The 144,179-nt window shown below is 40.5% G+C and overlaps 11 protein-coding genes across 14 annotated transcripts; all 11 read right to left on the reverse strand.

The window, feature by feature from the left end:
* Positions 1-5,787: 5,787 nt before the first annotated feature.
* Positions 5,788-13,821, reverse strand: LOC135527479 (homeobox protein Hox-B1-like). Its single transcript, XM_064955992.1, has 3 exons — positions 13,682-13,821; positions 9,180-9,277; positions 5,788-6,168 (listed from the first exon to the last, which is right to left on the reverse strand). Exons 1-3 carry the CDS (start codon positions 13,819-13,821, stop codon positions 5,807-5,809), a joined length of 600 nt encoding a protein of 199 aa, XP_064812064.1. The 3' UTR covers positions 5,788-5,806.
* A 3,098-nt stretch (positions 13,822-16,919) lies between these two features.
* Positions 16,920-94,110, reverse strand: LOC135528452 (homeobox protein Hox-C3a-like). 3 transcript variants are annotated; one of them, XM_064957545.1, is made up of 4 exons: positions 94,044-94,110; positions 21,064-21,209; positions 20,521-20,842; positions 16,920-18,931 (listed from the first exon to the last, which is right to left on the reverse strand). In XM_064957545.1, the coding sequence occupies exons 2-4, from the start codon at positions 21,169-21,171 to the stop codon at positions 18,234-18,236; spliced, it is 1,128 nt and encodes a 375-aa protein (XP_064813617.1). In that variant the 5' UTR covers positions 21,172-21,209; positions 94,044-94,110; the 3' UTR covers positions 16,920-18,233. The 3 variants fall into 3 exon arrangements, with proteins under 3 accessions (XP_064813617.1, XP_064813618.1, XP_064813615.1); XM_064957546.1 differs by lacking the exon at positions 94,044-94,110 and having other exon boundaries at positions 20,521-20,885; positions 21,064-21,133; XM_064957543.1 differs by lacking the exon at positions 94,044-94,110 and having other exon boundaries at positions 20,521-21,156.
* Positions 37,107-39,197, reverse strand: LOC135527591 (homeobox protein Hox-C4-like). Its single transcript, XM_064956081.1, has 2 exons — positions 38,627-39,197; positions 37,107-38,077 (listed from the first exon to the last, which is right to left on the reverse strand). The coding sequence occupies exons 1-2, from the start codon at positions 39,066-39,068 to the stop codon at positions 37,710-37,712; spliced, it is 810 nt and encodes a 269-aa protein (XP_064812153.1). The 5' UTR covers positions 39,069-39,197; the 3' UTR covers positions 37,107-37,709.
* On the reverse strand, positions 48,030-51,121 carry LOC135528454 (homeobox protein Hox-C5a-like). The gene is made up of 2 exons (XM_064957548.1): positions 50,313-51,121; positions 48,030-49,308 (listed from the first exon to the last, which is right to left on the reverse strand). The coding sequence occupies exons 1-2, from the start codon at positions 51,115-51,117 to the stop codon at positions 49,091-49,093; spliced, it is 1,023 nt and encodes a 340-aa protein (XP_064813620.1). The 5' UTR covers positions 51,118-51,121; the 3' UTR covers positions 48,030-49,090.
* On the reverse strand, positions 51,927-54,310 carry LOC135528449 (homeobox protein Hox-C6a-like). Its single transcript, XM_064957540.1, has 2 exons — positions 53,572-54,310; positions 51,927-53,075 (listed from the first exon to the last, which is right to left on the reverse strand). Exons 1-2 carry the CDS (start codon positions 53,978-53,980, stop codon positions 52,768-52,770), a joined length of 717 nt encoding a protein of 238 aa, XP_064813612.1. The 5' UTR covers positions 53,981-54,310; the 3' UTR covers positions 51,927-52,767.
* Positions 76,331-79,858, reverse strand: LOC135528451 (homeobox protein Hox-C8a). 2 transcript variants are annotated; one of them, XM_064957542.1, is made up of 2 exons: positions 79,104-79,858; positions 76,331-77,967 (listed from the first exon to the last, which is right to left on the reverse strand). In XM_064957542.1, exons 1-2 carry the CDS (start codon positions 79,537-79,539, stop codon positions 77,639-77,641), a joined length of 765 nt encoding a protein of 254 aa, XP_064813614.1. In that variant the 5' UTR covers positions 79,540-79,858; the 3' UTR covers positions 76,331-77,638. The 2 variants fall into 2 exon arrangements, with proteins under 2 accessions (XP_064813614.1, XP_064813613.1); XM_064957541.1 differs by having other exon boundaries at positions 76,331-77,973.
* On the reverse strand, positions 83,841-86,462 carry LOC135528455 (homeobox protein Hox-C9-like). Its single transcript, XM_064957549.1, has 2 exons — positions 85,826-86,462; positions 83,841-84,774 (listed from the first exon to the last, which is right to left on the reverse strand). The coding sequence occupies exons 1-2, from the start codon at positions 86,439-86,441 to the stop codon at positions 84,527-84,529; spliced, it is 864 nt and encodes a 287-aa protein (XP_064813621.1). The 5' UTR covers positions 86,442-86,462; the 3' UTR covers positions 83,841-84,526.
* A 926-nt stretch (positions 94,111-95,036) lies between the features above and the next one.
* LOC135528453 (homeobox protein Hox-C10a-like) lies at positions 95,037-98,283 on the reverse strand. The gene is made up of 2 exons (XM_064957547.1): positions 97,412-98,283; positions 95,037-95,320 (listed from the first exon to the last, which is right to left on the reverse strand). The coding sequence occupies exons 1-2, from the start codon at positions 98,277-98,279 to the stop codon at positions 95,043-95,045; spliced, it is 1,146 nt and encodes a 381-aa protein (XP_064813619.1). The 5' UTR covers positions 98,280-98,283; the 3' UTR covers positions 95,037-95,042.
* A 9,902-nt stretch (positions 98,284-108,185) lies between these two features.
* LOC135528456 (homeobox protein Hox-C11a) lies at positions 108,186-111,556 on the reverse strand. Its single transcript, XM_064957550.1, has 2 exons — positions 110,715-111,556; positions 108,186-109,375 (listed from the first exon to the last, which is right to left on the reverse strand). Exons 1-2 carry the CDS (start codon positions 111,403-111,405, stop codon positions 109,143-109,145), a joined length of 924 nt encoding a protein of 307 aa, XP_064813622.1. The 5' UTR covers positions 111,406-111,556; the 3' UTR covers positions 108,186-109,142.
* An 11,725-nt stretch (positions 111,557-123,281) lies between these two features.
* Positions 123,282-127,988, reverse strand: LOC135528457 (homeobox protein Hox-C12a-like). The gene is made up of 2 exons (XM_064957551.1): positions 127,352-127,988; positions 123,282-126,383 (listed from the first exon to the last, which is right to left on the reverse strand). The coding sequence occupies exons 1-2, from the start codon at positions 127,965-127,967 to the stop codon at positions 126,145-126,147; spliced, it is 855 nt and encodes a 284-aa protein (XP_064813623.1). The 5' UTR covers positions 127,968-127,988; the 3' UTR covers positions 123,282-126,144.
* Positions 127,989-138,858: 10,870 nt separating this feature from the next.
* Positions 138,859-143,024, reverse strand: LOC135527592 (homeobox protein Hox-C13a). The gene is made up of 2 exons (XM_064956082.1): positions 142,364-143,024; positions 138,859-139,268 (listed from the first exon to the last, which is right to left on the reverse strand). The coding sequence occupies exons 1-2, from the start codon at positions 143,022-143,024 to the stop codon at positions 139,009-139,011; spliced, it is 921 nt and encodes a 306-aa protein (XP_064812154.1). The 3' UTR covers positions 138,859-139,008.
* Between the last annotated feature and the right edge of the window lie 1,155 nt (positions 143,025-144,179).

The raw sequence follows: 144,179 nt of genomic DNA on the forward strand, positions 1-144,179 counted from the left end.
GGGGGGGTTGTGTTTCTGGGAGTGTGTGTGTAGGCAGGGAGAGTGAGAGGGAGATGGATGTGATTGGCTGCTGCCAGAAGTCATTTTAGAGGTCAGCCAATCAGAGGAGATGACCTGCCAATGACCTTGTATCACTTGACCTCCGAAGGCCTGAGGGTCAGTCGCTCATATCTGGAGGAGAACATAGCAGGAGGCAAGGAACAGAGAGAGAGAGAGAGAGAGAGAGAGAGAGGGAAGATGAATGGCAGAGAAGAAGAGAATGGTGTGAGAGGAGTGGGGTGTGGGGGGGTGGGGCGTGGGGAGGCATCAAGAGAAGGATGGGTAAATAAGGAAAGGGAGGGGTAAAGATGAAAAATCACCTGGGGTTCCCCCTTTGGATAAAGGGACTGTTCAATGTGTGTTTTTATAGCATCCAGGCCAGTCCTGCAGTCCGCTTAACACAATGTGTGGATGTTATCCTTGAATATATAGAATATATAACAAAAATATCTGTTAGATGTTTGATACAAAATTTACTAAAAAACTATCAAGAGTAAAAATAAAAATAAAAACATTTTGTCCGTAATTCTATTTATTTACGCTTCCTCAGGAAAACGTAGGTTCAGGGACATGATTGTACGGTAATCCGTTTGTTTTTCTCCGCCCTAAATGAATTAAGATGGTGGCTGCTGGCTGGCACAGACCTGATTGAGATAGGTTCATGAACTGGGCTCCTATTCAGCACGCACGGATGATTGAGGGATGAGGCACAAAGACACATCTGAAAGACAGACAGTGCCCTCGAACTGCCCCTTCTCTTCTCCTCTCCTCCGGACTCCCCCTCTCCTCCCCTCATCTCTCCACCGCCCCACCCAACCCCACCTCCCTGCTCCCCTGTGCTCCCCTCTCTTCTCTCCATGTCTAAGAACCCGTTGTCATGGCAACCTCACCCAGCGCAGCAGAAAAGGGAGGGGGGGTTGTCGACTTTAGATCAGACAAATAAGCATTGCAGGGCTCATTTATGATTTAAAAAAAGAAGATAATAAAGAGATCCAAATATGTGTGTGTGTGTGTGTGTGTGTGTGTGTGTGTGTGTGTGTGTGTGTGTGTGTGTGTGTGTGTGTGTGTGTGTGTGTGTGTGTGTGTGTGTGTGTGTGTGTGTGTGTGTGTGTGTGTGTGTGTGTGTGTGTGTGTGTGTGTGTGTGTGTGTGTGTGCGTGTGTGTGTGTGTGTTTGTGTGTCCTTGTTGTGTCCGTGTTGTGTCTGTACACTAAATACTGGTACCAGTAATACATGTCATTGCCTCAATTAAATACATCATAATCAAATATTAATTATTTTGTATGATGTATTGTAATGCAACCTACATAACCATCAACTCAAAACTCTATTCAAATTAATTCTGAAAAATAAGTATAGGGCTCCTTCATTGCAATAGCCAGACTCAAGTATGGCTGACGTCTTGAATGACCCATCAGCAACCCCTATAGATGCCTATTGTTTTGCTTTGTGTGCCCCCCCCTCACTTTATGCTCATCTGCAACTTTTGAAAGGGCAATGTAAAGCGCTAATGTAAACAGAGCTGTAGGATAGAGGTCAGTAGCTCCACACACACAATCTGCCGTGGCGTCCACCTGCATTCATTTTACTGACGATGCATGTGTTCCTGCAGAGGAGAGGAGAAATCCTTTCTGAACCTGCAGCGTACTGCTTAGTCTCAGAGACTCAGAAACCTGTATTCATTCAAAAGTCGTATGGGGAAATAACAATAGAATTCCTATGCAATAAACATGCAACCTTGACACAGATTCACCTTTGTGAGCACCCCTTCTCTCTCTCTCTCTCTCTCTCTCCTTCCCTCACTTCCTCTCTCTCTCCTTCCCTCGCTCTCTCTCTCTCTCTCCTTCCCTCGCTTCCTCTCTCTCTCTTTCTCTTTCTCTCTACCTCTCTCTCTCTCCCTCACTCTCCCCTTTACCTTGTGTTGACTCCATCGCAGAGCTCCCCTCCCCCCATCCAAAAGCAAACTTCTCTGTTCCTGCAGCCAGAAATGCTGAGTGCTGCTGTTTTGCTTTGTACACTGAAATGCGCTGAGGCTGTAAGCTGTCCCCAAGCATCTGGTCCCTGGAGGAGAGGATGACAGGAGAAGCAAGGACCTATATATGTGTGTGTGTGTGTGTGTGTGTGTGTGTGTGTGTGTGTGTGTGTGTGTGTGTGTGTGTGTGTGTGTGTGTGTGTGTGTGTGTGTGTGTGTGTGTGTGTGTGTGTGTGTGCGTGCGTGCGTGCGTGCGTGCGTGCGTGCGTGCGTGCGTGCGTGTGTGTGTGTGTGCGCATGTGCGTGTGTCTGTGTGTGGGTGGGTGGGTGGGTGGGTGGGTGGGTGCATGCGCGATTATGCATGTTGAACACTTATCGTTCATTGCTGCTCCTTGAGTAATTAATTGTCAAACAAGGTAGCCAAACCTGTGACAGAGAGAGAGAGGGTATGAGAAGAAGTGCACAGGAGAGAGTAAAGGTGAGAGTGAACGACTGAGAAAGAGAAAGAGAGAGAGAGAGAGAGAGAGAGCCAAAGGAAGAAGGAAGAGAGAGTGTAATCCCTGGAGAACCCCATATTTATTTAACTTTGTTAGTAGGTCTGAAATATTTAAGGGTTAGGGTGCACCTATGGCATGTACATGATGTGTTACGTTAATACTAGGTTGCCTTAGAATGAATGTCAATGAATCCTGTCAAATCACACTTACACGTGTCAATGCAAAAGTAATGCAACATATCTCTGAATCAATCAATCATCTCATGCGATAGGGTGCATTAGCACAAGAATGTCAGTACGTATTCCTATAACCAGAATAAACTCTGGACTCTCGTCATAGCCTCATGTTCCCAGACAAACTCAAGGCTCTACAGTATCACTTGATTGGGTTCAACCTTATGAATGCACGTTTTGAATAGTATTGAACCCGTATAAACACTAGTGTCAGTGCGTGACAGAGCTGTCACTGTGATGAGGGGGCTGTGCAGCGTTGGGAAACGCGGGGAAAGGCGAGTACAGATCCATCAGACAAGAATGGTTTCAAACTCTGGAAATGTCAGCGTGGACAGAAATGCAAAGGTGTTCTCATCAATTGACAGGCAGCCAGCCCTATACTGAACCTGTCAGAGAACAACCAGAACAAATGTTAGTACAGGTGCTTAGTAACAGATATGGCTAGCCGAGCCTCTGTCTCCGTGAGATAATGGTGCATTATTTAACCAGATTAAACTCAACTAATTAAGTCAAATATCAGTCCATCACAATCATAATCACGACCATGTACATCAGAAGCGTCATCATCATCACACTGTAGTGGGTACATCCTGCTATATTGTTTGCTAAGAACCAAATCACTTATAGATGCTGTTAAAGCGTCCCTAATATGGTCATCGGGTTTTATTGCAGGAAGCAGAACTAATGGTGTGTATTTAAATGACTTTAAATGACAGCGCTAAATCTAAAAATACGTTGGGTACCAGTGCACTGGCTTTTACAATGATCCTCCCTTTGATTCAATCAAGCTCATCTTTTTCAGGGCCATAAGCCATGAAGGGCATTGGTACTTCATTTTGTATGGATGAAGTCTGTATGCGTTTTATAGCTTATTTAAGTTCCTGTAGGTGAAAACGAATGAACTAATGAACAAAAAAAAAACACAAAAAAAAGATATGACTGTAGGAAGAAATGTCGCAAACGTTTTAGACAGAGGCAATATGATTTTGTCGATTAAGTGTTGACATGCACTGAAAGAGATGACCGAGTAAAGACAATGCCCGTGTGAAATTGGACCCTAACAATGTAACAACAAAATAAAATGCAATACAGGCCTAAACATTCTATTTTATAATAAGCATTGTTAGCAGGTCAATAATAAGACTACAATTATTAGTAGGCCTACTCAATCAGGGCTATAGCGTACTATTCTTCTCCGTCCAATTTCAATGCGGGATGAAATATTGTTTTGAACAAAAGTGTTACGGAGTTGCTTGCAAAAAGCCAAAGAGCCCCTTGTGAGTCTAAGGTCACACAGATCACCGTCGTCAGGAGGCAAGACAAAGGTCACGGGGTCAGAGTTGAACTCTGGAGTAACTGCATACATTAGCACGACTTGCACAAGCTTAAGTGCATGTTTCCATGACCCTATACAATAGTGGTATATTCATTCATGTAAAACTATGCATTGAAATTCCCAAAATATGTCAAATGTTCTACACTTGTAATTAATTCAAAGGACGGCATCGGTCAGTAGTAGGCCAATAGTTTACAATAAATAATTGCAGTAATTCCGAGCATAAGTAACTGAAGTAATTCCGTGCTTCCAAATGTTTTGTAATTTTCAGCCCTGTGACATATTTATTGGTGATATATAGACTTAACACACGCACGCAAAAAGCTATTCAACAAAACTAGGCTTTTCGATATTTCCGAAAATAATATGGATTCATCCCTTCCATGGTTTTAACTTTAAACGTGACAAACTATAGACCCTATATTAACACCACGGATAACCTGTCACTCCGTCAATAACGTTTTTATGAGGCATGTGAACAAACAGTTAACGAACGCATTTCAGTGGAATAGTGGCGTCGTGCCCAGTCAATCTATTGGTTGATTTACAGGGGAACACCAGAGTTTAGATAGCGTTTTATTGTTGAACACATGTTGAAACTGAAGTGTTCAGAAGTGGATTTTTATTTTTTGATGTATGTTTATGGCGAGGCTATTAGCATACTCGTTAAGGAAAGAGGATTCTACAATTAATTAGCATTTACAGTTCCGTTGAAACGCGTTCAAATGTTTGATTCAAATGGTCGGATTAACGTTGATCAATACACTAAACCTGTTAGTCAATAATTCTATCAGTCAATTGCCAAATTAATCCCTCGGCGCTCGCGGTATAATTCAAACTATTAACGGATAGAAACAAAAAGAGTGAAACAGGAGATACAGAAAGATGAAGAGAAGAGCACAACAATGTTGAGTAGAGGTGTCATGAAAAATCTAAACGGAATAATAAATATAACTCAAATAACTGTTCATTTATTCCAAATTTGTGACCAGAAGATGTATTAATGTAGATAGGCTATTGACAAAAATATTGTAAATTATTTTGGAATTAGATTTTAGCCATGGTGCTTTAAAAAAAAATGAATTAGATGTTCTTTCACCTTTTAAACGAAGAGAAAACCCTGACAGAAATATACATGCTTTTTAGTCAAGAACATTTCAGGTAGGCTGTTCCCGAAGAAAGAGCTGGCCACAAAATGATTGTAATGCTGCTTTAATGACATGTAGGCTAATTTATAATAATTAACAACTGAATAAATAAATAAACAAATACATATAATACATATTAGAATAATAGCTATGTCTGATTAAACTCATGTTATTTGGTATAAACTCATAAAGTGCCTTAATATTACTACAGCTGACACCGGAGAACAAGTCAAATAGCCTACTCCAATCGAAAGTCTCAGGTAGGCTTATATTGCCTCGTAAAATAATGGTTCAATAAATACAGAAAATAAATATGTGCGCCTCTAAAACTAAGAATCACCGAGTCAAACATTTTACAATAAATTATTCGAGTTCACAAAACTTACCCTGCTTTCGTGGTTTTCGTGCAAAACAACATGATCCTGATTTAACCAATTAGGCTAACTAAAATTCATCCAAACGGAGAATCAAACCAGCTGCAGGTTGGTGACACTGTCACTATTTTTAGGCCTACACACCTTGTTTTGTAACGCACGAGACAGGTCCTCTGCTAGTTGGTGTTTGGGAGAGCACGAGGTCGGGTCAGGTGTCCAAGTTGTTGGAGCGTGAGCGTTCTGAGCATCTCGAGGACGCCAAAGGCGTCACCGGGAGAAGAAGGCCTTCGCGCGTTAATTTCTTGTGTTTCATGAGCCGGTTCTGGAACCAAATCTTCACCTGCGTCTCGCTCAGCTGCAGGGCGCTCGAGATGTCCACTCTTCTGGCCCGCGTCAAGTACTTGTTGAAGTGGAAATCCTTCTCGAGCTCCGTGAGCTGTTTTGTGGTGAAGTTGGTCCTTGGTACCCGGTTAGCAGTAAGATGGTGCCCATCGGTGGTTACCTCCAAGTCCTCTGTCCATACTGACCCCCGTGCAACTATACTCAATCCACAGGCCATGTGCATCTTGGCTGAAAAGACAGTTAAAACACAAGTATGTCATTATTATAAGGAGCATAAAAGTGTTTCTGAAACTGACCATGGAGACCCCACTGGCTGCAACATAAAGTCATCTTATCCAATGAAAGAGATGAATGAAGGTTTCAGGGAGATTTAAGTGATTACAGAATGACTTATAAAACATATATTCAATATATTCATCAAGTTAATTGGTTATGTGTATCTGTATTGAGATCAATACACTGGATGGCAATGAGGAGTAAAAAATGTGACACTATAAGGAGTCACATTTTTGTTGCAGTGCCCAAGATTCGGCTATGGTTCTGAGACATGGATAGATAAGTAGCCGTCATGGCTTTTGCACTAGTCACACACTGCACACTGGACTTATAAACCAGACTTAAGTGTTTAAGTGTTTCTTAATCCTGGCACTGGAGACCTAAAGCAGAGCACAATTATTTATTTTATGAATTATGACTTGATCATTATGATCAGCTAGAATACATTTTTAAAAATAGTGCCCCGCTTTGGGTCTCCAGGACCAGTATTTGGAAACACTGATTATAGGTGTTGGATTGTTTGTGATGGAGACACCAACCCCATCATGGTGTCTGTCTATGGTGATTATAGGTAAGTCAATTGACTGGTACTGTATCCGTACTGTACCATGGACTCAATAAGGCCAGGTATTGGATGTAATAACTTCTATCATAATTCATAGGAAATGTATAGGAATTGAAGAGGCTATGAAGAAAGAGGCTATGAAGAAGAGGCCTCTTAGACACGTCAGCTCATAGGAGACGTCTTGAAATCCACGTTTTAGACAAAGGAGAATGTCAAGGAGAGGCTTACCTAACCTATAACCTAAACTAAGAGCCTTTGGTGACTATGAAGAGGCCAACACAGGCCAAACAATACAGTAAGTAATTAAGCACCTGGGCTCTCAGGAATAGAACATCACATGTACATTCTGACGAATGACTTCTAAGATAATAGAACTGATGCTGGCCAGGAGGAATGAGAAATCAAACTGAAAATATTCTCCTTGGCTGGGAATATTAACGACTCGCATGCTTTAAAAATAGCCAGCCAGCAAAGCCAGGGCAAGCCACTGAGGGAAAGTATTCCCAGCCAAGGAGAGACAGAAAGAGAGAGAGGGAGAGAGAGAGAGAGAGAGAGAGAGAGAGAGAGAGAGAGAGAGGGAGAGGGAGAGGGAGAGGGAGAGGGAGAGGGAGAGGGAGAGGGAGATAGAGCAAGAGAGAGGGAGAGAGAGAGAGGGAGAGAGAGAGAGAGAGAGAGAGAGAGAGAGAGAGAGAGAGAGAGAGAGAGAGAGAGAGAGGATCAATACACATTGCCTCAGCCATCTGGGCATCCTGCCCACAGTAATTCAGGTGCTGTCAGAGCATAATTGAAGAATGAGGCACTGGGAGTATATACACTATACCAGCAGATCAACTTGCAGACGGGTTGTATGAAGGCCTTTATGCATGAGAGAATATAGCGATGCTTTGTTTTCGTGCCAAGACAATTCAACCCTACAGAAAAAAAACGTTGCTGCTGCTTTCACTAATCATACTACTGGTAAGAATGTAGCACTAATGAGATATACTCCAACCCCGAGAATCATTCTTGTGATTCTATGTCTGTCCTATATCTACCCAGCTGTTTGTATGATAGCTTAAAGCCATCAGGCAGTAGTATACAAACGCTGGCTAGAGGACATGGATACTAGTCCTGGCAAGCAACAAAAACAATCAATTTAAATCAAGACATATTGAATGAGAAATTGTTGTATTGTAGATGTCTCTGAGACAAGTAACAATGAAGGCATGCCATCTTTGATTAACCATTTACTGCAGTGGGCTACATCGGGGTCACACAGAAGGATTATTGGTCGTTTTAAACATGATCAATTATTTTCAATGGACAAAGTCAAGAAACTGCAGGTATTCTACGGGAGTTTTTAAGTACGATCTCATTTCTACGAAATCAGAAAGTATACGCTGGATGCACAGTAAAGACCGATGTGTCGTTGGTGGACTGATGATATGTGACTATGATTATGGTCAAAAGGTGAACACGTAAAAGTGCTTGGCATTGAGATCAATACACAAGGCTCTCATTACTATACCGACAGATAATCAATAGGCAGAGAGCTCTAACGTTTTTGGGAGTGAGCGTGGCTAAATTTACCTGTGCACACTGAACCCTCAGGTCCTACTGCCTTTCCAGAGCACAGTGATGCAAATTAAAGAAAGGCGCAAGTGGATAGAATAAGACTATTCTAGAATATCTCCATCATTTTCTGTGCCCCAATAGGTACAGAGAGGCAGGCATATGTATGTATGCCTGTGTATAGATTCACTACACCTGGCCCAGCGTCCCTTGTCTTTTCCCCAATACATCTTAATTTTTCCAATCTGGGTAGAATTGATGAATAACTAGGTAAAATGTCACTTACTGTATGGTTATTGTGGTTGACTGATTCAGGATTTACAAGTGCTCAGTTATACTATTCATATTTTATAGCCTATTACCTTTTGTTAAAAGTTCATTCACAATTATGTATTTATTTCTGAAGCCATTTGGTGCAATAGGCTACATGAATGCACATAAATACGTGTCTTGTCGTTGATAATTTTGACCTACTTTTGCGGAATTTCAGCTATGCACAAAAACACGTCAAACTTGTTTTGCCTGTTGTACAGTAGCCTACAGTAGCCGAGCTTGTACTTTCGCACAGCACAGCACTGTCCTACCTACAGTAGTCGATTTGAGAATATGGCACATCCTGTTGCAGACTACTTTTCAACATATGATGAGTAATGAATAACGGTTTACCAAACGTTAAATGTAGATGTAGAAACGAATTGATAACTAATGATACAGTACTCATACATCGTTTAAGACCTGCTATTGGTTTTCGCATCAAGAACAAATAAAACGTTTTACAAATGATTTGGTCAATAAGATAGCTGTCGTCTTTCCAAATGGAAACGTGAACGACGTGTCCAAAACTTACCCGTCCGAGGTCGAGTTCTCTTCACTTTCACCCACTCAAAAGTTTTGCTCCTGTGACTTAGTTCAGGTACCTTACACTTGGGGTCCGAGTGAGAGCCACTGTCCACAACAGCAACGTGAATCTTAGGCCCATCATGAGTGTAGATTTGAAAGTGTGCATTTACACACCCGAATTAGGAGTGCGCCAGCGCCTCAGTCGCGGTGTTGTGTGTGGAAGAGGAGTATCCAAGTCCGGGAAGTCGTGCTCGTGAGCCAGGAGATAGGAGGGGAGACGAGAGTAGCGGAGGCAAGCCGCTGGTGTGGTGGAAAAGCCCTGACTCTGTGTTAAGGGAAGGGCTGCTCGAGCCTGAGCAGACCCGGAGCTGACTTACCGTGCAGTCTTTTTCAGAACTGGTTTCGAAAAAAAATGGGTAACTGTGTTGCAATTAATATTCCCTGCCAAATCTCTGCTGAAGTTTTTCCTTAGTTGCCAGCGCTAACTTCAGGAGAAGTTATCTGGTCCAAGTCCCGTATCATGACCTCCCCAGGTCGGTACCCCCCTGCTACCCTCCCCATTACACGCTAACTCTTGATATGAATTCACCTACCATAATCGTTGGACCGGTCAAACGGTCGTAGAACGCATGGACAAGTAGCTGTAGCTAACACCCAACAACGCATGGATGGACCAAGACAGCGACCATGCATGGACAGTCAGATGGGCAAGCCCTGGAGAAAGTCGATCTCTGATTGATGGAGATGACGTGCCCTCTTGGTCTTGGCCAATAGCTGGACATCTCTGTCATCCATCCGGGACAACGCTGATTAGCCAAGCCAAGCAAGTTGTAGACTCATTTGGGGTAGCCAAATGAATGGACTCCAGTACAGCAGGCAATGCCAGTGTAGACCATTCGTGGTAACTTTGTTTTCTCAAACAGGGCCGTTTAAATATTTACGCGTAATATGGACACATAAAGTGGCACTTTGTGACTGGGATATGGAGGACTGGGATATGGAGGACTGGAATATGGAGGAGCAAGTAGGCCTAAATGAAGGAAAGTTCCCTGAGACGATAGACCAACGTTTCTGAAGTCTTGCATTCATCACAGTGTCCGCTCTCATATTTCTAACAGGCACAGGCAAAATGACGGCAGATTGGTGTGTTCCTCTTTACGCGCACAGTGCTGCAGGCCTTCTCCATCTACCAACTTTGTGACTCTGTATACATCACGCCAGATTTGTTGTTATCATTTACCAAAACGATTAGGCCTATAGCTGTTATTTAATAACTGCTTTTAAGGTACAAGCCAATACCATAACAACACTTGTTTGCAGGTCCTGGATTGAAATGTTTGCCAATATTGGCCTACAACGTTCATTAGTATAGGCCAACATAATGTAAAACGCCTAAACAAACTAGTAGGAAGGTCGACTATAAGCTTAAGTGGATACAGTCTATTCATTGGCGTTAGGGTCTTACGCAACTATCCTGCGATGACGGTTTCTTCAGCAGCAGTGGTCGCGTTCAGTGCAGGGCTAAGGGTCATGTGAAAGGCACACTTAATGGGTTCAAAGGTCGTGACAGTGTCTGTTGAGCTGTTCACTGGCAGCATATCTGTAATTAGTCTCCGAACAACTAGGAAAATAGCTCCGAGGACAAAACCCAAAAGTTTTGCATTTGAGAGACAGATGGACGTTCACGTTTAGGGACCCACCTATCGATAATTATATAGCCCTGCAGTTAGCTTTATGAAATAGGGAAGATAAGCTAATAAAACTATGAATGGTCAAACTATGTCAATATTGCAAATGCAGGCTCAGCGATGTTGTTTCAGTTACATATTTCCATCTTCATGTATATTATATATACAGCCGGCCTTCTTCTTGCCATTAAACTGTATTTACATTTTTAATTAGATGGCATAGGAAATGTTGACAGTGCAAATTGAACAACAACCTTTAAATTACATTTTGTTCGGCCGCTATAATTCCCAGTTACGTGCATAGGCCTATACGCTCATCCTCATTTTATTACACTTTAAGGAGAGCTAAACCTGCTTAATTGCCTACATTAAAGTTGATTCTATTCAGATGAGGTTACATGTTAAGAAACAAAATAACACAACGTGAGAGAAAAAAATGTTAGTATTAGCTCGTACATTTTTTTTAAGAAGCAGAATTTACAGGTCGGCGTGCAGTTTTATTGGGAATTATTTGAAGGAATTACACGTGTTTAGAGATACAGGTAATTACAACTTTATTAATTCAGGAGCATGTCTGTTGAGTCCAGATATTGAGGTGGGTGAGACAAGTGGGTAATGAATCCAAAAACCTTTGGTTTTGTTCTTCTTCAAATACATTTGTGGGTAGTATTGACTGCTATACGATTAGAGTGTAATATTACATATACCGGGACACCAACTTCACCATAGACAACATATTTTAGTTTCACAAGCATAAATGTAATCCGTTTAAAATGGTGTAATTATTATTTGTAGTAAATATCGTGCATTTTTTATTGTTATTGTTATTATTATTATTATATGACTTCGTTTTATTAGGCATATCATTTTTGCTGTTATTATTATTGTAGGGGAGAGAAATTGCTATGAATAATGTTTTTTTGTTCATAACTAACCTCTATTTGCGTCTGAATTTTTGTTTGAATTATTATCATCACCGTAACATAATTTTCCATCAAAGACCATATCACTAACCTGATCACAATATTTATCCACACAACTACACAATAGTAATTACAAAACAATGATATATAATCAACCATTTAGGCCTCATAAAAGCATACAACACTCTATAGGCAACAGCCCAGAAACCCGGTCGCAGCTGGGGGAGGTAATGGAATTCTACAGGCAGCGATGTGCTGAATGAGTGAGTGCGATATATCCCTTGCCTCCGTGCATTTGCATGCTACACTTATCCATCTTGTTGTCATCTTGCGAGGTTACCCAGGGTTCACGCGCTAGCTTGTTTCTCTCCCCTACACTCAATAAATAAATCTCCGCAGCGTTCTGTTTACCGCCTGAATATAAATTTGTTTGCAGTCGATCGAAGACCTGTGTGGAGGTATTAGAAATTGTATTTCTCTAATGGCTTTCAGCAGAGGGGGGGGGTATGCAGTATGATAAAATAAAAAAATAATACAAATAAAAAACAACTGGCATGATAATATTTCCTCTCCCTTTATGGTAATACACGTACTTCTTTAATTAAAAAAAAGCTAATAAACCCAGTTTCCAACGAATAAAAAATCTGAAAATAAATAAATAACTATGCAACCATGCATATATTCAGTCAGTGGCATATGTTTGATTAGCATATATTTTAAATAAGTGTGTTAAACACACTCCTGGTTGTAAACATCCTGGCAACAGGAGTGATATTATCACGCTGACCTTAGGAAGTAAAATAAGTCCTCTGGACCTTGAATTGGCTCGTCTCCCTCTCAACAGCTTGTATCCCCTAAACAGACACATTTACCAGGGCAGATGATGCTAAACAATCTGGGATAATGTTAAGAATGGAGAAAGAACATTTCCTTCTGTTTTTTTACAGCTGGAATTAAACCAACCAGCAGCCAATACCACCATCCCAAACCTCCTCTCCCTCTGCAAAATAAATGAACCAACTCACTGCATTATTTAACATCCTGCATGGATGTCTGATTTGGACTTTGCCTTCACATGCCTCATTAAAATGATGCACTCCTACAAAACCCTTCTCAGATGCTATTTGGCAATAGTCAAACACCACATGTTGTTCTGGATGGGTAACCTAACATACCTTGTTGTACCCTGTACAATCCATTCCATGTTCCCTTATAACATGCATATAACATTTTCACATACCTCCATCCTCTTGTTGATGGCCCCGGGTACCCTAGTGATGGCGGCAGGGTAGCCTAGTGGTTAGAGCGTTGGACTAGTAACCGAAAGGTTGCAAGTTCAAACCCCCGAGCTGATAAGGTACAAACAAATCTGTCATTCTGCCCCTGAACAGGCAGTTAACCCACTGTTCCTAGGCCGTCATTGAAAATAAGAATTTGTTCTTAACTGACTTGCCAGGTTAAATAAAGGTAAAATAAAAAAATAAAAAATAGTTGTCATTGGAGGTGAGGTAAACAATGCTATTGGTGAGGTTGTCTATCTCAGACAGCAGGGAGAAAGAATATTGATTGACTGATGCTGCTCATTTGTTTTCGGCTCCATTCTCTGATCTCTCTGATCTGTCACCAATAGAGGGGCTGAGCTGCAGAGGCCCAGAGATCATGGTGGCCATGCCTGGATGGATGGGATTATCTCCTATGGGTTTTGACACGGACACACACGCACACACACGCACGCACACACACGCACACTCACACGCACGCATGCACACGCACACGAACAGCAGTCAAACACACACAAGCACGCACGCACGCACACACGCACACACACACACACACACACACCTTGCTGACAGTGGCGGTAATGATGCTACAGGCTGAAGCGTGGTGACGGTGCTGACACTGACACGATGAGGCCCTGGTCTAACCCAGGAACACCGTCAGACTCATTATTTGTCATCTGTCGACCCTGGGAGCGCTGGGAATTAACCGTGCTATGACAGATGACTGTCACCACCAACCTGAGGTCACAGTCGGCCATTAATGCGGTGCGGGGCTGAGCTGTAAAAGCTGGGCGACCTATACAGTGGCGGGGATCTCTGTGGGGTCCACAAGATGACAAACAGGAGCAGTAAAAGCCATCTCGGCTATATACGTGGTGAGGCCCTCAGCAACCTGTACAGTGGGGATCACTCAGCAGTCATAACCTCAGTTGTGGACTTTACCAGGTCAAGGGACAGAGGCACGTTATAGTGAGGGAGAGATTGGGGGGAGAGGAGAGGGGCTCATCTAAGATGCATGTAACCACATTCCCACAGAGAGGATGATAGAGCGATATACAGCCTACAGCGCTAGCTTGGCATACTCATACTTCCAAAGAATATATAGATACTGGTGCGCCACCAGAATATGTGTGTATGATGCTTCACAAATCCTAGGAGCCCAGCGAGGCGCTCAGCAGGCAGTCTCCCAAACACCATGACAACAAAGCATCCGTCATCATCGTTCCTCGCCAGCTGCTGTGCACACTTCTCGGTTTCCTTCCGGAGTTCTTACTGGCGGGAAATGAGCAGGGTTCAACGTGAAGTGTGAGTGCGTCGTGTGTGTGTTCATCACAGCTGCACATTGCCATATGCCTCTGTCTCCAGTCTCACACCGCAATGAATGCAGGGAAATAGAATGAGAATGAGAAGACAGCACATGGCATTGAGACGTTTCTAGAGCTTAAAGCATCTATTGTGGACATGAAATAAGGGTAAATAATTTTTGTGGCACAAAGGGCTGTGCTTTTAATTTGAGTTTTTTTTAACCGTGGAATGCAATTGAAGCTGTATAATAAAGCCATTTGGGTCTGTCCATCGTATCTCCTGTCCTCTCTGAACGATCAATGACGATCAAACGTGTTGACATTTAGCCTTGATGATTGGTGTGATTACAATTTCCTTTAATCGGTCAGATTTGTTGTAGTGGCAGATACACTGTCAATGTCAGTTAGAATACGCTCTTAACCAAAGGCAATTTGTACAGCATGCGATTCCTCTAGGACTTGAACATTGCTGTAGTGCCAACTGAGCCACACAGGACCACAGCCGAGGTACAGTAAGTGACACTCTCTCTCTCAGTTTGCTCTGTCCTTCCCTCGACTGCCACACTTTTATCGGTGGCCTCACCTTTTCATTGTCACCGATCACCCTTAACTGGGATGTATTTAAAACGTCATGGATCTTTACGGCGGCATGCTTTAATATGACGGTAACAGTTGTCTAGCTAACCAGGAAGTCAAATTCCTGAGATTGATGAGCAGTACCAGGTGAGTTGTCATCCGTCTACCTGAGTGATGCTCTCCCTCGCTCCGTTCCGCACCACGGCACGGACATATAAATACAACCCATAAAGCTGACACAGGAAATTGATACTTAACAAAAAAAAAAAAAGCTGCTGGAAAAGGTGCATGAGCGGTGTGACGTACTGCTGAGGGTGGAGGGATGAAGGGAGAGAGGGAAGGGGGGAGGGGGGAGAGAGAGCGAAAGAGAGAGTGTAAAGGCGGATGATAAGGTTAACGGTTGTAAATTGTACTTGATTGGCTAAAGGCCACCTGTGAAGTTCAGTGTCTTGTTTATCGTCAGAGGAATAGAGTATAATGCATTTATAATACCTACTCGTTGGCCTAAGATAAGCCAAATGACAATATAACAACACAGACAAGAAAGGGTCACCAAGAATGATGTCACATTGAACGTTTTATGGGCAGTCTGTCTTTGTTTATTTGACCACCAATTGTCAAAAAACATCATCTGTGATCTGGTTTGGATTGCAAGTCTGCTGGGATCTGACCTCATGTTCCAGAATGTATAATGTAATGCACTCTCAACCCTGGATTCTGTTTCATATTCTGCAATGACACTGAGAGTGTTTGTAGTGGCATGGTTTAGTGTGGTGTGTCTGGTTTTTAATGTCTAAAAGCCGACTGTTTAGGATGGAGCAGAGCAGAACAAGCAGAGCTCCTCAGATGCCGGGCCAGGCCTCATTTAATGCTCTGTATTACAACCATAAATCACGTCTGCTCACACAGCGCACACAAGAATGCAAAGAATCCAACACTGCTGTCTGCAATTTAGTCTCTCTCTCTCTCTCTCTCTCTCTCTCTCTCTCTGTCTCTCGCCGGTTGGTTTTCTCTCTCCTCTCTAATCTATTCTCTGTCTGTCTCTCTGTCTCTGTCTCTTTCTTTCTTCCTTTCTTTCTCTCTCTCTCTCTCTCTCTCTCTCTCTCTCTCTGATTTATATTGAGTATGCATCTTCTGTTTTGTGTCCTGATTCAATCGTTTTCATCATACTGTACCTTTGATCTTAGACAGACTGCATTGTCGAGGCCATAGGGTTCCAGGTCATAAATATCTGATGATAACACTGCTGGCATTTACTGTATAATCTCTGTCTCTCTGTCTCTGTCTATCTCCCTGTGTCTGTCTCTGTCTGTCTGTCTGTCTGTCTGTCTGTCTGTCTGTCTGTCTGTCTGTCTGTCTGTCTGTCTGTCTGTCTGTCTGTCTCTGCCTGCCTGCCTGTCTGTCTGTCTGTCTGTCTCTCTCTCTCTCTCTCTCTCTCTCTCTCTCTCTCTCTCTCTCTCTCTCTCTCTCTCTCTCTCTCCGTCTCTCTCTCTCTCCCTCTCACTGTCTGTAATAACAAGTAGAAATCTTGGCATGTAGTCCTACTGGATGCTGTAAACTGGGGTGCTGAGCCATGCAACAAACACATCCTCTGAGAATGAAGGGGCTCCAACCCTGCTTCAAATAAGCAATTGAAAAGGAGAGGGTTTAGACTGAAAGGGAGGCGGCATCAGCTCTTGTCAAGATGTCTAGTGGGTTGAGAGCCTGTGGTTGGACTGCTGGAAACACTGCATTGTCTCCATGATTAATGTAGGGTAAACAGAAGGCAGGAGCCAGGGAAAGTGGTGCCCAGAGATTGTGTAACATGAAAACATAATATCACAGAGTTTTTATTGAATCTATTCCACAGTATGGGCTAATTTCATTACAAAACTTGTTTTCCAGAAGTAGAATGCACTCTTTAATCTCAATAAAATGCTGCTGGAGAATGAAGTCATTCTAATAAGAAATGAATAAAGATAATGATTCCACTGAGATTGATTTTCCACAAATGCATTTATTAAACATCTCATTAATCAAGAACAGTATCAAAGACGTTTTTAAAAAAAAGCGATGATCCTTAGTTTCTGCATCCAGTTTTAATTGATAGATTAATGACATATACCCATTGATTCTTGAATAATATAACTTATAAATGCCTCATGAGCTTAGTTCAACAGTCGTACCCTATCAGAACACAAATATAAGCTTGTTTTACCCTAATGTTTGTCAACAATGTAAATGTAAACAAACACCGTATAGCCTCGAAACATGGCTAAAACTATACATTTGAAATCATGGATGGTCAGTCCTTGCATCCATAGCGCTGTCTATGAATTTGAGAGTAGTTACATTTCTCCAGCCCTATCCCTTAGCTTTTTAGCGAAACAGGGACAGGGAGACATGTTGATATTGTTTTAACGAAGGATTCTAGCTTCAACACAAACACATATAAAACAAAAATAGAACTTCATTCAATATGAACATATGCTTCTGTGTTTTCACACTTACACAAACTCACACGAACGAACAGCTATTTAGTGATAAGAACACAAAACATGGCCTAACACATGGCACCTACAGCCGAAGTCAAATTCCTTTCTCTCTGACTTACATATATGGCCGCCACAATTATTTGATACATTAGGAGCTCTTGAAAAAACAAAACTGATCGCTAGTACGTTACGCTACTTACAGGATCATTCCGGAGGCGAAAGAAACGCACACCTGTTTTGGCGAGGTGCTGGCGAGCGGAGTAGAAGACGTGAAAAAGAAAAGGAGAGCCTCACATTCGAGGAGCTCAGGTGCAATAATTGAATAACCGACGTTTCAACAGACTTTCATCAGGATCATTACGAGATCATAACATAACACGTGATACCTATACCTTAACGTAAAATTCATTTCTCTCTGATTTAAATAGACGACAAGCACAAGCCATGACACATGAAAATACAAAAATGGATTGATAATGCGTTCAAAACATGCGGTTGACATGCAATACAGTAGCAGGATGTCTTTGAGGATTTTATTGCTCATGTAAATCATGTCAATTTTGATAATAAAAAAAGATAACATTTTGCCACAAGGTGTAACAGGAACAGAGGGGGCAGTAGTGGTCGCTTTTGGACTAGAAACCTATAAGGATACTGGAAACCCTATAGGTAATAAATCTGCATTCTTCAGTGAGCCACTATCAGAAAGTTGAAAGAAAGCGAGCCTCCACAATGCTGGTTTGATTGAATTGACCACCTACACACACACATATTACTGAAGGTCTAAGTGTTTAGGTTTGTGGCATAGGCCTGCTCTTACAGGTGAGTAAGTGTAGGGGGTTCTAGGTCTAAGAGACATCCTCTACATCTGAAATATGCACTGATGTCACTGTCAACATAAGAGGATAGGTGCCCTGGGGCGAGTTTGGAGAGACCCGTACACAAACATCCGCTGTCTACAACCGTAAGGGCCGACTGCAGACTATCAGAGTCAGTCGCAGTTCTGGTGGTGAGCTGGGGAAGGTCCATGGGAGTAACACATAAACAGTCACTGGTGTTGGCCTTACTGTGAGAACCCGCCGCCGGAGTACGATCACAATTAAAGAGGAGAAGGTTTGGAGACCGAGTCCCTCTCACCAGACCAGCACTTCTGAATCCTGAGTACCCAACTCCAACAGAGGACCTTGGGCTGAGGGATGGCATGTGTGTGGTGGTAGAGAGGCACGGCGACGGTGTCTCAGTCGCTGTCCCTCTGTCCTCCTTATGATCCTTCTTGTATTTCATGCGTCGGTTCTGGAACCAGATCTTGATCTGCCGGTCTGTGAGCCTCAGGCCCGCAGCCATCTCCAGCCTGCGTGGTCGACATAGGTAGGAGCTGAAGTGAAACTCCTTCTCCAGCTCCACTAGCTGAGTACTGGTGAACGCCGTCCTCGCTCGCCTCCCTCCGTCTCGCCCTCCGTCTCTTCCTCTACTTGGGAGACCACCAGCCTCGTTACGACTGCACACTGAATCACCTGGGGGAATGACAAAAGGAACATGTGAAGGAGCAGTCAATTAAAAGTCAGCTAGCGGGCACCCAGGCGAGCTTCCGCCTCGCTTGCGTAAAAAGGGAAAAGCTTAACTGAGGGACTTAGGAATCCTAATAGGCATCTTGTAATGTGTCCTGGGATAAAGTGTTTTTTTCTGGAGTTAATTAAGCTTTTACTGCAGAGGGCTAAATCAGGGTCACACAGTGTTTCTTGGTAGTCTTAACCAAATCTACTTTGAAACAAAAGTACACATCACACACACATGGCGATGGACTTAAGAAAAGAAGACACCTGTACCATGTCAGATATAGAGTTGAAATGTATTACATTGTGCATTGTGACGTTGCATCCCAATATTACACTTCATATACATCACAGAAGCCTGAAGTATAACAAAACTATTTGACATAGAAACCACCAGATTTCCGTTGTTTAAAATTTATTTTTATTTTTATTAATGATGAATTTATGATGAATATAAATAACTTTCCACTCATGACGCCAAAGACGGCACTTTTGGTAATTGACTGCAGGAAAGGGCTACATGTGTTTCCTTCAAAGCTTCCATCTCTCCTTAATTGCATCAATTGCTTTGCATTCATGACTAGCCCAAGAGAGACCTGTCCCATGGGCCTAAGAGAGAAACACATCTATACCTTGCTGATAATGCACTGCAAGTGTCTGGGACATAACACCAGTTACAGCTTGTCTCAGATGATAGTGTTTTGAGAAAGTTGTTTTTCAGGGAATCGTCTTACATACGCATTAATCACATCTACACACGGCAGTAGTGTACCTGTCAACTCAATCACTTAAAGAGTGCCTTGGGACCACCACTGGAAACAACCACCGTCAGAGTGTCAGATGTGCCACAACAATCCTGTCAGTGACTATTGCATTCAGGGTTTAAAGTCCCAGTTTACCACCTGGATATCTGACCAATTTAGGAGGAAATGATTGTGTGTGATAGAATTGAGAACTAACATAAGGAGTTGTTCAAACATATTATTCAAATTTCTTCAAATGTAACACAAACATATGTATGTGTATATACACTCTTAGAAAAGGAGGGTGGGAGAACCATTTTTGGTTCCAGGTAGAACCCGTTTTGGGTTCCATGTAAAACCCTCTGTGAAAAAAGGGTTCTACATGGAACTCTCTGTGAAAAAGAGTTCTACCTGGAACCAAACAGGGATCTTCAAAGGGTTCTGCTGTGGTGACAGCTGAAGAACCCCTTTGGGTTCTAAATAGCACCCTTGTTTTCTAAAAGTGTAGGCATAGCATAATTCTGGTCAATAAAAAGAGAATTATAGACAACATCTAAACTCTATATTATGTCAATAAAGGTTAAAACAAGAATTATTGCCTAATACTTATTCTTTCTATGTTAATATGTGAGCAAGTCATAACTCACAAATGTCCTTTTGGCACCAAAATTATAAGGTGTGCAATGTTCTGATAAAATACGTTTGAAGACTAGGTAAATGCACATATAGACTAGGGTAATATGGACAGTCATATGCACATTCATCATTATGACACTGTACTATATTCAAATATGATATTATATTTACCTAATTCGTTGGAGTCCGATGCACTCTGGTGTAGGTCATGCCGAGTTTCTCTCATCCAGGGGAAGAGATGCCTCGGTGAGAGGAAGTAAGTGGATGCACTGCACCTCTTGTCTCTGACGACTGCTTTGCCCTTGGCATGGCGGGTATCCACTGGGTCCGGGGTGCCCCATAACGGGTCAGTCGGGTACGGCGTACAGCTGATACAAGCAGAAGAGGTGACTGAACGCTGGAAGAGTGGAATCTCTCGGAATTGTGGCGCGTGGCCTCCCTCACCGTGTCCGGTGACGCATCCAGCAGGTTCGGTTGCAGTGTTGTGTTCACCCTGTAGATGACATGGGAGAAGGGACTGGTGCTGGTCCATAGACCTAGCAGGGTGCACTTCATCAAATTCACTCTGATAAATATAACTATGGGTACGCTCTGAATGTTGGGAAGGTATGCACTTTTGCATGTTAAATATATAGCTTTTACAACGAACGTAAATGTAAAAGCTGTATGCAGAAGACTTTAAATAAGCTTTAAGACTGTATTGAATAATATTACCAGAGGGGTAAACCGTGAAGTCACGTGGGGCCGTCCTCCAATAATCGCGCGCTGGAGTTGCAAACCGTCCGAAAGGAACTTAATCGCGCTGGAGGAACCCGCTCCCATTCTTCAGGCAGCATTGCAATAAGCACGGGTTTCTTCACCTATGGATGAAAACAACTAATTAGTGTATGAAAAGTAAGAGAGGACTAGCAGTGTATGTCGGCAGTTTTAGAACGCGAGAGAGGGGAAGATGGAGGGAGAGAGAGAGCTAGAGAGAGAGAGAGAGTAAGAGAGTGAGTAAGAGATAGACAGAAAAAGAGGCACGCAACTGAACGCATCATTTGGAACTAAATATCTATTCGTTTTTTATTTACAGAGTACCAGATGGTGGGAAGAATTCGAATGGAAATCCAGCGCAAATGAAAGTTGCATCGTTTTTTAAAACTTCCCCGGTAGGTTATATCAATGCTCCTTGCTGGAAACTATTGAATAAGTGGTATGTTAGCCTACTTGGAAAATATCAATGCTATCGCGAGATATACCAAAAAAAGACATTTGACTAAAATGTGTAATTTTCGTGAATGTGTTATTGTAACATGAGTGTGCTGTTTGTTGAAATGTTATTACTGTATTAAAAATGAGGACCAACCATTGTGAATGGTATTCCTCTGGATATACAAAGCTTGGGCTTAAAACTATACTTTTGTCTATTTACTTTATTCTATTTGCTTGTGAATATGCATTCAGTTCATAGTGGTTGTATGCTAATACACTCAGTGAGGGAACCATCCAAGTGAGTAGTGCACTTATCTACTTAGATTAAAGGACTTGGAATAGATTCGAATAGAGTCAATGGGAGTGGTCAAACAAAGGCGTTTGACAATCATTGCCACACACAAAGAGAATGAGAAGACCACAAAAGAATATCGAAAATAATTGTATTTTTTACCTTAAATGTTTGGCTACCTGCGATTACTAATCAATATCCACGTGGATGTGTTTTGCTCTGCCCAACTACATTCATATTACAGGGTATTTTTCGATTGATATAAAACCCGTGTGTATGGACGGACAGACAAAAGAGGGAGGAAAATGACTGGCTGGCTGGGTTATACGAACCCAACGCTAACACCAAAGCAATAACCTATGGACTTCAGGAACTTGCTCGTCATTTAACTTGGAGGTGTGCTGTTGCAATAATGTTTAGGCCAATGTAAATATTACAATAAAAAATAGACTATATAGCTAGTTATAAATACCCTACCCAAACGAACATGGTCTACAGCAGAGCCATGTAGAGATTAGGGCTCTGGTGGCTTTAAAGTGTACGTGGACTAAGGATGATATTATCAGAAAATGTTGATTAGATTCTAGGCCTACAACAATATATTTTCACTAGTATTTCTATAATATAATATAACAAATCTTTTGAGGAGAATCCTCAATAGATGTCTTCCAGCAGCACCGTGATGGATGATGCACTCTGGATCGCCTAGCCGGAACGACCCAGCATCTTCACAGCACCACTCTGATTTAATCCCTCTTCCGTTTACCCTCCTTCTAGCCCCGCCACAAGGGTAACCTCACTCCCTGATTCATATCCTCCATTCACACGTCACACACTCACGCCAATACGTTATTTGAACATAAAGAAGGAGCATATCATGTTCTCAATATTGTAGGCTAAAACGATTAAAGGATATTTTTTTGACGGGATCATTTAGAATAATAGAACAACAAGAATAGCACGCAGGTAGAGATAGGATTTCCGGCAAAATCAAATGTTCACTGAGATCATCAGGATAAACAAAATACTCCACTTGAATTTCAGCTAAATCGAGTTATGGGTCATAGTCATATCCTAGTCATGTTCACAGCCTCATAGTAATGAGAGAGAACATAGCCTTTTCAGAATCATATAGGAGATTGGGACAAATAAGCAGACCATCTCTTATTACACGTTAACAATAAGACGTGTGCACATACAAAAAGTACATATATTCGCATTTATTTACCATATTAGGCCTACATTCAAATAGGCTACCTCTGGCCATTTCAATTGAAATATATTATACTGCGTCTATTAGAGGGAGTTTATCAGAAGACACTACTCCTCATGCCCTTAACTTTTCCAATTGTTCTTCCCAAAATCATTCCTGTTTTAAGAACGATTTGTTATGTAGAGTACAGTGAATTGCTGTCACAGAGCTCTTCAGAGAGAGGCATTCAGCGTGCACATAGCAGGGTTCGCATTGGTGCCATTTAGGCGACATGAAATATGACTTGGTTGGGAGTGTGCGGTGAATGCGAGACGATTCATTCCAACCTGAGATACAGATACAGACTCAATAAGCCTATTTGAGCTTCATGTGCATTTAATCCACTTTTTCATTTTCCTCACCCATGATCAATTTCGATATATAGACTACACATACTCAGTACAGTATTAGCATTAGGATAATTATAAGGATAACATTATTATTGTTATTATTACCATCAACATATTGTGAACCTGTAACGTCAGAATTGAGAGGAAAGGAATTCAATTCCGTTTGTTTTCTTTGTTTCAAATCGTTGAACACTCGGCTGTGTTGGATATAGAATATAATCTGTGATATACTATCTCAGCAAGAACATAATTTAGCTCATCCGTGAGCCTACACCACGATTCTCCGTGAACTCTGGTTGAACCGCCCAAGTGGCAATAAATCATTTTTCTCTGTCTGCACAAAGCGCGCGCCAGTCCCTCTGGGTGTCAACCCCTTTTTCGCGGATTGGTGGCTGACACAACAGCCGAGGAAACATTGAAAAAGTTTCGTAACGATTGAGGATTTTAACATACAATATATCATAACTCACAGCATATAGCATTTCCACTAATGTGGGCTTTTTCGTGTTGACATGGCTACCATGTAGGCCTTAGCACTAGCAGCAAAATTCCGAACCCCTTTGTTCCAAAAACACTGTTCTCCACACTGCTCTTCTCATCAAAAAGCATCCATGCCCATAATGTATTTTCGGCGGACAGAGCTCGAGTCGGGCAGAGAAGAGGAGACAGAGAGCTCGTGGAAGGACGTTAATGGGCAGAGGATGTTGACGGTTAAAACGGTGCATACAAATGGACCTGTCTCTGCAGAGCACGCGGGAGATTTATTGGCCCGGTGCCCTACATTGCTGTAAACAATTCAGAGTGAAATGAAAGGACCGGAGACTTTGCTGAGCACTGCACACTTCATACATGAGGAAAAGTAAAAGACACACATTGTCAATTTCCTTTCTTCCCAGAACACGTGTTAATGTCTTGACCTATATAAATAGGACATGTACACATGCAATACACTTAGAAAAAACAGTTCCTTGTAGAACCAAAAAGGTTATATTGCGTGTTTTATGTATGGAACCCCTAAATGTTCTATGTAGAACCATTTTATGGGGTTCTTTTATCAGAACCCTAGAGGTTCTTCTTCACTAAAACAAAATGGTACCATATGGAACCCTGCATGGTGCCATTTATGAATTATGGCTACTACCATTAACCAACAATGTTTTGAGCTCAGAATATAATTTAATAAACAATTAATGAAAGCACAAATGTATACCAGCATAGTTTTTAGAATGCATTGTCATTATTTGCAAACATAGTTTGGAAATATGCATTGGTGGCCAGGCAGGTATCTCCTTGTTTGAATGATGGCCTAAGTCAACTCTGGCTGTCTTCTTTACAATAACAATACAATAAAACATCAAAAATGTGTCGTCTGCTCCCTTCCCAAACCCCCAAACCTCACACATACAGTTGAAGTCGGAAGTTAACATACACTTAGGTTGGAGTCATTAAAACTTGTTTTTCAACCACTCCACAAATTTCTTGTTAACAAATTATAGTTTTGGCAAGTCGGTTAGGACATCTACTTTGTGCATGACACAAGTAATTTTTCCAACAATTGTTTACAGACAGATTATTTCACTTATAATTCACTGTATCACAATTCCAGTGGGTCAGAGGTTTACATACACTAAGTTGGCTGTGCCTTTAAACTGCTTGGAAAAATCCAGAAAATGATGCCAATGCTTTAGAAGCTTCTGATAGACTAATTGACATAATTTGAGCCAATTGGAGGTGTACCTGTGGATGTATTGCAAGGCCTTACCTTCAAACTCAGTGCCTCTTTGCTTGACATCATGGGAAAATCAAAAGAAATCAGCCAAGACCTCAGAAAATAATTGAAGACCTCCACAAGTCTGGTTCATCCTTGGGAGCAATTTCCAAATGCCTGAAGGTACCACATTCATCTGTACAAACAATAGCATGCAAGTATAAACACCATGGGACCACGCAGCTGTCATACCGCTGAGGAAGGAGACGCTTTCTGTCTCCTAGAGATGAACGTATTATGGGGCAAAGAGTGCAAATCAATCCCAGAACAACAGCAAATTACCTTGTGAAGATGCTGGAGGAAGCAGGTATGAAAGTATCTATATCTACAGTAAAACGAATCCAAATCAACATAACCTGAAAGGCCGCTCAGCAAGGAATAGCCACTGCTCCAAAACCGCCAGACAAAATCCAGACTATGGTTTGCAAATGCACTTTTTGGAGAAAGTTCCTCTGGTCTCATGAAACAAAAATAGAACTGTTTGGCCATAATGACCATTGTTATGTTTGGAGGAAAAAGGGGGAGGCCTGCAAGCCGAAGAACACCCTAGTCATGTGAAGCACAGGGGTGGCAGCATCATGTTATGGGGGTGCTTTGCTGTAGGAGGGACTGGTGCACTTCACAAAATAAATGGCATCATGAGATGGAAAATTACGTGGATATATTGAAGCAACATCCTAAGACATCAGTTAGTTCAAGTTAAAGCTTGGTCGCAAATGGGTCTTCCAAATGAACAATGACCCCAAGCATATATCCAAAGTTGTGGCAAAATGGCTTAAGGACAACAAAGTCAAGGTATTGGAGTAGCCATCACAAAGCCCTGACCACAATCCTATAGGAAATTTGTGGGCAGAACTGAAAAAGCGTGTGTGAGCAAGGAGGCCTACAAACCTGACTCAGTTACACCAGCTCTGTCAGGAAGAATGGGCAAAAATTCACCCAACTTATTGTGGGAAGCTTGTGGAAGGCTACCCGAAATGTTTGACCCAAGTTAAGCAATTTAAAGGCAATGCTACCACCTACTATTTGCGTGTATGAAACGTCTGACCCACTGGGAATGTAATGAAAGAAATAAAAGCTGAAATAAATAATTCTCTCTACTATTATTCTGACATTTCACATTCTTACAATAAAATGGCGATGCTAACTGACCTAAGACAGGGAATTTTTGAAATGTCAGGAATTGTGACAAACTGAGTTTAAATGTATTTGGCTAAGGTGCATGTAAACTTCCGAGTTGATCTGTATATACTGTACATGTAGGTAGAGTTATTAACGTGACTTATGCATAGATAATAACAGAGGGGGGCAGAGTAAAAGAGGGTGGGAGGCATAGCCTGGGTAGCCATTTGATTAAACGTTCAGTAGTCTTACGGCTTGGGGGTAGAAGCTGCTTAGAAGCCTCTTGGACCTAGACTTGACGCTCCGGTGCCGCTTGCTGTGTGGTAGCAGAGAGAACAGTCTATGACTAGGGTGGCTGGAGTCTTTGACAAGTTTTAGGGCCTTCCTCTGACACCGCCTGGTATAGAGGTCCTGGATGGCAGGAAGCTTGGCCCCAGTGATGTACTGGACTGTGCGCACTACCCTCTGTAGTGCCTCGCAGTCGGATGCCGAGCAGTTGCCATACCAGGCAGTGATGCAACCAGTCTGGATAGCCTCGATGGTGCAGCTGTAGAACCTTTTGAGGATCTAAGGACCCATGCCAAATTTTTTCAGTCTCCTGAGGGGATTTGTCGTGGCCTCTTCACGACTGTCCTGGTGATGTGGACACCAAAGAACTTGAAGCTCTCAACCTGCTCCACTACAGCCCTGTCGATGAGAATGGGGGCGTGCTCGGTCCTCCTTTTCCTGTAATCCACAATCATCGCCTTAGTCTTAATCACGTTGAGGGAGAGGTTTTTGTCCTTGCACCACACGGTCAGGTCTCTGTCCTCCTCCCTATATGCTGTCTCGTCGTTATTGATGACCAAGCCTACCACTGTTGTGTCATCGGCAAACTTAATGATGGTTTTGGAGTCATGCCTGGTCGTGCAATCATGAGTGAACAGGGAGTACAGGAGGGGTCTGAGCACGCACTCCTGAGGGGCCCACGTGTTGAGGATCAGCGTGACGGATGTGTTGTTACCTACCCTTACCACCTGGGGGCGGCCCATCAGGATTTCCAGGACCCAGTTGCAGAGGGAGGTCCTTAGTCCTAGGGTCCTTAGCTTAGTGATGAACTTTGAGGGCACTATGGTGTTGAACACTGATCTGTCGTCAATGGTATAGCATTCTCACATAGGTGTTCCTTTTGTCCAGGTGTGAAAGGGTAGCGTGGAGTGCACTAGAGATTGCATCATCTGTGAATCTGTTGGGGCGGTATGCAAATTGGAGTGGGTCTCGGGATTCTGGGATAATGGTGTTGATGTGAGCCATGACCAGCCTTTCAAAGCTCTTCATGCCTACAGATGTGAGTGTATGTATCAGTAGTCATTTAGGCAGATTACAGTGCCTTGCAAAAGTATTCATTGGCTATTTTTCCTATTTTGTTGCAATACAACCTGTCTTTTAAATTAATTATTATTTGAAGTTCATGTATTGGACAAACACAAAATAGTCCAAATTGGTAAAGTGAAATTTAAAAAAATTCAAAACGGAATTGTGGTGCGTGCATATGTATTCACCTCCTTTGCTATGAAGCTCCTAAATAAGATCTGGTGCAACCAATTACCTTCATAAGTCACGTAATTAGTTAAGTAAAGTCCACCTGTGTGCAATCTAAGTGTCTCATGATCTCAGTATATATATACCTGTTCTGAAGGGCCCCAGAGTCTGCAACACCATTATGCAAGGGGCAACACCAAGCAAGCGACACCATGAAGACCAAGGAGCTCTCCAAACAGGCCGGAGAAAATATCCAAAACTTTAAACATCCCATGGAGCACCATTAAATCCATTATTAAAAAATGGAAAGAATCTGGCACCACAACAAACCTGCCAAGAGAAGGCCTCCCACCAAAACTCAGGCAAGGAGGGCATTAATCAGAGAGGCAGAATTGAAGCAATGATGGATGGCGCTAAATACAGGGAAATCCACGAGGGGAACCTGTTTCAGTCTCCCAGAGATTTGAGACTGGGAAGGAGGTTCACCTTCCAGCAGGACAATGACCCTAAGCATACTGCTAAAGCAACACTTGAGTGGTTTAAGGGGAAACATTTAAATGTCTTGGAATGGCCTAGTCAAAGCCCAGACCTCAATCAAATTGAGAATCTGTGGTATGACCTAAAGATTGCTGAACACCAGCAGAACCCATCCAACTTGAAGGAGCTGGAGCAGTTTTGCCTTGAAGAATGGGAAAAAAAATCCCAGTGGCTAGATGTGCCAAGCTTATAGAGACATATCCCAAGAGACTTGCAGCTGTAATTGCTAAGAAAGATAGCTCTACAAAGTATTGATTTTGGTGGGGGGTAAATAGTTATGCACGCTCAAGTTCTGTTTTTTTTTTGTCTTATTTCTTGTTTGTTTCACAATTAAAAACATTTTAATGGTGGTAGGCATGTGAGTGTGTAAATCAAATGACACAAACCCCCCAAAAATCTATTTTAATTCCAGGTTGAAAGGCAACAAAATAGGAAAAATGCCAAGGGGGGTGAATACTTTCGTAAGCCACTGTACCTTAGTGTTATTGGGCACAGGGACTATGGTGGTCTGCTTGAGACATGTTTGTATTACAGACTCAGACAGGGAGAGGTTGAAAATGTCAGTGAAGACACTTGCCAGTTGGTCAGCATAGGCTCGGAGTACATGTCCTGGTAATCTGTCTGGCCCATCTGCCTTGTGAATGTTGACCTGTTTAAAGGTCTTACTCACATCGGCTGCGGAGAGTGTGATCACACAGTCGTCCGGAACAGCTGATGCTCTCATGCATGTTTCAGTGTTTCTTGACTCGAAGCGAGCATAGAAGTAATTTAGCTTGTCTGGTAGGCTCATGTCACTGGGAAGCTCTTGGCTGCACTTCCCTTTGTAGTCTGTATTAGTTTGCAAGCTCTGCCACATCCGACAAGCATCAGAGCCAGTGTAGTACGATTCAATCTTAGTCCTATATTGACACTTTGTGTGTTTGATGGTTCGTCGGAGGGAATAGCGGGATTTCTTATAAGCTTCCGGGTTAGAGTCCCGCTCCTTGAAAACGGCAGCTCTACCCTTTAGCTCAGCGCGGATGTTGCCTGTAATCCATGGCTTCTCGTTGGGGTATGTCATTGTGGGGACGATGTCATCGATGCACTTATTGATGAAGCCAGTGACTGATGTGGTGTACTCCTCAATACCATTGGAAGAATCCCGGAACATATTCCAGTCTGTGCTAGCAAAACAGTCCTGTAGTTTAGCATCTGCTCTATCTGACCACTTTTTTATTGACGAGTCACTGGTGCTTCCTCCTTTCAATGCAGGATTCAGGGGGATAGAATTATGGCCAGATTTGTCAAATGGAGGGTGTGGGAGAGCTTTTTTTTTTTTTATTTGACCTTTATTTTACTAGGCAAGTCAGTTAAGAACAAATTCTTATTTTCAATGACAGCCTAGGAACAGTGGGTTAACTGCCTGTTCAGGGTTAGAACGACAGATTTTGTACCTTGTCAGCTCGGGGATTTGAACTTGCAACCTTTCGGTTACTAGTCCAATGCTCTAACCACTAGGCTACACTGCCGCCTCACCCAGCTTGAAGAATTATAAAAATAATAATGTGGAAAGATCTTATAGACTTACCCAGAAAGACCTACAGCTGTAATTCCTGCCAAAGGTGATTCTAACATGCATTGACTCAGGGGTGTGAATACTTATGTAAATGAAAACATGTTTTTTTTTTTTACATTTTCACTTTCTCATTATGGGGTATTGTTTGTAGAGTGGGGAGGAAAAAATAAATTGAATAAATGTTTTATTCAATGTGTAACACAACAAAATGTAGAATAACTCAAGGGGTTTGAATACTTTCTGAAGGCACTGTAGAACCTTTTACCGTAAGGCACTTGTAGAACCTTTTTTTGTAAAAGGTTCTTTTATCTTGTCCAAAGAACCAAAAGGTTCCCCAAATTAGGCTTTTTCTAAGACTGTAGGCTGAACCATAGCTATTGGCTTCAACTCCTAACAATAATAACCCATTAAAATGACAGATTAAAAGTGAAACTAGCTATTTTGTCTTTCTTGGCCAACAGATATCCTTAGTTTCTGGACATACCTTTCCATGAACATTTGAGTAAATTAACATGTTGGTTTGTGTCCAATATAGACATAAAACACTACTTTTCAGTTGTATCTCCCTTTCTAGGGCCTATACCATAAACTGAACAACCAGTTCTTTCAGAAGAGTGCTTCTGGGAGTGAAATATTGTTACAATAACTCCATGCACTTGGATATCGGCCATGGCCAAAGGACCTCCAATCAATAGCACGGATAGAAGTTCTATTTTACGTAGTATTTTTGGATTGATTCTCTGTCAATACATTCCAACAGTAGGCTAATATAGCTTCTAAAATGGTTATGTTCCGTTTCTCAAAAACACATGATATCTACACAGTATACTGCAGTGAACTGTTACCAGTTTGCATCTGAGCATCACAATCTCATTATTCCCTAAAATGTCCAGGTGGGGCAATATACTGTGCATCAATAATGACTACATTTGTTATGGAATATGTTCATGATTCCTGTATCTGCTACAATGCAATTGGACCCATCGAGTTCTGCAATAATGCCATAGTTTTGATCCTACAGAAATACATTTTCGCCTACACTCAGCAAATGCAACCTTGTAGTCCAACCAGGCAGATTGTTCAAGATTGACTTGTCCCGAAGACGTCGGTAAATGCCTTCTAAACCGGCCACTAGGGGCAACACGGAGCGCTATTACCATAGGCTTGGTGTTATGGACAGGGGTGGCGGATGGGCATAATCCCATGACTTCGGATCAGATGGTCGTGTGTCCAATCCCAGTGGTAGACAATCATTTTATTTTATATTTGTTTTAACCCTATATCAAACCTTAACCCTTTACTGAACCATTCGGGATGAATGCTTGAATTGAATGTTTTAACCCAATCCAAAGCCTCAACCTCTCACCTGATTTAATGGACCTGCATAGACTTGGAGAGCTGACAATAACAGATGGCTGCTGAGAATTATGCAATACCTTGGAAATGTATGTTACTTGTCCAGAGGAATACATTTAATCAAATTCATATTAAACGTCTGTTGGGTATACTAGTGAAGACAAGAAGTTATGAGTAGCTCACTTGCTATTGCAACTAATCACTCTCCCCTTATCATTTAGGCAGCAGTCCAGTGCATTCAGTCCAGCTCTGACATAGATCCATGTCTCATATAGACCAATACTTGGACACTTGTCTACCAGGGACTGAAACCTAGGTAAAATGCTATATTACGTTACACTAATATCTATAAAAGCTTTATAAGTAACTGCAGTAGGCCTAATTACAACTGTTAAATGTAACATATGTTATGATGTTTATAAAGGAATAACCATAATTGTATTCACAACTTTTAAGTCCATATACTTTTTAAATATTGAGCCTTGGATGGCAACTTTTCTACTTGTAAATAATGAATTAATAATAGATTTGAGAATCAATTCAACACACACACACACACGCACGCGCACACACACGCATCTCACACACACACACAGATGCCCATAAGCACACAGGCCAGACATGGTGCATCTGCCCCTCTGGGGGTGAACGGACCGACTAGATTTACGGATTTATGACACATCCTCCTTAATTAAGTCTGGTCAATGTGAGAGTGAGCAGCCTTATTTCCCTTATCCCTGGAACATGAGATTTGACCCCTGTTTCAACTCAGCGCCTTCATGCAGCTGCCATGACTGCTGTATAAACAGACTACCAGTGGTGGAAAAAGTACTCCGTTTTCATACTTGAGAAAAAGTAAAGAAACCTTAATAGAAAATGACTCAAGTAGAGGTGAAAGTCACACAGTAAAATACTACTTGAGTAAAAGTCTAAAAGTATTTGGTTTTAAATATACTTAAGTATCGAAAATAAATGTAGTTGCTAAAATATACTTAAGAATCAAAAGTAAAAGTAAAAGTAGGAATAAGTAGAATAGAATAGAATGCATTAGAATGCATTATATTAAGCAAACCAGATGCACAATTTTCAACACTAAGACATCATTTAAAAACAAAGCATTTGTTATTAGCGAGTCCTCCAGATCAGAGGCAGTAGGGATGACCAGGGATGTTCTCTTGATAAGTGTGCGAATTGGACTATTTCCTGTCCTGCTAAGCATTCAAAATGTAACGAGTACTTGTGGGTGTCAGGGAGAATATATGGCGTAAAAATAACATTATTTTCTTTAGGAATGTAGTGAAGTGAAAGTAAAAGTTGTCAAAAATATAAATAGTAAAGTACAGATACTAAAAAAAAATACTTAAGTAGTACTTTAGAGTATTCTTTACTTAAATACTTTACGCCTCTGCAGACTACACCATCCCCATCACAATAGTCTGGAGTCAGACCTTTCGTAAAAAAATAAATTGGTTGAAGAAGACACTCATCTTGAAGAAGGGAGAGATGTTTTTGTAGCCATAGTAATTTACTAATACAAATCTACAAATATTACCACAAAGATCATCATAACAGTTTTTTGGGGTGGGGAATTCGGATATATGATTTCCACTTCTTTTAACAAGTTTATTTTCGTGGTTCCGTCCGCCAAGAGAGTGTGAGAGAGAAAGATGCCTTGCCAGAGGCCTGCCATAAATCAATGTTGCAAAGTGGAATGTTCGCCTGCATTCCCCGGAATCATATGGAGAGAAACATTCTCAATATTCTCTAAAGACTTTGAAGAGACAAGATTCACAATGGCTTAGCTTTTGCAGGAATGTTATCAAATAATTAGGCCTACACTCCAAAAATATAGGCGACATTTGTACAAAATGCAGCATATTCTTTATTTACTTGTTGGGGAATTCACCACACCAATTGAAATACACAAAGCTAAACAATTAAACAAACACAAAATAATTCTGAAAAGACAGGTCTTAGCCTATAGCTACAAATAAAACATTACATCTGAACTAGTGCGTAATTGCTTTACATTTAAACCCATAGTGTATAATCTACTTTCAGATGTATTTATATTACCAGTATCTGGCTATATAATCTACTTTCAAACTAGCATTCTTCGTAATGACATAAACATGTAGATTTGATTGAAAGCTGCAACTCCTAAGTAAGCTTTCAAATCAAGTTGAAAATACATTAGGTTGCGGCTAAGGTCTGTGAATGGACAACTTCGATTGTTTAATTCACAAGAAAATAACTTGAAAAAGTTGATTTCCCCCATAATTTCTGTGCTGTATCAATAATATTTTATTTCAATGACCGTGTACTGTACGTGTTGTCGTCCTCGGCTTATTGGTCCACACTATGGGCCGATTAATTACAATCAGATATAACGTTTTTTTGTGTGTTGCTGCTTGTGTTTACTCAAATAATATTGAACAATGTGAAAATAAACGTATTGTCACACATAACCTCTGTGCAACCCCTACTCTCAAATATCTTCAGGGCACAAAATGTCAGGTGAGGTGGCTTTATGGAGATGCTGAGAAATGGTACAATTACTGTTCTATAGCTGTTCATCGCTTACAGAACTGTTGAGTGTAAGCGTCCTGTTTGCTACAACATATTTGTGCCATGGACCACAGTAACTGCATAGGTTTGATATATGTTTTAGGGGCAAATCAAGACATAGGCCTATATCTAAAATCGTGAATTACATGTTATGATCACAAGTCATTTTAAAACGGTTTCAGTGTCGAATAATTCTAAGAGGTCCGACTGAACGTCAATGATCTAAATATTGTTACAAATGGTGTAATTACAAATGACCACTGTCGTTCATATGTACACATCTAAACCTAACCCATTCACACACATATAACATCTAACCAGCACAGGTTGAAGAATCTCTACTCAGTGTGATGCATGCTGCCGTGGTGTGGTTTAATTAATGTATTCGTATAGGCCCCACTTCGACGACAGATCGTAACAGACCAGGACGTAGTAAATCAGTGAACTGCAAAGAGAGGTACACGAGGTACAAAAGCTTCTAATAAAATACACTATGTGGCTGTATAACTTCACACTCCTGCACAGTGCACTGTGAGACCACTCACTTCAGACCGTTGTCCATCGTATATATTGGGGGATTCAGTCCTGTCCTGGTGGAGCATCCTATCATTGTCTCCATGAATGCCCACAAGTTGAAGACGTGCATTTCTTGTATAATATTGTCATTATTTGAGCTTTATCAAGGTAGGTGTTAAAATGTAGATGAAATATTATAGGCTCAAATTAGGCTAGATGCCTGGACTGATCTCTTGCAGAATCAGTTTTGTAAATCAATGCTTTCGTTCGTGGTTGTTCATAGCCTCACACTGTTAACACATGTACTTAATTTTGTGATTAACTGACTTAAGAACTTAAGAACGTTTATTTTTTATTTTTGGGAGCATGAATAAAATACAGGACTTGGATTGAAATACATTAAATTGTTCATTTAGGCCTACAGTGCAAGAGCAAATGTCCACATAAACGTAGCCTATATATTTGTCTATATAATATTTATTCCAAAAGTAACGTTTACCCGTAATGATATTGAAGCTGTTATGCACCAAGATGGATGCGTTTTCACAAATATACTACGTTTTCCCATGCAGAATCCTATAAATTGTAATAATGCATTCGACATGAGCAGGCCTAACACTCACATGCATACGGATCAGAAGCTCCAAAGTCGCCACTTGGAAGTCCCTCAAATGTGTAAGATGTCCAAGGGGGCTAGGTCCTACACAATGGAAGAGAAGTGGCCGACAGTTCACCGCACTCTCGGGTCACCACTGAGAGCAACAAAAGAGCAACACATTCAGAGGTGCCCTTCCACCGGCCCCTCAATAGGCCCCGAGCAGAAAAACCCACAAAGGCCAGCGCACTGACGAAGCCACGTAAGGACGGGGTACCACCTACGAGGGCACACACAGAAGGTACACGTATAGAGAGCCAGTCAGGTCACAGGGGTTGCAAAGGTCGGCCATCCCGGCTGAAACGGACCTAATGGGACAGAAAATGTGCCCTCCGACTGAACTCGGCCTTCTCGCGGTTCGTCCCCAACTTCAATAAAGTACCTTTTCAGCCTCGCGACATGGAGGCGACAGGTTTTAGAAAGAGATTGGAGGGATGCTGAGACTGTGGAGTAGCTACACATTCTCTCAACTGTCAAGGGCCCGGTTTCCCAAAGCATTTTAAGGCTAAGTTCATAATTATCCTTAAGATGCTTTGGGAAAACGGGCCATGGCAGCTACATAAAGGCTCCTGGAATTCGGCATGGTGTTAAGTTTCATTTTTGTCCCTGGTAGTTTTATTTCGTAAAGTTGCTAGTTAGTGAGTTGGGTTTATTTCTTTGTGAGGGAGGCTGTTGCCAAATTAATATATTCAGTCCCAAATAATTTTACTCTGCGGCGTTAAGATTGATGGTTCAGAATAGACTACATCTCCCCTTTGTGATCGTCTGCCCCCCCATCTAGCAAGCCGTTTTATAATTTCTATTCAAGTCACACATTTTAATAATCTATCAAATGCTTGCGCTCTTTTAAAACGTGGCATATGTTTTACACCACATTTTGAGCAGGTTAGAAAAAGTTATTCCACAAATGAAATAATTTTTGGGAAAACTGTTAACTGAACGGTCTTTTTCATCATGCAAGACATGGTTACAGGAGAGAAATTGCACAATATGAGTAGTCTATGTATTATTAGAGTTGCATGGTGACAATAAATCCACAACACTGCCATATAGGCATATGGAAAATCCCGCCACGATACTTTTGCAGTGTCGGCTACTTACCAAGCGCAGAGGTGACGATGACGTTGCTCGAGCGCCACTTTTTAAAAGCATACTCTTCACTTTGACCGGGGAGGTCTCAGGGCCCAACAGACATAGGCTATTTTTAGAATGAAAATCTCAGAAAACTAACATTCCATTTTATATCTGTAGAAATGATTGCACATTGAGAAGGCCTGTGTGCATGCATATAAAATTATTGTTTGTTTTTTACAATATATTCTGTGAAAATCTGAGGCAATGCTCGTGGATATGATCCTAGTACGATATTGTGTAAACTATAGTATACTTTATTGTCCACGATAAGGCCCCATAATCTGACTTCAAGTTATTGACTTTATTAGAAGACAAGAAAAACAACCTGTAATTGGGGAAAAGGGGGAATTAATAGCAACCCATACCATCAACACAAATTATTATTTGGTCATATTTTGACAATATGATACTGATTTGCAGAGTTATATGCAGCAATAGGTTCAGTAATGAGCAGGAAACAGGGCTCCAGAAAGTCAGGCACTGGCCTATTCTACAGAGGGAGTCTGGTTGAGGGCCTGGTTGAATGGCTTGCCATGTTAATTGAATGTCCTTGAGACTAATGAGCTAGCATGTAGGATAGGACGCATGCAGCCAGGCTATAACCCTTTATTTTGAATAGAATCATTGATTATGATTGGATTAGGGATTAGGTCTATTGTGGAGTATTAGAAATTAAGGGGGAATATGAATGGTGAATCTGATACACATGCCAACCTCGAGAACGTTGCAAACGGACAACTTTGCTAAATAAATGTCTAATGCTTTGTTAGGCTGAACTATAAAGGAAATTCAGTACTTGGTCAATTGTGACTTTCATAACATTTAGAAATAACGTTCACCACATCATAGGATGAGCTTCTGTTATCAAAAGAAATTACACTTGACCTCGATTGGTCATGAATAAAATCCATCCAAACATGAAAAAAAAAACTAGTAGACATTCACTGTTTTATTGACCAATATGATTATCACAAATACACTAAACTCTGTTTATTGCATTTTACAATAACCTGCTAAACACAACGTAAACACCACAAACTAAATTGTAATTCAAAATCCAGTTTTTGAAATACGCGAGGTAATTCACCTTGCAAGATCGATGTTTCCATCGGTATGTTCCAGCATTTTTACCAAAAATAACTATGATAATAATAATATTCTTCCAGTGTTCCGCTTGAAATAAATAAATTGTGCATTTCACCTTGGGCAGCAGGGCAAACGAATGGCCCACCATAACATTTAGATCAAATGTAGGCATACATTTGTTTTCCTTCATTCAAAACATTTTCTCATAAAAACATGATTTTGATTCAGCATGAAATAACTTAAACCCTGTGTCGCGTAAAAAGAATCCATCGGTATTCGCATAAATCCATGCTATATAACATGCATTTTATATAACTTTGGACTTAAATGAAACCACACAAATAGCTACGAAAAACAAAATATATTCTATATGACTGATTATTTTATTCTATAAATAATCAGTCATTTCTCTATCTCCCTTCTTGAAGTGTTTTTGTGTTTTGTTTTGTTCGCCTTATAACGTTGTAATATCCTCGCCATCCTCTCCTCCGGAAAGTTCATTTGGAATAATGGCACCAGTGGCCGAGGAAGTGGCGACAGCGCCGGTTGATGAGGTTGTGTTGGACCCGGAGGATACGCCCGTGGTGGAGGATCTCACTTTGGTGTTAGGAAGCCTATGGTCTTTTTTCCACTTCATCCTGCGGTTCTGAAACCAAATTTTGATTTGTCGTTCGGAGAGAACCAATGTATGAGCTATCTCAATGCGCCTCCGCCGAGTTAAATAGCGGTTATAGTGGAACTCCTTCTCCAATTCTAAGACCTGCTGTCGAGTGTAGGCTGTCCTAGACCGCTTGGAATCCGCTCCATTGTAATTCGGGTTCGCTGGAAAAGGGGAGAAGTAAATAGAAAGAAAGAAAAGCAGGGAAGGAGGGAGTAAACAAGAGTGTCCTCAACTGGGATATATGATGGGAATGGGCAGAATAAATGGCTAGATATGGTAGTTCTGGTGTGAGAAAGAATCCAAATGGGAAGTTAAGAACTTGTCTATCTCTCTGTAATTAGGGGACACTCACATCCAAGTATGCGCTAAATTATTAATGCAAGATTACAAAGCGCAGTCTTTTTTCTTTCGTTTAATCTCTCCCCCTCTTCTCTCCATCGCGCACATAGGCTACATAACAGCAGAAGCCACATGGTGATACGGCTGCCAAGAGTATACCTCGGCTATAAAATTTATGGTGGGTGTAATTACCGACGCGGAGTCGTAAATCCGCCTCAATTGTGCCATTTCAAAAGCTTCTCCCCTATCGTAGCAGGGGCTGGGAAGGAGATGGGAGTTAGAGGCACCGATAAAGGGAAGGAAAGGAGGAGAGAGGAGTAGAGAGTGGAGAGAGAGAGAGAAAAGACAAAACACAGAGACAAGTTGCCTACCAGTGCTGATGTGAATTTTCTTCATCCATGGGTATACCACAGGCTGCTTGGAGGAGGCTGAGCTGTTTGGATGCTCCGGTGTAGCTTGGTTGCAGGCGGAGGATGCAGCCGGTGGGGTGGTGGGGGACATGGGTAGCTGTGGGGTCTCACATGAGGCTGGCTGCCCTTTCCCTGCAAGCAGGTGCGCAGTATGGGGTAGTCCATGTCCACTTTGCGTGTCAGGTTCAGGGATGCTTGCACAGTTATATTGGCGCTCTTGGTAGCTCGCCCGCGGAGGGTATAACTCCTGATGGTGATGCTGGTAACCAGAGCCAGGGTCCCTTGCGCGGCTGTAATATTCGGGGCTGTGGTCGGGGATGTAGCTGTTTTGTGAATATTCCTCGCATGGAGGAAATTTCGGATCAATGTAGGTAGAGTCCATCAAATACGAGCTCATGATCATTAATTTCTGGAGTGGAAAATAATTTTTCTAGCTTTGTCGTTTTTCTGCTCCATAAAGCCCTCCTACTTGCGAGCAGCCCTGTAAAGTTACTTTTACCACGTGACCCCACGGCCCAATAGCAGAGTGAGAGGTAGTCCCCGGATAAGGAACCAAAGGTTTTCGAACGTACCTTCGGTCGCCATTGTGGGCATCATCTCTCTCTCTCTCTCTCGCTGTCTCTCTCTCTCTCTCTCTCTCTCCTCACGCCATTTGTGTCACCAATGCAAATGATCAAAACAAACACCTCTTATGTGAACTGTACCCTGTCATTACAGTTCTATTATTATTATTGTGATCATCAGTATCATTATTATCCAGAAATAGAAATGGAGGTAGAGTGATATATGTGAATGGATAATCGCACGCAAAATCTCAATAACAATCGGGTTGCTTACTGCAAGTAAAGCAGCGGCAGGATTTCCTCATTCACAAAAAATAAAGGCAACCCTGTCTAAGAATATCCGGCTGCTGCCTTCAAACAGTCCATTAACGTTCGCGTAAATCGTACATGTTATGCAGACGTACCAGTTCCAATTAAGCGAGAGGTTTTGAAATTAGAATTGGGCCTAAATCAGGAGAAAGAGGACACCAGAGGTACAGCAAATTAGTATACCAGTATACATGAGTTTTTTAGGTAACAACAACATCACGAAGTATACTGAAGTACAAGTACACATGTAATACTTTGCATTTGAATTACTTTCAAACACGGTCAAACACATCTCACTGCTTTAAAATAGTATTACGTAGATGCTAATGATAATGCAATATCACTGACATTATGGTTGAATTATTGCAGTATGAATTTATACCGTTCTCCGTCGCGTTATCTTTCTCTCTCTGGATATGTACAGGTCCATACATTTGAATAAGACACTACACAGGTATGACATGGTGATCCAACTAGTAAACAAATCAGTGTTACGTTACTCTGAAATGAGTCTCAGGGAGGTGTTTTGTCCATCGTGGCTTCATCTTCTTCAACACAAGTGGCTGTCTAAGTGCACGTGTATAGGTTATTCATTTGACATCAGCCCTAGCATGCGGAGCAAATAACATCATCCATTACAACCCCCCCCCCCATACACTGTTGTGTTCAGAAAAGTAAATCATTGCAGATAAAGCTGTCCATTTTGAGTGGTATCACTTGCCACAGATGCGTTACAGGCGCAATTATACTGTAATTAACTGTTGGCCAAATGTATTCGTGTTTTGTATTCCATCCTTTAAATTATGCACGAGACCACATTATCACAGGACAGTAGGCCTACAGATAATCAGTCTGTGAACTTTATGGCTCAATAGAGTATTAATAAAAACGAATAATAATAATAATTTAAAATACAATAAATCTAGCCTACTACGACAGGGATGGATTATAAGAACATGAGAAGGATCAGAACACGAGGTCAATCACATGCTTGCTAATCAGCGTCTAAATTCGAGGTAGTGGTTTTCTTTTAGTCATTTGTCAACATGATCTGGTGAAAATAACACAACAGGGCAGATGTTTATGGTTTGTTTATGTGTAGAGCGCGCCCGCCATTTTTATTACTTTCGGCAGCGATGTTTGAGGCGTTTTATGGGGCTATAGAACGCCGTAGGCCTAAATCAGTCCGCTTTAAACGATCGCTAGTTGCTTACATGTTTTACTAGTACAGGCAGACTTGTAGTAGTATACCTTTGCTTCCAGATAGCCTACTGTACAAATATATGCCTTTGAACGTCATTACAATGCCTGGGCCTGGGCTTCTTCTAGACAATCTTAAATTGTTTGTAAGTTAGACACAGATTTTGCACAGCCTTCTTCTGAGATTTATGGCTATTCGTGCCCTATTATTCATGCTAACACGTGATTACAACGGAGCTATAACCTACTGAATAGAAGCGACAGTTGAAGCAGACGATTATCTTGACAGACGTGGGATTTCAGTAGCCCATGTATTCCTGTAGAGACGTACTTGCGATTGTAATATATTAACACAAATTCGGTTCTACAGGGTACATATAGACAACTAATGAGTATTTTCCATTGTAGCTCGGTGAAAATCTGTCAATAAAATATCTGCAGTAGCTATTTTTCTCTCTCTCTCTCTCTCTCTCTCTCTCTCACACACACACACACACACACACACACACACACACACACACACACACACACACACACACACACACACACACACACACACACACACACACACACACACACACACACACACACACACACGAAAAGAGTAGTCTGCCTTTGAGGTTAGTCGCTCCTCTAAACTATGAATATTCAGCCACAAACACGGTGCACGGTGGGTAGCCTGCAAAGCGCCGGCGTGACAGCACAGATGAAAAATAAGTTTCTATTGTCCCCAACGATTTCTTGTGCTCGCCTGCCTCGCTATTACCATACTGACCGCTCCGTAACCTCTCTGGCTGCCATCCTAGAAGTTAATGAGAAGACGGAGATGAAAAATGTATCGTGCATGGTGTGAGTGTGACCTGTTTCAAGAATCTAATAGTCTACTGAAATGGTGAATAGGTATATTCAACCGAATAGCCTGGAAAACGCCAATTTAATCTTCACGTTTTTATTGATGCACAATTAAAAGATGAACATGTTCAGATGACTTGTGAACAAGATAATGTTATAGATATAATATAATATCATACATTGAATGGAATGGAATAGAATCGGTAACCATTTAGGATAGACAAGAGAAGAAGAAAACATACACACTTTCTAGCTCATCTAACATTAGCATTTGCAAATCTCGGCATATGATTAAGCAATAAGGCCCGAGGGGGTGTGATATATGGCCAAATCATTATATGTACGACGCAACGCAGAGTGCTTTGACACATATCACAAACCCCCGAAGAGCCTTATTGCTATTATAAACTGCTTACCAACACAATTAGAGCAGTAAAATACAAGTTTTGCCATACGGTCTGATATATCAGCTTTCAGCCAATCAGCATTTAGGGTTCGACCCACTCAGTTTATAATTAGAGTTTTCGCACTACCCCTACCATCCGCCCCCGCCTTCACAGGCCCGTGCACGCCCCCAGGTCCCATCTCACCCCAGCTCCAGTGTTGTGGACGCTTTTTAATATTCGTTAGACAGCCTGACCTGCGTTTCACCCCTCACCTTTGACTTCCAATAGTTCACTGCCAAGGATTATTGATGGGCGAAAAGCAATGAATTCTTTCTCCCCACAAATGGATTTCAGATCTCTCCCCTAGTTCAATAACTAGTTATAATGTAGAACTACAGAAAAATGAGGCCCTTAGGCAAACTCATTTGATGTTTAATTTGTTCATGGGAAAAATGGTGAACCTTTCTTTTCCGTCACATGAACACCTTGCAGCATGTTCTCTTTCACAAACATAGGCTGCAAACTGTAACAGAAAACTGCAAATTATACTGTAGTTGTGGCTATTATCAACAGTAATATATTCTGAAACGTTTTACTGCAGCATACTGTCAATTATGGTGCATTGTGGGAAAATGTTGTAGTTGGGGAAAGAATTGCTGTATTTCGAATGGCACTGTAATTCCACCCCACAGAATACAGTATGCCATCCCGTATCTTTGGAGCACTAAAAACCATTTGACCACTAGTGTGGTTGCATGGTAATGTAGTTTCTGTCTCATTTACATATTTTGAGGCGTGCATTGTAAGAGGCCATATTTGTTGCACCCATGAGTGAGAATGCGGTACCGATTGAACTCCAATGTGGTTATAGGGCCCCAGAGGCAGTCAGTCTTAAACCTCAAATGGTTGAGCATTTTGCCATGTCATTTTGATCTGTTTTTCCATGCAGTTGCTGCCAGTTTAGAAACCGTTGTTAAGGCCTCTAGAAGGGCCTCTAGAAGTGTAAGTAATATAAAAACCCAAATATGAATTAGTCTACTATAACGTGTAAACACTTTACTTAGCAGCCAACCTGCTTGTACCAATCCCTTGTAATTACAGTAAAATACTGTGAAATACGATCTCCTCCCCTCAATTAATTTCATTCATCCATTCACTCATTCTTTCAGTCATTCATTTCGATTATGGTAGCATTTTCTTTTTTTTTTACAGCATACTACAGTACATTTACGGTAATGTACTGTGTGTCCTTACACAGTACTTGCTTTGATACTTTGTTTATATTACAGTAGGTGTGCTGTAATATTACATACAGAATTGTACTTTCCACCTAGATGCCTGTAAACTACTGTCAAATTCATTATAACCCTTTTTATAGTGCATATCTGTAACACACGATATGCATGCAACACAAATTCTGTAGGCTACAACATTGATAGTGGGATAACATAAGATTCGTTGTTCTTTCACTGAATGATTGTTATAAATAGATATCTTTCAGAAAATTAGAACCCAACATGTGTGAAATAATCTTTATGATGTTTATATAGTGTAATAACGAGTCATTGTTGTAGAATGGAATTTGTGTACATAGGCCTAGTTAAAACGAATTTCTTAGCATGAAAGCAAATAGCATCTTTTTGCCCAGTGCATTTCACTGGCTTGGCTATTATCAGGGAACACTGCCCTCTCTGTTGGCTCTGCAGGAAGGGACCGAATGGGGCAGGTTGCCTATTGTTTGTGCAAAAATAATAAACAACTTACCGAGACTGTACATATCCCCTTCATTCTGTATCGGTCCTCATTTCGGTGTCTGCAAAATGAAATAACAATAAAAAACAAGATAATGTAAAGATGAGATACTAGAGTTCAAACTCCCGATTGGCGTGGTGGTCTAAGGCACTGCATTTCATCGCTCGAGGCATCATTACAGTCCCTGGTTCGATTCCAGGCTGTGTCACAACCGGCCGTGATGGGGAGTCCCATTGGGCACCGCACAATTGGCCCAACGTCGTTAGGGTTTGACCGGGGTAGGCCGTCATTGTAACTAAGAATTTGGTCTTAACTGTCTTGTCTAGCTAAATAAAAAACCTGTAAAATATATATTATTTCATCCCAAATGATTCGGAATGGTTGTAATAACTGCCCTAAAAAAGTGTAGCCTATGATGTCCTGAAAAACAATACGGACGGTCAAATTAGTATTTTGTATTGTATTTTCAAATTTCATAACTAAAAAACACAATGGACATTTTCGTTTAGACATGTTCTTTTGTCGAAATAAAAAAAAGAGGGAATTATCTAATACATTAGCAGGTTTGAAAAGGCTAAACTACTGTGAATTACAATATTTTTATGTCATAGAAAAGCAATCGATACCAATTAAGTCATATGTCCCCCTTTTTCTAACGATAATTTCTCTTCTCTCTGAAATCTCCCTGAAATGTCCAATATATATGTGGCCTAAGCCACTTAGGCTACAACTTTCCCCATTAACAACAACAATGTCAGTGTTCTTGACTTTGCATTGCTTGTTGTATCCTTTTTTTTCCATTGCCACTTTATCCTCCCAACCCCTTCTCTCACATCCCCCTCCTTCCAGTTCATTTCTAATTGAGGTGAGGTGTCCCAGAAAAAGCTATAACAAGTGTGTGATCTTCTAGAATTGGGGCCGAGGAGAGATATTAAGGACGGGTCGTTTGGGGTCGTTAAACTGGATTTATACATTTGGCATTTCCTTGGGCAAAAGTTATATTTATAGAAATCCCTCGACTTCGATTCAGACCATGCTGATTAATGTTCTATTGTCAAAATGAAGATTTTGTCACCGTATTGGGTATATTCAAGCCTGAAGCATAAACGAATTTGATTGCAAGTTTTATGATGTACAATCTCTATAACTGGAATTCGGACCCTTTGTTGAAAAAGGGTCCGTTTTTTTCTGTTTTGCATCTGTCTTACATTGGGTAGTTTTTGGCACTGAAATGGCATAGGCCTGCATGCTCAATTGTGTTTATTTCAATCTCATAATGAAACAAATTAATTTCATAAAGTGAGAGTCATGTAGTGTGAAAATATTACAATATAACAAACCATTAATTTAAGTACGCAAACAAATACAAATTAATAATATAGTTTTCTGTTCATCGAGACATATTTGTTGGCTTCTGGAGGTGGGTTCCTCTAAACAAACAAAAAAATGAGGCAACGTTCTCAATGCCTCACAACTCTTATATTATCTAAACTTGACAGTGGTTTTCTTATTGGATGAGTATTTGCCAATCACTGTGATACCAAAGATGGAATACAGTCAACCGGAACCGGAACAGTAAAGTATAACTGAGTTTAAGAACAGTGAAGAACTTAACTCCATTCCAATGAATATAATGCAGGTGAATCCCCATCCTAATGCGCTATATGGAGGTGGAGCATGTTAAATAGCACCCCCTATTGGCTTCCCCTCTCTTCATCGAACAGGAATTTTTGGGAAAATACTCAACATGAACCCATCAACTCACTGCATCATCAGGGCCCAGAGTTCCTCCTTGACCCATCTGTGAACTGACCAGGAAATACTCTGGGCCATAATTACAAGCTACAACATGGGGCCCAGAGTTAATTGGCAGGTCACACGAACATGGAAAACTCAAGGCAGCAGAGGATCTTACCAATATCAACCACACAACTTTCCCAAGTAAATAGTGATGGATACAATATTACAATAGGGACTAAACTTGTTGCTCTGCTACATCCAGTTTGGCTTCAGAAACGTTTTCCACTCCTTCCACTACCTAATCCATTCCTCAACTACAGAAACAAACATAAAATCACAAACATGCATTGATTAAGGGATGGATGATGTTTATCCACTGAACTTCTACCGTCACAGGCATCAACTGGGCTGCCCTGCAAAGATATTAAAGACAGATGAATCATTGAGCAGGGACGATGATGACACACTTCAGTCTCTGAGTCATCAGTATGATTGCTTCAGCAGTACCTCCTTCTCTATCCCAACCAAGCCAAACCTGCAAGGCGGGTTGTTATATTTATTCAAGTAGCAACAAGTTATTTATGCACATGATCAAGCTCTGGAACCTGACTGCAATGGTTTGGATAGCAGCTGTTGCCTATGTATAGGCTATTGACATCAACACACACACACACACACACACACACACACACACACACACACACACACACACACACACACACACACACACACACACACACACACACACACACACACACACACACACACGCACACGCACACGCACACACACGCACACACACCAACAGAGTGTCTCACACACACACACCTACAGAGTCTCTGACGGCTATGTAACATATTATAGCATAAAGCATTTGACCATTGTGCAGCAAAGTGGAGTTGGCCTTTATCTAAAGAAGTATATACTCCGTTCTGTATAAAGGTGCGTGTCTAATGAATAAGAGTAGCATAAGTAGAACACACTCAAGTGAAGCTGGAACAGATCTCTCTTTCCCAACTCTACTCCCATAGCTTCATTTTGCTAGTGGTAAGGGGAACATGCATGGATGACACACGTTTGTAATCCACTGGAATACATTTTGCCTCTAAGGACCAACAAACAGCAAACAGAGTCAGATATATAAAATAACGATTGAGTGTACAAATTACAAGGGATGAATATCACAACCATTTTAAAACAAATCCCGTTGCGTCGGAAACATCAAGCAAACCCAACCACAGCACCAAATACAAACGAAACGCTATAGTTTGACACAACATGCTGGAAAGTACAAATATTGTAAACTTACTGGAGCGTTTAAGGATCCATTTGTGACTGAGAGAGCACAGCACCACCATTATAGGCAGACTAGTCCGGGCCAAGGTAATCCACACTAACTGCCACACAGCCCTTTCTTCCTCGGATAAGAGGAGCCAGCAGCTGCGATTCCGGACAGTTAAGATTATATATGATGTGTATATATCGAGGGTTTGTCAGCTCTTCCAGGCCATAAAACCCACTTTAATGGCACCACGTGCTCCGTATGCACCATTCACAGGCCCCGCTAGAGGCAATTGGCATAAATAACCTTCCAAACTTTAAAATACTAAAAGAAAGAGATACCATAAAGGGGAATTTGATAGCCCTACATAGGCTAACGTAGCACGGTTAGGCCCGACAGTGCCATTGAGAAAGCAGTCCATGCTCTGTTGCATTTATAGACCTAGCAGTAAAAAGGCTACCTGTCTGCGAGGTGAGTGAAAATTATATATTTTTTTCATTTGAGACGATATTTGCGACAGGACATGGCATCTGAACAATTGTTGTCCCTGTTGACCTGATTGTTTTGGTTAAGCCATTTAATTAAGCTATTGTTAAAATTATAGTTCCACGTGTCACTGGGCCAGCAGTAGGTCAAATTCAGGTCAATGCATAGTTTTGTTTCAATTTATGGTTTTGTCTATATACACAGCCTGTAGCTCCAATATAGCTTACAATATTGACCCACGTGATTAAATGAGTATCTACTCAAAGCACAAGAGATAAAGACATTAAGTCAACCGTTTATTATTTTTCCACTTTGAACAAAAACGTCCATTCATTATAGTCCACATAATAATTCACATTTCCTGTTGCTGCAGGACTATTTTCCTGCGGTAGCAAACTAGGCTCAAATTAAGATCCTACATTTCATAACCATAGCTTTTACATTTGATCCAGAATGCCCTAGAAACATCAAAGTATGTAGGTCGCCAGCCTCTATAGAGAAGAAAGTTAGTCTGCATTTCAACCCATGAGAATTTAGTAGCAGCTGGCTATGGTGCCTCTATACCCTGTTAAAACAGGGACCATTTCCCTATCTGTGGTGAAAAGATGGAAACCTAGTAATAACGTTTTATTGAGGCCTTAAACTTTTATGTGCATGCGTTTGTCTGACAGGGATACTGTAAATTATTGAAATAGACGGTGCGGGGACTCGAATCTGTTTTTCAATACCAAGTGTGCCTACACATGTAATGATAAAAAAAAGCGACACGAATGTGCTGGTATATGGTATGGGAAGTTTATTCAAAAGGTCTCTCAACACCTGTAAGCGTTTTGATTGAATCACAAGCTTTAACATACCACGAATTATACAATAGGTCTTGAAGCTATTCAGATAATCCAATATGTAGCCTACACTGTTGATATCTCCGTTTTGGAAAATGTTAGTGTTAGAGTATATTTGTACTTCTATACTTCTATAGAATCATCCAAAGTCTTGATATTACATAGAGACTATAAATAGACGACATGTACAACACATTTCCATGTCTGTTGACAACTCTGGACATTGATTACAGTGAACAATAAGATACAAAATCAGTAAGAATCTGAAATTGGAGAAACGCATGTCGATGGTTCTTCAGTTGAAGGGTATGGTCATGGATATCTCAGGCCTATTGGTATGTGTGCTGTCCTCAAATACCATCACGAAACTCTTAAATATTTGGTTGGACATAATTACAAGCAGATCCCTGACCCTGCTGGTCTATGCGTGTAGACAATCTATTTGCTATTGAAAAAGTCAACCGTCTGTTTATATCGTCTGTTTTTCTTATTCGTGTGTAAGACTCTGGCCAAATATGAATTTTAAAACATTTAGAAAAATCAAATATTTTCGTGATAAAGTCTCCTCGTTCTCATTGGTACCCCTCAGTAGGCTTATCAGTCATTTACATGATCATAATTATTATCTCAATGCTAAGGGTATAGGCTATAGAATGTTTATTTGGTGTCTATTCCATTTCTTAATGTAACATGCGGCCTTATAGTCCACAGCTCTCCCTAATTCTTCCAAAGGTCCTGACACAATCTTTACATTAAGACAACACATTACTTTATTATTATATATATATTTTTAATCTTAAATGTTGTACAACCATTAAGCAAAGAATACAAGACCACATATAAAGTGCCAAACACGAAATATGCAAATAATGTAATAGTCCATAACACATAATAGGGTCTGATTCTGAACACGGCCTTCACGTTTCAAATCATGGTCTCTCTTTCTCTATTTAGGGTAGGCTTAGGCCCTACTTCTTTTAGCTGTTCGTCTCCAGATCAGTCATAAACTCCATGTTTATATTGAATCCTTTGATTTCAGTTTCGAATCCTTCTTCCACTTCATACGTCGATTCTGGAACCAAATTTTAATTTGCCTCTCGTTCAGACAGAGGGTATTGGCGATCTCAATGCGCCTGCGACGGGCGAGGTAACGGTTGAAATGGAACTCTTTCTCCAACTCCAGAGTCTGGTAGCGGGTGTAACTGGTTCGAGAGCGTTTACCGTCAGATGATTCTGAAGTGGCATTAGAGAAAAACAAATAGGTGTTAGCCTACATTTGAAGTAAAAAATCCAGAGCTGTCGAACATTATATACATCTTATACGTAAAAAAAATAAATATGGCCTGAGGTCAAACGGTTTGGATGACCTGAGAATGAAGACTCCTGTGAGTTACAAAATGCAAAACCATTCAAATAATGAACACATGGTAAAATGGCCTTGTGACTAAATCCCCAAAAGTGAAACGATTTAAATTCAGGTTAAATTCGTTTTTTTTTGTGTTTTTTAAACTAAATAATGGAATTGAAATCAAGGGATAACATCTCTGGGATGACAACCAATTTTATTCTAATTATTTTTGATTGAAAGCAAAAACTTTTATATTCTGGCACTTGTTCATTTCAAATACCACTTGGCAAAATACATAGTTGCCCTAGTTGAGGGAAATACAGATTGTTGTTACAAGAACACTTGCAGAACTATAACTGAAGTCTTGAATACAGCACTAAATGCAGTGCTAATATTTAGTGGCTAAATCCCAATGGGCAGCTAGTGGATGTTGGACATGGCAACCTGAATGCCTTTCCGCAGTTATATCTGGAGCTTTCCAGGGTGAAAAGTTCACACGGAGGTCAGGGCACTGGTTTAGCCCCGAGAGTTCAACTAGACCTAGCCTATACTCTCATTTTAGACTAAAATAACCTGTTTGGAAACGAAAAGTACTTTCAGCCCAACAGAACTCTCATTAATACTCGTTCATCGTTTTCTTCAATTGTTTGTTTCTCTTATCCAATTATGCAGCAATCAATCTGACCGCAGATCATCTCTTCACAGTAACAGAACAGGTTTACGAGCAATAGATGCCTTTGTCAAAATTTATGACCGCCAGTTTTATTATTTCCTGCGTTTGGCCAATAAAACTCAAGAGGAAAAACTGTGAATGGACAAAAGCAGGATAGCAGGCGAGGGAGTGAGTGAGGGAAGTAGTAGGCTATATACATTTTACAAATAAGTTTACCGTGGATCATGTGTAGTTTTGTCATCCAGGGAAAAATCTGCGGTTGCTGTTGATTGTCCAGGTGCTTCTTCGAATGGATTTGATGTTTTACAGGTTGCATAGTTTCGACTTTGATCGCGCTTTCTTCGGTCGTAGCTCTGGGGTTTTCGACCACCTCCATTTGCATTTCATTCCCTTTGCTCAGTATACCGTCACTGAGGCAGTTCTGCACGGAGTTCCGGGAGCTCAAGGCTGAGTATGACTGTGGTCGTGTTGGAGATTGAGTGTCCGTTTTGCTTCGCAGGCTAGAGTTAATCTCTTCTCGTTTTAGAGAGTTTACAGTGGCATCAGAGGAGGTGAATGTTCCGTTGAAATCATGAAGACCTCCGTTATAGGCATAATTAGCTTGATCGAAGTCAGAGAGAGAGCCATAACTGCCTAAACTATTCATGGCGCTACAGGAGGAAGCCTCGTGCGTTTGCTGCTTAAAATTTGAATTTGCTACATAGGAACTCATCTTATACGAAAAACAAAACACACAAAAATGGTGCAGAAGAGATGCATGAAGTAAAAACTGCAATAGCCTATAGCCTAAATATTTTATCTGGGTGTAGCCTGGGCTAGATATTTGGCTCTTGTATTGTTGTTTTTTATTGGTTATTGCTTTTCCTATGAAGCTCTTTGGAAGTTCAAGGGGTATCTTTCCTAAAAAAAAAAAATAAGCACGATTTATAGGTGGGGGAATGGTATTTTTTTCTTGATTCGACGCGCACTGCCCAAATATGGGGCATCTGAATAGGATCACGTGCTGATGTTGGCCAGTCATACATTGGCTTGATACCCCGGGGGTATATTGATGAATAGGAGGAACGTGTCCGGTAAACTTTGTGCTGTGGGCTGTTGGGGACCTTGTGGGGTCTTTGTGAGGAAGAGGGCGAGACTCTAAGACAAGAGCGTCATCTGGTGTCTGATATAGGGCAGGCCAGGGCGGTCATCTCATCTATGCCCCCTCCATAATGCCCTTGCCTTGCTGCATCATATAGCATACCAGCCTCTGTTGAGGGTGGGTGCGGGGTGCCCCATAGAGGCACTATGAAGAGCAACACTGATCGAGCAATGACGTGATTGTTAAGCAATAAAAACGTAAAATGCTCTATAGTAGGCTATAATAGTAATAGTAATAATAATAATAATAACAATAAATTAACTGTTTGCTATTCGAGGAGCCATTATTATATTAAGATTTGTCTTAATTTGGTTTAAATGTAGTTTTATAGTCATCCCAGGAGTCCATATAGGTCCACGTGCCCAACGTGTCTGTATGAAAATGTATTGCGCAGAATAAACAGTCACCAAAGCCGATAGACTAAATGTTTTACCAGCTATCAGCTTTTATAGCACAATATCATATTTTCCTGGCTTGTGGTCACGTTTATTATTTTTGGTTTGCCAAATTGGTTTCAATTCCAACTTAATTTGGAAATTGGATAGGCTATATGACTAAAAACAATACGGGTGCTTTCTTAAACCGTAATGTGTCAAGTAACAGGTTATTCATACATGAGATACCTTGACGAATGACCAATCAAACACACAGCTTGAGCAAAAGACCGTATGTCTTCTCTGGATTATATTGATATGACGTAAAGTCACTCAGGTGTCCACTTAGTCTATTGTGGATTTACATACCACACGGACGGAACTGTTTTGAAAACGTTTTATTCAATGATACACAAAACATAAATTCACAACCTTAAACAACGTGATTGATTCCTCTTGTATCATTTCTCCCTTTTTATTAGGTAGTCTTGGGTAACCATAAACGGTTATTATGCCAAAAAGTGGTAAGTGCAACGTTAAGAGAACATCCGTTTAAGCAGCATAACGCACACAAAGCCCTCACAGAGTATATATGGGAATACATAGAATATATACAGGCATATCTACAATTTAGGTAGTGTAGTTCACCCCGTGAGAGCTTTCAGGATATTTGCAGGAGTCATATCGCGATGGGATTCATGGGAATGTAAAGATTCAAGTACATTAACACAAACGAAATAAGTATGCCTGAGCATGTCCTTCACATTTGAAATGCTTATGCCTTATTGTGTTTGTAAACCATCCCCAACACTGACCTATGTTAATTGACTGAAGTAATCCGAACGATATATTTTACAGTGTAAATGGCGCAATTCTGGAGAGAAATTATGAATGTTTCACATTTCACAACACAAATAGCATGACTATGACAAAGGACATTATGCCACCAGAAGTAAACAGCTATCAGTTAACTATATGCTTTTACCAGCCTAAAATGATCCGAATGGCAGAATATTGCATGTTTTTACGCGCGCGAAGGCTACGAGTTTGTGAGAGAGAGGGACAAATAGCAGAATAATATCATGCAGGGGAGTTTGTGGTCTTTGAATGGCTAGGTAGTTTAGTGGAGTTTCGTGATTTCGTTTGAAAATGTCTTTCATTCTTTCTCTTTCTTTTCCTCCTCTTTCTCCTCTTCCACGCCGTCTCGTTCCTTCTCCGCCGTGGCTCCTGTCGATTCACTTCCCGTCACCGTCGACGTCAGGCTGCTCTCTTTCTTCCATTTCATGCGACGATTCTGGAACCAAATTTTGATCTGACGTTCTGTCAAACAAAGGGCGTTTGCTATTTCGATACGTCTACGTCTGGTTAGATAGCGGTTGAAATGGAACTCCTTCTCCAGTTCCAGTGTTTGGTAACGGGAGTATATCTGGCGTCCTCTGCGTCTGTCTGACCCATATCCAACTCCTGTGCAGAGAGAAGAAATCATAATGTACTGGATTACATTTCTATGTCAAGCCATTTATGTGAATTGTTCTGACATAAATTGATGCAATTGCCATAATCTAGATTAAACATAATGACAAAGGTACTGACAATGTGATGGGAGCAATTCATGTAGAAAATAGCCTATCTCAGGTCAGGGTAGAAACGCATATGGCATGCAGTAAAATAAACACGATTCTCCAAACCATGCATGAGACTTAATCTGCATGTCCAATATCTGTTTGTAAAATATACATAGCCTATGCAAATAGTTTAAACTAAATGTATAATAGTTAAATATATCATCGTTATTTTGGGAAACTGTTGGAATAGTTACGCACACTCAGAAAAGAGGCCTTCTACAGGGCGAGACGATACAATGATGTTTTATGGGGCCATAAAAACGAAGAGGCTCTGTTCTAAGATATATCGTGAAACTGGCTCATTTACTTAATTTATTTGTTGTAGTAAAACTCACCGCTGTGAGAGTTCATTCGCTGCATCCACGGGTATATCTGGACGTTAGCTTTCTGCTCCTGCGATCCACCTCTGGCTTGATCCAAACTGTACTCCTGAGCAATGTGGTTTTGTGCATTCAGTCCCATGCTTGTTGTTTGTCTGCAACTGGCAAGACCTCCATCCTTGTCTTGAAGAAACACATTAGATCCATGATACTCATAGGATGCCCGGCTCGGCCCAAAAACAACATTGTCTTGGGGAGAATAGAAAGGATTTGCGTATATCCGATTCTGGGTCACAGCAGCCCCATACGACGAAAAATGTCTCACTGTGTCATAAGTGGTGGAATTTAGTGGCACGCTTGGCAAAACATCTTGACCACCGGATAAATGGCAGGAGAGTGACGGGTTTGCGAAATACGAATTCATACCTTGCCTGCAACCCTTCTTCTTCAACTCTCCGCACTTCTTTTAATCAGTCTTTTTTTCTCCACTTTCCCCTCTCAGTAGCTCCCCCTTTCCCTTTCCCTTATTCTGGATATGTTGCTGGCTGCTCACACACCTTTGCAAAACCTTCCTTTCACCCTTTCACTGCTTGTATAAATAGACGGTTGCTTGAGGTTTCAATATTATTAATTTCCAATCTCCGGTAAGACTCACAAACCCGAGTGTTATAGCTGATCGCTTAGCTCTAGAGAGAGGCAATATGACAATGTCAGCTGACCATTCTCCACCAATTGAGAGCAAGGAAACTGTAGCTTTTAGCTAACCAGCTATAGCTCTAAAAATGCAGCCAGAAAACGAATGCATTAAGTTAGTGGGGCATAGCAACGCATGCATTAAGTTAGTTGGACATTCCACACTGAGCAAGAAAACAAGTCAATATAAATATATAAGTGACGTGTATATGTCTGCAATATCAAACTGCTGTCCAGAACCAGAATAATCCCGTCACTTAATTGGCATTTTAGTTTTTTTATGTACGTTTATGAATGGGATAAATAAATGGATACCTCTACATCTGTTTTATCTGCTTATGTGGCATGGCGTGTGTGTGAGAGAGAGTGCCCGTGTGTGTGTAACACACTTACACACAAGGACAATGTAGTTCGCACGCACATATTTGAAAATTGTGAAAGCCAATAAAGAGTACAATGTAATATGTAAGATAATGTATCGTTTGTCCTCGCCGCTGTGTACATATTCAGTGTAGGTTGTATCCAAATCAGATGTTTATGTAGTGGTAGCGCTCTCATAAAGCTCGCGTGCTCTGTTGGTTCTTGTGTTTTTGCTGGGCAAGAATTTTTCACATTCTTTCAATGTTTTACATCGTGTATGAATTAGCATTACATGACTTGAAGGTAATTATCGTGCCTCGGCTCTTAACGGGTAATTCCGATTGCTAGGGGGAAGGGCGGTGGTGATAAGAATGCGTTTAGGGTCTCTTCTGTGAAGGGCAATAAAACCAAGTGAAGTTTCTCAGCTCACCAACAAATAACTCTGTGTATAGCCTACATAACGATAAATCCTGAGCCTCTGAAACGAATGCGTTGGATTATAAACGCAAGAAGAATAACAATGTAAATAAAAAGAGAATAGTGTTTAATTGTATTTGAAGTTACTAGCCTAAATGGTAACCGTTTAGAACACTTTTCCTGAAAACCCAGCAATCAACCGTGAGGAGAGAATTGATCAGGCTACGTCAGAGGATATGTATCCACAAAGCACTGTTATTGCGATGGTAGGCGATATCTTTACGGATACAATCCCATCTTAGAAATGTAGAGTTAGGTATTTGTTTAGTGCCAAATTGCGTTAAATATAAGTTATGTGAGTTGGCTATAATTGTGTGTTATGGGGGCCTGGGACATATGCTCGTGCGTGAGTCAGCTGTGGAAACGTTAGGTATCCTATTGTCTAAAATGACTGACAAGAGTAATTTATCAATGAATGACAACCTGGATAAAAAAGTGGTCTTCTTTCTATAAGGTAGGCTACTCAATTTGAGGTACAAACTCGACAAAACTATTATTCCAAAAATGAATATTCCACATTGAATCCTTTTGTTCTCCATGTGTGGAAAAACCCAGTCAACAATAGCCTACTGCAAACCCTTTTGCCACTATCTTCAGCGTCAACACACAGCTGCATGTAAATCCATTCAGATTGATTAATTTGATTGTTCAAACAACCGTCAAGCTATTCGATAATAACACGTTGGTTAAAGAACGATATAAGCCAAAGATCAGATTTTTTTTCTCTCAATAATCTATAGTAACAACGTCTAGTATTGAAAACAATGACATAATTCACATTATCGAAACCACAAAGGTAGGACATACGTATGTATTTGACAAGGGGATGTCTACGCGTAGGCCTATGCAGTCTACAATAAAACGAATCTTTAACTTGCACATAGTAGGTCTATTTTGCTGGGCTTCTGTTGTCGGTTCTAAAACAGGCAATAAAAGCTAGAACGGAAAGAAAGACGAGGACGTCTGTTGTGCAATAAAGGCTTCCCACTGGATTAACCGCCATATGTTTACATCCGCAGACTGACAAAAATGACACAAATAGGAAAACCAAATAGGAAAACCAAAAAAAAATCTGTAGGCCTCATTGTAAACATTATTACATGTGTATTATGGTGTTAACCATTTGACAACATTTAAGTCAGTTGAAAGTGCGTCATAACTCTCAGAAACTAGGTATATAGGCCCATGCCTATATCCTTCACTTGAAATGTTCTATGTAGTGAAGATGCTTTCCTTATGCTCACAACATTGCATTTCACCAGCCTACATAAATTGTATCCCCATTCTGCGAATAGAATTACGATTCTCCTCCGACACTCAACTAAGCCAAAAATAAGTATGGGTTTCTAGCACTTGATGAGAACCATATAGCCGAGCGCGCTTCTGAAATCAGCAATATTCATAACGTATCACCATCACGTACTTCAACGTGTTGTCAACTGTGACGGATGAGATGACTGAGAGCGAACCACAGTGACTATTTGACTATACGCTATATGCTCTCTTTGGTATTTCACGTTTTATACCTCTCTGTAGGCTACAACATCTTAGTTTTATCCCTTATTCAACATGGTTGTTTATAAAGCCACTATGATTATTTGTACTTTCATATCATGGAGTTTGTAGTAGTTCCATTGCATAATTCACAAGAGCTGTTGGTATGCGATATAGTGATGTGAGCTGGGAGAAAGAGCTGTAGGCATAAGTGTTTTGGCAGCCCTCAAGACAAATGACGTGGACTCATCTCAGCTTTTGAAGCAGAGAGGAAAGAGACCGTTTGGCCCGTAATTCTTTTATTTCTTTGAAGAAGAACATCTGCACTGTTGCACTTTATGACTACCCCTATGCGTGTAGCTAACTATAATACTACTACGACGACTACTACTACTACTGCTACTACTACTAACAATAATACTATTTTTGACCAAACACAATGTTATTATTATTATCATTATCAGGAGTTGTAGAAATTCCAGAACAATCCAATTAGGCCTAATAATGGTAGCCTAGCCCATCACTGCACTGGGTTGAATTATAATTTGTGTACATATGAAGCTGTAACAACATAGGCTAACACATAATATCTGGGCTACATTAGCCTACAGTGTTCAGTTTGCCACGTTTAACAATTTGAAGCAGAGATGAACATGTGTCGATCATGTGGGTTGGGAAGCAATGTTTTCGTATCAGCTTTCTCTTACTTGACCATGAGGAATTCATACTCATTGCTGGCTCTGAACAAACTTTTATAAAATGATGTTCACCTTTTCCGGACAATTTACAAATTAGGTCGAGGCGCTATTCTTCATTCATGTTACGCCCTACGCTAATCAGAGACTAGGCTGTTTTAAGGAGACCAACAAAAAAAATAACACATCGTAAATCATGTTAATAAGCAAATATCTTCTTGTAAAATTGATTTATGATTCAATAGCAATGTTTATTAGTCATTAAAAAGTTTGAATGAACAGCGCTTGGTCCTATTGCAAGTTTCAAAACCCCAGGAAAAAATACACTGCACGCATTTGGTATGCCCATTATTTTCATGTGTATCAAAGCATAAAATCATAATTTATTTCCTTCTTAATTTGCGTGTTTGTGGAGGCCTATGTATCTGAAAACTTACATCTGGAAAATTCTAAATTCGTAGGATTTTTACGATTGAGTTGGGTCACTCGTTATTGTAAGAAGGTTTTGAAGTGCAACGTTAGTCACGATGGATTGGGGAAACATGTTTCGCATATTGGCAGCACATGACTTCTGTGTTTCATTTTACTGATCTCTTTCTCTCTCATTCAAGGATAACCTGAAGAGCTGCAAAAGGTGTACCCCACGCGACAAAGTGCAAAAAGAAACCATTGGAAAAAGGTTCCCGCACAATGACCTGCAGCAAAATCTCATTGAGGTGCTCGTACGATTCAAACGCACCTGCGACAGGCCTATTCACTTCGTCTCATTTCAATTAGCCTCACACAATATCTGAAGTGATTTGGAAAAATCAAATACGCATTTTTGCCAGCTAATGTTTTTACTTTAGGCTATAGCCTAACTTATAGTGAAAAATGTAGTTAAATACACAATATGTACCCTCCCCCCCGCCCCCCACAGACAGACACACACTTTCACAGCTTTGCCATCACTAAACATGCATTCAATGTTAATTTTGTGTAAATGAATGTACACGTGTCTGCCATATTTAACAAAATATGCACAGGAAAGGGCCTACGTCCCATTCACCGCATTATACACTATTGGCGAATCCAACAATGATGATGTTCATGCGTAAAATATCGTATATAAAGCGTAACAAAGCTCGTAAATAAACCTTAGCAATCCGATCGACGCGCAAGTTCTAGGCTAGTTAAGCATGGATTTCTGAATAAAAGATCTTGCCCTATGTGTGCAAATTATTGTTGTTGTGAAATATGATCATGATGATTATTGTGATTATGATTTATAGTTATGATTTTGACCATGTTTGCTGTTGCTGGTGTTCCTCCAATAAATATAATTCAATTGTTTTACATTTGTTGTGTACAGCTGTTTTCATTATTGTATGAGAAAATAACAGGTTTAAGCCATCTCACAGTACAGACATCAATTCAACATGGTTCCCATGCCACACGTGACAGTTGAAATATTTCAGAAGATGTTCCAAGCTTCGTGCCTGACTATTTTTTAATTTTGATTTAACTAAGGAAGTCAGTTAAGAACAAATTATTGTTCACAATTATGGCCTAACCAGTGGTGTACCCGGGTGTATCCTAACCCGGACGACGCTGGGCCAATTGTTCGCCGCCCTATGGGACTCCCAATCACGGCCGGTTGTGATACAGCCTGGAATCGAACCAGGGTCTATAGTGACTCCTCTGGCAGTGCCTTAGAATGCTGCGCCACTCGGGAGCCAATCGGGAGCCCGATGACATGTTCAGACATCTTTCTATCCCCATATTTCATTTATGTATTAAACTGTCTCCGCACTAATGTGGCATATAGCCTGCATAACTACCAACCACCGACCAACGGTCACCAACCCCATCACTCCCCCCACACAACCTCTCAACTCCGCTGTGGAAGAGGTGGGCACAAGGGGGCACTGTTAGTATCAGTGAACAACAGTATTGTGTTTGTTTGTGTGTGTGTGTGCGTGCGTGCGTGTGCGTGTAACATAGTATAATACTACAAGATCTAACATTGACTTTTCACATTGATTAGATATATATACTCTGACCCATCTTTTTTTGCAACTAATGTTGCCTATGGATAATTACATATGCAGTCAGCAATTAGAATAGATCATCTGAAAGGCCACTAAGACCAATGGGGAGGGCCCAAAACACGGTTCAATGTAATATATAAATAATCTGGAAGAATGGAAAACAAAGATGAAAACTGTTTAGCACAAATCAACACGCCCCCCCCTCCCCAGTAGATAATCTCACATTATTAAGTCACTCAGGGCAAGCTACCTTCGATATACAAACCAAACCTTAGAACAATTGATGATTAAATCTAATTCTCGATGGTGTATCAGTGATTTTCTGAACAGCGCACTGTCAAAGTTTGGAGGTAGCATACTATAGGCATATAGAAATAACGGAGGTTACAATAGCCTACAGGTCAGGTCACGAACACCCAAACTACACAAAATCAAGCTTTTCACTGTAAGGTCTACCTACACCTGTTGTGTTCGGCGCACGAGACAAATACACTTTGATTTGATCAATAGCATTCATATTCAATGTCTTTGCCCTCATTTAGGATATCTGACCCCATATAACATGTATGGCATAACGTCTCAAATCCCCCTTCTCACAGATACGGTTTAGTTCATTAACAGTCAAGCCAGTGAGGAAGGATCACGGAAGGAACCGCTTTCTTACCCGCGTCTGCGTTCTCCCGGTTGTCTATAGTGACGGTGACGCAAGCTCGCCGGCCCATCGGAAAGGTATGGGGGTGATGCTGACGAATAGACCTCTACACCGCTACACCGGGAGTAGCAAACGTCCCCAAATCTGCCAATTGATGGAAGAGCAAAACGCTGACTTTAACAATTAGGTAAACACCGCGTAATTTACAGTCCGCTGCTTTCTCTTTCTCTATCTCTCTTTCTGCAACCGTTGGGTTGTTCTTCCTCTGGGGTGTACTCTAGACAGGGGCTGGTAGAGACGGTGACTGTGGTGAAGCCATTTCTGACCGCGAAGCATGCAGGAGCACGTCGGGAAGGGGATGGAGCCTAGACGAAACGCGTTCCATATCAAAAAGCTAAACTATTGTATAATCTATACTCTAGGAAAATACGCTATTGGCGAAATAATTTCTATGCCCCTGCTGAGAGAGCTGCTGATATTACGTGAGGTCCGAGGAATAGACAAAGGCATAAAGTTCATGTTCACAGAGCGGGTGTGACACGTGGCTCGCTGCAACCAATCCCTGAATGGATTGAGTCGTAAACTTTTATTACTCAGCTGTAAATTTCTCCCCTAAACAACTAGGAATGTGTTGCACACCCTAGAATTTGTCTCTCTCCTTCTTGAGGATACAATTCTCTAGGCCTAAATATTGGTTTTTATAAAGAACAAAACGAAAGCAATGATATGACAGCATTCCCCCATATGTTACTTTATCTATCAATATCTCAATTGATCCACCAATATGACTGTTGTCCATGAATAACACACACACACACACACACACACACACACACACACACACACACACACACACACACACACACACACACACACACACACACACACACACACACACACACACACACACACACACACACACACACACACACACACACACACACACACACACACTAGGTGAATAGAGATCCTTTGAGTCAATTTTCCGCTCAACCATCATCATCTACAATATAATAAGAACATAGGCCTACTAGAATGAATGTGTATGCTCAGATTCAATTCTTTCGATTCCTCTATATTTTCAAAGATGTGAGCAGGCCTACAATACTTCATATTTACAGAAACGACACTGTGACGACATTTCTATTATAATTTGGTTGAAAAAACCCGTATAGAAAATATGTGGTTATAGAAACAGTTCACCTTCAGTTATTGTCAGCAACGTTGAGAAACAATAGGCATCATACCTCGAAAGGAACCGCGCTATTTGACAACGACCTATGTAGTGTGAAAACAATAACCTATCGTTTTTTAATATTCTCAGGAACACTGAAAACAGTCTAAATGTCACAGATTTCCCCCACCAAGAGTTTGATTTAAGCCTTTCATCCACCAACAACACACATAATATATGCGTGGAAAGCTTTAAAGATTAATTGCAAAAGTTAGACAGAAAAAGTTAGACAGAACGTTGCAATAAATCGCACAACTGCAAATCCGACAGGGCTAGATATATTTCAGCAAAATCAGTGTCGCCAAACCTCTTTCATTAGGATACTGTCATTTAAAAAAGGTTAGAATTAAGATGAGCGACGAGGGAAGATCAAGCCCAGATGTTGTGACACTTCAAATAAATTACTAGTGCTATTCAAAAGAATACGCCTTGATATCGGAGAAAAACATGTTTGTTTTGTAGGTCTACTAGCCTATTCCTTTTGAATATTTGATTCAATGTTTTAGCCCTACGACATTTTCCATGTTTCTGTTGTAATAGCCTAGTTCATGCCCAAATGTGCTGTCTTCCTATTGTCATTCAAATCGGTCGAATCCTGTCTTTGAGCATAGACAAAGTAGGCAATCATTTAGTCTCTCTATGATATATGATAAAGATAGATCATATTTTGAATTCCACAGCTATGATTAAGATATAAATAAATGATATACATACACTGAGGCAAGTTGCATCTTGTACATGCATACTGGGTGTAGCAGTTTGGGCTGGGTGAACCCGTGTAGCCGGACGAGTCGACATTGCACATTATAAAAAGAGAAACACTGTGTTTCCGGAAACGGCAAGCTCCGTTTATACCACCAATAAAGTTTACAGCAGGTACACTAAACCTAAACGAGAATGTCAACCCTCTGTTAAAAGTATACACAAAAGCCGCACGGTCAGTCAACGCTTTCAGATAATTGTTAATTGCACGGACACTTATTTTTAATAAGCAACAAGGAGGAAAAAATGTTTTAAAATAACTTCACTTAAGGACTAGCCATTTAGGCAGTAGGATACGAAAAATTCAGACACCAATAGGCCTATATTTTCGTGATATTTTTGGAATTGACAATCCAGAAGATTTGACACTGATTTGAGAGAATAGATTCAAAATTCAAATGTGTGTAAGTTTAATCAATAGCTGTTTCATTCGAGAATTATATTTGATCCTAGAAAGAAATGCAACAGCTTTGTAAAGATCCTCTTTAAAAATAGTAGTCTACTCTATAGGCCCACTTTAAAATATAATCCTCCTTCTACAGTTGATTTCGATTTACAGAAACATATCAACACAGCAAATACATCGTAAAGTATCCGTTTAGAATGTTTAAAAAGCATTTTGAATGACTGAATAACTTTTAGAACAAAATTTGTATATGGGCAAAATTTGAATATGTTTCTTTTCGGTTTCAGACCCAATATTTATTGAGCTGACGCGTATACATACATGGGATTAACAAAGGTAAACAAAATGTAATCTTATGTGATTTAATAGCTATAATCGAGTTTGTGGTTTACTTCCCCAGTTCAAATTTACAAAATCCTGTCATAGATTTTGAGGAATGTGGCCTGTTTCTTGTCTCCTAACGAAAAATCTGAGCCTAATATTTTGAATGTATGGCTAATTGGAATAAGCAATTCATTGTCTCTAAACCATATCAAACAAGTCATACCTTGTATCATTTTATAGATCCAATGACTCACGTTGCATATTTACTGTGGTGTAGTGTGTAAGGGGTTTGTTTACATCAATGGGAAATGCCGACTTCATGGGCTGTATTCTGCTCCAATACCAAGCGTTCCAGTCACAATAAAAGCTGACTTCACAGTGACTAACTAAATACCACATGTAACATATAGTTCAAGATAGCCAGGTTTCTCGTTCACAGGATATGCCCAAATACCTCTTACAATAGTACTTCTGTTGTGAAAAGTAAGCCTTAAGCACATTTTGGTGAGAGGGGCGGTTCCTATTCCTCGCAGACAGTACCAAAGCTGCAGTGGAACAGTCATAGGCAGAGCTGTGTGCCAATAGGATGTGCAGAATAGGGAATACGGAAGTGACAAAAACAAAGGGCCAAAACCCCAAGCTCCAAACTAACCCTTGTGTGTGTGTGTGTGTGTGTGTGTGTGTGTGTGTGTGTGTGTGTGTGTGTGTGTGTGTGTGTGTGTGTGTGTGTGTGTGTTTGTGTGTCAGTGACAGCTCGTGCTGTTAAATGTTAGGGAGGATGATTTTTTTATGAGCAAGGCCTTATTTCTATTACAGCATATCATTCATATTCCATGTCATTCATATTCCATTCACCCAGGTCAATGTAACATCGATAGGTTTAGAATACTACATGATACTCACATTTTCCCTATACCCATCATGACGTTTCTGCAACCTAGCCTATGATTTAAGTTTAAAAAGTAGGTGCACAGGTCAAGAGACAACTTGACTTAGTAATGAAGGTGACAGACAGTGACCCATTCAATACCACCTTGCATACTCTTGCCTGCATCTAGCTGAGTGTAATCATTAAACAAGAGTTTCTATTGGACAAATTCAGGTAGGTCCCATTTCGTTTCATTTGCAAAAAAATGTTTTGCAACAGAATCAGCGGAATGAATACACCGCTGATCACCTGCACACACGGTTCACTTTCAATGCAGCCACGTGCTCTCCTCCTCTCACCTTTTCCCTTCGCTTGTGGACTTCAGTGCACAACAAACTAGCTGTCTGTGATCAGGCGCATAAATCTCTCCAAGCTAAACCTTCATACCATAACCGCTAACCACTACACAACCTACATCGTTGTGACCATATTAACTTTATAGCCAATGAAATGACAATTACAAAATAGAACTTCAAAATACCCTAAAGAGGATCAAAATAAAATCTAAAATGCTTTTGCAAAGTATTGTTTTGAATTCCAATACATTCAATTTGCATTTTAAAACACAAATAATACATTTGCAAATGGCCTGCAAACAGCAACAACATCCTCATGAAGGGTTACAGAAACTTCTTGCTGTGACTGTGATATGTTGTTGTTTATCTAACTTAGTTGAATACACTGTCAATCTGGCTAAGAGCATCTGCTAAATTACCAAAATGTAAATACATGTGAAAATGAACATTGTCATTGTCATTGCCCTTGTTTTCGGGGCAGAGCTCATTAGAGTTATACTAAGCATGCTTTGCAATTGTTCATTTTGACATTTACATTTGCATTTAGTACATTTAGTAGAAGCTCTTATCATACCATAGTGCCATCAGATTTTTGAGACCAATGTAGGGTGAAAGGGGGCCACAAAACTGTGAAATGCTATAAAGAATTTGTATGTCGAAAATACAAATGACAGCTTTCGAAAGTATCTTGTTACAAAATACAGTGGAGTGTAGTTTAGCCTAGTGTAACACAACATAACAAATACTCAGAAGTAATTAAAATATGTATTTCAAATACATGCAACAGAATACTGCACATCTCTGGTGTTAGTATACCCACAATCCAATCCATGTGTACAATCACACAGTAAAGTGTGCAGCAAGCAGTTTAGCAGTTACACCGGTGGCCCCAATGTCAATACATTAATAAAATTGAAAGCTTACCTTGACTTGGAAGAGTTGGCGTGTTGGTTAGCCATAGAAAGCAAGCTAACAGAAATCTCTCTCTCTCTCTCTCTCGCTCTCTCGCTCTCTTTCTCTGCTGCATCTCCTTTATTTCGGCACATTATTTTGTTCAAATCTGTTCAACTATTGTCTTTCTCTCTCTTTGTGTCACGCCTTGGTCGTAGTATATTGTGTTTGTCTTTATTTATTTGGTCAGGCCGGGGTGTGACATGGGTTTATTGTGGTGTGTTTTGTCTTGGGGTGTTGTTAGGTGTTGGGTGTGTGGCTTAGTGGGGGTATCTAGCATAGTCTATGGCTGTCTGGAGTGGTTCTCAATCAGAGGCAGGTGTTTATCGTTGTCTCTGATTGGGAACCATATTTAGGCAGCCATATTCTTTGAGTATTTCGTGTGTGATTGTTCCTGTCTCTGTGTTTGTGTTCACCAGATAGGCTGTATAGGTTTTCACGTTCGTTCTTTGTTTTGTTCGTTATTTCATGTCTAGTTCATTTATCAAAGAACATGAATAACCACCACGCTGCATTTTGGTCTGCTTCTCATCCACCAGACGAAAGCCGTTACAGAATCACCCACCACAACAGGACCAAGCGGCGTGGTAACAGTCAACAGCAACAGCAGGAGCAACAAATAGAGGAATGGACATGGGAGGATGAATTGGACGGAGAAGGACCCTGGGCTCAGCCTGGAGAATATCGCCGCCCCAAAGAAGAACTGGAGGCGGTGAAAGCGAAGAGGCGCCGGTATGAGGAGGCAGCACGGCGACGCGGATGGAAGCCCGAGAGTCAGCCCCAAAAATTTCTTGGGGGAGGCTCAGGGAGAGTGTGGCAGAGTCAGGAGTCAGACCTGAGCCAACTGTCCCTGTTTATTGTGAGGAGCCAAGGAGGAGACCAGAACCAGAGCCGGTGTTGGAGGTGAGCGAAGCAGAGGCTGTGAAGGAGTTAATGGGGAGATTGGAGGAAAGAGAAATGAGGGAGTTGCTGTGTTGGTGCTTTAAGCATGGAATTCGCCCGACGGAGCGTTGTGGGGATTTGATCGCACCTGGGTCAGCGCTCCATACTCGTCCTGAGGTGCGTGTTAGTCGGCTGGTGAAGATGGTGCCAGCCTCACGCACCAGGCCTCCTGTGCACCTCCCTAGCCTTGCACGTCCTGTGCCAGCACTGCTCTCAAGATCTCAGTACGCCTTCACGGTCTAGCCCATCCTGTGCCACCTCCACACACCAGCCCTCCGGTGGCAGCTCCCCGCACCAGGCTTCCTGTGCGTGTCCTCGGCCCAGTACCACCAGTGCCAGCACCACGCATCAGGCCTACAGTGCGCCTCGCCTCTCCAGCGCTGCCGGAGCCTTCCTCCTCTCCTGCGCTGCCGGAGTTTCCGGCCTGTTCAGCGCTGCCGGAGACTTTCTCCTCTCCTGCGCTGCCGGAGTCTCCCGCCTGTTCAGCGCAGCCAGAGCCTTCCTCCTCTACAGCGCTGCCAGAGTCTCCCACCTGTTCAGTGCAGCCAGAGCCTTCCTCCTCTCCTGCGCTGCTGGAATCTCGCGCCTGTTTAGCACTGCCAGAGCCTTCCGCCTCTACAGCGCTGCCGGAGTCTCCTGCCTGTTTAGCGCAGCCAGAGCTGCCAGCCTGCATGGAGCAGCCAGAGCTGCCAGCCTGCATGGAGCAGCCAGAGCTGCCAGTCTGCATGGAGCAGCCAGAGCTGTCAGTCTGCATGGAGCAGGCAGAGCTGTCAGTCTTCATGGAACAGCCAGAGCTGCCAGTCTGCATGGAGCAGCCAGAACTGTCAGTCTGCAAGGAGCTGTCAGTCTGCAAGGAGCTGTCAGTCTGCAAGGAGCTGCCAGTCTGCAAGGAGCTGCCAGTCTGCAAGGAGCTGCCAGAGCTGCAAGTCTGCATGGAGCAGCCAGAGCTGCCAGTCTGCAAGAAGCCGCCAAAACTGCCAGTCTGCAAGAAGCCGCCAGAGCTGCCAGTCTGCATGGAGCAGCCAGAGCCGCCAGTCAGCGTGGAGCAGCCAGAGCTGCCAGTCAGCATGGAGCAGCCAGAGCAGTCAGTTTGCCAGGATCCGCTAGTCAGCCAGACTCTTCCAGATCCGGCAGTCAGCCAGACTCTTCCAGATCCGCCAGTCAGCCAGACTCTTCCAGATCCGCCAGTCAGCAAGACTCTTCCAGATCCGCCAGTCAGCCAGACTCTTCCAGATCTGCCAGTTAACCAGACTCTTCCAGATCCGCCAGTCAGCCAGACTCTTCCAGATCCGCCAGTCAGCCAGGATCTTCCAGATCCGCCAGTCAGCCAGGATCTGCCAGAACCGCCAGCCAGCCAGGATCTGCCAGATCCAACTACCTGCCTGAGCTTCCTCTCAGTGCTGAGCTTCCTCTCAGTGCTGAGCTTCCTCTCAGTGCTGGGCTTCCTCTCAGTGCTGGGCTTCCCCTCAGTGCTGAGCTTCCCCTCAGTCCCGAGCTTCCCCTCAGTCCCGAGCTTCCCCTCAGTCCCGAGCTTCCCCTCAGTCCCGAGCTGCCTCAGTCCCGAGCTGCCCCTCAGTCCCCAGCTGTCCCTCAGTCCAGTGGGGTTCTGGGTGAGGACTACTAGGCCATGGTCGGCGGTGAGGGTGGACTATGTAAGGACGCGAGGAGGAGGGACTAAGACATTGATAGAGTGGGGTCCACGTCCTGCGCCGGAGCCGCCACCATGGACAGACGCCCACCCAGACCCTCCCCTATGGTTTTGGTGTGCGTCCGGGAGTCCACACCTTAGGGGGGGGGGGGTTCTGTCACACCCTTGTCGTAGTATATTGTGTTTGTCTTTATTTATTTGGTCAGGCCGGGGTGTGACATGGGTTTATTGTGGTGTGTTTTATCTTGGGGTGTTGTTGGGTGTGTGGCTTAGTGGGGGTATCTAGCATAGTCTATGGCTGTCTGGAGTGGTTCTCAATCAGAGGCAAGTGTTTATCATTGTCTCTGATTGGGAACCATATTTAGGCAGCCATATTCTTTGAGTATTTCGTGTGTGATTGTTCCTGTCTCTGTGTTTGTGTTCACCCGATAGGCTGTATAGGTTTTCACGTTGGGTCTTTGTTTTGTTCGTTATTTCATGTCTAGTTCATTTATTAAAGAACATGAATAACCACCACGCTGTATTTTGGTCCGCTTCTCATCCACCAGACGAAAGCCGTTACACCTTGAGTCAACTATTCAACACATTTTATGCCAGTGTTTCCCAAACTCGGTTTGTTTTTTTGCCCTAGCACCACACAGCTGATTTAAATAATCAACTCAACATTAAGCTTTGATCATTTGAATCAGCTGTGTAGTGCTGGGCAAAAAAACAAAAAAGTGCGTCCCTTGGGGTCCCCAGGACAGAGTTTGTGAAACACTGCTTTATGCAATGCAGTGCTAGCTAGCTGTAGCATATGCTTTCAGTACTAGATGGACAAGATGTTACATACTGCAAGAGCTCTGATAGGTTGGAGAACATCCTCCGGAAGTTGTCATAATTGAATCTGTAAGTCTATGGAAGGGGGTGAGAATCACAAGCCTCCTATGTTTTGTACTGAAGTCCATATAACCAGAGGAAGATGTGAAATAGTTGTCCTCTGGCTACACCATGGTGCTGTTGAGGTTACTGTAGACCTTCATTGAAAAACAATGTTTTAATCAGTTCTTTGGTGACATGTGTGTGTGTGTTCTGTGTGTGTGTACACTACTATTCAAATGTTTGGGGTCACTTATTAAATAGTACCCGCAAATCACCAGTCTCAACATCAACGGTGAAGAGGGGACTCCGGGATGCTGGCCTTCTAGGCGGAGTTCTTCTGTCCAGTGTCTGCGCGGGTACTATTTAATGAAGCTGCCAGTTGAGGACTTGTGAGGAGTCTGTTTCTCAAACTAGACACTCCAATGTACTTGTCCTTTGCTCAGTGGTGCACCGGGGCCTCCCACTCCTCTTTCTATTCTGGTTAGGGCCAGTTTGCGTCGTTCTGTGAAGGGAGTAGTACACAGCGTTGTACGAGATCTTCAGTTTCTTGGCAATTTTTCGCATGGAAAAGCCTTCATTTCTCAGAACAAGAATAGACTGACAACTTTCAGAAGAAAGTTCTTTGTTTCTGGCCATTTTGATCCTGTAACTGAACCCACAAACGCTGTCTAGTCTAAAGAAGGCTAGTTTTATTGCTTCTTTAATCACAACAACAGTTTTCAGCTGTGCTAACAATGATTTTTTAATGATTAATTAGCCTTTTAAAATGATACACTTGGATTAGCTAGCCCAACGTTCCATTGGAACACAGGAGTGATGGTTGCTGATAATGGACCTCAATATGCCTATTTAGATATTGCATTAAAAATCAGCCGTTTACAGCTACAATAGTCATTTACAACATTAACCATGTCTACACTGTATTTCTGATCAATTTGATGTTATTTTAATGGACAAAAAATGTGGTTTTCTTTCAAAAACAAGGACATTTCTAAGTGACACCAAACTTTTGAACGGTAGTGTATGTGTGTGTGTTCTAGTCACACCGCCCTACGATCTTTTGCCTGGGAAGATTGCTAAGAAAATTGAAAACCTAGCTCTGCTTAAGTGCTTTAATCTTTCTTTTAGAAAATTAGATTAAGGCAGGTGAACAACAGTGTATGATAGCAAAGATATTAGACACCTTACCAGATTTGCTCATAGTACACACAGACAGACTCACACAGACAGCATTGTGAAGAAGGCGCAGCAGCGCCTCTTCAACCTCAGGAGGCTGAAGAAATTCGGCTTGTCACCAAAAGCACTCACAAACTTCTACAGATGCACAATCGAGAGCACCCTGGCGGGCTGTATCACCGCCTGGTACGGCAACTGCTCCGCCCACAACCGTAAGGCTCTCCAGAGGGTAGGTAGGTCTGCACAACTTATCACTGGGAGCAAACTACCTGCCCTCCAGGACACGTACACCACCCGATGTTACAGGAAGGCCATAAAGATCATCAAGGACAACACCCACCCGAGCCACTGCCTGTTCACCCTGCTATCATCCAGAAGGCGAGGTCAGTACAGGTGCATCAAAGCTGGGACCGAGAGACTGAAAAACAGCTTCTATCTCAAGGCCATCAGACTGTTAAACAGCAACCACTAACATTGAGTGGCTGCTGCCAACACACTGACTCAACTCCAGCCACTTCAATAATGGGAATTGATGGGAAAGGATGTAAAATATCTCACTAGCTACTTTAAACAATGCTACCTAATATAAGGTTTACATACCCTACATTATTCATCTCATATGTATACGTATATACATACTCATCTCATATGTATATACTGTACTCGATACCATCTACTGTATCTTGCCTATGCTGCTCTGCACCATCACTCATTCATATCTTTACGTACATATTCTTTATCCCCTTACACTGTGTATAAGAAATTAGTTTTGGAATTGTTAGTTAGATTACTTGTTGGTTATTACTGCATTGTCGGAACTGGAAGCACAAGCATTTCGCTACACTCGCATTAACATCTGCTAACCATGTGTATGTGACAAATAAAATTTGATTTGATTTGATTTGATGTAAACAGAAATTATATTTATCAAATGTCTCTTCAAGATATGGGAGAAACAGACTTCTCCTGTTGTTGTTGTTGTCTCCAACACTGCAGTATAAAACTCAGCAAAAAAATAAACATCCCTTTTTCAGGACCCTGTCTTTCAAAGATAATTAGTTCAAATCCAAATAACTTATCAGATCTTCATAGTAAAGGGTTTAAACACTGTTTCCCATGCTTGTTCAATGAACCATGAACAATTAATGAACATGCACCTGTGGAACGGTCATTAAGACACTAACAGCTTAGGCAATTAAGGTCACAGTTATGAAAACTTAGGACACTAAAGAGGCCTTTCTACTGACTCTGAAAAACACCAAAAGAAAGATGCCCAGGGTCCCTGCTTATCTGTGTGAACGTGCCTTAGGCATGCTGCAAGGAGGCATGAGGACTGCAGAGACACCTAAGACTGTGAGACACCTAAGACAGCGATACAGCGATACAGGGAGACAGTATGGACAGCTGATCGTCCTTGCAGTGGCAGAACACATGTAACAACACCTGCACATGATCGGTACATCTGAATATCACGCCTGCGGGACAGGTACAGAATGGCAACAACAACTGCCCGAGTTACACCAGGAACACACAATCCCTCCATCAGTGCTCAGACTGTCCACAATAGGTTGAGAGAGGCTGGACTGAGGTGTTTGTTGGCCTGTTGTAAGACAGGTCCTCACCAGACATCACTGGCAACAAATGTCGCCTATGGGCACAAACTCACCGTCGGTGGACCAGACAGGACTGGCAAAAAGGGCTCTTCACTGACGAGTCGAGGTTTTGTCTCACCGGGGGTGATGGTCGGATTTGCGTTAACCGTCGAAGGAATGAGCATTACACCGAGGCCTGTACTCTGGAGAGGGATCGATTTGGAGGTGGAGGGTCCGTCATGGTCTGGGGCGGTGTGTCACAACATCATCGGACTGAGCTTGTCATTGCAGGCAATCTCAACGTTGTGCATTACAGGGAAGACATCCTCCTCCCTCATGTGGTATCCTTCCTGCAGGCTCATCCTGACATGACCCTGCAGCATGACAATGCCACCAACCATACTGCTCGTTCTGTGCATGATTTCCTGCAAGAAAGGAATGTCAGTGTCCTGCCATGGCCAGCGAAGAGCCCGGATCGCAATCCCATTGAGTATGTCTGGACCTCTTGGATCAGAGGGTGAGGGCTAGGGCCATTCCCCCCAGAAATGTCCGGGAACTTGCAGGTGCCTTGGTGAAAGAGTGGGGTAACATCTCACAGCAAGAACTGGCAAATCTGGTGCAGTCCATGAGGAGGAGATGCACTGCAGTACTTAATGCAGCTGGTGGCCACACCAGATACTTACTGTTACTTTTGATTTTGACCCCCTTTGTTCAGGGACACATTGTTCCATTGCTGTTTGTCACATGTCGGTGGAACTTGTTCAGTTTATGTCTCAGTTGTTGAATCTTATGTTCATAGAAATATTTACACATGTTAAGTTTGCTGAAAATAAACACAGTTGACAGTGAGAGTAAATAATTTTTTTGCTGAGTTTATATGACCCATTCACCCCATGCATACACAATGATGGTAGCCCAAAGGTTTGAGTCCTGGGCCTACCTAGCTCCTAACATGCTACACTGCGGCTGACCCTGTGCTCTCCTCAATTTGTAGTGTGCTTGTGTCTGTGTTTGTGTCTGTGGGGGGGGGGGGGGGGGACAGAGAAAAATAAGAATTTCCGTATCTAATGAACCAGTACTACTATTTTCTATGATTCTATGTACTGAACCACTGATGAACAAAGATGGCTGCTTTCCTACTGTTGGACCTTCAGTCCCTGTATTCATAGAACCATGTAGACCTTCATCCATAACCAGGGGCAGACTGGGACCAAAAATCTAAAACCCGGCCTATTCTTCCTCAAGGCCCCGAAACTGGCCAATTCATTTCCTTGAGGCCCCAATTATTATCCAGTTAATGATAATTTTGCACAAGTACAAATAAAGTTTGACAGGCCCGCTGGGCTAAAAATGGACCAGCCCGTATGGCATTTGCCTGAAATGCCAGAAGGCCAGTACACCCCTGTCCATAACCCAAGGGTCCAAACGCAGAGTTAATATCTAAATTCCAATGTTCCACACGTGGTTACACATAAATCTGAAGTAAGTCACTGCTGTCTCTGAGAAACCAGTCTGTATAACCATAAGGTGAGAAGCAGTTTGTAAACCTGACCTCTTCTGAGGGTAGTGAGTGGCGATACATCTCCTGAAACTCGATTGTTTGTTTATGTACAGTGCCTTCGGAAAGTATTCAGACCACATTCCTTTTTCCACATTTTGTTACATTACAGCCATATTTTAAAGCTGATTAAATAAAAACAAATCCTCAGCAATCTGCACACAATACCCCATAATGAAAAAGCAAAAACTGTTTTTTAGACATTTTTGCAAATGGATTAAACATGAAAAAATTAAATATCACATTTACATAAGTATTCAGGCCCTTTGCTATGACACTCGAAATTGAGTTCAGGTGCATCTTGTTTCCATTGATCATCCTTGAGATGTTTGAGAGACAGTGATGCATGCTCTCGATGGTGCAGCTGTAGAACTTTTTGAAGATCTGAGTACCCATGCCAAATCTTTTCAGTCCCCTGAGGGGGAAAAGGTTTTGTGGTGCCCTCTTCACAATTGTCTTGGTGTGCTTGGACCATGATATTTTGTTGCTGATGTGGACACCAAGGAACTTGAAGCTCTCAACCTGCTCCACTACAGCCCCGTCGATGAAAATGGGGGCGTGCTCGGTGCTCCTTTTCCTGTAGTCCACAATCATCTCCTTTGTCTTGATCACATTGAGGGAGAGGTTGTTGTCCTGGCACCACACGACAAGGTCACTGACCTCCTCCCTATAGGCTGTCTCATCATTGTCAGTGATCAGGCCTACCACTGTTGTGTCATCAGAAAATGTAATGATGATGTTGGAGATGTGCCTGGCCATGCAATCATGAGTGAACAGAGAGTACAGGAGGGGACTGAGCACGCACCCCTGAGGGGCCCTGTTTTGAGGATCAGCGTGGTGGATGTGTTGTTACCTACCCTTACCACCTGGGGGTGGCCCGTCAGGAAGTCCAGGATCCAGTTGCAGAGGGAGGTGTTTAGTCCCAGGGTCTTTAGGTTAGTGATGAGCTTTGAGGGCACCATGGTATTGAACACTGAGCTGTACTCAATGAATAGCATTCTCACATAGGTGTTCCTTATGTCGAGGTATGAAAGGGCAGTGTGGAGTGCAATAGAGATTGCATCATCTGTGGATCTGTTGGGGCTGTATACAAATTGATATGGGTCTATGGTTTATGGGATAATGGTGCTGATGTTGGCCATGACCAGCCTTTCAAAGCACTTCATGGCTACAGCCATGAGTGCTCTGGGTCGGTGGTCATTTAGTCAGGTTACCTTAGTGTTCTTGGGCACCGGGACTATGGTGGTCTGCCTGAAACATGTTGGTATTACAGACTCAGACAGGGAGCGGTTGAAAATGTCAGTAAAGACACATGCCAGTTGGTTAGCGCATGCTCGGAGTACACGTCCTGGTAATCCGTCTGGCCCTGCGTGCTTGGAGTAATCGCTGTCATGATTTCTAGAACTCTTTTCGGTCATAAGAGATGGTGGCAAAAACATTATGGAGAGAAAGGAGAGAAAGGCTACCGTTTTACTGTCACCTAACCAATTGTGCTATTGTGTGTGTCTTTTCGTGTTCTTTGTAACTTATTTCGTACACAATGTTTCTGCCACAGTCACTTATGACCGAAAAGAGCTTCTAGAAATCAGGACAGCGATTACTCACCTCGTATTGATAGACAATTATTTATTTAACGAGTCGGACATGAGGGATTTTCTTCAGACAACCGACAAGGTCCTCATCCCTGTCATTCGCAAGAGAAACAGACGGAGATATCGAGGACGAAGGTCGGGTGCCTTGTAAGGAGCCGGCAGGGAGTGGGTAATTTGCCTTTACCATCGGTCCTATTAAAAACTGTAATGTACTGTAAAACATGCTCAAGAAAAGTTTTTTGTCCTCCCTCATCTTAAATGGCACCGACCGCACTGGATTTATCTATCCAGAGAACACGTTTCCACTGCTCTAGAGTCTAATGGTGGTGAGCTTTACACCACTACTGCCGATGCTTGGCATTGCACATGGGGATCTTAGGATTGTGTGCGGCTGCTCTGCCATGGAAACCCATTTTGTGAAGCTCCTGACTAACAGTTTTTGTACTGACGTTGCTTCCAGAGGCAGTTTAGAACTCGTGTTGCAAACAAGAACAGACAATTTTTGCGAGCTACTCGCTTCAGCACTCACTGGTTCCGTTCTGTGAGCTTGTGTGGCCTACCACTTCGCGGCTAAGTCGTTGTTGCTGCTAGACGTTTCCACTTCACAATAACTGCACTTACAGTTGACCGGACAGCTCGAGCAGGGCAGGAATTTGACGAACTGACTTGTTGGAAAGGTGGCATCCTATGACAGGGTCACGTTAAAGTCACTGATCCCTTCAGTAAGGCCATTCTACTGCCAATGTTTGTCTATGGAGATTGCATGGCTGTGCACTCGATTTTAGGCACCCATCAGCAACATGTGTGGCTGAAATAGTCAAATCCACTCATTTGAAGTGGTGTCCACATAGTTTTGTATAGATAGTGTATGTAGGAATGTGTAAATGTGTCTAATGTTTATCTATTTGAAAGCTCTGACGAAGGCTTTGAGGCCATAGACGATATTTAACCTCAGTAAGTGCAGTGAGCATAAGTGTTCTTCGTTTCTTTTAAGTTTTGTACTAATGTACACACATAGGCATCATTGGCCAAACTACTGGCTTGCACCGCCTAATGGTCAACCACTATATGACATGTTCTGCTGCAGCTACAACATGGCTGGGAAGAGAGGGTGTGCAGGGAAACAGGCCCATACCTTTGTCCATTATAATCCCCCCTGAAGCAAACTTCACCATTTACTCATTACAAGAATTTATATAAATCATAGGAGAGGCTCTCCTTACCCTAAAAAAAGCTAGTATTGTGCCTCATAATTAATTTCAGGGATGTACTTCATATAAGGTCACGTCAAAGACTAAATGTCAACTTGTAATTAAATAGTATGATTGCTTTTGAACAGGACATAGTTACTCATTGATACAGCTTCAACTGATATCAATAACATTAGACAATTGTTTTGAGATTGTTGACTGTCTCCAACAGACCTACAAACCAACAAATCTGATTGTACATGATACTGGAGAACTATCTCTTAAAACAATTTGTAATAGGAGTGACATATTTCTAAGTCAATTTGAGAATCCATCAAATCGTTGTATTACTTGGGTCACATTGAGTAGCCACAACTGATCATTTCAATTGTTGTGGTGATAACATTGTAACTATATGTAACAACGTTGTAATTATATCAGTGACTAATGGGGTGCAAACTTGTCTGTTTCCACCATTACACTGTGAAAGAAGTCAACTGTGGTATCCTATTGCATTCCATATAGCCTAACTTCTGCAGTCGCCCTGTGACACCGAGAAGCTTCTGGTCGTCGACGAGGCACACTATGGAATAATATGCTAGGCTGCAAGTGCAACTTCAAGTCAAATGTTACCATGAGTGTCAATAGATGCATCAGATCTAATGTCGAATGGCTATCGGCACTCTAACAATCGACCGTGTCTCATTTATCTAAAATGCTTTTGTAGGGCATCAATACTGTATGTACATGGTGGGTTGCTCCCTGTAGCGTAGACAGACAGCATAGAAACAGTAGCCTAGACATGCTCAGTCGTTCAGTCATTCAGTTAACAAGTTCTCACGGCCATTAAAAGAAGAGGTACGATGGTGAGCCATCTTGTTTATTCGTATTTTTACGTTAACAACAATGGCGGAGATACACAATTCCGTCTTTCACGTGAGAAACACCAGCAAACGAGCATACTGTTCACATCAATAATATAACAAGACGTACATTAAGATTATATTCAGTGCAAAAAAAACTACGGTATTATCACCAGCACATTAAAATAACACGCCTTACTTTTTAAAATCGTTGTAGGCTAATTGTAGCAGGTATTATTATCATACAGTCATGTAAGTTTTCTATAGGCAGTTTTAGTTGTTGGGGGAAATATAGGTTTTAGTCTAAACATAGCAGTGCCGTTATTATGGAATACAAATTCAGTAAAAGGCAAAGTTCTGTTTTAGTAGGTAGTGCCCTGGTACAATCTTGCCAAATCGGTTACTTGGCTTTTAGCTAACTTTGTCTTCCTAAGACTCACAAATTGTCTTAAACAAGCATAGGTATATATTGGGTAAATAATACATAACTTAATAATACAACGTTAATATAACACTATAAAAACAATATCATATGAAATCTCTATTTAGAAATCTCTATTGCAATTTCCCCAGGTTTAGGTAGCATCTTTATTAAGGATTTAAAACGATTGCATGTCCCTGGTAATCCTACCAAAATCCTATCTGAAGTAAGAACTAAATATCCTTGTCTTGGCTCTTCACCACAAATGACAATGAAGTATAATACAAAAAAAAACAGAAAAGAACAATAAAATGTGTTTTACATATGGGCCTGCTAGTCAATGTTATTTCCTCGGAAGTCACACTGCTGTCATGACATTAAACATATTGTTTAGTTACATTTTGCTTACGATTTTAAATGGCAACTATTTGTCCATTGTGAATTTGAATTCTATTTACAGGATTAGTTGGCATTGGTTAAGTGTTGTTGTACCTTGCCCTGTCTGCCTATGTGTATTTGTTTGGCTATACTCTTGTTAGGAGATTACATAAAATCCGTTTTTTTATCAAATAAATTATCTAAAGTGGCCTATAGCCTACTCCATTAAACATGCGTTTAAACAGAGATCACGCATACAGAGATCACGTATAAGATAATTTTTCTAAATGCAATATTGCCGAATGTAAATGTTGTAAGGAAAAGTAAAAAACTACAAAATAACTAATTTGCATCCATATAACTCATCGTGAAGAGGGAGAAATACATACATAAGTATGCCAGCAATATCTGTGGGATCTTTTTTTTCCTTTCCCTTGTTGACTAATAAAACAGTGGCCATAAAGTTGACGCTCTCTGCCTCCTTCTCTCCTTTCATCGTCAATATGGTTCCTCTTTTTTTTCACTTTTTCTGCCATATAACCATAAAAAGACCATAAAATCACTCCTTGGTCTCCTCTTTCTCTTTCTCTTCCGCTTCTTTCTCTTCCCCCTCTTCCCCTTCACGGTCCTCGTTGCCCTCCTCCTCAGCCTCAGCCTCGGCATCAGCATCCGCCTCTCCTCTCTGGCCCGGAAACTTGTCTTTGTTGTTTTCTTTTTTCCACTTCATTCGCCGATTTTGAAACCATATCTTGACCTGCCTTTCGGTGAGACTCAGGGCATGGGACACCTCGATCCGCCGCTTGCGTGTAAGGTACGGATTGAAGAGAAACTCCTTCTCCAGTTCAAGTGTTTGGTAACGACTGTAGGTTTGCCTTCCATTCCGTCTCCCTGGTGCTTAAATGAAATAGTAAATAAGGTTAGCTTATATGTATTAGATATTGTCTTTAACATATTATTAGTAGGACTACAGTAATTTGATCATCTTAATGAAAAACACAGACTGGACTTTCCTGAGTTAATTTGTTGGTGGAATTAATATTTTAAAATCAAGGGGAAAAAAACTAAATCTAATATATTCCCACATGTCTATTATTTTGTAGTATAAATTAAATATGATCTGTTTAGTAACGTTTACTTTTTCAATTATGTAACTGGTAACTGCACTACACACACTCACACAAACACACACATTCACAACCACACACACTCTCTCTCTCACACACACACACGCGCGAGCACGCGCGCACACACAAAATAGATACAGGTTCTTCTGCAGATTGCGGAGGAAGTATCTTAGGCCTAAAATATTTTTTCTAAGATAACACTAAAAACACTTGAAACGATAGTCCATGATGTGTTAAATTATCAATTCTATCACACCCTACATTACCTTATTAGCTTGGTTTAGGGCAAGGACATGTGAAGAGATGAATAGCAGGTGGAATACTGTGACGTTTAGAAGCAAAGTAGGATATTTGCATTACAAATCGTTTATTGTTTCAGTAACAATTTGGTCATACAATGTTTGGCACTCCGTTTAGTAGGTCTCTATTTAATTTAGGATGGCAGGGGATGGGGACAAGTTGTACTTCAGGTTCTTCAAATAACTCTTTTATTCAGCTGGGTTTCTGTTTTTTTTGTCATTACAGATATTCTCCAGAAAAACACTATCTGTGTCACCGATACCTCTGTTAAGTGAGACAACTTTTTTTTTCTTTACATGATAACCTACGTTATTTGTTAGAAGCTTATACGTTAATATTACATGCTACCTTATATAAGATCTGAGATTACATAACTAATGTTTATAGTGTATACTCGCTATAGCTATGTAATCAATTGACCTGTATATTCTGCTGCACTAAAACGCAATAAATAAAGGGCTACATTCTCAATTCCTTATTATTTCTTTTGCTTTTACGCACGCGGGCACACGCACAAACACGCACACAAACACACACCGCGCACAAACACACACAGTTACTCGCACATATGGGAAATAAGGTACACAAAATCATTCTAACCGTGAGGTCTCATCCAAGGAAACATAATACTGGGAGACGAGTTCTGATTTAAGTGGCCTTGTCCTTCTCCGGGGTTAGAGCCGTTAGAGGATTTAGAGTCTGGGTATTGCGCGAGGCTTGCCTCTTGCTGGGTACCATAAAGAGGTTGCCTCGGTAGAGCTTCATATCCATAAAATTTCGTTGCGTCTCCATGGCAAGCCAGCGCGCAGGGGTTCTGTTGGTATCCAGGATTGGAGATCCCCGTGGTCCCATGGTGAAAAAAGTCCTGGACGTGATGGGAAGGGTGCTGAAAGCCCGATGCAGCTGCCCCGGGTCCGTAGACCAGCGTGTGGCTACGGGCAACGCTTTGTGGGAATCTGCAGTCGTAGTAAGTTGGCTCCAGTGATTCGCCTCCTTTGTATTTGGAGAAAAGAGGGTTAACAAAATATGAGCTCATTGTTTAGTTTGCATTAAACAAGGGAAGGTTTCTTCGCTGTAGAATATCCCCGTTCTGGATTGTGGCAGCCTTTTGTTTAGGTTCCCAGTCGCACACAGAACACAGACAAACCGGAACTAGATGGAGAAACGCTGCCCGTTTGGACAAACAGTCTCAGGCAGCTCTCTCGCGCTCCAACACTCTTCTCATCGAGTTTTTCTCACTATCTCCAGTAGTTTTCCTTTTTTCAGCCTCAAATCCGGCTCATGGCGTGTGCTTTGGATATGTGTTAAGGTTATAGCTGGCTTGCTCCGCTGACACAGTCACAAGCGCTTCTCTTTTTTTTCTCCTTCTTTTTTTTAGCTTCCCACCCAACCACCCCCACCATAATCCTCCCTCCCAACAACCCCCTCAACTCATCTTTTACCCAAGCGGTCAGCGTGTACATACACCATGATAGACAACCTGCACTAACCATTCTACTACAACAAGAAAAATGAGCTCAATATGATGCCTATGATCACCACGTGAAAAAGCTAAACTCTCAAGTTGTCTTTGTGGCCAAATTACTATGACACATAGAGCTACTGGAGCGGACTGGCCATCTGGCATTTCAGGCAAATGCCAGATGGGCTGGACCATGTTTTGCCCAGTGGGCCTGTCTAACTTGGACTTTTAAAAACCTGGCTAATAATGGGGGCCTCAAGGAAGATAATATGGCCAGTGTGGGGGCCTGGTAGAAAAATGAGACATGTGGGGGGCTCAAGGGAAAATAATGGGCCAGTTTGTTAGAAATGCTAGGGCCGATTTTTGCTCCAGTCCACCCCTGTAAAGCTACACATATATAACAAATACATTAAAAAATGCATTGTTCTTAATAAAGTCATCATATGTAACCTGTGTATATAGTTTGAGAGCCATTCCTTATATCAAATAATGGTTTAAAAAGGGAAGCTGTTAGCTGTTAGCTTAGCCTACCATAAATACACAATAGCACTGCTTGAGGGCCCACTATACTGCCTGCTATTTATGACAGGGTAACAAAAAATAAAGGCCGATATAATTATAAACGAGTAGGCCAGGCCTAGCACATATAACTAACTACAAATGTGTAATGCTTTAATAATGATAACGGAAATAATAATGATAATGGCATCTTTAACAAAATCACAAATCCATTCAAATGTCTAACCCTTGTAGCTCAACATTAGCGTAAAAGTTTTCATACTTGAGCTATACGCCTACTAACTATAAGCGCTTTACCAGTCCCTTGCGCACTTAAACTACAGAAGGCCATGAAACCCCGGCATGAGCAAACATAAACGAGGCCTGTATACCCGACTCAGTCTACTGACCCTGTTAAACCTATGAGCAAAAGTAGTAAATCTGCCACGTTCAGTTAATAAAATGTTACATTAGACTACATTAGATGTCTCATTATTTCAGCGGAGATATCGATAGCGCGGTGTTTATTTCAGTTGTGTATAGCTTAGTTGTAGCATGGCCTCTCCCTGAATGTGCGCTCGTGTTGGTTTTGTGGTGTTACTGACGATTTTTACACGTCATCGTAAAATATGAAAGGCCCACAGAGAACATTTACAGACTTGTAACAGTCTATAAATATGCTGATTGCTGTTTCAACAACAAAAGCACTGAAAGGGACTAAGAAACAATTAGACTATAATAGTATGCTTCTGATATAGGCCTATAAATGCTGTTAACAACATTATTATTACAATAGCTATTAGCATATTATTATTATCACGAGTTATTATTAGGAGCTGGTATTAGTGTTAGTTCGTTATTTATGGGTAATGCTTTATTTGTGTTATTTGTCAATCAATTGTAGTAAAAAAAGTAAAAACTTTCTCTGTTTGTTCATTTTACTTGTTTGAAGATCTTTTCAGATAGGCCTACATTGTTTTTTTATACGGAAATGTCTGCTGTTCTCTTAAGTATGGGGTGGTTGATACAAGGTTTATGGTACAAGGTCCACGCCTCTACAGAGAAAAACTAGACCACACAACTGCCATAAAAAACCGTGGCTAGGAAGTGATTTCAATTTGCGTTTAAAAAGGTGAAAATGTGTATGTTTTCAAATGTCAATCCAAATGTTAATTGGCCTTCAATGTTGATGCAAATATGCAGAACCAACCTAATCGATTCGGCTAACGTTAGCTCCTATACATAAAGCTTGATGCGTTGCTAATAGTTTATAACCACGCATAATGAATGATATTTGATTAGCATCTATACAAACCAGCACTTAGTCAACTACACATATTAGGCGTATACGTTCTACTAACGTGAAAGGTCATAACATAACATGTGTGAATGGGAAATGTAGGTTAATTTTGGTGTGACCCATCCTACAAATAGCGTACAATAGGCTCCCCACACGCGCATAAAAAGGAAGAACGAAGTCATAAGAACGAAGTCTATTTCTTCTGTACCCATACCTACACAAGTGAGACAGTCAATTATATCACATCTTGCAACCCTTTTTCTTAAAAATGTGACGAAAACTGCATTTATTCCATCAGTAGACCTTTAGACATTGACCTAGCCAACTCCCTATTCGTGCACCACGCAAGGCCATAGCACAGCAGCACATAGCAGTACAGTCGGTCAACAGTGTCATCTAGTGTTGAGTTCGATCACCAACATTCATCTGCACCACGCATGCTATCATCAAATCGACGTAGCTTACATGAGGGAGAAATAAATGCAGTCGTATACGTAATCAATATAGGGCCACAAATATGTGTTGAAAATGTATTTTACGACCTGTCAAATAAACTATATCCTTATAGGGCCTCCAATATTTTGCATTTGCTTTTATTTAAGTAGACCCCCTCAGAATAGTTTTTGACATTCTATTCATATGGATTCTCTTAAGATAACGAACAGGCTTTCCTCTTCTTGCGGTCATATAGCCCACTCTCCCGTGCTCAGAGAGACCTGCCCAGGGGGAAGGCAGTAGGCTTGTTTGCGGTGGGCCCAACAGACAAACTAGCTGTAGCAAGACCCCTTTGAACGAGTCCACCATCGCCCACCGTCCCACCATTAAAACCATAAAGTAATTTAGCCCAGACGTCTAGCCAGTTAGTCGGGTTTGCTTTGTTCGTCTGATTTTGAGACAAACAACCGAGCTCCAACAGGGCTGTAAACTCAGCGTTTTTGTCCTGTGCGGAAATACACTGGATTGGGCTTTGAAATTACAACATCCTGTCCATATTGTTCAACATCACAAAAAGGCAATTTAGGCCAAGAGCCCAGGAAACAAATGCCAGACGTGAATTTATTTTCACATTAGCAAACTTTAATTTCGTTACATTTCAAACAAGACGAATGGATCGAAATATGTTTCTTACAATTCATTAATTATAATTACTCTCTCGCTTATGAAGAAGTTGGTTTAAACTATGCCTATAGCGTTTGCTACAAGATTTGTTCCAAATTCCTGCGAGCCTAACTACTTTTCCCTTAGCTTCACGCACACGCAAAGGAGCCTCAACACATGGTTAAATGTTAAAAATATAATAATATCTTCATAAGCAGCTGCTAGTATTTTTGCTTAGGAAAATAAATTATTACACGTGACACATATGGCTAGGCCTGTGACGACACAGGCTCATTGGCCAAATGTTTATATGAAGTTGTCTTCTGCGGTTTTTGTCACGAAATAAATGTCTATTTCCTGTCCAAAATATGAGTAATGACTGTTTCCTATTTGTTCTATAACACATTTTACTGCTACATTTTGATTTATTGGCTATGTCTTTGATGTTTACGCAGTGCAATGCGAACTAGCTGTGGTAGTTTGTGGACAGATGTGGTGGCCTCTGCATACCAAGTGGTAACCTTAAATTCATGCATTCAAATATAATTTGTATCAAAACAGCACAATATAAAACAAACGTTTTGTGAAATCATATTTAGTAACAACCTTGATGTGTCGGCGAACTTACATCAATCTATTCGAGAGAGAAAAAATAACCCACTTATGGGCACACTCTAAAGAGTAGTCGTCTAAAGATTCTGATTTGCTTGCAAATACTAGAAAGAGGATTAGGAAACGTTCCATCTGCTTTCAATATTCCACACAACGTGCAGGGAAATTAGGATATTTCATTTCTTATAGGTCTTTCTCTCCTGATTAACACAAATGCTTTTCGTGTTGCCTTTGTGTTGACATCATTATCGATACATTGGCTATTTTACGCGCCACAAATGTGCGCTTTAAGTTCCAAAATGTAGTACCACATATGGATCTAAATTGGTCGTAAGATTGCATGCATATTTACGTTTGTTTTACTTCGAGACATGTCCGAAAAGAAACACAGAAAACACAAGAGCCTCGTGGTAATGTTTATATTTGAGTAGGCCTATATCTACACGTATATAATGAATGAAACGTGCCTATACAATCGACTGAATATGAAATGCACAAATAGGTACACCAAACGGTTACGTTACTACATAGACGCAAGACAGACATTTTGTTAAGACGGCAGATGTTCTCTTTCTGTATAAAATGTGCTACTACACCCATAGCATAGAAAATGAACAAACATGGAAGAAACATTCACAGGGACATCATAAATTATGGAGTGAAGAAATTAAAACAATTCAAGTATTCTCTTTCTTATAGGCCTACTTCGGGGCAGTTTTTAATTTGTCCAAAATATCATGAATTCAAATGTCCCATATAACAAAGAAACACATACATGTATCTTCAAAGTAAGTGCAGAATGTTTTATTTTCTTGGAAAGGGGTTCGTTTAAAACTGGACAAAGAAAGGAGAGCGTATAAAACAAAAAATATTTCGCAACAAACATGGAAGGTGGGGTTAATGCAAAAACTAAATCCAACCCAAAATCCAACATTAAGAAGTGAGCATAATGTATTTTGGTTTATCTTTGTTGTTGTCCATGGCAATAGTGGTCATTTTACTGTTGTCTGATGCTTATTTTTGTCTAATGCCGTTTTTGTAACCATTCCTTTATTATTGTTCTTTGTTGGCGTCGGTTTTTTCCTTGTTCATTTTCTTCATCTTCATCCGCCGGTTCTGGAACCATATTTTGACCTGCCTCTCAGTGAGGTTGAGGACTCTTGCCACCTCGTATCGACGGTCTCTGGTAAGGTACATATTGAACAAAAACTCCTTTTCAAGTTCGAGAGTCTGGTATTTTGAATAAGGGCACCTCTTCTTCCTTGTAGAACGCGCGTGAATCCAATTTGCCACTGGGTTATCTGCAAATAACACATGATCAGTCAGCAATAAACTTGAAGCAATGACAAATGAAACAACAATCTTACAATGGCCCTAGACTATAGCCTTGTCCCGTGGGTCTCCAGTACAAAACTAGTGTATCTCCAGATAAAGTCTGTATCAGCAAATGTAACGCTGTAGGCAACAAACGTCAAAACACGTAGGCCTATCTACAACATTTAGTGACGCTTTTCCAGCTTTTCTCTTTCTTGGACTTCTGAGAAATGCCGTCGTAAAATACTCAATGGGCTTATTCACTTTATAGGCCCATAAAACGGCCTGTGGTTCAAGCCTTTACAAGTCAGTAGTGAAAGTCCCTCGAATATGTTGCAAACATTCCTCAAGTTGTTTTTGGCGTTATACCTGAATTTGGCTTGAAATGGAAAACGTTTAGCCTATGACAACAGACAACATATAACCAACACATAGGCACCACGTGTTCCGGTGTTGCCATGGCTTCTCTTTGGTGTTTTTTCTGAGAATATCCACTTTTACTGGATATACTTGATGCTTGATATGGTAACATAATATCCCATTGAGATTATCTTTAAAAGTTAATTCAAGGTAGTGTATTATTTATTTTATTTATGGAGTTAGTGGCATAAAATAGTAGCATCAACCACCAAAATGGTGACCACCAAAATAGATTAAAATTACGATCAATGTTGAAGTATTTGGCACATAAAATAGGCTACCTAATTGATTTAGACACGAGCATTTTACATTTCAGTGTCCCTATACATTCACAACATCCACACTGGCTGTATCCGACTTGTTTTTTGAGACCTATTTTATAACCTGCTCGTCGTTTTATAGCCCAATCCTACTAGCGTTTGTCTCTTTATAAGTCCTCAAAGTAGCCCCCGAGCAGAGAAGATTCAGTCGAGGAAAGAAAAGATGAATGAAAGAGCATATTATGGGAAAGAGACACTGTAGACCAGCTCTAAACCAAACGCAATTAACACAGACAGAATCTCATCCAAACACCCCCCCCCCCCATTCCCGGTTGTAAAACAAGGGGCTTGAACTTACTTGGGTCTAATTCTGGCTTCTCGTCTTTATGTTTTCCGGAAGCCAAAAACTCGGTCTCGGGAGAAGGGATGTTCGTTTGGCTCTTTTCTCGAATGTCAGCGGAGGTGCAGTAGAGATAATCCGTGTAGTTGCGACCGTTGGAGGCGAGGCAGTCACCGGCTCGATGCTCCTGGAAGGCGTCGGGCTTCAGCCCATAGTGTCTGCCGTTGGCTGGGTAGCCAGGGAAGGACATGGTCCCCGAGATCGGCTCTAGCCATGACCGCACATACCTTGAGTCCGTTCCTAAATGAGGTTGGTGGCTGTATGGGTGGTAAACCACTGAGGACTGGGAGTGAACAGGGGCCCAAGAGGTAGTAAACACGGGTGGTTTCGGGGAAAAGCTGCAGGACGGATAGTCACCACACTCCGGTATAAGGGACGTTGGACGAGGGCCGGTGGAGTGCGAACCAGGAGCCGAGAATCGAGCCGCAAGAACATCCTCGCTTTCATGGTGTATCAAGGAATCCACATAATAATTACTTATGGGACCCGTGGTCGACATGTCGATGGTTCCGTTCTCTTTTACATGCATCCGATTATTATATGGAGTGTGTGTACTTTTTTTTGATCTACCCATAGAACAATCAACGCAGGTAATTATTTCTCAAAGCTTCCCCAGCTGCAATTGGCTGCCTTAGCAACACGTGATTATATTTTGCCCCACGAAAATTGCACAGTGGATCAATGCGCGGGTTATCACAGCATTACACAATATATGTCTTATAGAATTATATTCAGATGTTTTCCCCTGGATGAATTAGAGGTAAATTCAACAGTTGATAAAATATAAGTCAAATAGTCAAATATATTGTAAAACAGACTAAGGTTGGCTAGGTTTGAAATCGCAGGCACTATTTGTTGATGTAATCAATCTCTGTCTAGTGTGTGCAATATCTGTAGTCCAGTTTCATGCGCGTATAGACATAGTTAAGTAGTAAAATAGATCATTAAACTCACTCTCGAACATATAATGCGTTTTATTCTTTTGCGTTTTTCATTGTATAACGCTATTCCTTTTTTTATCGGGAAAAGATAGTTACTCTACTTTTTTATATTACCATGAACCGCATGGATAATATTGGATAGTCTATGATATTGTAATTTAGGTAATGTAATATATGAACAAGAAAAAAGTTTGCATAATTGGCATTATGGGTATATGTTTTCCCAAAATTGAGTACGTATGCTTTAGATATGAGGAGGATGCTTGAAACTACTACGATGTTTGAAACTTTGCACACTACAGCGGTATATTCGGCAAGTGGCCGGCGGTGCATGTTTTTATGTCCTTCAATAAATTTTTACGAGGACCATTTGATTGTTCATAAACTTGTCGTTAATAAAACTGCAGTCGAGTTCCTATCTTAACATAAAAGCAACACTGTCCATGTGGGACAAGTCCCATCAAACTGGAACGCTGAGGACGGACAGCAACGACAGGGACTGGGGGACTATATGCTGCAGAGGAGAGGAGGTATTGGTTCAAGGAATAATCCGGCTAGAGATGCAGGCTTGAAGCAAGACGAATAAACGTTCTTCTTTGTAAAACTAATATGGTATTAGCTGATCTCTGATCCCAGCATAAGCCTTTTGTTGTCATTTATGCCTATAGAGCAGAAGTCTGTGTATATTCTGCGGCTAACAATAGCCTACAAAATGTGCATTTCAGAGTGTGTACTTCTCATCTCAGCCAGGCCCATCTGTATAAGTCTCTGTGTAAGGCTGATTCCGATTTGCTGCAGTTATTGACCCCACAAACACATTTAACGACGATGGTTCGTCGAATGCATGCTATGGTAAGATCACATACTTTCATATTCAAAATATTACATTTGAGCTTTTATTGTCCAATACGAATTTAAGACAGACCGCTAATCCACAATGTTGTTGTCAGAAATAAAAATAGACATAGCCTATTATCTCAAATCTTATTATTGAATAGTTAAAGATGGCATCTTCGACACTGTCTTGTTTTGTCATTTAAGAGCTGGTAGTGTGATGTCTCGAAGTCATTGCGTTGGTGACCTAAAATATCAAGGGAGGTCATTCGTTTTTGCGTTACATTGAATAATGGAATGGAAACTTAGACATGTAGAAATGTGATAATTTATTTCATTTCTTTATCTAATTTCATTGCATTACTTGAACTTCCTGCAATGAAAACATGGCCTTGTACGGTAGTCTGTATAGCATCCTTAGCTTTTGAACAATGAAATGTAAGCACCTAATAAGTCTGGAATTTGTAGCAGGTTTAAATTATAGTGATTGTGTAGTAAAAGATAACTATGGATGGTGGGGACGAAGGGCGTTGTTTGACTTGCAAAGTTGGGCAAAAGCATTGGTTGTGTTATAGCTAATGTTTAAAATAGTGTTAATATTAATCAAAACGGTTATCCATAACGTCTTATCAATACGATGCAACTGAATATCAAGACAGTCAAATAGAATGTATTTTGCTCAAATAAAATAGGATAAACCTTGTGCTCGCTAACGTTGGCTTTTTCTCAGTAGATACGCAGTTACCATTCAGACCCAATGAGGGCACCAGCCTATATTACCCCTAGAGGGTTCCCTTGATATTAAACCCATTAAATCCTAAATATAAATATTATAGACAACGTGATCTGTCATTAAAAGTCAGACACACATATATCTATCCGTAATACTATATTTCAAACAAATGCGTAATACAAGCTTTATAACCTTACCTATGCGGCAATATGGCGACTTTATAAGTGACCAGAATTGTCAAAAAGGCAGGCCAGTATGATGCAGAGCAACTATAGGGAACTATTCACAATAATATGAACAAACATATACACAGGTAGGAGCAGATCAGCATGTTTTATGACAGCAGGTCGGGCATACTGCAACGCGTTTTGACCAAACGTCTTCCCCATGTACAGCCTTTATTATGGTCAAAACATAGGGAAAATGTATAGGCTATGGTTTAGTCGTTCACAATTTCATTGGTAGAAATTACATGAATCTACTTAATATATGCACTTATGTCTAAGACAGAGTAGCTTGAGTCTTGTTTAGTTTTGTTTCCCCCACAGATATGAAATTAATCTACAATTATTACTATTGGTATTGCTGATTGAACGGAAATGCATTATTTAACAACAAATATGAATACATCCGGGGACAAATATCAGTTTTATGTCATTGTTAACAAATTTGTGCATGTTTAAAATCCTATTTTGTCATTATTCTGCTGTATTATTTGTATTTATTTATTGTGCTGTTGATTATTGAAAATAAAAAAATTAAATACCACATTTATGTATCCTGGTTTCTTAAGTTGTGGTTGGCTATTTACGTTTTTGCTCCTGACCGTGATTCCAAACCTCTGAACATTTCAATCGTATATCGGCGTGTAAGCCATATCACGGAAGCTATTGTTATGATACCAGTGTAGCCTATGTATTAGGTAGGCCTACTGATATAGACTCACCTAACTCCTGATTAAAGAGCCGATAATGTTGATTCATTCAAATGATTGTTTTTACTGTGTATTTTACCACAATGCTTTTATTGTGCGTATGGTGTGCAACCCAAATGCACTCTTCCACACTTCACCATGAACCTTGATCATTGTCAGTCATTCATTTGATTATCATTTGATCTGGTTCTTAGGATTGGTAAATCGTTTAATTCAACCTGTGCACGGACGACAAAAGTCTAACTGATTTGACACATTATCTGATAATGTTATGTCTATCCTACTTTAGGGTGGGGTTATACGTGTCTCTAACACGTATCTATTCTATCAAATTCCATTCATTTTAATAATGTATCTCAGTATTGGGATGCAATATAAGGAAATGCTCTAAAATGGTGCATTTACACACTGATTGTCAACTGCTGGTTTGATATTTGTCTCGCTCGAGCAATGGCAGAGGAATTCACTGACCAAACATGGTTATAAGGAGAGGACTGCAGGAGACGAAAAGGGCGCAGACTGTCACTGTAGACAACAATGGAGTCCAAAGACTCTCTCCTCTCAGTGGAGGGGTCAGACTGCAATATATTGTTAGCAGTCAGATTCAGTTCTTCATTCAAAAAGGGCTACAAGAGCCGGGTTTTAGAAATGCATTTTTTTTTTTTGCACATGCATGTTTCAGCCAATCAGCAACTTGTCCGAAGATGATGTTTAACATGTATGTCCAAAACATACTAGCTATACTACATAGTAAAGATCATTATATAGTTTCAAATAAATACCAAGGGAAATAGCAAAAAAAGTAGATTTCAGAAATGTTCGTGTTAGACTCGCTGTAGGCCTAAGACTGAGTACTGATGTATAAATGTTTAGCAAAATAATCAGAAGCCATACGTAGCGGAAGCATGTTTCATTTGAAATCTTATTCGATATACTCCTAAATCATTTGGCATGTTTTAAACATCTTATGTAAGATTATATGGATCAAGGTCATTGTTGGAAACTATGGTGCAAATGTGTGGAGCTAAAATAATATACAAATCCGGAGAACAGTAAACGTGGAAGCTAGATTTTTAAATAAATATATTAAATCATAATATTTACATTCAACATGTCAATTCTAGATAGATGGACGTTTTAGCTTAAAATTGCACTCCCCTCGCATAACAATTAACATTATTCCCGAACGAATTATGCAAATATCGCATTACAAACTAGTGATCACAGTATTTAGGTGCACTCCTACATGAAGGAACTTCAAGTAAGTACTTGTTTTGATATATGATGCATATATGAACAAGGGATATCTTTTCTGTTGTACAGTCCAAACCTAATTTGAAACGTCAAAATGAATTAGCCTATACAGTCCAGGTTAAAATCTTACCCTCAAACCTTTATGTTTAATCACCAAGGTGCCAATTTGAAAACTATTCAGTGAACAATATATTGTTATGCTGCTAAATAACAGAAACGCAAATCCTTTAAAATAAATCGCTAGTAGGTAGCTATCTATATGGTTCAGGCAACAGCTAATTTAGGCAAATTAAGGATGAGGTAGGCATATGAGCTCCCCAAAATCTTCGTAGCACTATAATCGTTAAGTCCATCATATGATCTGTCGTTAGTTTAAGAGCTTTTACTGAAACCGTTTATATGACTGAAGGCTTATAAAGCGGTTACAGCGGAGCACTTCAATCATTAATTAACGAGAAAGCCAGACCACTTGTAGAACAGCCAAGTGCTTCGTTGGGCAAATGTATCTCTCTGTGTCAGATCACATTAAAATAGACAGTGGTGGGTGCATATGGTATGGTCCTGTATTCTGTGGGCTAGAATTACAGTACCATATGAAATACAGCAATTTTCCCACAATGCACCGACATTTAGAGTATTTCCGCAGTAAAATGTTTTGTTGTTTGTTTTGTTGCTGTTGATAATACAAATGACAGTTTTTGTTACGGTGTAGGCCTAATTGTGTATTATAGTGTGTTAACTCCTCATAACGCTGATGCAATGCGACAATTCAGAAAATGAACAACTGCCAACGGTACAACTTATAGGTTATGCACGGACACACACACGCAAAGACTAGTATACTTGCCACTGTGCTGCACCATTTATGTTTACATACTGTTTTACCCATGTCTTGTGTATATCCTGTATTCTAGTCAAGGCTCATCCTATATAACTACTGCTGTTGACACATTTTCTATTCATATAGTGTATCTATATATATTCCGGACTCGTTCTGATATTTCTTCATTTCTTTCTTTACATTTTTGGGGGTAATTTGTGTGTGTTGTTTTCTATTGTTATATATTACTGCGCTGTTTGAGATAGAAACTATCATTTTGCTGCACCTGGGATAATATCTGCAAAATATGTGTACTCGACCAATAACATTTGATTTTATTTTTGTGTCATAATATAGGCCCTTTGCAAATGCTCGCATCCGGTATCAGATACCTCCAGGCACGCCTTTCTTTTTTAGATATAGCAGTAATCATGCACACATTTTGTTTCACCATGACACAGCTATCAGCTCTAGCCAGGGATGGGACATGGGTGTAGTCTATGCGCGGTCTCGCGACACAGTTTCATGATGAACCAGGATTATTTATATTAGCCTGCATTATACATATACTTAAACACCCGGATGGTGGTGACAATGAGTTCGCCTTTATGAAGATAATGAAGCCGCCCAGTTACACTGCAGATAAACAGATACCGGAATGTGAAGCCTTGTGTTAAAGTGACAAATTCAACCAATAGTTTAGCCATTCCTTTCTTTTCTTCTTCCGCGCCCCACCTGTTTTAAGATGGTCAAATGCGTTGTTCAAATGCAATTCTTCACTCTATGTCAACATACTATTTGCAATGGCAATTCCTATTAGATAATACGAGAAATTATGACCTGTCTACAAAAGAGGCAAAATTAGCCAAGTAATGTAAACCTTCATTAAAAATACCTGGTTACGTGTTCGTGCGTAATTGCTGTGCGTAATTGCTGTGCGTAATTGTGCACTAGTACGAATTCGAACAGTCTCAGTGTGAGTGTTTGAGTGTTTTCTCTGGGTGTCAATTCGAGTGCTGTAAATTATTTGTCAGTGGTGCATTCCAGAGCGAGACATCTATTCACTGAACTGAATGAAAATGACTTTGGATTCCAGACTGTCTCTGTTAGTGGCACTGACTGTTGTGAGAAGGGGGTTGATATAACAACAAGGCAAAATGACGAGTAAATATAAACGCATGCTCTCCAATTGAAGAGAGGGGACTTTGACTGTGCCATGTTAAAACACGTTCTTGACCAAACGTGAAAGAATTGTGTTGTGTATTATAAATACAACAAACAGCTGATTTTCCTCGGCCACGTCTTGTCATTTTGGGTCATGTGGACCTAGGTTAACCTAGTTTCATGGATCAGATCGTTTTTATTTGAGAACGTTGAGGAAACGGAAACAATCAGAAGTGTCATCTGAAATATAATTTGACGATGGAGTCATTTCCCCTTGATCCGAAGAGGTTGCAAATGCATTATTGGTCAACAAAATTAGAGGGATATTCAAAGGTCCGTTCAGTGAGCCCAATCGCATACGTGCCACAATCAGATATATACTGGTCTGTGATCAACTTCTATACAGAAGAGGGTTGAATAGCCTACATGACGACAACATACCTTATTTCCACATTTTATATTGACTTTAAGTCCAATAACATTGTACACATTTGAGGGGAAATAAAAAATACATTTAATTAATATTTGGCAATGTTGCTAACTGGCCTACAGCTCGATTCACTCTTCATATGTAAAGGATATGCTCATCACATTATGATGGAAAAAAATGAAACCCAAACAAAAGCATCATCAGGGAAACCTAAGAAGAAACCAGTAACGAAATGAAAAGGCAACGAAAGAGGTCTAACGTCTACCCCATGTTGTTTACAGCCCATTCTCTCTATGAGAATCTAAAGTACGTTTTACAGCCCGTCACAAACATGAGAGCCGGGGAGAAAAGTCTCCGTCCCGGCTATTACAGCTCCAGTTCATTTACAATGCCATTTGCGAGGACTTCAGTCAGAGTCTAGGGTGTAATTGAACGGAAAGTGTCGCCCTTGATGAAGACGAACTGACGTAATCAAGGCAGTTTCTTGTTGCGGAGCCAGGAAGCGAATCCCAACAACATGAAACTACCTAAACCACGCTTCAGCTGCGCAAGATGGGGTGTTCCAGCGGGAAGGGAGACAAACAAACAGCAAAACACTCAAAGCCAGGTAAGGATTTTATTGTCTGTCAACCATAACATAGCTATTACCAGCATAATAAAACAAATAGGAATCGTTGATCCGAATGTATTATATCATTGGCACTGTCATCCTAAATAGGCTAAGTGTGTACAACATTGAGAACCAACAGCAAATTAGGACATTGAAATAGCTTACTGTTAAACCGCAGAATAATAACAAATGATGTCTGAAAATACCCAACTAATAGAGGGAAAACTATTTAGACAAAGTATACATAATCGATATCAACACAGCAATAACAAAACCAATGTCTGGTTCAAAATGCTCAAAATGTTCCCAAAAGAAGAACGTCAAATCAATTGGTTTGATCAGACAACCCATCCCATCTCGCATGCTCGAGAGCGCTGTCAAACAAGCTCCACTGGCAGACAAACCGGCAGACAGGCGTGACATCTCAAAAATCACAGCTGAGTTAATAATACGTACCTATTTGTGTCCCACCTTGAATTTCCCCGGAGACACTCTGTCGTGGTGGTCCTTATTTATTCAAGCTGTCTTTGATGTTTCTGTTGTTGTTGTATATCATCCATCCTTTTCGTTTCTTGACGAGATAACAAACAGCCCTGTATCGTCAAATAAGTAGGCGGCAGGCTACATAGCAGAGGGAGCCCGTCGAGCGCGTTGGTGACTCCAGTACAAAGCAGACACTCTCCACTCTGTAGACTAGCCTAGCCCTCTCCTCCACACACGTTTAAACGATGCATCTTTACTGCAGCAGCCAGCTAGCACATTATATTTGCAGATCATAAAATCCTCCCCGAGCTCATGCTTCTATCACGAGACGGTCCTGACATAATACTTTTATGACCTTGACTTACTGTGGTCACCTGGATACTATTTAAACCAATCTCTTCTATTAAAACGGCCATGATCTTCCCACTCTCATCTGCAGCCTCTCTCTCTCTCTCTCTTCCCCTCTGTCTTTTCCTTTATCAGAGTGCTAACATGATAATAAGGGGAAGGACAAGCTATATGTTATATATTTCATTTCAAATCCCCTCCTTTATTCTATTGGACACGGTTTTCCTTTAGGAATCGTCAACGGGTCTTATATGACGCAAGCAACAATGTGCATGCAAACAGTGCGAATAGCCTATCATGGCCTACATAGCAGAAGCAACTAAACTAAAGACAACAAGATGAAGCAACGGAACGAGGAAACATTCCAAAACAAACAATGTCTGTTTTCATTCCGGAAGTTCTAGCAGTTCTATGTTGGCAGGGAAACCGGCACCTCTATTCAATGTTCATGTGTTGAAAGGCAAACTCAACTGCTGACCCGAAACCAAGTCCCTCCTTGATAAAGTAATGTACTCTTGGGCATCGTTGAAATATTGTCCTTGTATGAAGGCACACTTTGTGTGTGTATGTGTATATGTGTGTGTGTTTGGGTGTATATGGAATGGTTTAATAGATAAAATAATTTTAAGTGAAGTTGTGGACTGCCATATGATCCCGTCCACGACATTCCTTATTGAGTTTCTTGAGTTTCATCCTTCGGTTCTGGAACCAGATCTTGACTTGTCTATCGGTCAGATCGATACTCTTACTGATCTCCAGGCGGCGCTCGCGGGACAGGTACATGTTATACAAAAATTCCTTTTCCAGCTCGAGCGTCTGGTGCTTTGTGTACGGGCATCTCTTCTTCCGTCCACTTGTGGCTTTTAACCAGTTTCCTGGAGCATTATCCAGTGTAAAATCATCTGTAGACATAAAACATGGAAAAGGTGAGCATACTGAAGTACTACTTCCGTGTTCAAGACAGTCTATGCGAGGCCTTTTGCGTTCCAATTTGTCTGCGTCAAGTCTGCACTGCCGCACCGCAGTCTGGACTGTCTTTGACAATCTTTATTTCGAATGCACATTCAAGTTCTTGATCTTGAATCAAATGTCCACGCGCTCTATCAAATACATGGGTTCAAAAATCATCTATTTTTGTCTACTTTCTTCGAACGCTTTGAACGAAGATGCAACAACAACAAAAATACTTGATGAATGATGAAACATAATGTATATGCCTATTCGTTTGGCAGCAATACTACATCCGACCCACTTGTATTACTGTCCTATAGCCCTGGTTTGAGGTTTGAGGCTACCCTACATGGAAACTGGAGAGAGATTGGAAATAGCTGCATAGACAGTACTTGATTACGTATATTCAAGGGTACACGGATAACATACATGGTTACTTCCCAGCTTCGATTTTCTTAGGAGTAAATATTTCCAACATTTTGAAACGATTGATGAATTCAACGTTGAGCAGAATATAATAGTGTCATCTCTCGATTATTGGTGGTTTTATTTTCTTCCCAAAGGCTGGCCAAATATGAAATGTTAGGCGGCTACATTGTGGCGGTTGAAAGTAGTATTTTGTGTGGCAATTACAAATATAGCTCTACCCCAAAATATGTAGCCGAGACTGGACTGACTAACGGTTTTATAAGACAAACGAGGGATAGTTTAACATTTTGCAGCAACATTTATTTCATGCACGTTGGCCCAAATAGAAATTCATTTTTGGCAAACTTGAACTCTACTAAACTGAATTCCATAGCGTTAGCTAGTACAAATACACAACGTAACCAAGCAATGTATTATTATTATTATTAATAATAATAACAAGAATAATATTCATAACAATATCACGTTGACGATTCGTTAATAATATATGTATTCACTCTTTTACCTTTCCTTTTAAACATTGTCCGGAGAAAAACTGTCTGTTATTCACCCGTTATCCTCTATTACAAGAAAAATAAAAAGGGAATATATTAACTAGCATGACGTTTACGCTAGCTAAACCCCATTGTTATTATAAGAAAATGTATTTTATATGCAAGGTGATCTTCATATAAATAAAACGAGATATAATAGTTTAAAATTCAAGGAAAGACAATTTCGTGGACGCTATTTCAGACTGCGTCTATCGTACACTGTTTTACAAAAAAAACAGTCATTATCGAAATTAAGACGTGATGTATAGCCTAAGCAGTATTCTGCTTTATATAACGTAGGATATAGTCTAGGGTATATAATTACACCATTATGGTGAGTCAAATTAAGTTGTTGCAAATGGTTAGGCCTTCTTTATACATTTGAAATGTCCCGTGTCTGTGTGTTTGTGTATTTGTCTGGTCAATCTGTTTGATCTGCACGCGCGTTATGCGTTATGAGTGTGTGTGAACGTGTTTATTTCAATGATAACGGCCCATCTCACATTCTCACATTAATAGAAAGGTGATAAATGCCGTCGCCACGGTAACCCCTGCTAGGCTACACCATTAAATGCTTGTTCAGAATGTCTCCAAATGTTCTGGATAGAACCAAAAAGGATTCTATTGCTTACTTCATATATGGCACCCCTTAAGGTTCTGTACAGAACCCATTTGAAGGGTGCTTTGATCAGAACCCCAGGGGTTCTTCTTCGTTGAATCAAAATTGGTTCCATATAGAATCCTTGGGTTCGATATAGGGTTCTATATGGAACCAATTACGATTCTATATAGAACATTAAGGGGTGCCATATATGAAACAAGCATAAAACTTATTTTTTATCCAGAACCTTTTTTTCTAAGAGTGTACAGTAGATATAGCATACACAATTGCAGAATATCAAAACGCCCACTGAAGCTTAGCTCCTGCATGCAGAGGAGACCATTTTTAGTACACCATTTTAAAAATTGCCACATTGTATCTCACAACTGTTTTATGGTACGTTTTCTGTGTGTGTGTGAGAGAGAGAGAGCGAGAGAGACAGGAGAGAAGGAGGGGGGGGGGGGGGCTTTTTGGGTTACCTTTCAATTCGCTGTCGGAGTTATCAGAACAACTGTCAGTCTTTGCGCTTTCCTCTTTCATGCTCTTTCCCTGTTTTGCCTTTTCGTTGCGCATTTCCTCGCTGACTGTCTCCTGGGTAGATTTGCTCATTTTAACCGTTGATTCTCTGGGTGATTCAACAGATGTCGTCACCTGGTCCAAAGAAGCAAAGCCTGTCCCGACCTGCTCTTTTCGCTGTCCCCTGCTCCCTCTGGGGTATACCTGTTTCTCTCCTCCATAACATTCGGACGTCGCCGAGACAGTGGTTTGGTCGGTCTGGCTGCTACTATTGTTCCCAAGCCGGATGTAAGTAGCCGACTCTGTAGCGTCCTTATTAGCCCTGCTGCTACTGTCACCCTGATAGAGACAACAGAACGCCTCCTCTTTGACGTTGTCGGTTGGAAACGAACACGGTTGTAAACTGGACTGGGCAACAGGTTGCTCGTTCCTGTTAGTTTTGGAAGCCGAAGTCCATGTGCCCAGTTGGGATGACAGGTAAGGCGCATCTTGGTAGGAGCCGAGAGGGTGGCTGCTCAGAGGAACCTCGTCTTTTTTCGATCCAACTACTCCAAAATGTCTCATCATTGAGCATCCATACTCAGATGCAGCCGGGTGGATGTACATTCCATGGTTGCTGTTGGAGTAGCCTTCGCCTCTATAGGAAGATGATCCTCCCATCAAAGAATCCATAAGGAAATGACCCGCAGCCATGTTATCCTGGCATGACATTATTTGTATTGTTGTTGTTTCCCCCCCCCCCGTTTCTGTTCCTGTAGTAAAGGTTTTCTGGAGGAGAATAAGGACAGTTGGAAGCTGACATATTTTGGGGGCCAAAAATATCAGCAACATAATTATGGATTCTTGGAGCTCCATGTCATGTGATTTTCAGACCAATAGCAGTGTGGAAGTGGCCTTGAGGCGCCAGGCTGGGATGACGTCAGCGTGGTCAAGTTGGTAAGCAAAGGGGCTTTAAGACGGTGCAAGGGCGCTCTCTAGCGGAGAGCTTTGTGTAAAGACAGCCATGGGAGGAGTGAACAAACGGGTAGATAAATATTTTACAATCACTTACTTGGGTATAACCGACATGAAATCTAGTTTAAAAAAATCAATGTTAAGACAGGCTAACATTAAAACAAGACAGAGCAAATAGTTCGATAAATATGATTATTTCTTGGAACTCGCTCGATGCCACTTGGAAAGCCACTTCTAGGTATTCGTCAACAGATTCAGGAATAAACCAATGGTCGCATAGAATATATCAGCACCACTCTCGGTTAGGCCTACGTTTGTTTGGCAAACTGATTTTCATAAGAGGTCAAACTTTAGACTATTTGCCATAGACCAACCGACAGGCCTCTGTCAAATCACTGTAGCTGCTGTGGCACCAGCAGTTGCATAAGAACATTTGCTTGCCTAAAATCTATTTAAAAGGTTAACCAGTTTGAGTATGACAAAGTGTGTTTTACTTCAATTATTTGTTTTTCTAGAGCGTTTAACGCATTTTATGAATATTCCAGTAACACAGTTTTTTGATATGTTTTACTGTATAAAGGCCAATAGGCTACTACTCAGTGTTTTGTTTTTAAGTTCCACCAGTGTTGATGTGAACAGATCGTTTCAGGATATATATATCTATATGTTAGATCTATATATATATTAGATCTACATAAAACAACCACCAAAAGTTAGAAGATTAAATTGAATAGGGTTGCTAAGACTCGTCTACAATTTATCCTGGGCCTATACAGAATGGTTGGTGGAAAACATACCTTTCCCCTTACGTTCAAAATTATAAGAAGGATTAGGCTATTAGGCTATTGAAGTTCGGGTCCTTTTTTCCCATTCCAACTGGTGCGCAATTTGTGCGTAATAGGCAATTTCATTCATATCAATGCAGGCGTGACTTCAACTTGAGGGAGAAAAATATACACGGGCCTACGCCTCGTTTAAATTGTTATTGCAGATACAATTATTCCCAATTTTCTGACAAATATTGAGTGTAATTCAGTGTAGATAATTCCATGTCATTAACAAATTAAGCAGACATTTCTGTGTGCGTTTTTACATTTCTTACTAATTAAAGCATTGACTAAGACATTTTTAAAACCCTTGCAAAAATATATATCATGTCAATAACGTTCTGGCGTGTAAATCGTTACGTAATGATAATCCTGTTTTCCAGCGAGGACAGTAATTCACATTTTCTGAGATTGATAGTACAAAAAAACAGAACATTTTTTTTTTTCAATTCATATTTTTTGCATGCCTATTCGCATCTTATTTTGAGGTTAAAATGTAAGAGCTACGAGTCAAAAAAAAGGTATGGATGCAAGAGGGTTTACCATATCAACACCACAATATCAAAATATGCGCATAGTTTTTCCTGCCGAAGTCCTATGAAAATGCCTATAAATAAAGCTTAGCTGTAGTATTTTTCTACTCGAATATTTATGTGGTCAACACGTTTGATATTCCAATTGCTAAGGTAATACAAGTACATCTACAAACAGTAGTCTACCATGTTTAGCAACTAGGTCCTAAACAAAGCAGGACCCCTCATGGCGCGTGTTGTTATTTCGGTATGTTGGCTATGCTGCTTTAAAGTCAAAGGGGCAACCCAGCCTCTTTATTTATACAATTTCACCACGAGACATGACAAATCATTATTCTCAGACTTGCACGAGTTGTAGGTCTATTTCAAACGGAGGCAAAAATGTACGAGTGGTTACTAGCTCACTTGAATTTGGACACAGAATGACACATTTCCATGAACTTTGAGGTTGTTTAGAGGCCCAGTGGAGTCAAAAACGTGATCCTTTGTTTTACATACACTATGAGGTTGAAATAATACTGTGAAGCTCTAAAAAAAATGCTGTAACCCAGCACTGGGTCACTATAGCACTGGGTTATTTTGACCCAGCACTGTTGGGTTATGTGAATGACCCAACACGTTGGGGTTGTTTCTTACTTTATTTCTAGGTTATTTTTCTACCTTTTCTCTATTACAGAATCAGCTCATTTTCTAAAAGTATAAATACTTCTAACAATAATTCTTAAAATGACATGGGGCCAGTCATGACACATTGTAGATAGAACACAACACCTTTATTCTCAGCTATTCATCTCAGCTACAAAATGAAGTCATGCAAAAGACAAAGCACAAATAGGGAACACACAAATAAGCAAACATTTCAGAAGCGCAATCAATCATTTGAAAATCACAGCAGCCCTACCAGTTTAAGCTGAGGAATGAGGCTGAAGAAAAGTAACAACTTTACCCTCTACTCCACCAAGCCCTACCAGGTATACATGTTCAAGTGCATTCTTTGTAAAAAAAAAAAACAACAACAACAAAACATAATGTCTACAGAACCTACCCATTCATGATGGCGAATGCCAGGGACTAGAGACGATTGTCCCCGAGACTCAGAACAAAGGGTGTCGGGTCGCTTGTTCTTTTGGTCGCCTGGTGGACATATTCAGTCATATTGGTTCCAACCAGGAGATTAGAGAATATGACTATAAAATGTGGAACAATAAGACACACATGACACTTTGCACAAGCCAATACGGACACACACACGGACACACACACAGATTGTGGCCCTTCCTATTATTCAGAACATGCTACACTCATATACAGTCTATTGCTGTGCGCAGGAGGTTCATCTGCATTGAGTTCAGTCCAGAAACTTTGTGTGTGGTTTACAGTATTACATATTAAATAGTATTCAATATTCCACAATCCACATACTTGCAATATGAGTTTCGGGCCTCATCAGTGCTTGTGTGGGCAGTCTTCTTTCTAACTTTTTCCACTGGTGTTGGGGGAAACCCTTTTAGGACCATGTATTCTGTAGTATCTGGGGTACAAAGACATGAGGTTTTAGGGGACAGTCAAAATGGTTAAAGGTGGAGGAACATTTCATTTCAATATGTAGCTAGCTACCTGCACTGCGTACACTGATGGTGGGAGAAGCACTCTCTTTAGTAACCTATTGGTTGGACAAAGACATACCAACGTTTAAGTGGAGAGTCAAAATGGATAGACTAATCTTCGATGAACAATTAAGACACTCTTTTCATTTCAGTATGTAGCTAGCTAGGTATAGCTACCTAAAATAACTGTGTGCATCCACACTGAGACCAGCAAGCTAACTCGTAGAAAGACTTAGGCTAAAAGCCATACAGGAGCCAAACTGAACCACTATAAAAGCACAAGTTATAAGCTTGCCAACTAGCTACCAACCATTTTAAATTAAATCAGAAACAGAGAATAGGCCTAGCTAAGTAAAATATATAGCTAGCTGTTCTAGCTAGCCAAACAGAGTGAGAATCCTAGTTTAAGCTAGATAACTACCTGACGTGGAACAATGCACCACACAGTAGGCATACAGAAGACAAGCGTTCTACAGGCACTGACATAGCTAGCCGAACTTAAACAAAAACCTTACATTTGCTACCACACAGAGTACAGGACAATAGCTTGTTAGCAGGCTCGGGCTAGCATGCATGGAGTTGTTTGCTAGCTAACATGATCTACAAATGTCAATGACTGAGATAATACAGAATGTAATTATGATAGCTAGGTCTATTTAACCTGAATGGATAATTACAAACGTTAGCTTTGTACTAACATTTTTTTCGGTTAGCCACAGCAGCTTGCCCCTTTTGTCCATAAGAAAAGTAATTCCCCTCAGAGCCGGCTGCAATTCTAGCCTACAGATGCAACAGTCCTCATTTACAAGCTTGCCGGATCACTTTATCTTCTGGTTTTGGTGGGAGAATTTAACCCACTCACTGGAACATATCTCAAAACCCCAACCTCAATAACCCAGTATCAACAACCCAACGTTGCTCCTATTAAAGAAAACAACCCAGCTAAGTGACCAAATGCCTTCAACCCAGCAAATGGGTCATCCAAACAACCCAGCATTTTTAGAGTGTGATATGTCTTTTAAGTGTAAGAGCTGTTTGAAGATACAGCTGGAGATTTCTGCCTGTTTTGGTGCCATGGAGTTTTTTTGTTTTTGTTTACCTTAATTTTACTAGGCAAGTCAATTTTACTAGGCAAGTCAATTTTACTAGGCAATTCTTATTTTCAATGACGGCCTAGGAACAGTGGATTAACTGCCTGTTCAGGGGCAGAACGGCAGATTTGTACCTTGTCAGCTCGGGGATTTGAACTTGCAACCTTTCGGTTACTAGTCCAACGCTCTAACCACTAGGCTACTCTGCCGCCCACCAGGCGATAATTAGTCAATAAACCAATAAGAAAGAGAGTTACAAACCTCTTTGCCAATAGCTAGTTTTCAGTTTTCCCCTCCCAACTCATACCACTCCTAAGCAGTTGTAGCAAAATTCTTGCTTGAGAAATTGCTCCTTGATAGAAGCTATTTTTGTTTATTTTTTACAATTTGAATCGAAAACAATCACAGGTACTTGCGCATTCTGTTCCTTGAGTCAAATTCAAACAATATCAGAGCAATTTGAGTTGCATACACTCTTAGAAAAAAAGGTCCTGGATAGAACCAAAATGGGTTACTTTCTTTGCTTTATATATGGCACCCATTAAGGTTCCATTTTGTAGGGTTCTTTGACCAGAACCCCAGAGGTTCTTCTTCACTGAACCAAAATCGGGTTCTATATGGAACTAATGTTGGTTCTACACTGAGTGTACAAAACATTAAGAACACCTCCTCTTTCCATAACATGATCCCTTATTGGTGTCACTTGTTAAATCCACTTCAATAAGTGTATATGAATGGGAGTAGACAGGTTAAAGAATGATATTTAAGCCTTGAGACAATTGAAACATGGATCGTGTTTGTGTGCCATTCAGAGGGTAAATTGGCTGAATATTCTCAATGTTAGGAAGAACATTTTTGGTTCGATCTCGATTTTTTTTGGTTCTATCTCTTTTTTTAAAGAATGTAAGCAAAACTAAAAGTTTTGCATATTGACAATTAGACGGTGACCCTTTGATTGGTTTCTGAGCAAATAACTAAAAGTCTAGCTAATAGCCTAAGAGCAATTCATTGAAATGATTAATGTTGATGCGTATTGAATGGTGTGAGGTCAAGGCCATTTTCACTTAAAATATTGAATCTTTGCTAAATGCTGTAGCTTATTTCAAGTAGGTACATTAGGCTACATTGGCTGTGGAGAATGCAGTGGTTTCTCTTCCAACCACTAAAAGCAAGGGTAATGTAATGACTGTTTTGATTGGTTTCCTCGCCTGTCCATCATTTCACCCTCTTGTTAGAAATATAATCCAGTCTTTCATTCTAACGCTAATCAATCAGTTTGAGGACACATTTCGTAAACCTATACCTACCTATTCAATATGTCTCAGAATATGTTAACATTATCTGTAACGATACCTTTAGAAGACTATTAAAGTTGGCAAATGAAACCAGCATCCTGAATTCGAGATCCTCAGATATGTGTATACTAATACCCATGTCATAACCTTGAGTGAAAATGCAGGCTGTGTGTGTGTGCACATTATCTCTCTCTCTCTCTCTCTCTCTCTCTCTCTCTCTCTCTCTCTCTCTCTCTCTCTCTCTCTCTCTCTCTCTCTGTGTGTGTGTGTGTGTGTGTGTGTGTGTGTGTGTGTGTGTGTGTGTGTGTGTGTGTGTTTGCCCGCTTACGAATGGTTGGTAGTATCTCAATTTAAATAAGGAGTAATTGTGGAATTGACCTATACTGAAGACACAACCCATTACACCATTCCCGGAGACACAGATACCTTTAACGGGTCATTCGTTGTTTCAATAGATAAGTTATAACCCGTTATAACCTAACTCGTGTTCAACATGGGTCATTGCATAGCATAATAGGCCGACTTCAAGTACAATTTCTCACAAAATAGTAATTGGTCAATAAGCAATGTCTTTGTTCAGTTTACCTCCATTTAAAAGGCGATAAGCCCAATAATAACACGTGATCTGAATAATTATCATGATCTAAATATTGTTTACTATATGTGAATCACTATACCTGTGTATTTGCCCTTGTTTGTAATGGGAGGGCTATGTGTGTTTGGGGGATTGATGTGTGTCGATTGGTATGCCTATTATGTGTATTTGTCAGTGAAATAAACGGTAATAACGATGAATGCCTAGGTGTGAATGTTCTTTAGTGTATTTTGTTCTTTTGAATGTTGTTTTGTGCACATATTTATGTTTTACGCGCGCGTATAGGAAAGGTTTTATTTGCTCATGGGTAAAATAACATATTTCCATTCGTTTTATTGCCTAAATAGCTGTTGATTTGTGTTTAGTGTGAAATAAGCACAGACACATGTGCGCTTTACGTCTTTAAACTTTATTCAGTCTGCTATACAGTTTTTTGCTTCAAATCGAATACATTTACCATCATGCGGAGTAGCGAAAACATAGACAAGATGCACATTACGCGTATGCCGCCCATCCCCTCGTCATGTTGCGTTTACGCAGACGGACGCAAGACAAAACTAGTTTGTCTATTGCAGGCCACCATGAAATAGCTTCCCAATTTGATGTAACGAGGTTGAGCTCCTTGCAAGCAGATGTCCACCCCCTGTGCAAGTGGGAATTTATGGCTGAGGCATGTAGCGTCTTAAAGACAAATATAAATCAGAGAAGTGGTAATCTGAAAGCACACATAGGTATTCAATTGGTGACGACCACACAAAGGACCGCAGGTTAGTTTCTTCGAAGTATATCGACAGCCTTCAGTTTTCATCACATCTAGGGTAAGCCACATGCACAATGCGCATACATTGGAACTCATTATGGCAATAACTCGTTGCAAAACAAAGCTTAAATTGCCATTTCTATCCAAATTAGTGCTGGCATTCTTTCATTTTTTGATGTGATCTATTTCTGATTGCATCCACCGTTACATTTGTTTATGCCGGAGGATAAGTGCTCGTGATCAACCCTTCACCTAAAAACTCACTGCAGAATTATACTCAAGAACGAGGCCTATAGTAACAGGTTAATCTCTATTCAAAATGAACTTGGTAGCACGGGCTTGAGCTTTCAAGTTCTGATCCTATTATCAAACACGAACACGTGTATATAATAATCTGCTGTGGAAAACAACAGCATCATACATAAAGTAACCATCAAGACAAGGCTCCTGAGTAATGTAGATGTAGTACGGTGTGATCAAGGGGTTAAGCACAAACGTCATTTCAAGCAATACACCTTGAATTACAATGACGCGTAATTTAGACACTTTTTCAATGTGTCCTTCACAATATCCCACCTAAAAACATGCTAGGACAAAATACAGGAATGCTCAAAACATGAACGAAATTAAATTAGGCCTCAGTACTCACCAAACACGCAAACCATAACAATAACATCATGTTAGAACATATACATGGAGTCAAAAATACATAGGCCTACATAATAATTATTTGAGCGCTGCTGTAGAATGAATTCAAATAAGCGTTAGCTACATGTCTTATCACATTGAAAAGGTTCAACAAAGATCTCGCTATGCTTTGTGTTAGTTCATTTTCAACCTTAATGAATCGCCATGCATCGGATATCACGAAATGTTATGCTTCAGGCCGTCCGATTGCATTCGCCTGTGACACCCGCCATTTTCCTTCCCAACAGCCAAGTGCGCAATGGGATCAGCTCGACTGAACCAACCGCCGGCTGCATTGTATCCTCTCTCATCTCTCAGGATAAATCAAGACTACCATATTACAACTATAGCACTAACTAAACAAAATAAAATGTCATTCAATCTCGAACACCATATGAACACTGTAGTGACATATGTATAAAATGATCCATCGAAAGAAGAAGATGATGTTTCCATGCATTGCCCTATAATTTTATAAAGCCTATTGAAGGAAAGGAAACAAAACATTGCCCTCCTATTGTGCGATCAACACAACCCGGGGCGAATCCTGGCCCCCTGTGGTTGATGGGCAGGAGTTTGAGGAGCCGCGAGCCACAGAGAATGGTGACGATGTGTGGCAGAGATATCCAACAAATGACCTACGTCATCGTCCCAGGGCCAAGGTTGGTGGGTGTGACAAGAAAAGTATTCCAGCCTTGATCTCTGCCTGTGAGCATCTCCCCCCCCCCCCCCTGTCACAACTAACACCCCCCTCTTCCGCCTTCAGCTTTAGTCTAAAGGGATTGTAGTGAGTAGCAGAGAATAAACACACAACACACATACACACAAATAGAGAGAGAATCGAATAGAACATTACAGAATATAATATAATTCTATAATATAATTCTTAAAGAAGAATTTAACCCAAATGCATTATCAACATTCATTTCCACAAGAAACTGTGAAAATATAACTACATGTTAAAGCTCATGCCAACATGTTATAAAACGTATCATGCGTGAAAACGTATACATTTTACTGGGATAATAAAGTGTATTTACTGGGCGTACTAAAGCTGGCAAAGTTACCTGCTGTAGTTTAATGGGAGGGGTCAAAGTTGGACTCTCTACACATTCCTTTTTCTTTTCCCACTCACTCCCATTGGTCGATTCCTCGCCTGCACACATTTCCGGGCAAAAGGGGCTCCTTGATTCCACTTTATTGCAGCGGGTTAAAGGTGAAGGCCTTGACATTATTGAAGTTCAAAGACTACTTTTAATTATAAATTGTAGTTAATACACACACGTGCAATATTCCATGCACATATGCTCTGTGTGCACGCGGGCGCACGCACGTAGGCTATCCACACACTCATACACTCACTCGGTAAAATCTGTCCAACAGACACACCCCAGTAATGTCCTCTATATTTATAGATGTGCACACACACCTACCACCTGGCAAATGTAGTCAACCATTAGTAAAGACATAGTTTAGGTAATGTCAATGTATAACCTGACTGACCTAGAGTTCCACGATCTAATTTTTGAGGTCCATTTTTCTCAGAAATATCTGAGGTATGAAGTAGTGGTGAAGGCTGAAATGCTAAAGGATGTGTGGGAGTGTGTGCGTGTGCGTGCGTGCGTGCGTGTGTGTGTGTGTGTGTGTGTGTGCTTGTGCTTGTGTGTTGTGCAGTTGGAGGGGGATTGACGTTGTGCACAGCACCGGCCCGAGTTCACGTTGAACAGTCTAGTTGCTAAGTTTTTTGTTTGGACAGCCAATCTTACTTGTTTACTATTTACATCGGAAGTGAACGCCAATTCCCTCCGAACAGACGGTGCAATTAAGAGAAAAAAATAGCCATTTAGTGCCTCTGTCTTTATGACACTGTCTGGACTGCAAGAGTGGCGATTCCATTTAGTGGGCACTAAAGGAGGATCCCGTTCCTCTTTCTTTCTCTGTGATTCTGAGGTGTAGCCTAGTTTCTGTGTTGTCGTTTCCGTGTACTTCTGTGTGTGCTTGCAAAAGCTCAAATATGCAGTCCTAGAGTTATATGCAATAAGCATGTAAGCGTTGTATAAATGTACAGCCCAACAGCCCACACACACCCTCAACAATGTTTTCGTCTGAAAATGTGTTTGCGTATAAGGTAAGGCCTGTTTCTACATTAAATTAGTGTGGCTTAAAACTAAGTTGGCATTGGATGCAATTACTATCCACAAATACCCAACTAATAATGCACGACTCGCAATCTCTCCACATGCTTCGAACTTGGTTTTATCAAAACAGTGGCACAAACATTTAGGCTACCCACCCCACTCAAATCCCTTGAAAATAACCATCAGATAGACCGAACAATGGCCCAAAAGAAAATCGAAGGCATAAATGCAGTCGGATTATTTTGCCAATACTTTTTTAATCATTGCCTACCACTCTCAATCAATCGGCTTGAAAACGACATTCACATAAGCATAACCATGGTAAATAATAACATCTATGACAAAACAAAATCCACCAGTCTGTTAGTTTTGTCTATACGCCTGTTTATTTCATAGGTATCTTTATATTAATGATACACAGGCACAACGCCATATTTTCCTCCTCTTTCATAAAGAAGCACCAAGCATAAAGCAAATAATTTAAAGGAGGGTTAACATTAAAGCTTTTAAAGTACACAGCTTGGGCGGTGTAAAGAAAATAGCAGCAGGGAAAAGGGGGGGGAGCGAAATTAAAAACAAAATCATATTTACAGTCACGAATGCACATAGTTGCATAGTCTGTACAAGGAAAACATCATTACAGATTGTACACGTCACAGTCCTCGGTAGCAAAATGGACACCTGTAAATGTATTATTGTGTGTTGAATATTCTGGTCCAAAACAGAAACATGGTAGGCTACAAATACATCGCCCAGAGGAAAGGGAACGTTTAAATGTCCAATATAGTGCTATCATGGCTTCCGAATTGCGTTGTAACATGTAATACTATTCAACAAACAATAATTGTGAAATGCACAATTGAATAAACACAATTAAGATTCGTGGTCAATACACGGAAAACCATATGAACTCGACAGCAGCATATAAATGATTATTCTATATACTCACATGTATATATGAACTAGAAAGTATCCTGCGAATGAAGGCTACAGGAAAATGGTGCCTTATTACGCATACATACAGCAACCCCGAATGTTAGAAATTGAAATAACCTCATCATAACATTTAGTTGCTCAACATTGCTGCTGATCTGTCTTTTTGAAGTAACTTGAAACGTGTTTATTACTGGTGATAAGAATTCACTGAGAAAAGTGTGTCATTGACCTTTTGACTATAATAATCATGATGCTTTTACACTCTGCGTGCTCACAATAGTGGGTTTCCAGAAAAGTACTGCAAACGATCTCTGCTTAATTTCTTTTCTTTCATTCTTCGATTCTGAAACCAGATTTTAACCTGTCGGTCGGTGAGGTTCAGCATCCGGGAAAGCTGCATCCGTTTCTCTTTGTTGATGTAAACGTTAAAGAAGAACTCCCGCTCCAATTCTCGGATCTGAAATTTGGAGTATGGACACCTCTTCTTCCTTGTGCGAGGAGTACCTGGGGCAATCAATCATAAAGGACATGATCAGTGAAAGTTCAATGGGATTGTTTTCCATTTACGCACAGATATTCACATGAAGTTAAAGCAGCCGCTCACACATATTCACATCAACACAAAGTGTATAGCCTCTCTATGTGAATACACTATTCAGGAATGTCGAGAAGCATCAATTTGATTATACCAATTCTGTCAACATCCAACACTGCACGTAACACATCAGACACATCCGCCATAAAGACTTGTTACATTATCACAAGCGCTTGAAGAGCAAATCATATACATTTACAAGCCCCAAGTATGTGTTTTGGTCTTTTACAAATATACAAAACTAGACCTTCGCTATCAATTTCCAGACTCCTTCATGGCTCTGTGAAATGCGTATGTTTTTGTATTCGATGTGAATCTAAAATGTATTTCGGATCTGAGACACACTACATCACAGTGGTGGTCAAAACGTCATGAAAAAGATAAAGTACAACGACACAAAACATCTCTGCAGTTATTTCCTGATTGGGATACATTTGCCTACACAAAGAGACGCCAGTGGGCCTGTGTGTGTGAGTTAGAGACCGTGTGTGTGTGTGTGTGTGTGTGTGTGTGTGTGTGTGTGTGTGTGTGTGTGTGTGTGTGTGTGTGTGTGTGTGTGTGTGTGTGTATCAATCACTGCAGATTCAGACATAATTATCTCAGGGCTAACCGAATGGAAATGTGCCTCACTTGGACAGAATGTGTTCGGTTCAATACTGCAGTGCACTGCTTGAATCCAGATATTGACACAAACTCACACTGGAGTCTCTACGACTGATTACACTTGTATCCTTTTCTCTTTCGTTGCAAGGAAACCACCACAACACAATGATATTGCTATCTTCGACATTTGCCCAGATAAATATAGATAGATGGATACTTATGGAGCCTGCCTCTAAGTGTACAAGGCTAATAATCTCACAGCACGTCCTTTAGTGTTATAGTTTGCGTGCAAGCTGCTAAAATAAAATTCACAGGACGCCAAAAGCAATGTTCTGCCCAATTGGTTTTTACTCACGACAGCCCAACGCGAAAATCCCTTAAAATGCCCAATGCAAGTTCATGATCAAAGTTAGCATTTGTCACAATAGCGCGCTCTTAAAATTTCACAGACTCCACGATAGAAGCGTCTGTGTATAACATCCTTTTTTTTCAAAGCGCTTTCCCATCGTAAAAAGTCTTCTCATTGGAAGAAAGAGCTTTGTAGGTTATAATAAAATCCTTTGAATGCTTATAAAACTCCACATAAAATCTGACCGACAAAACACCGGGCTAGTCCCTTTCCCCATTTACAGCTTCGGTACCTACTCGAGTGGCTGTTCTTGCTGGCGCTGCGGTCCTTGGTGGCTGAAGAAGAACACGAGCCCGAATTTGTATGTTCCTCCTCATCCTCTGTGTCCTTGTCTTGGTCTGGGACGCCCGGTAGAGCCGCTGGCTGCTGGAACTTTGTTTCCAGCTTTCTAGCCTCGCTCTTTTGTAAACAAGTATCTGCTGACTGATTGTCCGTGCCGCAGTATGCGGTCTCAAAAAAGCGGTCGAAACCTTGAGGGAGGACGCTGTTTTTCCCCACTCCGGGGTAGAACCCTGTGGAGGGATGGTTGGAGCTGGGATGGTGGTTATGGTGGCTGTACACATTCTCGTTCGTTTTCATAAGCATTTCTGTCATGGTGGATTGCGGAAGACAGTCCCTGTGCACCAGATCCTCTCCAGAGTAGCATGATGCATAATTGCTTCTATGGTGCCATTTACTAGAAGGGTCCAATCCATAGGAAACTTCCCGTACCGGCTGCACTTGAGACAGATTTGTGGAATATGGGTAGGTTATCTGCCGCGACGAGGCCTGTGGAAGAAATGAAGAGACGGCAGAAAATTCGGGGACGTAGTAGGTGCAGCTGGGGAGGTAGATGTTAGAGGCGCAGCCCGTTCTGTCCCCAAACTCGGATGTCCGGTCTTTGCGCGTCTGGGAGCAGAAGTTTCCCAGATTCACTGAGTTAAACATCTTTCCCCCGTACTCCGTACGAAAGATAGATGTTTTGGATTCGAGCTGTTAGAAGGGGGAAATTTAGGAAGGCGAGATGACGCGCAATCCGTCTAAGTCGCCCGGAGACACGTGATCGAAAGTAGATATTGTCATATATCAACGTGGAACACTTGGATGTGTAGGAGTGGTTCACTTAGGCAAGATCTAGGAGGTTCAAACTATTCATTTTCATAACACCGCAGGAGCAGTAAGAAAACCAGTAACAGATTCCTGTTTGTTTACATAGGTTATGGCAATTATAAAGATAATCTTTAGGAGGCTATTTATGTATGGGAGTGGGCTAGGCTAGCACAGGTTTAGTATTTGATATAGCAGACTAAACATGCTTTTGAATTCTACAGGTAAGACTTCACTATTAGGCCTACTATGATTATGATTATTAGTATTATTATAACTATCACTATAGTATAGCTACTACATTTACATTACATTACTACATTAATACATTAGCATATTTTACAATAGCCTATACTGGAACACAGCAGAATATAGACATTTTACTCTCACACATTGTAATGTATGACTAACCACTACCAGCCTTACTGACAAAGTGAACCGAGATCACTGCGAGGTTAAGGCAAATCTATGCTTTATAATGAGACCAAGATTTCAAGACCACACTCGAAGCGCTGCTGTTTTCACTCTCATACAGGCTCGCAGGCTTTGTGCTATTTGTAGGTAGTCTAAATGTCCATCGTGAATCAATGACTAGATGTTGCCTTGCTTGAGATGTTACCATTTTGAAACCTGGGCATTTTTCATCTAAACCACTGTAATAGCCTATAATTACATTTTGAAACAGCCACCAACAGACTAACATTTCCCTATAATGAACCCCCCCCACAAAAAGTAACTATTCAAAATAAGCATTTTTGAATACATAGGCTAGTTGGCTTCATTCCCGTGCTTCAGGGACATCTTTCTATTGAAGTTTTTATCTCGGATTTTATTTGATCAAGGCATGGCCTTAACGGAAGCCGACATGTTGTGGCTATAGTTTCAACATCAATGTGAACTAAATGAGAATGAACAAGGATGTAGAGCATAACGTTTAGGGTGGCCTACTCCATTAGTTTGACTACATCACTCATTTTCCTAATTCAATCAATTTCTCTTGGATCATGATAGGCCCTCGAGTGAATAGCCGGGAAAGTCAAGACCAAGCATCCAGGCTGAACATGGAGGAGAGAAGAAAACCAGCTAAGTTTAACCTTTGACGACGAAAGGCTGTCAAAACAACTCTAATCCACCAACTGCAAACTATAACATATCAAGTCGTCGTAATTTTGAATCGAGATAGTCTACACGAGAGTGGCTATATTAAAGCTTAATGCGCCCAAATAGTCTCCAGGAGGCCATTTATTTTGTTTTGAAGTACAAGAGGGGCTATTTCTGCGTAGTCTCTACTGTCTCACTGAGCAACAAATGAATCGATTTGTCATAGAATACCTTCACAGACAGCTGCATAGCAATAAGAAATCCGGCACTATATCTCTGTCTTTAGGACTAGTTGCCCGATTAAATACACATTGCTTTACGAAAGAAAAAGAAAACTCTAGGCTACCATTATTGATTTGTTTTAATATGCCTGAGTGCTCCCAGGCAAGGTAGGCTAGATTAGTTATCGCCTTCATTCAAGGAATTTAAACGACATTTCAGTTGAAAAATATATCTCACGGCTGAAATCCTCATCACAAAGCTCTAAAGTAGATTAGGCCATGCGATCAACTCGAGGAATGATATTTCAATCCTGTAATAAATTGATATATATACATATACACATTTAAAATACCCTTGTGTGCTCTTTCTCTTATGTGGTGAACGTTCACTGTCGTATACAGAATCACGTGAACTACAGTTGCCAATCATCAACACAAAGGTAGGATTATTGTATCGATAAATCTCACTAGACTATCAATAGCTTCCTATGTTCGCAAAACATTTTTTTTTCCTGAAGGTGAACCTGTATGCAAATTATAAAATGACATAACACAAACTCTATGGTTCCAATAGTTTAAACGTTTAAAATGATCATGGGATTAAGATTATGGAATTATGTATGCACATTTGACGGCCCACTTCTTGTCGCCTAAAAGCACATTATTTTGTTGTAAATCATCAAAAAAAGATGACTATCATGAGTAGATGTATATATTTTGGAGAGAGGTATATGGCAATGGAATTAGTTTGTATTACAGTCCCCTTCCAGCAGATACAAAGTTGACGTGCACGATGCCCGCACCCAAGTACAAAGAAAGCAGACAGCTGCCAAGACACAGCACTTGAATTTGACCACTAAAATCCTCTACGCGTCTAACCATAAAACGCCGAATGGCTGTAAGCAAAAGCTAAATCCCTTTGTTCTACAGAACACATTAAAGTAAGATGGAAAAAGGAGTTTAAAATTGGTATACACTCTAATAAGTTCTACCCACGCATGCAACCATGCAGACATAGGCCGACTGTGGTTTTGAATTATGAAAACACAAATGGAGAATTCCACGTCACAGTACAAGGGACGGGTAAAATAAGTTAACATTATTTTTTACAAAATAGCTGATGCGGGAAAAAATGTTAGCTACCATAAGTTAGTCTGGCTATACTGCGCAGTGTGTCGTCGTCTCCCACGGGTTTGGGCTTAGTGCCTTACATTGTAATAGAAAATGGTGAACGTTTTTGCTCAAGGGGCTTCGCATTCCAGAAAGTTAACCATTCCGAAATGTAATAATAACCTCTTCGTATTCACTGGTTGCAGAAACTGTACTACAGTTGTAGGCCTACTGTTGAGTTATTTCGAGAATGAGTTCTAAATGGCACTGATTCTCCAAAGGCAATAACATTTACTGTAAACGAAGCCTTAACACACAACAACGTATTTGTTCCTTTGTGGAATGCATGATCATCTGCAGCAAGACAACAACAACCAGCGTAGGTTACATAATAGCCTCGGCTAATTATCCATAACCTTGTCAGATGTTCTAAGGATTCTGAGAATTGTACCAGTTAGGCCTGTACTGGAGGGTCCAATCGCAAGATCGGGTATACACCAGTGGTGTGCAATCACAAAAGGAGATGCCAAAACGTTGCCTGGGGTATTACATAAAGGACATGCCCACCACACTTCCGTTTTCAAATCTGGACACAAGCTTGCAAGGAGCAATAAAGTCGTGCGTAACCCTCCTTCAAAGGCCTCAAACTATCCTAGACATGTCTTACGGCGGTATAAGGCCATCATTCAGGGGATAAGGTTTACCATGTGTTTATTCTTCTTGGATTTAAGTTCAAGTCACAGTTAGCCTATAAAATACCACCCGCAGTAGGACCCTGGAGTCGGATGGCTGATGCGCCATTTCTCTAAATAAGAAGGGGTTCCTTCACAAATGTTTTTGACTAACCAAAGCCCCTGCCGAGTATGCCTACCATGCAGCGAGTACAATTACAACATGTTAAAAAGTACTGCTAGAGCCTTTAACCTAATACCCACACAGGCCTTTTCGAGTCCTGCGAGTTTCCTGGAAGAAAGAGGTGCTGTAAATATGTGCCATTCTCTGCTTAAACATCACTGTTAGGAGAGCACATGCTTTACGACTGTGTTTGAGGAATCTAAGCAATGTATTGCTACCTCGCACAGTAATTACAATGCATTGTCTAAAGCCAAGTGCAGCCTGTTGCTTAGAAGAACGAGAACTATCTTGATAAAAAAAAATAAAGTTGCTGTATTCGCAAGTCGTATTTGTTTAGCCTAAATCAATAGTATGACTATTGTTTGATTGGGCTTGAAGCCTATAGCAGTATGGGCTATTCCAATTGAGTCATTCTTGAATTGAGGTGGTAAATTTTGTACCTTGACTTTGGCACCATGTAAAACCCCTTTAAAAGCACAAAAACTTGACAAATAATATATGTTCCGTTTTATTAAACTGTTATTTAATAACAAGTCCGTTCTACTGCAAAGCATGTATTTGTATGCGTTGTAGAAACTACTGCGGGCTAGCAAATGAGCCTGTCCCGCTGGGGATGTGTAGAGGTGTAGTGACATGTTTTAGAGATTTAGAGATATCTATATATTATTTTGAATGATAGACATTGAACAAAATTATTAAATATATTATATAGATCAATAAAAGAAGGCTATTAAAATTAAAATAAATTACTAGTAGACCTATAATGTGTTACTCAGTTTGATGTCAGTGTGTTACTGCCTTGAACATCGTTGTTTACAAATATATATACGGACCTTGAGCATTCTCTCCAGTGGCAAACTGTTATCGGGGGAGTGGCCTACTAAATATAATTATTAGCTAATCACGCCCTTTTAGTATGTTATACATTTGGCGATTCCATTGATCATTTGGTGTCTAAATCCAAAGTGTCACTTGGCGATAGTAATTTTAAATGAAAGGAAATCACTTTGCGAGCAAAATTTAGTAAACTATTTTTAAAGGGTTGAGTACCTTAGATTTTAACATTTGTGGCCTCCATTTCAGAAAATCCAAATGTACATAAATGTCTCGCCGATGGTACCATCATTGGTGTTACTACTCTTAGGGAACAATGTTATCAAAATGGTACAAATAGTTTCAAATGTAATTACGCTACCATGTTAGTTGATTTAGAATGGGAATATGTAGGCCTACCCAAACACATTTCAATAAATAAAAATCTAGACAAATAAAGTCGATTTATTTCCAAAATACAGGCCCAAATGCCACAGCAATTCAAAAACAACCCTATTCCTTTGCTATTCGGGGACAGACTATGCCGTGAATAATTTCATTATTCATATTTTTGCTCCTGTTTTATTTCAAACGGAAGAAGAAAAAACAACAGATGCACCGTCTACAGACGCAGACATTGTCTTGTCGCTAAGCACCAAAACGGAAGGAAGGCAACGTTTTCCTGTTGAGGCGCGCGCGGCCTCTCTGGCCCGCCTCAAATTAAAGCGGTCTGAAACCAGGGCTAAATGTTCGAAGCGTGTGTAATCATGTTACTGTCCCCTCATGGCCTAGATACATTTAATTGGATGTAAGTCGGGCTGTTAAACGTGGTTGTATAAGCTGCTAACAGTTTCAAGCGCAACAAGAAAGGCCCTTGTTTTTACTGAGGTCTCAGTGAACGTACCTAGCGTGAAAGCATCTGCACTGAGAACCAGTATAGGTTACAAGATCAGATGATATAAACGCTGTTAAACGGACTCCCCAGAGTCTATTTCTGGAATTTAGGAGCACAAAGATTGATAAACAATAGGCCGTTGATGAGTCCTCTCATCACAAAGACAGAATACATACATTTAAGTTAAATGATTTCATTTGCTTGGATATTTAAATAGCTTTGCTTTATTTTTCGCACAAAGTAATATTCTACGCACAATCATTTGGTGGGTTTGACAAAAGTATTTTACATTAGTGCGCTCAATAAAATGTCTTCATCAATTCTGTGAAAGTGTCAAATTATTTCACACATATTGGCTGGTTATTTTGTGACCACAGGTGGCCATCCTATTTATCCTGTTATGTATTTTTCTGTTCATGGTAAATGTTATTGACTGGTCAACTTTTTTTTACTGCAGCGAGGCACAGTGCAGTCGGCATCCCCAAAACAAAACCAACTAAGGTTTGGCCTACTTTTGAACATTCATTCAAATTCAATACAAATACAATAATAGCAGGCCTAACTTTACTACGGCTCATTATGAGACCAAGTAACATACTATATTTATAAACAGTTTTATAACTGTAAACAGTTATAAATCCTCCATATATTATTTTGCACCTACATTATAAATAAAAAAACATGAATTCCCACAATTTGTGGGAAGAAACTGCCATGGCGGATATGTCGAAATGTGTTTTTTAAATTAGCATGTTTTTAAAATCGATATTTTTCATCAGTTCCAAATACATAAATCATTCACACTGAAATAAACATTTTGACTAGGTTGTAGGCTATATTATAAACAACAAGTATCCTATGATTGAGGCTTTATTTTTGCATGATTCCTATGATTGAGGCTTTATAATGCATAAATAATAAAATCTTATTGCAAAATGTGTACAGATTAATACAGTACATGACCAAAAGTATGTAGGCACCTGCTCGTCGAATATTTAATTCCAAAAACATGGCCATTAATATGGTCCCCCTTTGCTGATACAACAGCCTCCACTCCTCTGGGAAGGCTTTCCACTAGATGTTGGAAAATTGCTGCTGGGACTTGCTTCGATTCAGCCACACGTGCATTGCTGAGGTCGGGCACTGATGTTGGGCGTCTAGGCCTGGCTCGCAGTCGGCGTTCCAATTCATCCCAAAGGTGTTCGATGGAGTTGAGGTCAGAGCTCTGTGCAGGCAAGTTAAGTTCTTCCACACCGATCTCGACAAACCAGTTCTGTATGGACCTTGCTTTGTGCATGGGGGTATTGTCATGCTGAAACAGGAAAGGGCCTTCCCCAAACTGATGCCACAAAGTTGGACGCACAGAGTCGTCTAGAATGTCATTGTATGCTGTAGCATTAAGATGTCCCTTCGCTGACATGTAAAACAGCCCCAGACCATTATTCCTCCTCCACCAAACTTACAGTTGGCACCATGCATTCGGGCAGGTAGAATTCTCCTGGCATCCGCAGAACCCAAATTTGCTCGTCATAATGCCAGATGGTGAAGGGTGATTCATCACTTCAGAAACGCGTTTCCACTGCTCCAGAGTGCAATGGTGGCTAGCTTTACACCTCTCCAGCCAGCAATGGTGACTAGCTTTACACCTCTCCAGCCAGCAATGGTGACTAGCTTTACACCTCTCCAGCCAACGCTTGGCATTGCGCTTGGTGATCTTAGGCTTGTGTGCGGCTGTTCAGCCATGGAAACCCATTTCATAAAGCTCCCAACGAACAGTTATTTTGCTGACGTTGCTTCCAGAGGCAGTTTGGATCTCGGTAGTGAGTGTTGCAACCGCGGACATAGGATTTTACGCGCTACGCACTTTAACACTTGGTGGGCCCATTCTGTGAGCTTGTGTGACCTACCACTTCACAGCTTGGCAGTTCCTGACGTTTCCACTTCACAATAACATCACTTACAGTTAACCGGGGCAGCTCTAGCAGGGCAGAAATATGACGAACTGACTTGTTGGAAAGGTGGCATCCTATGGCCGTGGCACGTTGAAAGTCAATGAGCTCTTCGTACTTTTGTATATATAGTGTTTCTTGCACAAGAACATCAATGTTCACCAAACAAACATGTCTAAATTACCTTAGATGTCTGTCTGAAATGGAATACATCACAACAAAGAAACAACAACTGCCAAAGAGGTTAATTTTTGCAGGTCTAATCGATACCAAAACACATTCAAATGAAACAATTTAATGTAGCCAGTATAGGCCTGTTTTTCCATTTAAGTTCTTGCTATAATTACATTTTACTTAGGTCTTCTATGTCTACTTTATTTTTGACTTTATTGTTAGCATAGCAAACCCCTTTTATGATGTATTTGTTAATAACGATGGATCCCATTTGCCATATGGCTTTCCCTTTCCGAGTTTTTCCACCTAATCTTTCAAGTCAAAACTACTTTCATCAACGTCATTTCCCATGCAGCAAGAGTTCAGACACAATGGCAAAGCTCGACGATTTCAATATACGTGTTTATCTTTATGTTGCGCGACGCATATATCAAATGTAACATTGGCATGCCAAATGATTTAATTTAGCAAAAGAAGGAGGTGGCGGCTGTGTTGATCAGTGACCTAACTAGGTCTGTGCACGGGTATCCAAGTCCCGCCTTTAGAAACAAAAGGCAAACGGAGCATTGAACTCTAAACACTGAGCACTGAACAACGCACAGCGCAGATATGAGCTTGGCTTGCAGCACTAAAGTACATGCCTAGGCATATTGACTTAAACAACACTTAAATAACATTCAGGCAACATATGCCTGGTGCTTGAATGTTGCATATTGTCCAAATGAAAGGTATAGGATTATTTTGTAAAGTAGCCCTATACTCTATTTTCCAATGAGGTAGTATAGTCTAGTCCTATTTCATTACCTTATCGTCTCACATACAAGACAACGCATCGTCTGTATATACCAGAGTCACCGATTAAGCACGGAATAAATCTGTGCCAATTTCTGCTGCACAACTAACTACAAGGCTAACAGGGTTTAACTGAAAGGAGTTCAGAAGAGCTCAAGGTAAGCAAATTATCCATGGTGTTCAATGCATTTTACCAGTGGCAAGTACAACAAAAGACAAGACGGAAACTAGCTAGACGGTTGTTTTTGTTGTCTTCCCAGTCTGAGACAATTCACAGTTTTCTATTGCACCCAGTAAGTCCGTCAGTCAGTCTGTTAGTGCACTAGGGATCCATATAAGGTGCATACTAACTTGACCTTCAATGTGTGCACTGCTCCCGCCCACACGTATCAGTGAGGGGATTGGGGCTGAGGAGAAGCTATAGAACCCTCCCCACAACTGTGCATAGGCCTCTAAAAGGGTTGTGCGTGCGTATTATTAGACCAATAACGAATAGGCCTACACACTGCGGAGCTTTGGCCGATCGAAATCCTGTTGTCGATTGAACGAGGTAACACATGCCATGCCACAGAACAGTGAGTGGTATATGCCATGCCACAGAACAGTGAGTGGTATATGCCATGCCACAGAACAGTGAGTGGTGTATGCCATGTCACAGAAGCTGACAAGTAATCCGGTTACAACTTTTACAATTAGCTGCAAAATACGCTGTTTTGGTTTAGTAATCACAGCGTTTGGTTTGTATAGACTAAAGGATTTAGACAAGAAAAAATATTTTCAAGAAACGTTAATAGGGGGCCTACTGGTACGCATGCTGAAACGTCAAGCATTTATGTGGGTCTAAATGGACAGCGTTTTCTGATACGTCCTCGGATTCGTCCTCAAATGTTTTTTTTATTTTGTGACAATTACTTCTATAAATGATCTTACTATTATTAGTATGATTATTAGTAGGCCCAGTGGTGGTATATTTGCATTGGCAGTATAAGTATTAGGCTTTTCTTATTAGCTCATTACTATTAGGCTATAATTAGAATTAGCATAAAGATGGTCATACGACTCTGGTCGTTATACACACTGACGGAGCCGTCTCTTTTCACCAATCAACAATGTAACATATCATTATGGATAATATAAGTATACCTTGTTTTAGTACACTCATACCGCGCATGCACACACACACACACACACGCACGCACGCACGCACACACACACACACACACACACACACACACACACACACACACACACACACACACACACACACACACACACACACACACACTCACACACACGCACTCACACACAGTTGGGTGCATGGAAATACTATTGCCCATTTCTCACTCATTTCCATCTCTCTATCAAGCTCGGTGCCATAAACGGTATGAGAGACTGAGAGAAAGTTGGCCGGGCCGGGGGCCTACTAGACCACATGGCTATCTGTGGTGAAGTTCTCTGTGAAGGGCATGCACGGGTGCAGCTCACTGACCTTTGAGACGGGCCGGGAAGGGAGTCAAGCCACCATAAACAGATTTAGACAGTCTCAAAGTCAAAAGCGCCCAGGAGCATTAAACAAGGCCATTGTTAAGATCGCTGCGCATGCAGCCAACATAACTATAGTAGGCCCACACGAAGATCTACTAAATGTGCTTTTAGATATGGGTCCTTCGGTGAAATAATATTTTGAAGGCTCTATAATCCTCAAGAGTGCCTCTTTTTCATCGCAAGGCTTACTTGGCTCGGCACAATAAACCTTTCTTGGCTTTCATTGAATGTGTAGGCATATGCGTAAAAGCACGTTTATAACACGAGAAGTAGCCATTACGCAGTGTACTCGTAGGGCCTATAACCTAACCCAACGTCGAATATGTGTTTTGGAAAACGGAAAATAACACGATGAGAAAATAAAAGGCTATTTGCTCTACTCTATTTGCTAAGATACAAATAACTAAAAATTGTTTTGAAATGAGGGCATATTCTATTCTAATCCTGACAAAATGTAGAACATTATAAAATGTATATACCATAACATACACAATACTTTTATCATTCGTATTAAAAATACTACGCAGTACTAGGCTTATATTGGGCTTATATTGGTCCAGTAACACTACTAATATTATTAGTAATATTGTAACACATCGAAGAAGTGATCAACATTGAAACTGCAAGAATATGTTCTGCGTGATATCTGCGCAAAGGCGCTTGATATTGAACTCCAATGAGTACAAACACAAAATGTAACCCGAATCGATTAGACATTTAAAAATTGTGCGTGCATTCACTTCTATAATCTAAAATGTTTAGGATATTATAGACTGCATGTGCAACCACAAATCAGGAGGACTATATTGCTTTGCCGTGTGCATAAAAATGCACATATTTCCACCATGCCTACTCCATATTGTCTTAGGTTGAATACATTTAAACTTACATTCTTTTGTATTAAATATTCGACAACTTGTATCATCTGAACAATTATTCAGATGATTGCTAGTTGCGACAGTAGTACCCAATATATGCTCTCTTTCTCTCTCTCTCTCTCTCTCTCTTTCTCTCTCTCTCTTTCTCTTTATTCACTTTATCTATAAACAAGTCCAGAGGCTGGTGCTGGAGCATGGGGTGAAGGCATTATGGTGCAATGCATCTCTCCATTGATGACTTAACGCACCTCTCAATATCTCGACCGTAGAAACTATACACACACACGTTGGTTAGTTGAAAGGGCAAAATCACAAGAAGAATAGGACAGAAGAAAGAAATGAAGCTGAAAGGGATAGCGAATATGACGACGTCTAGGAACATCTCATTGTGATGATGATTAAAATGTGCGGTCTTCCAAATTCTCAACGAATGCATGTTCACGCACAGGTTATTGGTGAAATACTTAGTTCAACACAGGCTAGTAAGCTATTGGAAAAAGGCATAAGTGGCAGCAGCGTATGATGGATGTGTTTTGATCATACAGGGACTAACTCAGACCGCTTGGCTGGTGCCACGAGTCGGTCGCTGGAGCCGGTCTGCTACAGTTCACTGAAATGCCAACAACTGATCTCAGCCCAGAAAAAACACAAGCCGACAATTTAATGTGACAAGACCTTAATTCCCAATAGGTTTTTATTTGCAAAGATAATTATGTTTGAGAGTTATTTGGTTGATATTTACAATGCGAACTCCATATTTTCTTTTTTGGTGTTTTTTCCATATAGCGAGTGCTCGTATTGTTTTAAAATCCCAAATAAGAGGGCTATTTAGGTCACTTGTTCATACCCCATCAATTTGACCTAAATAATGATTTTGCGGACCACAGTAATCGTACGTTTGTGGACACGTAGGTTAACTACAATCAGAAATACTCAGCCAAGTATTAGTTTCAGGATATTATAAATGGAATGTAAGCCTATGACTGATTTAAAGGGCAATTGTGTGTTCGAGTCACTGTTTAGCGTTTCAGCTACATTGACAACCTGGCTTTTGTATTGCAAGGTTTGTTTATAGCCTACTATTTAGATGAGTGAGCTATATTCCACTTACTGGTCTTCAGAATGTTTCTTCTAGAAGAAAAAGGGAAATAAAGGAAAGGTATATCGTAGACATATTTCGTGTATTCAACGCAATAATGCTCAAATGTGACTCAATTGGTGTACCATTACATCATAATACAGTATTTAAAATCACAGCATAATGATGATGGTAAGACCAATTATATATATTTTTTTTAAAGATTCTGTTTATTAGAAATCTTACTCATACATAGATACATTCATGTCATTATTACTTTTATACAATAAAATGTTTTAAGCAGCCCTCACAAGCGCAAATAAGGGAATGCGGTATTGTACAAGAGAACAATAACATAAAACGCTATTACACCAAGGAAACGGTATCCTGAAATAGCATGTAAATAGTATCACATCATATAACCACGTCATTTCATATCCCCTTTACAAACGCAAATAATGGAATGCGAGATTGAATTCTACAGGACGAAATAACGGGAACGTTAACAGAAGACAGTATTACATTGAGATAAGGTATCCTCAAATAGGATGTAAATAGCAACATATCACATCATTTCCATACTTTTACAATTTGATACACGTTATGAGGTAAGAGACATAGAACATAGCGAATAGCAAGCACAGTACAAATAATAGTCAGCAACTCCGACCAATACTATAATAATAATAATAATAATAGAGTAATAATAAGCATAAATACTTTCATAATAAAGGTTTCATACTTACTTGCCTTAAAATGCAACGATATTTCTTTAAATCTTTCAGTCGTTTCTACTTTGAAAGTTCCTAGGGCCAGATAAATCGTTTATCTAGTAACCATTTGTTATATTTCACATAATCACTAACATGCTGCAAGTATCTTTCAGTGCCATTTATAGGTTTTAATCCATATACATTCAATATAATACAGTGTGCTGTCCAGATGTTAAAGAAGAACACACTGCGTTTAGATGGTGTAGCTCATGTATGTTTATAATACGATCATCATTTCCACAATGCTTATTTTTCACTCAAGTTTATATCTACTTTCAATTATGCCTATATCAAATGTGCACTTTTCTATCAGTAAGCGTTATCAGGTACAAAACGCTTATTGAGTGTATATGGGATTTCCATTTATAGGAAGAATACATGCACCTCAGTTTGATATTGCCATAAGGAAATCCATCAACTTGTGGAACACTAATTTAATAATAATTTTCAGCACAGCTATGAAGACTACCTTTCTTTGATAGCAGCCTGCACAAAACCTCGCTTAAACAGCAACCTCATCTGCTCTGATCCAACACTCTTAGCAAAAAAGGTGTCGTCTAGAAGGTAAAAGGGTTATTCGCCTGTCCCCATAGGAGAACCCTTTGAAAAAAACAATTTTGGTTCCAAGTACAATACTTTCAATTCCATCTGGGTTCCATTCCACAGATGGTTCTACATGCAGCCCAAAAGGGTTCGACGCGGAACAAAAAAATGGTTCTACCTGGAATCCTACCCTAAACACTAACCATAAGCTTCCCTGCAGTCAAATTACCTAGTAGCCTCATGGGTGGAATGTTATTATTATTTTTATTAAGTTCATAATTAATTAGCATTATTCATTTAAAAAACGCCTAAAATCCGGTGTTTTTACGTTATATTTCATTCTTCTGTGATTTATATAAAGTGTAATATTAGGAAACCCAAAATGTAATACTCTATCTGACTCTATATGGTACACGTGTCGTCTTTTTTGTAAGCCCATAGGGCTCCCGAGTGTCGCAGCATATCAGCACTGCATATCAGTGCTTGAGGCGTTACTACAGACACCCTGGTTCTAATCCAGGCTGTATCACAGTTAAGAATTTGTTCTTATAATTTGTTCTTAACTGACTTGCCTAGTTAAATAAAGGTTACATTCTAAGAACAAAGCATAACCATGTGTGTGATGTATGCTTTTGTTTCAAAGTAGATTTGTTTAAGACTACCACGAAACACTGTGTGTGACCCTGATTTAGGCCACTGCAGTAAAATGTTAACCCTTACCTCAATAATAACTCTTACCTAAACCCTAACTCTAACCTTAAACCCTACCTTAACCGTTATAAATTTCAACATCAATAGGGTGACGTCAGAGTTGGGAAGTCCCAAGGATCCGTTGAGACTTTTCCAGTCGCCTATGCTATGGGGGACAGCCAAATAACCATTTTGGATCATTTTCTTCTAAGAGCGAACACCAATGTTATGAGAGGCGGTTGGTTCAGAGGGGGAGATGACGAGAGAGGCGACTAAAAAAGTGAAACTATCTAGAAAAAGTTGTCAGCACTTGAACGAGTTCATGGCAAATAATAGTTCAATGCGCTGCATTCATAAAGAGACTGGCATAGATTTAGAGTTTTAGCTATCTCTAAGATCCTCTGATGTGCGTTTTGGAGTCTTACTCCGTGCCCGTGACAGTGAACGTGCCCAAACACGTGGCGGGGAGACTACGAAAAGTAGATAAGGGTATTGTGTTTCGTATCACTTACAAGTGAACTTTGGAGATATTAAACAACTGGAAATGTCCTCCATCTTAACCAATCTACACTGTCAGTGACAATGAATGCGCCTAAAGATGATTCAGTTAGGTCTACATTGGAGAATTGGCTTGATTACGGGTTAATCTCTCACTCTGGCCTCATTTGTTTATTAGGCTACATTGCTTTTCATTTTGTTCATTTAGTTTTCAAATTCATATTCACTGGACATATGACTAATAAGGAGTATTACGCGGTGATAAGTAATTTATCAGAATCAATTATTCATTTTTAAGGGCTTGGGAATTTACCAGAGTCTAGGACACCAAGCACTAATTCCATCCTTTAGGCCTATCCGGCGGGGGACGCAAGAATATCATCTCACAAGTTTATAAACGTCTGTATAAGTGGTTTACCATAACACTATACAGGAAGTACTATCTGGCACAACTCTGCAGAGATTCTAAGTTATGGCAGCAGATTCACTTGGTCGTTTTGTTTGGGGCCTACACCTCAAATACCTTCCTGATATTTTTGTACCTCCTGTGTGATAGAGATGGAGTGAGAGTAGGCTAGGTGCTTGCATGCATTTATAGCACTTGCAGACAGGAGAAATACTGCCTATCAATCGATTCTCCGTATACTGCTGCATCTCTGCTAATTCTAAAAGAAGGACAAAGCTTGCTCCCTCATCATCAGTCTCTTCTTCTTCATACGCCGGTTCTGGAACCAGATTTTAACCTGTTGGTCGCTGAGGTTAAGGCGGTCAGAGAGCTCCCTCCGCCGCTGTCTGGTGATGAATTCATTCAGCATGAACTCGCCCTCCAATTCGGCCAGTTGGAGCTTGGAGTAGGGCTTGCGTTTCTTTCGGGTCCGGCTGTGCATCGGATACCACGGGGCACCTGGAGGAGGCATAAAACAGATGGATAAGTCACAACAGTTAGGTCTACAAATTAAGCTCACGGTCACCTCCAAGGGGAGGCTATACTCTCCTTAAAATGTCACTTCCTGTGCTGTGCACATACACACAACCTGTTGTGTTACACTTGACTTGTTTTGGTTTGCAGTCCATGTCTGAATCTCATTCAATGACACGGAGCATGTTTGTTCAGAAGCAGCAGCTGGAATTCTCTGTGTCATTCTTGTCGTGTTTATACATAAAGTCAAAGGGACCACTAATTTACAGTAGTTTGTGTCACATGAAGTTTTACTGACGCAGTTAAAGCTACATTAACGTGATAATTAGGCCTAAATCTTGCCTTGCAAATACCCCTACTTATTTACCAGTTTCCAGGCATATTAAACGACTCCTTATTGTACACAGCGACAGATATTAATTCAGTTTACGAGTCATTAAAACGAAACCCCTCTCTATTCGATGCAGTCATCCACAGCGCATTACCTCTTTAAATCACTGCACTCATGTGTGTGCGTAATAGACATGTTCTAACAAGGTATATGATCCAAATAGACCGAACTGATACATTCACATCGATTAGGTTATTCAGATGTTTTGTCTCTGACTCTTGAGACAGGACAGGAAAGACCTAAGACCGTGGACTAAAATGGTCTGCAGTCTATATATAGCCTTCTGGTTGGTTCAGTATCAGTAACAGTACACAAACACTTGAAGAATGATGGAACATTGTATGGCAACCCCTAACCCCTAGCAGCGTTTGTCCAACATGCAAGTCAAGTCGCCTGCAGGCAAAAATCAAAACAATGTGATGAGCATCATGATTCCGAATACCTAGTCTACAACACATCCCTGGCTATGCTGAACTAGTACGAGTCATTTGATAATAAACAAGCATCTTTGGTATTTATAATATCATATAACAGTGTCTGGATGAATGAAAATGGGACCCACCTCCGCCTGCAGTTATGTTGCCCGAGTGGACCGTGTGGTTTCCTGGTGACACCAGGGTCTGAGGGTCGCTGGAGGACGGTTTGCTGCCCTCGTTTAGAAGCGAGGAGTTGGAATCGGATTCCAGAGATAGGCAGGACTGCGGGTCTTGAGTGAGTTGATCGGTCCCATAATCATACTTGGAAAAGGCACCACTGTTGTTGCTGCCCATGCCAGTGTGCATACCGTGATCAGATGTTATGGATGATGATGTGTCCCTCGCCCTATCCTCTCGTTTTAGGCTGCCCCCACCACCACCGGAACAGCTCTCTCTGTTGCTTGCGCTGCCGTTGCTATAATAACATTTACCCTCCTCCGGTCGAGTAATTTCACACGACCGGTTGAAAGAAGGGTTAATAGATACGGGGCTGCTAAAGTAGGATTGAGAGTATCCATTGCACGGCTCCGATGGGTTCCACTGGAGGGAGCAAACATTGTCCCTTCTCGGGTAAGGGAGAGACGGTAGCCCCGCCAGTTGTCCCCCCGAGGCTCGGAAATTCGGAAAGTAAAAAGTGTCTCCAGTGTGGATGTTTACCAAAGGTCCCACAAACCCGGGATTAAGAAGATTATGCTCGCCCATTTCCGCGGGCCCGACCAACAGCTTCTAGTTTATTGCAATCTGACATTTAACGTAGTTAAACCTGGGGGTGCAAATGATTGGTCAACCCCAAGTCACGTGGTCTGAGGGCTAATTTATTCTACACCAGGTTACCACCCACTTGGTCCATCTCAGACAAAACAAAACATTAACTTCTGTATTATGGGGGTTTATATGCTTTTTTTTAAAGTGCTATAAATATTTTATTAAATATGTAGAATCTATTTTTTATTCTCTGGAAGCCAGTAGAGTCCAAACCTACTTCTCTATACTGTACAAACATGTGAAACTGTCCCTAGTCTCGTTTAATATCTTTATTAGCTGGCAAAACTTTTCAAATATTATTTCTTATGAAAACTATTTATTTTCCAAGAAGGAGAGGGTGCATAGGACATCTTGTTTTCAAGCAAATTACGGTTGAATTCAATGTCATATAAAGCTGTGATGTCCCTCTTTTACAAGCTTGTTTTAAGAAAAGACTGATGTTCATTGCTGCGCTCTACTCATATTTACAGTATCGGGGTCAGCGGGTTGAAACCATTGGCTCTGTTAAAATCAGACGATATTCAATAAGGTTACTTTAAGAGCATATATTTCACATAATATTCTCACATGAACAACTTTAACAGATACCCCCTATAAACGTTCGCAGGCAGACTCGATGGGGATTGTTATGCCTCTCACTGTTCTTTTATATTAACTTTACAAGGTAGCAGAGGGCACTTAAGTGATTCAATCAGCGGAGAGTATGAACCATATTCCATTAATTAGTTGATTTGTGATTTTGAAGATGCTATGTAGGTATCTACTAGGCATCACAACACAGCCTGGTCTCATAGACTGGACGTAACATAGTAGATGTAAATCCGGGACACTCAAATTAGTATGATATTTTACGTTTGATATGGTTACATAAGACAGAAGGTTACTTAACAAAAACAAAAGTAGGGTGGTTGGTCAGAGTGGAGGATGGGTGTATAATGCAAATGTCTAACCTAACTCCTAACCCTAACCTTAACCTTATCCCCTAACCCTAGCCACCTAGATTTTGTTAGCCACACAAATTGGAATTTGTAACATATCATACGTTTTGAAAATTCTTAACATGTTGAACAAATTGCAATTCATAACATATCATACAAAATGGATGATGGACATCCACAAATGAATGCATACCATACAAAACATAAGATATCATACTAATTGTATCCCGGATGTACATTTACTATGTTATGTCTACCCCCAAATCCAGGTTGCACAACATAGCCTTTAACCTTGTGGCCTCATGGATGGAAAGTTATTACTATTTTTCACAATTTCATAATTAATCAGCTTTTTTTTTTTTTACGCTGAAAATCCGATGTTTCTATGTTAAACAGTTTTCTTCTATTTCAGTCTTCATATTTCAGGATGCTAACACGAAATTGAATTCATTTCAACTCTACATCTGACATTACAGGTGTATTTTTTGTAAGCCCATAACCATGTGTGTGAGGTGTATACTTTTGTTTCAAAGTACATCTGTTTAAAACAATCAAAAAACACTCCGTGACCCTGATTTTGCCCACTGCAGTAAAAGGTTAATATAAATAACAGCCTAGAGAGCCATTTTTTTTTTTGGGGGGGGGGGGTACTTTCTTATATAATACTACAGAAAAAATGAATGCTCCATCTCAGCAAACAATCAAATCACTTTTTTTAAAACGCCTCCTATGAATATGGCATGCAGCCAACAGTGCATAAATTCGGGTGTGGTGTAAAGACTGTCAAATTGTTCAACATATACCGTCTTTATAATCTGCCTATGGTTGATATGATACCGTATTCGTTCTTTCTTCTCTTCCCTCTGGTCTATAGATCATTTCATCAATTGCATTTGAGAGATCTGGAAATACTACTTAGACTACTTAAATCCATCTAATCTTAGTTATACGGACACTCATTTAAATTTTTCCAAAGTTACGTCACGCTTCACCTATCTATTTTCCACCGGGGCAAGACCAGCCAATGAATTTATAGATCTGCAAGTTCGTAAGCATATATTAGTCTCCCTTTTAAATTGAATTTATAATGACTAGTGCGCATATGTGTATACTTATAGGTTTAGACTATTTGCTTATAGGTTCCCAGATGTCTATACCACTGGTGACAAAGTATCATATTATGACTGACTTCGTAAGCATAAATATTTAATAAATACGTAAATGTATTAATAAATGCATATTCCTCTAAGTATTTTAGTGCAACTCAAATGCGTGCGCAAAATGTTCATTTATTGATCTTAAAACATGTTAACCACTCACATTATTTCATGATTTTCAATTTAATAGCATGCACGGTTTCACATTATAATGACATTACATCATATATAACTGTGTATTAAGGGTATGGTAAAGAAAATATAACTGGTTGCCATCCTATTTGTAAGCCCATATAATACGAATAGTAATACTAATGGTCTGCTATAGCGTGAATATATCATTCTTTGTCTAAATCAAGTTGAACATTAAATGATGTTTATATTAGCCTATGCGTTATAACATAGCCTAACTATATAACAACATCGGCAGGGCTAAATAATACAACAAAAAAGGCCTATTGACAACATCATCGCAGTTATATAACATTTAATAGATTTAAATGTTATGTGTGTGGTATTTTGTACTTGCATGTTGAGTCTTCCTGCATAGACAAGCGCTACAAACCTGCCAAGGGAGTGTTATCTGAGAATACTAGTCGAATTAGCATGACATACTACAATGCCGCAGCACAATTTGACACTCAGCCGTTACTTGATGCATCTCAGACGTTATTTGATCCAGCGTCAGCAGTGACAGATTTCATAGAGAATCTGAGGCCAGTGAGCCTCGGAACCTAAATAGAACGAGAAATAAACATGTCGAATTGGAGACGCTCCCTGGAATTATTCGAGGTTTAATCTCATCTCGCGCACTTTCGGAATTGCATCTCCAATCATCGCCGACCACTGTAACAGTTAGTAAGCCTCACAATGCAGTGCAACATCGCGTGCACATAAAGGTTATATGTTATGAGAAACACACGTCTGTCTGAGCATTATTGAACATCACTTGGTGTCGGTTAAGTTCACAACTTGATTACTAATAAAATAGGAATTAATCTCTTCTAAGAAAAGTTTCCCAATACAAAAACCTAAATTACAAGACGAGAACAAGTAAGCAACAAGGTCATGATAAGTCCACGACCAATTGCAAAGTATAGCTTTAAATATCTATATATCTTTTAAAAACAATCTGCATTATATAATGGTTCCACTTTACCTCAGAGAGAGAATAGAGGCCGCAGCGTCATTATAGTGCGGCAGACAGCAAACCAGACCTTCCAATACCACAACGCCTTCGATCCACACCAGCACTCTAACAAGCTGATATCATAATCACACTGGCCTACCAAACGATTTCTGGATTCAAATGTGAGCAATTCTCAACTGTCGTTCTGAGAAAATAAGTATTTTTGATATGTTATTTTACAAAAGAAATACGGAGGTTAGGAAATAGTGCTTGTCAGTTCAAGGTCACTGTCTAGTGCACTGTCTGGAGTCTCCGGGTTTGGAATTGCTATCTTGGAATCTCTCGGTCTGTTCAGACAGGGCAATAGGGTAAACAAAGGTCTTTTTTTTCTTAGCTTTTCTGCAGACAGGTTGCCACGGTTATGGCCTGGCAGTGAATCTTTTTTTTTTTTTGTAAATTCCCTCCAAGAAGACCTCCCTTTGCACAACGCGGGAAGAACTGCAAGATTTTTGAGTGTATTTAATTCGGTCTAAAATTGTGAACTCATATGCATGATCCAATTGTCAAAAATCCTTGGGCTCCTGTTGAAAATAGGCTTCTTGTTATAAAATGTTGTTCTATTAAACTTTATTCATAATTACGATTTCATATCAATACATATGTCTAAATGTATGTAGGCTACAGGTATAATAAAGCGGCTTGTGTTACAATAGTCGGAATTTAAACACCAGCCTAATGGTTAACGCACACGCTTTGAACTTGACCGTCAACGACAGTCAAGCGGGCGTACATTATTTTTTTTCTAAAGATCATGGCGACATATCATATTTGTGATGCCTTTGAATTAAAATGGAAGAAATTATAAAGTTATTGAACAATTCGGCCAATGTATTTACGGGTATTGTTCAAGACACAGATAGGCTTGTATGTGTGTATGTGCGTGTGTGTGGTTCCGCCAAGCAATGATCAAATTACTTCAAAAACAGCTGAGAGAATTTATCAATAAATTGAGTGGTAAATCGATCACAATCTATATATTTTAAATAATTTGACACACTGAGGCATTTTACGCATAGCCATATTGTACAAATATATTATTCCCAATCCGTTGGAACAGCAATTAGTCACAAAATAGGTTAAAAAAAAATCTGCCATCGACATAATTTATAGCGTAGCTATACAAATAAAAATAACCCAATAACGCAATATCACAATTAACACAACATAAACCATTCATCGGAATCATTTAGAAAACATTATCTTATAGCTGTGAGTGGAATATGTGAGTGGGAAAAGTCGCTAAAACTATCAAAAACCCTATGGGGCATCTTCGTTATGTTGGGATTTAAGAAATGTACCAAAAATCTATTTGGACTCATAAGTAGAAACATGAATTTCTGCTGAGCAAATTCACATATCATTGAGTAACTACTACTAATAGGTTACACAAATAGGCCTACCATCGCCACAACGAACCAACAATATGCGTATATATGTATATATGTATTATATATTTATATATAATAGCAACAAAACAATTAAAACATCATCAACAACAATAATAACATACAACAATTATAAAATAGATATAACAACAAAAATACACCAACAATGATAAAAATACAAGCATTTTGGTGATAATAAAGCTGCATGAATGCAATTTTATTATATAATGATGGTAATTGGATTAAGTGTTAATAGCCTAATAATATTCATAATTGCAAGATGCAATATCGTTAGATGTATGTGACTGACTGGATGAATGCAGAAATAAATCTAGGTCCCGTTTCTACTTCCGGATATTTTCAACTTGTCACCACCAGAGGTTATCAGCCCCCTTCTCAATGATCTGCCTTTGCCCTCCAGAACGCTGCTCAGCAACATGGTGGTTGGGGCCAGAGCCTTCTATTTGGTTGGGCCTGGGCCTGAAAACAACGACAGAGCTAACCACTCTAGCCTTATTTAAAATTTAATCAGACTAGGCCTAAACATTAGTCAATGATTTAATTAAAATCGTAAATATCGAAGTAGAATTTTTGGGCTAATTGTTATGTTCTAAAGGACGTGTGTGCTATTTTCAATGGACAAATAATTACATTTCATTAGGAGAAAGGTTGTCTTGTGTTTTCGATTTGATTGGATGAAATTAGATATATAAATTAGATAGAATGCCACAAAGGATTCACAATATCCGGTGAATAAAAATATAAATCAAAGAATTTAAGCCTGAGAGTGAATGATTCAAGAACGTCGACAAACTCCTGCATGATTTCATTAGCTATATTTTCAGTAAATTGTCTAACCCGACACGCAATATCTAAGCTTGTAACATCATAAATCTGATTCCATTTTCATAATTATCAACGTTCTATTCAGATATTGCAGCTTGAGCGTGAAGTAACATAATTAAATGGGCTAATATAATATCTTGGTTTCAATCATGTGAACATCTGAATGATTGTTCTGGATTTGTCATGAGTCCAATTGTCCATTTCTTTATAGTGTAGTTAGTGCAGCCTCACGATGAGGGAGAGGATAGAAAGGCCTCACGTTGATAACATCCTTAAATAAAGCCCTGTGATTTGCTCGTCCAAACATGACGACATCTCACGTAATCAAATAATGGGTGCAGAGTGAAAACATGAGGTTGCAACTATCTTTTGTAAATGTTTTATTAGAGGTGACCAATTGCTAAATGATCCCACAATCAACTCTATTCGTGCATTATCATAATTTATTTTACCAAATACATTTCCAGATTGAGCCAATTCATTTTCATGTTCAAAGCCCTTCTTGTCAAATACAGCTGGATTTTCCGAACATAACAATGCAAACCCGTCATTGCCAAAAACGAAAGTAGATTCTGTTTTTATAAGCCTACTAAGCGTTACATTTCCAAAGTTGTTCAAAATTGACATTGTTATTACACATGAACTCAAAACCATATATTTGTTAAGGGCCCATAGCAGCTGAACCAAACAAAGTTGAACTTTCTAGCACAAAAAAAAGAACAGACATCAGTTGGCTAAAATATCCTGTCATTTGACCAAATATGCATAAATATATTAAGGAAAATGGCCATTACCTTTAATCATTATACTGTGGGGCGACGTCTCACTTTCGGCATATAATTTCCTCTCAGACAGAAGCTGCGTGTGAGGTGAACCGTGCCTCGAGCTCAGGACACAACATGGCTGCTCGAGCTGCTCGCTGCAGTCAGATAGGTGGTGTCGGTGTTCGGAGACGTCAACGTTCTACCTGTCCTTCGTGGTCAAAAAAAACAAAAACGCACACACCTCATGTTGAGTGAACGAAACCATTGGTGGTTGGTTTTGAGTAGCGGGGGCTGATAGTGCGAGATAGGGGAGAGACGAACCCACATTGAGAGAAAGGCATGCTCTGTAAAACAGATATGAAGACACAGAAACCCACATGTTAACGATAGGGCTCACTCAGAGTTGGTCAGCAGTCAGGGATGGATCAGTAGGATATCCGTGTTTTCCCCTTTATTTTACGTATTTATGGCACGTCATTAAGTCTAGCTGTCTAGACAGGGAAAATAACACCTTGTTTGTCTGCAAACAAACTGCGGGCCTTCCTTGCAACGCGCCCCCAGCCCCCTGTTCAGTATTCACGCGCTGATCTCATGTCAAGGTCAAAGTGACTGGCTGCATAGTCACGGTCAAGGGTAAAGACGTCAGAATACCGCCAGGTCCAGGCCAGGTATATTACAATACCAGAGGAGCCACATTCCAAAAAGTAAAAAAAAGGGAATCTATATGTTTTGTATTTGTTTCATAAAGTTTCGAAGCATTATCAGGTTGATCAATGATGCTTACGGCCACGGTAGTCCCGTCGGTACGCGTTATGTTTCAAATAACAGAGAAATAGGACGAGTGTTTTGAATTAGATTATCTCTCTCGCACTCTCTCTGTCTCTCTCTGTCTGTCGCTCGCTCATTTTATGTGTGTGTGCGTGTGTGTGTGTGTGTGTGTGTGTGTGTGTGTTTGCGTGCGTGATTGCGTATGTGTGTGTCCTTCAACAAATCAATTAAAATGCTATTGGTCGCATACACACATTTAGCAGATGTTATTGCGGTGGTAGCAATCATGCTTGTGTTCCTAGCTCCAACAGTTCAGTAATATCTAACAATACGCACAAATCTAAAAGTAAAATAATGATATTAAGAAATATAGAACTATTAGGAAGATGGGATGTATAAACATTATGGACAGTATGTGGATAGAATATGTAGTATATCTGAAGAATACTTGGATATTATACTACATGCACAGCAATAGTTGAATAGGATGGCCTTGACTAGAATACAGTATATACATTTGAAATATGTAAAACAGTATGTAAACATTATTAAATTGACCAGTGTCCGTTATTAAAGTGACCACAGTTCCAAATCTATGTACATAGGGCAGCAGCCACTAAGATGCAGAGATGAGTAACCGGGTGGAAGCCGGCTAGTGATGGCTATGTAACAAGTCTGATGGCCTTGGAAAAGGCCTGATAACAATAAACAATATCTAAGAATAGTTATACTGGTCCTATCAAATAATAACAATGATGGCGACGAGTTTAATACAACTGCTCCAATACATTTACAGAATGTAAGGACTTTATTTGACGATACACAAATAAGGATAGAAGAAAGACTTCCGGCGGAATTATATAGCTTGGCGTGTGAGCCAACTTCTCGCACAGATCTCAAATTAACTTCAATACAAGTGCATCTTTAAATACTTTCTCCACATTCCCTGAGACATGATAGGATAGATACAACAAAACATACAGTATATCACATATGGTATTACCTACGGATACGAAATGTATTTTGGAGGCCTATAGTCCAGCCAGGTCACCAGTGATACAAGTCCGTTTTCGACCTCCATCCATTTCTGACAACGTCGGGAGATGACGTAGAAACCAGTCACTAGGGGAAACAGTGAGCTGTTACCTTCAGGTAGGTTACGGGTGTGCCTCTGGGTGGGCCTTGCATGTTCAAATCCAACGAAAGAAAGTCGTTTTTGAGACTTTTGTTTTAATCCTATCTCTCAATCCTTAACCCTTACCTTAACATTTCAGAGTTAATGCCTAACCTTAACCTTTCGGAGTTCATGTCTAAACATAACCTTTAAACACGTTTGGAACAACTTGGACAAATGCTGATGGAGAAACATGGATGAACATCTAATTCTGTGAGAGCTTGTTGCAGCCAGCATTTTAGCTATTATCTAAATGTAGGCCTGTTAGCATGAAAATAAAGGCACAATTATAGCCTATACACAGTGTTGGGGAAGCTATTATGAAAATGTAGTTTATCAAGCTACCAATTATTTCACACTGGAAGAAGATAAACTACACTGAAGCTAAACTAAATTTACTTTGAAAAAGTCGTTCACTACATCCAAACTACCTGTGCTAAAATAATTACCGTATCTAAATCTGAAATGTCATAGATTACAAATTGCAAGACAGATCGCTCTGGTGGTTAACATAATGTGTAAAATTAGCCTACTAAACAAGAAATTATGTTTCAAGTGAGAATTGAGCAGGTCTGATGTCGAAAAAGAACGGACATCTTGGCTACTTGACCCATATCGTGTCATTTTAGCAGAAAACGCAGTGTGTACCAGACGTTAGCTACACCACTACATGACTATAGTATGTAATTAACTACTGAAAACACTACCAAGATTTTAATTTAGTCCAACTACCACCAAGCTACAGCAAAATGTAATATAATTACTAGTCGAATTACATAGTTCACTACTCCCCGTGATTGCCTATACTGATATCGTATTCGTTTGCTGCTCAATACCGAACATGAGGCAAGCGAATACTGTAGGTTATTTTAGTTTGGTGGCAACATCATGGGAGATTTTTACAAACAAGGCACATTAATTACATAACAACATATTATTGGCTGGGGGGATGTATTTCCTTATGGGTATCCTGTTGCTGTGTCCTGGCACATCTAATACGTCATTTCTAATATCTCGAGACGAGTTAGACATGGGGATCTCATATTGCAAGCCTCCACTTTAAACTTTTGTCGAAAGGTTCATTCTCTTATGAAACAGTGTAGTATAGGCCCAATATACAGGCCTGTGTTAAGTGGGCATATAATATAGGCCTATCCATGCAACCGATCCTCGGAAAACCATCCAATATCAGTCATTCTTTTGTCATAGACATACAAGCATACATGTCAAAAACATGCCTATCCAAAAGCATATAGTACTCCTCTAGGCCAGGGTTGGGCAAGTTTTATTGGGAAGGAGGCCACAGAAAAATATCAACTCATCATGAGGGGCTGTAGTGGTTCGCAGGTCTGCACATCCACATCTATACCCACACATCCAGACTACTGATTTGAGCAGTCAATCTATTTGTGCAAGTTACGCACAAAAAAAGGAGCGTAGAGAAAATGTTGCAGTCGTAAATCAAGTCCTCTGCAACTCTACACATTTTTCGATGGGGTGGAGATGCTTTTTTTTTTTGTTGCAAATGTATAACAAATTCCTGCAGCTGCAAGTTGCCCATCCCTGCTCTAGGCCATATATCAAACGTCCCTCAAAACCAACGGCGAAGTGACAAGCCCACAAGCTCATGGGGATGTGAGATGACATTTCAAAAAGAGTTCCACTAAGTGACTTAGAGGAGACAGGAAAGAAACACGTAATTTAATTCATCATATTTCAGCAACATCATGTTATTCATCATCATTTATTTAGGAAACCCCTTACCAGTACGTTTTAAACACCACAATACAGTTCACATACTGCACGAAAGAAAGTTACAAGACAGTCAGTCTGCTTAGAAGGCGTGTGAACAGATCCAAATGTGTGTGTTTTTTTTTACCATACATTGGCCTACTATAAACAGAAAACAAAAGAAATCGATTGTGCATTTATGTGTAATACTCACTGACTTTAATTGCTTACAATCATTCCAGTTGCATGACAGAGACATTATCCTTCACTGATAAAGGAACACACAAAGGGTTTGAGACGTTCCAATTGACAACCCTGTGATACGAGAGAATATGACTTAAATAATGAAGGCATTGCACTCTACATGTACAACAATAGCAGCCTTGCTTTTACCTCATTAACAAAACATATCATACAGAAAGAAAGAAAACATATATAGCTTCTGAAATCGGGGACAGGGGCGGTTTTGAACAAAACCATTTTATCATCCGTAGCCCCTGCAAAAACCCTCTTGAGTTCTTGGCTGAGGAGAATACATCTCATGTAGTTTTTTTTCTGTAGACTTTCGAGTTCATTCTTTTGTCGTTCTCCCTGACCAGTTTATGTCCATATTGCAATTCTCTTTCTGTTGATGGCGCGATGAACATATCTAATATGTCTGTTTTGATTTGGCTGTCTGTTGGACGAAAAGTCCTGGAAATGTCAATTGGTTTGGAAAAAAAACACGCAATCCTTGTGTCTTTTTGAAATACAGATATCGTTTTAAATATTATATATTTATATATGTACATTCATATAAAACAATGTTTAACTGATTTCTCAATATTTTCACAGTTTTTATAGCATTTTTTTCTCTATATCGAAAAAAGAGCGGTTGGAGATGGCATGGATGTGTGGACTGTTGGTACTTAAATAAAATACACTGCCGAAGTATTCTTCAGGCTTGGTTGTCTCTAAGAGGTAAATTATGGATTGAAAGACGGTGGGGTGGATATCAGCTGTAGTGTACAAAGGGCCGGAAATCTATCAAGTAGTAGGCGTGTGATTACTAGTCTTGGATTTACAGACAAATTTCTTCTCTTTCACCCGTCGGTTCTGGAACCAAATGGTGACTTGGCGCTCTGAGAGGTTGGTCCCGGCGGAGATGCGTCTTCTTTTGTCTTTGGTGATGAACTTGCTGGCAGCGTACTCTTTCTCCAGCTCCTTCAATTGTAGCTTGGTGTAGGGAACCCGTTTCTTACGTCCACGACGGTAGCTACTGATCTCAGGTTGCAAAGGGACTACGTCTGGAGAGAAAAAAAGAGAGAAGGAGAGATGTATTACGCAAAGACATTTCCCAGCACTAATTTTGCCTCTGATCAATTCAAATGTATTTAATGTAATAATACGTTTGTTATGGAGATGCAAATATGTCAACAAGGCCTTATAAACATTAAATACATTACATTACCTGGGCCTATTGTGCGTATTTAAATTGAAACATTACGCACGAGATTTTTGGATGCACAATTGGTTGTCTACTCTTTTATTGGTATTTAAATGTTTATTTATACACTTTCATCGCTAAATTTCACATACAATAATATAATAAGCATGTTGTTATATTTATCCAGGCACCTGAGGTGTATGAGGATTAGAGAATGTTTTTTTTGAGTGGCAGGCAAACATTTTCGAAATGTTGCATTTCTTCAAAATATGATCATCTTGATCCGTGATAAAGACATGAAAGACACAGAGATGGTCCTTGAGGGTCGATGCATCGTTTATACTTCCTTGCATATCTTGAAAAAGGGATGAGAGATTTAAGTAGTCTCTCTTTCAGATTTTTTATGATAATAACATATGCCTGGCCTTGCTGATGTACACAATGTTGTAAAATAGTTAAATAAAATAAGGATTATATAAGGGACCAAATCTCCGAAACATCCATCCTACCCCAAATATATATTATTGTTCATATAATTTATATAAATATACAAATATCAACAATAGGTTTTTCAACAGTGGACATATCACTGCGTAATTACACAAATCATAAGCCCTGCAATGGATCTCTGAATATTTTTGGTATTGTACTGTGATGATAAGATGAGCACTTCTGGATAATAGTATTGCATTTCTTTAATATTTCGGCAAAGTTCTCATCTTCTACAAATGCACTTACCTCTACCGGGTCAATTAACCTGATATAGGCGTAGCCTAGTTATCAAGAACACGTTGACACGATCAAACTTTTGAGTAGGCCCATTAAAGTGGAGATAGCTAAACGTTTGATTTATGTTGGGAATTGGGATTTGAGTTACCTAAAGCTACGACTTAGGTCTGTCTGGCTGCTCAGAAATCTGCCTGACAGACCAACAGTTCCGCCTGTCTGAGTGACATGAAAGGACAGGTATGGCTTTGCTTTAAAGACGAGACTAGGTTTGGGGGGTGGGAAGCCTGGTTCATGGTAGTAAGATGAAAGATACCCCATAGGTCTACTAACATTTTTACATATGAGATCATTTTCGTTAGCATTCCATAAATACTGAATATTACAATTAGACTACGTTCTTTGGGTCAAAATCTGCATTTGGAAATGTTGGAGAGTCATGGTGCTAAGTGAGCTAGAAGGAATTAGAAATACGCAAATAACAGGTATCCATCCCTTCATTCCCGCTGTATTTTTTGATATCAAAATATTTGTTAACAAAACTAGAACATGTTCATTTCCTGGTCAAAATGTGTTTTGTGAAACGAAGCGTGAGGAAAGAAATGATTCGGTGCACGGCACGTCCGCCATGTTACGTCAGAATATTCCATGGTAAACCCAGTGCTATTTGGAAAATAATATGGTTGAAATTCTGCACTCACACGTGTTCTCATGTTTTCTCAAGTCAATTGAAATGTGGGCATCATTGTCCCAAGAATGTTTGGGATTTAAGCGTTTTTAGAGGAAATGTTCAATATTTTCGGAGGAAGTCTCAAAGTTTAACCTTACAGTTCTACACACAGCCACGCACTGGCAGATACACAGACCCATAGCCTACACATTAACTGTGTGTGTGTGTGTGTGTGTGTGTGTGTGTGTGTGTGTGTGTGTGTGTGTGTGTGTGTGTGTGTGTGTGTGTGTGTGTGTGTGTGTGTGATTGTGTGTAATTCACGAGCTCGTGGTCCGCCTGTGTGTTTTTAAGGAAACTCCTGGAAAAGGAGGCAAAATGGCGTGAGGACAGAGCTTGCTAGGGCAACATTTAAACGCATCTGTATCCGAAATGCACACACACATTTCACCAAGAGGTTAAAACCTTGCTGTAAACGAAGCAGTCTAGTAAACACCATGTAAACAGCATACTGGGAGGTTATGGGCCCTGTATCATTTATCAAATATCAGACTATAGGCTATGTGACAAATACAAAGGAAACTTTGTTCTTCAAAAAGCCATTGGATTGTCAATAGTTGCGCAACACAGTATTTGAGACAGATATTACGATATTAGGCGCACACGTCTTTTGCGAATGGAAAATTAATTCTGCCTATGCAAACCCGCCCTCGTGCAACATTGCAGACTCTGCAGAGATTTATTGGCACAATACAAACAGTAGCCTATAGCCTAGCTCGCAAATTTGATCATACAATGAGAAAGGGTATGTGTTCATGCCCCCCTGTCTATTCTACCACTGTATGACTCACTACCCGGTTTAAGCACTATTGCTGTCATATTGTGACTTGGAAATAACAAAGCGGAAACGAATTGTTTTGTTTCTGAAGAGTTTCTAGTCTGCCCAATATGTTATGCATGTTGTTTATTTATCAGATGCATAAAATCACATTGAGTAGGGTGTTATCTCTTACGATTCATTTTTCAGAAATGGTTTCAACCAAAGCACAATCCATGGTGCTGAGTTGAATTGAAGGACGTGAATTGAAGGATTTGGGGCATATTTTAGCGATCAGCGACATAGTCAACCAACCGCACAGACACTCCCCCAGTAAAGGTCCCAGTGGATGAAAATAACCTACCATGTCTGACTGTCAGTTTCATTTCGCTGTGAAATGTTCTACAAATATTGCGCTGTCTTGCAATAATTTACTAAAGGGATGCTATACATTTATATACATTGTCGTTTGTATACCACTCTACACTTGATCATTGACATATAGGTTATGGACTTTGGTGTGGCACGTGATAAATGATGCGGCTACATTACGATGAGGAAATCATTGCATTTCATATAGAAACCCAGCAATTAAAATCCAATAACAACGACGTAAATGTCGACGGAGGGAATAGGTTACTTCAATAATGGATAACAATTCGAAGCTAAATAAAAACAAAGGACAATGCTGCAATTCCACACATTATGTAGACATTTAAATGTCAAAGCATATTACATTTCATACCTGGAAATGGGGATTTCCAAAGATGAGTGGACTGTGTTTGCTCCTTGGAACAGTACACCTGCCCATCCCAGCCATTTGACAGAGCCCAGTGCTGGTAGCCCTCCATAGGAATCAATGCGTCGTGCCTGGGTTCGGGGTGGCTGATCCCGGGCACCACAGACATATCTAGATATCCAGGAACCGCTTGGTACGAGCTAGCAAAACTGGGGTAGAAGGCGAACTCTTTCGCCCTGCTAGACACCTCTTCCGTGGGCAACGCGGTGTGGGGGTCGGCATATTTCTCTGCGGGGTGGTACGAGCAGGGCTTCTGTTGCAAATTCACGTTGTGCGAGTGAGATAACCTACAACCGTAATAAGGGTTTCCAAACGGATAACCGTAGCTCAGAGATGCACTGGAGGAGGTTTGGGGAGCAGGACACTGTCGGCCGGTGTCTGGGGAAGATATATCCGAGTACACCGAGCCCTGGTGAGTCGCTATAGTGCCAGAATGTCGCCCCAACCCGGGGTGCGACATCAGGTCCCTGCAATGGGTCGCAGGGCAATTCCCGCTCAGTCCCTCCATTGTTTGGTTTTTATTCGGATTGTTTTCATTCGGGCTTTTTTCATAAACGTACATCAAGGTGTCCGCCCAGCGTGGATGCAGAACCAGTGAAGTCGTCATATCAGGGGCTGCGGATGGTTTTTAAAAGTCGACTACTCCAAGACCGACACCTCATTTCCAACTACATTTTACGTGAGCGCATGCGCAACAAAGACCCGTGTGTCCAGTTCATTAAGGTTCTGGCACGTGATATGCTAACGAGCCCGAAGAGATTGGGGCTTGTGAGTGGGGGGAGAATAGCCCTTTAAACAACTAGCAGCTCAAGTTTCACAGGGTCTTTCTGTGGAATACAGGGTCCCATCATTGGCTGAAGTCACCTACACGAACATCCTTAAAGGGGAGGTTGGAAACCTTAGGTGAAGGGGGACACGAAAACAATCTGCAAAGTTTGGCCGACACAGGAAAATATTAACATGATGTAAACATTTAATGAACTCAGAATTGTTTTCATTTTGGGCAAGATGAAAAATACATTTGAGTGGTATTATAATAATTCAATATGCAAGTCTAGGCCTTGTTATGCTTTGTGTGACAGTGCCGGTGTTGGTTTCATTAACAAATGTTCCCTCAATTAATTTATTTTGGAGTCAGAGTGGAAAACGTTTAGCTTGCATGACCAAAAATAAGTTGCATATTCAGACTTGCATATTCACACAAGTGGTTAACATAATATCTTATATCCATATGCAAATAGGCATACATGCTAATGCAAATAGACCATGTAAGCTATGTAATCAAACATGTAATTGTGTATTTTCTTATAATGAAAATAATGAGACGACCATTGGTAAAACATTAAATAGGCTATATGTTTGTCAGCGAACTGTGTGTAGGCTACGGGTAAGTAGTTTCAGCATTCCGAACTGCATTGGCATGAATTCTACTGCTTACTCTAATTTCAATAAAAACTCATTCAGGCCGTTTAATTAGGCTACAGGATTGCATCTTTCATTTACGAACGTAGTCTAGTTGGTGAACTATAATCAATGACGCATTTCAAATGCAGTTTATTAGACTTAAAAAACAAAAAACAATCCTAACTCATATTTGTGGGAGAAAATAGTGGGCGTCACATTTGGCTCTTTTTGGGAAATCCGAAGGTGATGGGTATAATCTAAATCTTGGGTCAAGTTTGTTAAAATTAAAGCGCAAGATCTGCCTAAATGTTGTTCTTATCGTGGTCCCTTCAATTACCTTCATATTCGAATAAATATC

Source organism: Oncorhynchus masou, chromosome 33, assembly GCF_036934945.1.
Source record: "Oncorhynchus masou masou isolate Uvic2021 chromosome 33, UVic_Omas_1.1, whole genome shotgun sequence".
Classification (NCBI taxonomy): Eukaryota; Metazoa; Chordata; class Actinopteri; order Salmoniformes; family Salmonidae; genus Oncorhynchus; species Oncorhynchus masou.

Coding starts and splice junctions, on each gene's coding strand:
- LOC135527479 (XM_064955992.1), bottom strand. CDS start 13,821: ATGGCCGACTGTGACCTCAGGTTGGTGGTGACAGTCATCTGTCATAGC. Junction 9,278..13,681: donor CAGGGCCTCATCGTGTCAGT/GTCAGCACCGTC, acceptor TGTTGTGGACAG/TGGCTCTCACTCGGACCCCA. Junction 6,169..9,179: donor GAGAACTCGACCTCGGACGG/GTAAGTTTTGGA, acceptor CTGTCTTTTCAG/CCAAGATGCACATGGCCTGT.
- LOC135528452 (XM_064957543.1), bottom strand. CDS start 20,971: ATGCAAAAGTGCATACCTTCCCAACATTCAGAGCGTACCCATAGTTAT. Junction 18,932..20,520: donor ATCGGACTCCAACGAATTAG/GTAAATATAATA, acceptor TCATTCCCCCAG/GTGATTCAGTGTGCAGTCGT.
- LOC135527591 (XM_064956081.1), bottom strand. CDS start 39,068: ATGATCATGAGCTCGTATTTGATGGACTCTACCTACATTGATCCGAAA. Junction 38,078..38,626: donor GAAAATTCACATCAGCACTG/GTAGGCAACTTG, acceptor CCCCTTTTCCAG/CGAACCCGAATTACAATGGA.
- LOC135528454 (XM_064957548.1), bottom strand. CDS start 51,117: ATGACTGGCCAACATCAGCACGTGATCCTATTCAGATGCCCCATATTT. Junction 49,309..50,312: donor AAAACTACACATGATCCACG/GTAAACTTATTT, acceptor ATGCCACTTCAG/AATCATCTGACGGTAAACGC.
- LOC135528449 (XM_064957540.1), bottom strand. CDS start 53,980: ATGAATTCGTATTTCGCAAACCCGTCACTCTCCTGCCATTTATCCGGT. Junction 53,076..53,571: donor GCGAATGAACTCTCACAGCG/GTGAGTTTTACT, acceptor CTCTCTGCACAG/GAGTTGGATATGGGTCAGAC.
- LOC135528451 (XM_064957541.1), bottom strand. CDS start 79,539: ATGAGCTCATATTTTGTTAACCCTCTTTTCTCCAAATACAAAGGAGGC. Junction 77,974..79,103: donor TCCTTGGATGAGACCTCACG/GTTAGAATGATT, acceptor ATTTCATTTAAG/CACCAGGGAGACGGAATGGA.
- LOC135528455 (XM_064957549.1), bottom strand. CDS start 86,441: ATGGGTAGATCAAAAAAAAGTACACACACTCCATATAATAATCGGATG. Junction 84,775..85,825: donor GAAGCCAGAATTAGACCCAA/GTAAGTTCAAGC, acceptor TGTTATTTGCAG/ATAACCCAGTGGCAAATTGG.
- LOC135528453 (XM_064957547.1), bottom strand. CDS start 98,279: ATGTTGCTGATATTTTTGGCCCCCAAAATATGTCAGCTTCCAACTGTC. Junction 95,321..97,411: donor CTCCGACAGCGAATTGAAAG/GTAACCCAAAAA, acceptor TTATGTCTACAG/ATGATTTTACACTGGATAAT.
- LOC135528456 (XM_064957550.1), bottom strand. CDS start 111,405: ATGTTTAACTCAGTGAATCTGGGAAACTTCTGCTCCCAGACGCGCAAA. Junction 109,376..110,714: donor CAGCAAGAACAGCCACTCGA/GTAGGTACCGAA, acceptor TGATTGCCCCAG/GTACTCCTCGCACAAGGAAG.
- LOC135528457 (XM_064957551.1), bottom strand. CDS start 127,967: ATGGGCGAGCATAATCTTCTTAATCCCGGGTTTGTGGGACCTTTGGTA. Junction 126,384..127,351: donor CAACATAACTGCAGGCGGAG/GTGGGTCCCATT, acceptor TGCCTCCTCCAG/GTGCCCCGTGGTATCCGATG.
- LOC135527592 (XM_064956082.1), bottom strand. CDS start 143,024: ATGACGACTTCACTGGTTCTGCATCCACGCTGGGCGGACACCTTGATG. Junction 139,269..142,363: donor TTGGAAATCCCCATTTCCAG/GTATGAAATGTA, acceptor TTTTCTCTCCAG/ACGTAGTCCCTTTGCAACCT.